Source organism: Hypanus sabinus, chromosome 6 (assembly GCF_030144855.1).
Source record: "Hypanus sabinus isolate sHypSab1 chromosome 6, sHypSab1.hap1, whole genome shotgun sequence".
NCBI classification, from domain to species: domain Eukaryota; kingdom Metazoa; phylum Chordata; class Chondrichthyes; order Myliobatiformes; family Dasyatidae; genus Hypanus; species Hypanus sabinus.
Window position 1 is genome coordinate 17,701,665 of NC_082711.1, and position 117,383 is coordinate 17,819,047.

Consider the following 117,383-nt stretch of genomic DNA (forward strand, 5'->3'; position numbering starts at 1 on the left):
AGAAAGCAGCACTCACCACTAAGGACAGTCACTATCCCTCTTCTCGTTACTACCAATGAGGCAGAAGATCCATGCTTAATGATACAGGAACAGTTTCTTCCCCTTCATTATTATTTTCTGTTGTTACTTTGTGCTGTATGATCTTGTGCGTCATCCAAAAGGGGTGGTGGGGTCTTGGCTTAAACCTCATCCGTAAGAAATTGCCCCTCTTATTTACTTTGTCATGTTGCTCAATCTGTACATTGGTTGTACTCTTAACGTCTGAGGCTAGATTTGAACTCACAACCCAGATTGGTAAGTAGGTTGGAGAACTACCCTTCGAGCCTTGTACCACAGGCAACCATTGTAATCCCTTTACGTTGATACAGCACTGTAGTGGATGATCAGCTCTTGATGGAACTATGAACCAGGACAGGAGTTTGTTTTAATGTCTCTCATGAGCAAAAGAACAGAATACTTTATCTTGAGGGGGCAACAAAGCAAAGTCAAATTCAGGTTTATTGTCACGTGCATGTGGGCACAGGTGCAGTGGAAATCTTGCTTGCAGCAGCATCAGAGGCATATGTGATGTGAAGGGACTCAGGATAGGACAGATGGTAAAAATGTAAAGATAGTGTGCAGACAGACTGTCAGGAAGGGCAGACAGGTGATGGGACTTAGTGGCCGCCAACAGGCTGAGTATCAAAACGTTTGGCTGCAGAATCAGAAAGGATAGCAAATACAGTGCTCAAGGCGTTGTACCTAAATGCGCGTAGTATAGGAAATAAAGTGGATGATCCTGTTGCACTATTGCAGATTGCCAGGTATGATGTTGTGGCCATCACTGATTCATGGCTGAAGAATGGTTGCAGTTGGGAGCTGAATGTCCAAGGTTACACATTATATTGGAGGAAAAGGAAGGTAGGCAGAGGGGTTGGTGTGGCTCTACTGGTAAAGAATGGCATCAAATCAGTAGAAAGATGTGACATAGGTTTGGAAGATGTTGAATCCTTGTGGGTTGAATTAAGAAACTGCAAGGGTTGATGGCAGTTATATATAGGCCTCTCAGCAGTGGCTGGGAGGTGGACTACAGATTCCAACAGGTAATAGAAAAGGCGAGTCAAAAGGGCAATGTTATGGTAGTCACGAGAGATTTCAACATGCAGGTCGATTGAGAAAATCAGGCTGGTAGTGGATCTCAAGAGAGAGTTTTTTGAATGCCTAAGAGATGGCCTTTCAGAGCAGTTTGTTGTTGAGCCGATGAGGGGATCAGCTCTACTGGATTGGGTGTTATGTAATGAACTGGAGTGATTAGGGAGCTTAAGATAAAAGAACCCTGAGGAACCAGTGATCACAATATGATTGAGTTCAACTTGAAATTTGATAGGAAGAAAATAAAGTCTGATGTAGCAATATTTCAGTGGAGAAAGGGACATTACAGTGGTATGAGAGAGGAATTGGCCAAGTAAGATGGAAGGAGCTGCTGGCAGGGAAGTCAGCAGAGCAGCAATGGCATGCACACTGGGAAAAATGAGGAAAGATCAGGGTATATGTATTCCAAAAATGAAAAAAAAACTCAAATGGTAAAATAATACAACTGTGGCTGACAAGGGAAGTCAAAGTTATTGTAAAAGCAAAAGAGAGGGCATACAACGAAGCAAGAATTAGTGGGAAGATAGAGTATTGGGAAGTTTTAAAAAACCAACCGAGACCAACTAAAAGAATCATTAGAAGGGAAAAGATGCAATATGAAACCATGCTAGCAAATAATATCAAATTGGATAGTAAAAGTTTTTTCAAGTATGTTAAAATAAAAGAGAAATGGGAGTGGACATAGGACAGCTAGAAAATGAGGCAGGAGAAATAATAATGGGGAACAAAAGATGACTGATGAACTAAATGAGTATTTTGCATCAGTCTTCACTGTGGAAGACACTAGCAGTATTCCTGATGTATGTGAAAGAAGTTGGTGCAGTTACTATTACAAGAGAGAGGGTGCTCAAAAAGCTGAAAAAACTAAACGTGCATAAGTCACCTTACCAGATGAACTGCACCCTAGGGTTCTGAAAGAGGTAGAGTTAGAGATTGTGGAGGCATTAGAAATGATCTTTCAAAAATCATTGGACTCTGGGATGGTGCCAGAGAACTGGAAAATTGCAAGTGTCACTCCACTCTTTAAGAAAGGAGGAAGGCAGCAGAAAGGAAATTATAGACCAGTTAGCCTGACCTCAGTGGATGGGAAGATGTTAGAGGCAGTTGTTAAGGATGAGGTGATAAGAGTATTTGTTGACATAGGACAAGATAGTACAAAATCAGCATGGTTTCCTTCAGGGAAAATCCTGCCTGACAAACCTGTTGAAATTCTTCGAGGAGATTACAAGTAGGATAGATACAGTGGATGTTATATACTTGGACTTTAAGAAGGCCTTTGATGAGGTGCCACACGAGACTGCTTATCCAGTTAACAGCCCGTGGTATTACAGGAAAGTTACTGACATGGTTAGAGCACTGGCTGATTGGTAGGATGCAGCAAGTGGGAATAAAAGGATCCTTTTCTGGTTGGCTGCCAGAGACAAGTGGTGTTCCATAGGGGTCATTGTTGGGACCACTTCTTTTTATGCTGTATATAAATGAATTAGATGATCGAATAGATGGCTTTGTTGCCAAGTTTGCAGATGATACAAAGATTGGTGGAGGGGCAGGTAGTGTTGAGGAAACAGGTAGGATGCAGAAGGACAATGGGCAAGAAAGTGGCAAATGAAATATAATGTTGGAAAATGCATGATCATGCACTTTGGTAGTAGAAATAAATTTGTGGACTATTTTCTAACTGGGGAGAAAATCCAAAAATCTGACATGCAAAAGGAATTGGGAGTCCATGTACACCCTAAAGCTTAACTTGCAGGTTGAGTTAGTGGTAAGGAAGGCAAATACCATGTTAGCATTCATTTCAAGAGGGCTAGAATACAAGAGCAAGGATGTGATGCTGAGGCTTTATAAGGCACTGGTGAGGCCTCACCTTGAGTATTGTGAACAGTTTTGGGCCCCTCATCTTAGAAAAGCTGTGCTGGCATTGAAGAGGGTCCAGAGGAGGTTCACAAGGATGATTCCAGAAATGAAAGGGTTATCATACAAGGAACGTTTGATGGCTCTAGGTCTGTACTCGCTGGAATTCAGAAGGATGGGGTGGGGTGGGGGGGGGGGTTTCTCATTGAAATCTTTCGAATGTTGAAAGGCCTAGATGGAGTATATGTGGAGAGGATGTATCCCATGGTGGGAAAGTCAAGGACAAGAAGGCACAGCTTCAGGATAGAGGAGCACCCTTTCAAAACAGATGTGGAGAAATTTCTTTAGCCAGAGGGTGGTGAATTTGTGGAATTTGTTGCCACATGGAGGCCAGGTTGCTGGTATATTTAAGGCAGGGATTGATAGGTTCTTGATTGGACATGGCATCTAAAGGTTACGGGGAGGTCAGTAACTGGGGTTGAGGAGGAGGGAAAATAAGGATCAGCCATGATTGAATAGTGGAGCAGACTCGATGGGCCGGATGGCCTAATCCTACGCCTATGTATTATGGTCTTAAACTGTGGCCAAGAAAGTCACCAGCACCTCGGGAGCAGAGGCTAACAAAATTCAGTATGTCCGCTTTGATCCTTACCAATCTTTATTATTGCATCATTAAAAGCATCTTATCCAGATGAGTCAGAGCTTGGTAAGGCAACTGCTCTTAACAGAATTGCAGTTGTGGACATAACTCAGTCCATCACAGAATCCAGCTACCTCTCCAAGGACTCTGTCTGCATTCCGTGATGTCTTTGTGAGAGGCAGCCATCAAAATCAAAAATGCATTCCATTCCCCCCCACCACACCCCAACATCCTCTCTTCCCTTCCTATAAGACAGAAGATATAAAAGCCTGAATGTGCCTACACCAGACTCAGGGAGAATTTCTATCCTGCTGTGTGTTGAGCCCACCTCTTGTACATTACAAACTCTTGATGTATTCCCAAGATGAGATGATGAGTTACTGGAGACATCTGGAGATCCACCATCAGTAGTAGGCAAAGAATACAGTGAGTATGAGCTCTTGAAACTGGAAAACACAACCTTCATCCCATTGGGTTGGTAGTGTACCCAAGTGGAATATGAGTGATTGTTCTTCTAATGCGTGTTGTCTACTTCATCGTGGCCTTGTGCCTTAATTGTCACTGCACTTGTAACACTGTATTGTGCATTCTGTTATTGTTTATCCCCAGTATTACCTCAAAGTACTTATGCCCTGAAGTGATCTGCATGGAGTGCATGCAAAACCAAGCTTCTCATGATACCTCAGTAAAATTTCAAATCTTTCCCCTGTCATGGGAGTTTCTGGACTCAGCCAGTTTTGATTCATTTTCCCTGGGGGGAAAAGATCATATGTATTCATCCTATCTCTGTCCCTTGTGATCCTATACACCACTTTGTGGTTGAGCAAGGGAAACAACAAAACAGAACGACTAAGAGGCCGTAGTCATCTGCTGAAGGAATGTCAGTAAGATGAGCCGTTCCCATGAATTTCAAACTCAAAAATTCAAATGTCAAACCGCAGAAAACAAAGGGCACCATAACAGCTCAGTAAGGGCAAAAATTTTTCTCCTCAGCTTATTCCACGTTTTGAGTAATTCATCCAGCACAGACCACAGTAGACAACACTAGGATATTAGAAAGACATTGCAACACTGCTATTCACAATCCTTTTCAAGTGCCCATAAGGAGCTGGTAGGTTGTCATCTTGAATTGTTGCAGTTCATTTGATTCTCGATTCACTTTAGAGGTTCAAATGGAGAATTTCTGGACTCAGCCAGTGATGATGAAGGAATGACTATGTATTCCCAAGATGGGATGATGAGTTACTGGAGACATCTGGAGATCCACCATCAGGAGTGGGCAAAGAATGCAGTGAGTATGTGATGAGGATGTTAGGAGAATTCAGGGTGACTTGGATAGGCTGGGTGAGTGGGCAGATACTTGGCAGATGGCATTTAATGTGAATAATGTTATCCACTTTGGGAGTAAGAACAGGAAGGCAGATTATTATCTGAACAGTGTAGAGTTGGGTAAGGGAGAAATACAAAGAGATCTCGGAGTCCTTGTAATCAGTCACTGAAGGTGAATGAGCAAGTGCAGCAGGCAGTGAAGAAGGCTTATGGAATGTTGGCCTTTATTACAAAGGGAATTGAGTACAAGAGCAAGGAAATCCTCTTGCATTTGTACAGAGCCCTGGTGAGACCACACCTGGAGTATTGTGTACAGTTTTGGTCTCCAGGGTTAAGGAAGGACATCCTGGCTGTAGAGGAAGTGCAGCATAGATTCACGAGGTTAATTCCTGGGATGTCCGGACTGTCTTACGCAGAGAGATTAGAGAGACTGGGCTTGTACACGCTGGAGTTAAGGAGATTGAGAGGGGATCTGATTGCAACATATAAGATTATTAAGGGATTGGACAAGATAGAGGCAGGAAATATGTTCCAGATGCTGGGAGAGTCCAGTACCAGAGGGCATGGTTTGAGAATAAGGGGTAGGTCATTTAGGACAGGGTTAAGGAAAAACTTCTTCTCCCAGAGAGTGGTGGGGGTGTGGAATGCACTGCCTCGGAAGGCAGTGGAGGCCAATTATCTGGATGCTTTCAAGAAAGAGCTAGATAGGTATCTTATGGATAGGGGAATCAAGGGATATGGAGACAAGGCAGGAACCAGGTATTGATAGTAATTGATCAGCCATGATCTCAAAATGGCGGTGCAGGCTCGAGGGGCCGAATGGTCTACTTCTGCACCTATTGTCTATTGAAACTGGAAAACTCAACCTTCATCCCATTGGGTTGGTGGTGTACCCGTGGAATATGTGATTGTTCTCCTAATGTGTGTTTAGCCTCGCTGTGTCAATGGAGAAGGCCAAGGACAGATCAGTGGGAGAGTTGGAAGGGGACATGAAATGACATCCAACCAGAAGCTCAAGATGGCCGTTGCAGACAGACCGCAGGTGCTGTTCAAAATGGTCATCCAGAACACTCTTTTCCATATCCACTCCTCCATCAATTCTATCTGCCCATTATCCCTCCTTATCTGGTCCCAGATCTTCCAGCCTTAACTCCCACCTCCTGCCTGGCTTCATCTGGCATCATACCTCAACTGGTTTCACCTATCACCTACCAGCTATTTTCATCCCACCCTCTCACCTCATTACATTGGCTTTCTCAATACTGATGCAGGGTTATCCTTTTGCCTCTAATGTCGTGCAGGAATCTGTTTACTGCTCCAAACTACAACATCTCCAGTGCTACATCCGCAGATTCATCCACTGTTTTAACACTTTTTGATGACTGATAATCAGAAGGCTGGCTTGAAACTCCTTTCAGAATGTTACATAACAATACTACAAGCTTTTTTTGAAAAGGTTGTAAATGCGTACATGTAACCAGTCACTGGCTGTAAAAATATAATTCAAATAATTAAGTAAAATACTTACCTATGGATGCATTTGAAGAAAAAGTTTTAACACCATCTTTCTCTGTACATAACCAAATTAACGCAGAATTGGACATAAGCTAGAGCTTCCTGGTACAAACCAGATACAATACTACACACATTATACTACAAACAACATATTTAGCACCATTTGGCAAGCCCTAAAATATATATACAGTGCCTATAAAAAGCATTCACCCCTCCTCCCGGAAGTTTTCATGTTTTACAACATTGAATCACAGTGGATTTAATTTGGGGTTTTTTTTTGCACTGATCAACAGAAAAAGACTTCCTTGTATCAATGAAAACAGAGCCCTACATAGTGATCTAAACTAATTACAAATATAGAATGAAAAATAATTGATTGTTTAAGTATTCACCCCCTTTAATATGACACAACAAATCATCACTGGTGCAGCCAAGTAGTCTTGTAAGTCACGTAATTAGTTAAATGGAGATCTGTATTTGGAGACCTATGTGCAGTAAAGGTGTTTCAATTGATTGTAGTAAAAATACACCCTGTATCTGGAAGGTCCAACTGCTGATGAGTCGGTATCCTGGCAAAAACTACACCATGAAGACACAGCAACTCCACGAAAAAGTTATTGAATAGCACAAGTCCAGGAGATGGATACAAGAAAATTTCCAAGTCACTGAATATCCCTTGTAGAACAGTTGTCAATCATCAAGGAAAAAAAAAACATCAAGAAAAGGAAGGAGTATGACACAGCTGTAAATCTGCCTCGAGCAGGTCGCCCTCAAAAACTGAGTGACCGAGCATGAAGGGGACTAGTGAGGAGGGCCACCAAGAAACCTATGACAACTCCAGAGGAGTTACAAGCTTCAGACAGAGATGGGAGAGACTGCACATACAACTGTTGCCCAGGTGCTTCACCAGTCGCAGCTTTATGGGAGAGTGGCAAAGGTAAAGCCACTGTTGAAAAAACTCTTGAAATCTCAGCTAGAGTTGCCAGAAGGCATGTAGGAGACTCTGAAGTCAGCTGGAAGGTTCTATGGTCTGATGAAACCAAAATTGAGCTTTTTGGCTATCAGACTAAACGCTATGTTTGGTGTAAGCCAAACACCGCACATCATCAAAAACACACCATCCCTACCGTGAAGCACAGTGATGGCTGGCTGCATCATGCTGTGGGGATGCTTCACTGCAGCAGGCTCTGGAAGGCTTGTGAAGGTAGAGGGTAAAGTGAATGCAGGGAAATCTTAATGCAGTCTGTAAGAGAACTTTGACTTGAGAGAAGATGTGTTTTCTGGCAAGAGGAATGATCTCAAGCATAAAGCCAAAGCTTATACAGGAATGGCTTAAAAACAACAAAGTTAATGTCCTGGAGTGGCCAAGTCAGAGTCCAGACCCCAATCCAATTGAGAATTTGTGGCTGGACTTGAAAAGGGCTGTTCAGCTGATCCCTATGCAAACTGCTAAGGGTTCGAGCAGTTTTGTAAAGAAGAATGGGGGGAAATTGCAATGTCCAAATGTGCAAAGCTAATAATGACCTATCCACACAGGCTCAAGGCTGTAATTGCCGCCAAGGTGCATCTACTATATACTGACTTGAAGAAGTTGAGTAATTATACAATAAATTATTTTATGTTTAATAATTGTTATAAATTTAGACCAATTTGTAGAAATTTGTTTTCATTTTGACCCAGAAGAGTCTTTTTCCATTGATCGGTGTCAAAAAACTCTCTGTAGGATTGCAACCTTGAAGTGGTCGGGGGGCTTGCGTGTTTCATTGACCCTGAGAGCTATGCTGGTGGGAGATTCGTCTCCTGGTAGGGTCACCCAGCTGGACAGGTCGAAGAGTAGAGGCCAGACTAAGAGTGATCCACTGGTCCACCAGGTTGGGGGTTGGGCACAGGGCTAACAACCCAGCCCCGGAAAAAGACTTTTGTTACGGAAACAGCAACAAAAGGAACCAAAACTACTCGGTGTGATGGGCTTGCAGAGTCATCGGTAGATACTTGTATGAATGACAGTGGTGAGAGCTGAAAGGAAGTCACTGACAGGAAGACGGAAGTTCTGAACGCCAAATGCAGGACCAAGATAGGATTTTAGAATATGCAAACAATGTATGACACAGGAAAACTTGCAGAGTCTACATCAGAGATGAGACGTTACAACCTACATATCCTTGGAATAAGTGAAAGTAGATGGACAGGATCAGGGAGAATCAAGACCAGTACTGAGGGACAGTGCTGTACTCAGGAAGGGTCAATAACCAACACTGTGATGGAGTAGCCATCATCCTAAAGAAGGGAGCAGAGAGGAGTTTAATAGAGTGGAAACCTGTCCATAGAAGAATCATCAAGATTAGAATGAAGATCTAGATATTAGATAATGTGAAATTAACAAGATGTAGGTTGGGGCATTGCAGTGTACAGAGTGGCAGAGACAGCTCTAAATCAACTTCGTGGACTTCGAGAAAGCCTTAGATAGCATCAACAGAAACAGCCTTTGGCATATATTGTGCATGTATGGGATCCCACAACAGATAGTTCTTCTCATTAAGAGTTTTTATGCCAATTTTAAATGTAGAGTTGAAAACGGTGATTACAGCTTTGAAGTGAAGACGAATGAGACGAGGATGTGTGCTGTTGGCACTCTTTAATGTTGCCATTGATTGGGTGATGCAACACAACTGAAGATCAGACAAGAGGCATACAATGGACCCTCTTCTCAGCATTGGAAGAGCTCAACTTTGCTGATGACCTGGTTCTGGTCTCCCACACTCACCAGCACATACAAGAAAAAACATCGTGCCTCTGTGATTTTGCTCAGCAGATTGGCCTAAAGAGTAGAAAACGGTGATGACTTTGAACATCTCAAACTCCTCAACAATCCTTTATTATTATTATTAATATCAATATGATAAGATTAATACATAGTGGGATTACACTGAACATGAAAGGATACACAAGCAATAGTTACAATATAGTTAAATCTTCCCAAATCATGAATGATACAAATATCATATAAACAGAACAAAACTAGATATATCATATTAAAAAGAGAAAAAGAAAAAAAATTAACCCTAAGAAAAACTAATCTAACAACCTAACACTAATAAAGAAAAAAAAGGAGAAAAAATAATTAAATATTTGGCTGTTTATAGTATCTATTAAAAAAAGTACAAAATCATCGGTGTTGCCAACTCGTATCCTCTCAACATATGTATAATCAAAACCGAAAAAAACGAATAGGATTGGAACAGGGTCAAATTACATCATATGAAAATATTGAATAAATGGTCTCCATGTCTTTTCAAAATTAATAGAAGGGTCAAATACAAGACTTCTAATTTTCTCCAAATTAATACAGTTTAAAGTTGTGCACAGCGCTCATATGTCCAAGGATAAATTGGCTCGTTTTTATTCCCATATAAATCCTATATGTGACAGATATCATTCTGAGATAGCGTCTTTAACTCATATGTTTTGGTCACGTCCACTTTTGAAAAAATATTGGAAAGACATTTTCGATATTATTTCCACGGTATTGAACATTGATTTACAACCTCATCCCATTACTACAATTTTTGGTTTACCATTTATTTTCTTCTGCTTGTCGAATGATTGCATTTCTTACATTAATGGCTAGAAGATCTATTTTGTTGAATTGGAAAGAAATTAATCCCCCTGCCGTATTTCATTGGCTTACTCCTTAACAATCTGAGTAAATGGAGAAGACCATTCTATGACAGAGGAGTTCACCTACCTGGACAGCACTGTTGACACGACAGAGGGGCAGGCAACGATATCAGGAACTGTCTAAGCAAGGCCAGAAATGCCTTCAGAATGCTCAGCAACATATCGAGGTCCCAACAGTAGAACATCAAGACCAAGCTAAAAATGTATCAGAGCTGTGTTCTTTCTACCCTCCTCTATGGATCAGAATGCTGGAGAATGACAGGAAGCAATCTCACTAAGTTGTCAGTCTTCCACACAAAGAACCTGAGAAGAATCTTAAGAATATTCTGACCAAACATCATCTCAAATGATGAACTACTTGCTCAATGCTATCAAGAGAGCATTGAAACCATCCCCATGAGAGGGCAATGGAGCTGATGAAGGATATGCTTAGGAGGGAACCTGATAACATCACACATACAGCCCTCCATTGGACACCAGAGGGAAAGAGGAAGACCCAAGAGTACCTGGCGTCAAACTGTAGAGGGAGAGCTGAAGACCCTGAACTACACCTGGGGTACCATTTAGAAGCTAGCCCAGAACAAACAGGAGTGGAGGACCTTCGTCACAGTCCTACATGCCAGTAGGCATAAAGTAAGTGTCAAAAAAGCCGAATTAAATCTATTGTGAAACAATGTTATAAAACAATGAAACATGAAAACTTCCTGGGGGGGGGGGGGTGGTGAATACTTGTTATAGGCATTGTATGTTTGTTTTGAGAAATATGGAACTCGCTGCTGGGGATGTAGTGGATTCAAATATAATTACTACACTCGAGGTATTTAGATGACAGATATGGGATCAATATGGGTGTACAAAATGATTCAGCCCAGATGTTTTGGGCCAAAGGGTCTGTTTCTGTGCGGTATGACATAAAATGCCATTGTTTCAGTCCGGAGCTCTACTCGAGACTTTGACTTGTCTTATCCACCCTTGGCTGCTTGGGTTTTGCTTGGTTCTTTCAGTTCCAGCTCCTGCTTTTTCTGCTGGTACAGATCCACCAGGTACTTGTCTGGCTCGATCCCACTTTCCCGGAGTTCACCCATGACTGTCTCCAATCTGTGCAAAGTCCGGGCATTTCTAGCTTTTCGTGCAGCAATGTACAGAGTGAACTCCCTGGCATCGAGCAGCTGGCAAGTGTCTGCTTCACAGAGGTCACAGCACTGGCTGATCTTGTCCAGGACTGGGAAAAACGTGAGCCCGGCCATCTTCTCCAGCGTCTGCAGATTCACTTGGTACTCAGCCAACTGATGCTCAAAGCCGATTGGTTCATTAGGTACGACAAAGGCTCCCAGTGACAATGGTGGAGATGATGCATTGTCCTTTTGTGCGAGGATGACTTTGTACAGGTGTGTTGGTACAGCAACCTCATTTGACCCTATTACCTGAATTGAGAAAGAGAGAGGGGCAATGATAAGACCAAGCAAGCAACCAAAATGAGACATCGCACATACTCAAGCAGAGACTGAGATTTTCAGACACTAAGCAGATTGTGACCCCAATCAGCCGCAGATAGTTTAGGCCTGCAAACAGACAGCAAATTCTGAATTTAATTTGTAAACAAATTGGAGCAGCTGGTTGGACTTCTAATTGTCAGTTAGCTAAAGAAATTCGGCATGGCCCCATTGACCCTTACTACTCTTTAATCGATGCACTATAGAAAGCATTCTGTCTAAATGCATAACTGCTTTTTGCAAATGACCACGAAAAACTGCAGTGTTGTGGAAGCGTCTCAGGAACCAGCCTCCCTTCTATGGACTCCGTCTACACTTCTCACTACCTCAGTAAAGCACCATCATAATCAAAGATGCCACCCACCCCAGACATTTTCTCTTCTCCCTCTCCCATCAGGTAAAAGATGCAACAGACTGAAAGCAAAAGGCTTCAGGACAACTTCTATCCCACTGTTTATCAGACTCTTGAATGGACCTCTTGTAAGATAAGATGGACGCTTGGCCTCACTATCTACCTCATTATGATCCTGCACTTTTTCAGTGCCTTAGATGCCTGTTCTGCATTGTTATTTTACCTTATTCTAGCTTAATGCAGTATGTAATGATTTGATCTGCAAGCTCTTCACTTTATTGTAGTACATGTGACAGTAATAAACCAATACCAATTACAACAGTCCAGGCTGCAATTGAGGCAAGAGTATACAAGAGAGAGTTAATTATTTCCTTCTCATCTGCTGGGTAAATTTCAATGCTTTTTGCTGAGGATTTATATTTTATTTTGCACCATTGTTTATCCTGTATTGCTGAAGGTTGGCCACACTTTGGAATGAAAAGGCCACTTTGGAAATAACAAGCTTCACTCTGTGCCTTGTGCTTGAATCTTTCGTTTGAGTCTTTAAATTTAGCTTGATACCAGTGGTTTGCTTGTGATGGAAATAAAATCAAATATTTTCCCTATCTCTATATAAACACCCAATGTTAGGTCTCTATATAACACAACTAAAGTATATAAATCTGTAATATTTTTAACAAAATACTTCCTTTAATCACAAAGATCTGTTGCTTCTGGTTCACTTACTCCTGCCTTTACATCCTTCACACCGAAGATTTATTATCAAAGTATGTATACAGTATTCAACCCTGAGATTTCTCTTCCCACAGACAGCCACAAAACAAAAAAAAACATGGAATCCATTCAAAGAAAAACATAAAAACCCCAACATGCAAAAAAAGCAAAAACACAAAATATAAAACATCAAACCACAAAGTAATTGAAACTGCCCATGAATGTTCAGTTTCTAGCTCCCTAAACCAACAGGGTTTGCTAGTATCAGGTATTGCAACTGGAGGTAACTAACTCCTTCATTCTGACTATATCAGACAGTCACCCATCTATGAGTTTACTTGGTTTTTCACTTTCCATTAGCATAGCTGGCCTTACAGACAGACCTCACAGCCCTCCCCTAATCAATAACTCTAGCCACATTATCACTTTATGTGTACCTAATAAAGCACCATTGAGTGTATATGCCTTTTGTTCTACCTACCTGTACCCCACTTCCTCTGCTACTGTGTACTAACTAGTTTGCTTTAGTCCTTGTTCTGACAAAGGTTTAAACTTTAATCGCTTCTCTTTCTACCCTTAGAATGTTTCTGGCACTTTTGCTTTTAATAAGGATTAACCGGTTGGTGTATTTTCCAAACCACATGTGGTATTATTAATTAAATATAAATGCTGCACGGTTAAAATGTACGTATAGCAGCTTGCACGTTGCTTTACAGCACCAGCTTTCACCAACTGCGATTCAATTCCTGCCACTATCAGTAAGGAGTTTGTACATTCTCTCCGTGACCGCATGGGTTTCCTCCCATATTCCAAGGATAGTTCAGTTAGTAAGGATTGGTGGGTTCATCTAAGTCACAATAATATACAAACACAACTTGCCTAAACTAATAACACACAAACAATTGATCTACTAGTTATTACTGAGTATACTATTTAAACAAGCTAGGTTTAAAGGATGTGAACCTCTGGGGTAATGCCTTCTACAAAAGCTATTTGGAGTCAGGTGTTCCAGTCAATGAGGTGAGATTGGAGGTGTGGGTTGTAGAGGTGCCCTGCCCTTTAAAAAAGATACACAAAGTTACATTACTGACAGAACCTGCACTTCTTAAGGAAGACCACTTTATGTGCACCAAGTCTCGATCAAAACTTTCAGAGGACTTAGAAGAAGAATTGTTGAGATGCATGAAGCTGGGAAAGGCTACAAAAGCATTTCTAAAGACCTAAGTGTTCACCAGTCCACAGTAAGAGAAAATGTCTACAAATGGAGGCAATCCAGTACTGTTGCTTCTCTCCCCAGGAGTCAGTATCCTGCAAAGATCACACCACAAGCACAATGTGCAATGCTGAAGGAGGTGAAAAAGAACCCAAGGATAACAGCAAAAGACCTGCAGAAATCTCTGGAACTTGCTAAAGTCTCTGTTCATGTGTCCAGTATAAGAAAAGCTGAACAAGAATGGTGTTCATGGAAGGACACCACAGAGGAAACCACTGCTCTACAAAACAACATTACTGTATGTCTCAAGTTTCCACCTGAATGTTTCATCATATTCATGTGAGACAAAAGTTGAACTTTTTGGCAGAAATGCACATCGTTATGTTTGGAGGAAAAAGGGCACTGCACACCAACACCAAAACCTCATCCCAACGGTGAAGTGTGGTGGAAGAAGCATCATGGTTTGGAACTGCTTTGCTGCCTCAGGGCCTGGGCAACTTGCAATTGCTGAGGGAGCAATGGATTCAAAATTGTATCAAGACATTTTACAGGAGAATGTCAGGGTAGTTGTCTGTCACCTGAAGCTTAATAGCAGTTGGGTGATGCAACAAGACAATGATCCGAAACACAACAGTAAATCAACAACAGAATGGTTTAAAAAGAAGAAAAAATTGTGTTTTGAAATGGCCAAGTTAGAGTCCATATCTTAGACCAATTGAGATGCTGTGGCATGATCTGAAGAGGGCTGTTCATGCAAGGTATCGTAGAAATATTGATGAACTGAAATAGTTTTGTAAGGAGGAATGGCCTAAAATTCCTCCAAGCTGATGTGCAGGACTGATCAATAGTTATCAGAAATGTTTGGTTGAAGTTATTGCTGTACACAGGGGTCACACCAGTTACTGAAAGCAAATGTTCACATACATTTTCCAACAAATATATTATTGGATCATTTTCTTCAATAAATAAATGAACAAGTATAATGTTTTTGTGTTATTTAATTGGGTTTTTGTTACCTAGATTTAGGACTTGGGTGAAGATCTGATCACATTTTAGGTTATCTTTATGCAGAAATGGAGAAAATTCTAAAGGGTTCACAAACTTTCTAGCACCAATGTAGATAGATAGTTTATTGATCCCAAAGGGAATTACTGTATCTCAGTAGCGTTACAATTGCACAGAGGTACAAATATTAGGAGAAGAAAGAATGAATTAAAAATAAGCTACCTCAGTCTAACAGGAGGGGGTCATCACTTCCCTGCTACAGGTTGACTTATTATAGAGCCTTACAGCCGAGAGTAAGAATGACCTCATATAGTGCTCTTTGGAGCGAATGATGTATTTCACTGTATGCTTTAATGTACACGTGATTAATAAAGCTAATCTTTAATTATCATTGAACAAATACATTCTACATGGTTAAAGTGTATTGCCAAAACATAGCTTTAATATAGGCCTATGGATATTGCTTTTTTTTTATTGATTACAATAAAAATGATAAAAACAATAAAAAGGTGTGGGTGTATTGACTATTTCCTGCCATCCTGACAGCATTACAGCCTGATCAATGCACAGGATTGCAAGAGGCTGCAGAGAAATAAACTGAGCCAGCTCCATCACAGTGCCTGAAGAAGGAAGCATCCATCATCAACTATGATCTACAGAAAGTAATCAAGGTGGCGAAAGGACAATACAGGGACAAGATCCAGACACAACTCTCCACCAACAACACATACAGCTTATGGCAAGATCTGCACACCATCGCAGACTTCAAAGCTAAGCACAGTGGTGCTGCTAACAATGCTCCCAGATGAGCTAAATCTTTTTTACATTCTGTCCGATATCACCAACACTGAGCCCCCAAGGACAGCCGCTGAAGTGACCTGAGGCTGAAGTACGCAGCTGTTCCCAGCAAGTAGACAGTCGCAAGGCTGTGGGACCAGACGGCATCCCAGAGCGGATACTCAGGATGTACGCACAACTGTCAGGTGTGCTTACAGTCATTTTTAATTTCTCCCTCTCCCAGTGTAAGTACCCTCCTGCTTCAAAACATCCACCCTTGTTCCTGTGCCTAAAAAGACCAAGGCAACATGTCTGAATGACTGGCATCCAGTCACATTCACCTCAATAATAAGCAGATGTTTTGAGAGGCTGGTCAAGAACTACATCTGCAGCCTGCTACCACCCACACTGGACCCCCTACAATTCACCTACCAACACAACCTATCGACAGATGATGTAATAGCCACAGCTCTACACACTGTCCTTACACACCTGGAGAAGAGGGATGCTTATGTGAGAATGCTGTTTAGTATTCAATACCATAATTCCCTCCAGGCTCGACAAGAAACTCAGAGACCTTGGTCTTCACCCTGCTTTGTGCAGCTGGATCCTGTACTTCCTGTCAGATCGCCAACAGGTGGTAAGAGTGGGCTCCCTCACCTCTGACCCTCAACACAGGAGCCCCTCAGGGCTATGTACTAAGCCCCTCCTTTACTCTCTGTATACCCATCACCGAGGAGCTCACATGGTCTGTACATACTGGCTGTGTGGTGAAAAAGGCACAATAGTGCCTCTTTCACCTCAGACGGCTGAAGAAGTTTGGCATGAGTCCCCAGATCCTAAGGACTTTTTACAAGGGCACAATTGAGAGCATCCTGACTGTTTGCATCACTGCCTGGTGTAGGAACTGTACTTCCCTCAATCACAGGACTCTGCAGAGAGTGGTGTGGTCAGCCCAGTGCATCTGTAGAAGTGAACTTCCCATTATTTAGGGCATTTTCAGAGATAGGTGCGTAAAGAGGGTCCAAAAGATCACTGGGGATCCAAATCACCCCAACCACAAAATGTTCCATCTGCGACCATCTGGGAAATGGTATCACAGCATTAAAGTCAAGACCAACAGGCTCTGGACAGCATCTTCCACCAGGCCATCAGACTGATTAATTCACGCTGAGACAACTGTATTTCTATGCTATATTGACTTTCCTGTTGTACATACTATTACAAATTACTATAAATTGCATATTTAGACAGAGATGTAACATAAGGATTATTACTCCTCGTGAAAGATGTAAGAAATAAAGTCAATTCAATATTTAGTTCAATCCATTTGGGACATGCTCTCTTCTCATTACCGCCATTGAGAAGTAAGTACAGTAGCCTGAAGACCCACACTCACTGATTCAGGAACAGCTTTTCCTGTCCCTCGCCATCAGATTTTTTTAACAGTCCATGAACACTATCTTGCTATTCCTTTCTCCCCCTACATTATTTTTTGGTTTTGTAATTTATAGCAATTTTGTCTTTGCACTGTACTGCTACTGCAAAACAACAAATTACATATGATCTACTGTAGTCAGAGATAATAAATTTGATTCTGGTTGCTAGGTTAAGGTACAGGGCTGCAGCTGCCACTCCAAGATGATGCATGCACCCTGCATGATTTTTACCTCACTCACACATTAAACATTCATTCTCGGCAGACACTCCATTACAGTAAACATTAGAATCACCTGGGCAACAGTTTGATAACCCTATCAGAGTTATTCCCTTTGTATGATAGGCCACTTCCTGCTTTCTCTGAAATTTGAAACTATGTTTTCCTTCCATTAATAATGCCACCTCCGGAGCATTTCACAGTAAATTTATCATCAAAGTACATATGTGTCATTACTTTCTTCATTTTCGTGCAGAAAATCACAGTAAACTCTACAGCTCATGTTCTCAGTCTTATTATTTATTTATTATTATTATTGTTAATCGTTCTTTTTGTGTTTGCCCAGTTTGCCTTCTTTTGCAGTCAGTCTTTATGTATAGTTTTCATTAAATGAATCTCAGGGCAGTATATAGTAACATATGTACATTTACTTTAAACTAGAATCAGTGAAAAGCTACACACAAAGAGAGAGCATTACCTAGAAGCATTGGAAAAATTACCATTTCAGATTTCCAGCATCTATGGAGTTTTTTTTCTAGTTTTGAAATCTGTGTAACTTTTGTTTCATGAAGAGATTGGGGTCCTGTCCCAGTGTTACAGTCCTTAAAACACTACACTATAATCTGTCCTTTTTTTTAAAAAAAACTTACTCTGCAGAAACTTTCTATTTTAATATTAAGTGGACCAGTTACAAAAATCTCACTGCTTTCTGATGCCGCTACACTTGAAATCTGAGTTGATCTGAATGACAGCTAAATAGCATTTGATAATTGGATCACTTGTCCTGTGGTGAGGGGTGGCCAAGGCTGGTAATATCATCTTTACATCAGTCTAAAAGGCATTTCAATGTTGTATGGTCACAGGAGATGGCGACAGGTGGCCTCCAAAAGAGTTGTCCTCTGCTGGTGCAGAAACCAACTGCAACATCAATCATTATCAAGCTGTCAGAGCTGACACAATCTTCCTTCAACACCGTGGACTCAATACGTGGCTCTTTTCAAAACACAGACAGCACAGTACAGGAGGGAAGGATACAGTTACAGTGCTGGGATCTCATATGTAAAACTCTGATGCAACCAGCTTGTCTTGATGAGACGAAAGGATTCACACAACACAGCATCACTATGGGTTACTGTCCACTACTGCTGCAGCCCATTTACCACCCGATTTACAAATTTGCTCTCCAATCCACGTTGACAAATATATTACTGTGTGAAAATCTAAGGCACCCTAGCTTAAGGACACTGCCTAAGACTTTTGCACAATAATTTATATATATAGTAATTTGTAATTTTTTAATGTATTGCATTGCACTGTACTGCCACAGAATAACAAATTTCATGACATATGCCAGTGATATTAAACCTAATTCTGTTTGTACTAGCTCAATGTATCTATGTAATACACACAAATGGTGAGAGGGACTCAGCAGGTCAGGCAGCATCTATGGAAATGAATAAACATTCAACGTTTGAACCGAGACCCTTCTTCAGGACTTCAACGTACCTGTGCACTGAAATAATCTATATGGACACACGCAAAGTTTTTCCATGGTACCTCAGTACATGTTACAATAATAAATCAATTCTAGTTATTAAATGAATTCCAAGAAGTAGTAGATGTCAGACTGAATGGGTTAGAACCACTAGAAAGACTAGGCACAGTGGATGCCATTTCTCTTAATTAAAGACTGCGGGGTCAGATGGAGATCTTCAAGATTTCGGAAATTATTCATACAGCCAGTGTTTCTATCTGGGAGGGCACCAGGTCGTAAATATAAAATAGCCACCAACATAAATGTAAGGAATTGGAAAGCTCCTTTACCCAGGGTGGAGTTACAGGATGGATCTCACCAATGCAAAAATTTGAGAACATCAGCAGCATTAGAGAGAAGGTTACTGGGGTTGTGGGGAGTGAGGGTTGTGGAGAGGCCTAGAACACAACAGTAGCATAGATGAAAGAGTCTTTCTGCTCTGGAAATGCTAAGGCTTTATAATTCATTGGTCAGACCACATTTAGAGCATTGTGAACAGTTTTGCACCCCATATCTAAGAAAGAATGTACAGGTAGTGGAGAGGGTCCAGTGGGGGTTTATGAGAAGGATCCTGGGAATTAAAGGGTTAATATTCTGAGCAGCATTTGATGGATCTGGAGCTGTACTCGCTAGTGTTTAGAAGAATGAGGGAGGATATAATTGAAATGTATCGAATACTGAAAGGCCTACAGAGAGGATGAGGAGAGGATACTTACAAAAATGGGGAAGCCTAGGATCAGAGGACACAGCCTTAGAATAGAAGGGTGTCCACCAAGAACAGATATGAGAAATAACTTCTTTAGCCAGAGAATGGTGTAACTGTTGAATTCTTTGCCATGGCTGTGGAGGCTAAGTGATCGGGTATATTTAAAGCGAAGATTGACAGATTCTTGATTAGTAAAGGCGTCAAAGGTTACAGGGAGAAGTTAGGAGGATGGGGTTGAGAGAGATAACAAATGAGCCATGATCAAATGGCGAAGCAGACTGCACAGACAGCATCTAAGGTCAGGATCGAACCAGTGTCCCCAGAGCTGCCCTAGTTTTTTGTTAGCTATAAATTGTGTTGGGGAACACTGAAGTCTGAACAACACCACAGAAATACATATAATATAGCCCACGCTAACGTCTCAGGAACTGCTCTTTGCTCTTCTGCAGTAATGGCAGCGAATTACTGCACACATTAAACAGTGGAAATAGAATTTCCCTTTTCCAAAGTTGGAATGGGGGTCCACCAGGAATGTGCTGATAGACGCAGGGGATTCCCCCCATATAGAAAACTTGAAAGTCATTCATAAAACAGATGAAACTGGCAATCAAGTAGCCAGACATGCAAATACCATTCACCTTCACAAGTATAGCAACAGAGCAAGTGTGCTTCAGTCGTGATTTGTGTGCAATACATTTAAGTACTATTTTAGAGCTTGCAAGCTATTTTGAAATGAACATTTGTTGCTGCGAAACATTCAAACCATGTTGAAAAAAATAGTTTAAAACAAATCCAGCATCTGACAAGAGGAGCAATTAAAGCTACAAAACATAGGGCAAAACAACACAAATCTTTTAACACACGAACTTCTGCATATCCTGGAAATCCAGAGCAACGTGCACAAAATGTTGGAGGAATTAAGCAGGTCAGGCAGAATCCACGTAAATGAACGAACAGTCAACATTTTGGGCTGAGACCCTTCCTCAAAACTGGAAAAGAAGGGAGAAGGTGCCAGAATAAAAGCTGGAGGAAGGGACAAGGGATAGCTAGAAGGTGACAGGTGAAGCCAGGTGGGTGGGAAAGATGAAGGAATCTGACAAGAGAGGGAAAGTAGACCTTTTAAGACACTTCACAGCAGAATGTGACTTTGACACACTGGGCTGGATTGCGCTCGATCTGAAAGACTTCCTCACTCTCTCAAGATGGCCCCACAGCCAAATGAACCCTTTGCTTCCATCTGACACCTAACCACCTCCAGGGTTTGGTTCTATTGCTGCCTAGTGGCTGGGAGGATAACAAGACCTCTGGATGAACAGTGAAAAAGGAACTGCAAATGTTGGAAATCTGAAATAAAAATACAAACTGCAAAAGAAATGAAAGGGCTAACTCTTGAGATGTATTTGATGGCTTTGGGCTTGTATTTGCTGGAATTTAGAAATGTGGTGGGGGGGGTGGAGAATCTCATTGAAATCTATAGATAAAGTGACTGTGCAGAGGATGTTTACTATAGTAGGAGAGTCTAGAACAGGGGTCCCCAACCTTTTAATATTTACAATATTCTTGCGGACTGGGGGGAGGAGGGGTTGTTCAAGTAGGGTTGCCAACTTTATCACTCCCAAATAAGGGACAAAAGTAGCAGTCAAATACGGGACACTTGTGTTTACCCCGAGAAAGACTACTATGAAACCTTGCGCAGGCACCTGTGTGCACATGCGTGACATGTGCATACACGACGTGCACATGCGTGTACGTGCCGATTTTTTCTCTACAAATCAGCTTTGCCTTAATCTTCCTGATTCTATTAAGTGAAACTACACTGTACATACATTATTTCTACTTTATATAGGCTGTGCATTTATGATATAATTCCTGCTTTTACTATATGTTCGTGTTATTTTAGGTTTTATGTATGATTTGGTAGGTTATTTCAAGTTCAACAATGCGTGACAGGGAATGAGGAAAGGTGCAGCTGACTCATATCACCAAATCATATCGTTCCCTTGCGGCCCAGTAGTTGGGGACCACTGGTCTAGGACCAGGGGGCACAACCTCAGAATAGAAGGACATCCCTTTAGAAAAGAGATGAGGAGGAAGTTCTTTAGCCAGAGGGTGGTGAATCTGTGGAATTCATAACCACAGATGGCTGTAGAGGCTAAGTCATTGGGTATGTGTAAAGTGGCAGCTGGTAGGTTCTTCATTAGAAAGGATATCAAAGGTTACAAGGCAGGAGAATGCAGTTGAGAGAGAAGATAAATCAGCCATGATCAAATAGTGGAGCACACTTGATAGGCCAAATAGCTAATTCTGCTCCTAAGTCTTATGGTCTAACCTCAACCAATTAGACAGCAGTTAACCAACTGGTATGTTCTCTCCAACCTTCTCGTCGTTCCACTTCTGGTGAATAGTTGCAGAATCAGTCGTACACCATAGATAAAGCCATTTGTTCCCACTTGCCCATACCAAACAAATTGTCTAACTAGCCAGTTGAGATTTGTAACTCAAAGTATTCATTGTTTCTCTTTCCACCGACGCTGCCTGACCCACCAGGTATTTCCTGCATTTTCTCTTTTTACTCTGGATGTCACCATGTCCCTGATGATACTCTGATTACTTGTGCCCTCAAAGGCCTGTCACACTATTTTTAAATGTCTCTGTTAATCAGAGGCATTTAAAATTTAGTAATTTCAAAAGAGATTTTAAAATAATTCAACTATTTAAAAACAATAATGAATAAGATGTGTTTTCAATGACAGGCAAGTGATTCTCCAGTACTATTCACAATATAACTCCAAAATCCATATATCCAAAGGAGCAAAACAAGGAGCATCTTAAGATAATGGTGGAAGCTTAAACCACACCTGCAGTAGATAGAGGAGCAGAAATAGCTATTCAACCAATCAAGTCTGCTCTGCCATTTCATCGTGGTGTGGCGACCCACTTCCCAGTGCACTCGAACCGGCTCACAAATCGGCGCGCGCCAGCATTGAGGCCAGTCCCAAAAAGGGTGCCAAGTCTGCTTCACCAGCAAGGGGAAAAGCCCGCGTGTGGGTCGGGACTGTGAATACTTGCCCCCTACAGCATTCCCGCCCAGGGAGGGCGGGATCAGGAAGGCTTTAAAATTGAGACCGCGAAGTTCGAATAAATCTCTTTTGCAACTGCAGCTCATCGACTACGTGTCATTATTTCAGCGCTGTGTGTAGCACACCGCTACAGTGGCTGATTTATTATCCCTCTTAATCCCATTTCTCTGACTTCTCCATGTAATCTTCGATAACCTGACTAATCAAGGAATGGTAATAGATAATAAATTTAGCTGGAAACCACATATAAATTATGTGAAAGCAAAAATGTCAAAATCTATTGCGATACTGTACAAAGCGCAAATCAGGAATCTTTGTATACATTATACTGTTCACTTATAGTCCCATACATGACTTACTGTGTAGGGTTACAGGGAAATACATACAAAACAAATACAAACTCTATTTTTCTACTCCAAAAGAAAGCCATACGAACTGTAAATAAGACAAGTTATTATGAGCTAACCAATCCACTATTTATTCAACTAAACACTTTAAAATTCAGATATTTTGTGTATTTTAAAATAATACAAATTATGTATAAAGTAAAAAATGGACAGTTACCACAAAGTATCCAAAGACTGTTTAAAATGAGAGAAAATCAACATGATTTGAGAGGAACATGTATATTTCAAAAACCAAGGATAAGAACAAATGTAGTATTTCAGTCAGAGGGGTGAATCTATGGAACAGTTGTAGTGAGAATTTAAAAACATGCACCACACTTAAGTTTAAAGAGTTATTTAAAAATCATTTAGGAAGTTAGCAGGAGATGCTCATGGAGTGAGCACTGTTACAGCTTCGCTCCATAACCTTTACTTTTTTTAACCTATGATCACCCTTATTTAACTTATTTTTACCTATACCAAAAGATTCTTGTTACTTTTTTGGACTTATCTTTAAGAGTTTATTGTGAATTTTTGAAGAAAGAAATACAGAAATGGCTCTTAGATCTAAAGGGCGAGAACACGGGAAGGATCCTAACGGTAACGGGAAGAGGAAGATGACTGATCCTAAGGGCACTGAATTGACTTATGAATTGTTATTGGAGGTTTTAAATCAAAAATTTGAAGAACAACGACAAATTTTTAAACAAGATATAAAGGCTTTTCAAGATTATATGGATAAGACGGACTCAGTAGTTAACCAGCAGCAAGTTCTAATCGCAACTCTGCAAGAAGACGCTCGGAAGCGAGATTTGATAATTGAAAAATTGGAGCAGAACTTACTTTCAACAATTAAACAGGTGGAAACACTTAAAGCCAAGTGTGTCGACTTTGAGAATCGGTCCAGAAGACAGAACCTATGCATACTTGGTCTCCTGGAAGGTATTGAACAAGGGGACCCCTCAAAGTACATTGCTCAACTTTTAAAGGATGCGTTTCCTTCTGTATTCCCAGACAATCCTCCATTACTCGATCGCGCTCACAGAATTATGCGTCAATCACCAAGTGCTTCAGCTAAACCACCGGTTGTAATTGTCCGATTTCACTAGGTACATGTTAAAGAGCAACTTATTCATGTGGCTCGGCGTGCAGGGATGGTCAAATTTCAAGGTCACAATTTTTGTTTAGTAGAAGACTTCAGTCCAGAAGTAATGAAGGCAAGGCTTCTTTTTAAACCTCTGATGTCTGAATGTTATGAGAAAAATTTAAAACCTGTGCTCTTACACCCAGTGAAGTTCAGAATATCGCCTCCGAATGCACCAAGGCGAGTTTTCCTTTCTACATCTGAAGCGAGAAGCTTTCTGGATGAGAACTTCCCTACTGCTATGGACTCTCATTCCAAATAAATGAGTGATTTTGATCGTGCAAGATGGTTTTCATTTCCAAAACCAGATTTTGTTTCTGGCTATTGGTGTAGGTTTACTCTATATTTTATACTCTAGTAAAGTTTTTTTTTTCTTGACATGCTAATCTTTTTATTTTACTTACTTCAACCACTGTACTTTATCTTTGGTTATTATTATTAATCCTTCGAAGGTGAATTTTCTTTTACTAAGATGGCGGTTTCTTCTCTAAAATTTTTTTGGCTTTTTTTTTGATTTTGCCATTATATTTTCTCTCATCTTCTTCCTATAATGCATCACTAATCACAGTTTAAATTTTTTTTTAGTTTGTTTGGGTTTTAACCCGATTTATAAGCTACTAGTGATTATACTCTTTTTGTTTTTTTTACTACCAATTATATTAAGTGGTTTGGTTTTAGTATAGTGATTATTATTTCTTTAGAGTTTGGGTGGATCTTTTTTTTATCCTTTATATACGGAGTTGTCTTCTGCTGATGTGGGGGTAGGTTTAGTTTCATCTTTTCTTTTTCCCAGCCTATCCCTTGCTGGGGTGGTCTTGTTTCTTCCCCTTGGGTGGGGGGTGGGAGGTCTTTTTCTATTTCTTATGTTTCTTTTATCAGTTTTTTTTAGTTTTTCCATTTGGGCTGATTTTAAACTACAAAAATGTCCGCGATGTCATCATTTCCGGGTCCTCTCCTTATTTTTGTTCCTCTTCCGGGTGCATGAGTTTATAAGTTGGTTAACCCTTTACATACCAAAGGGTTGATTTCAGAAATATGGCTCAGACCATTAATTTTGTCTCTTGGAATACTAATGGCTTAAACTATCCGATTAAACGGAAAAAGATTTTCAAAGTATTCCAAAGACTTAATGCTCATATTATTTTTGCACAAGAAACTCATGTGAGGAAAGAGGACAATTATCGCTTTTTTAGGTTTCGGAGGGGTCAACAGTATCATGCAACTTTGAATGCCAAAGTAAAGGGAGTTTCAATTTTTATTGACTCCTCTATTGCATTTGTCCAACATGATATCTTTTCGGATCCGAATGGGAGATTTTTGTTAATTACTGGCTTACTTTTTAACAAAAAGGTTGCTATGGTTAATGTTTATGCTCCAAATGTGGATTGTCCTGATTTTTTAAAGTCCTTATTTACTTCTCTACCTAATCTAAATGAATATGTTAATAACGGGTGGTGACGGGTTGTTTAAATCCTTTGATGGACAAATCTATATCTACTTAGACTTTACCTAATAAGTCGGCCACTTGTATTAACTCTTTTTTGATTGATAATGGAATTTTTGATATTTGGAGATTTCGGCATTCTAAGGACAAAGAGTTTTCATTTTTTTCACGTTTATCATTCCTACTCGAGAATTGATTATTTTTTTATTGACTCTTGTTTTATTCTATCCATAATTGGTTGTAATTATGATATTATAGCCATCTCTGACCATGCTCCATTAAAGCTTTCTATTAAATTTACAGATACAGCTTCTAATGCTAGACAATGGCAATTTGATTCTACCTTACTGCAAGATCCGGATTTTATTAAACTTATGAAGGAACAGATCGATTTCTTCTTTTCAACTAACTCCACGGATGATATTTCTTGCAGAACACTTTGGGACACTGTTAAAGCATATATATGTGGACAGATTATCTCCTACTCTGTTGGTCTGAGAAAACGCATCAAGAAGGAAACTCTTTTGTTGGTTGATAAAATTTAAGAGATTGACAAGAAATACTCGATTACTCCTAGTAAGGAGCTTTACAAACAAAGGGTTGAACTTCAAATGGAACATAGTTTATTACTTGCATCTTCGATTGAAAATCAATTAATGAAAACCAGATCTGATTTTTATATACATAGTGATAAATCGGGTAAACTGTTAGCTAGTCAATTGAAGAATGCTTTGGTTAAATGTCAAATTACTAAGATCCGTCAGCAGAATGGGGATTTGACAGTTAACCATGATGAGATAAACAAATCATTTCAAGATTTTTATCCCTCCCTGTATCATTCCGAATTCTCTCACGATCGTAATACCATGTGTGATTTTCTTGGGAAATTGAATTTTCCAAAATTATCATCAGATGATCTTTCAATATTAGATACTCCTATTACGGATGCAGAAATTAAAGGGGTTATTTCCTCTATGAATTCTGGGAAAGCACCAGGTCCAGATGGGTACACAGTAGAATTTTTTAAATGTTTTTCCGCTACTCTTTCTCCTTGGTTATGCAGGGTTTTTGAAGAAGCAATTAGATTGGGCAATTTGCCACAATCTTTTTATCGAGCTTCCATTTCTTTACTATTGAAGAAAGATAAAGACCCTACTGACTGTGCATCCTAAAGACCAATATCTTTATTGAATATAGATTCCAAGATCTTTTCCAAGTTACTGGCATCCAGGCTGGAGAAGGTATTACCCCAAATTATTTCGGAAGATCAAACCGGTTTTATTAAAAATAGCTATTTTTTCAATGTTAGATTATTGAATATTGTTTATACTCCTTCACATAGTATTTCAGAATGTGTCATTTCATTAGATGCGGAGAAAGCATTTGATAAGAGTTGAATGGCCATACTTATATAATGTGCTTGAGAAGTTTAATTTTAGTTCGACATTCATTTCCTGGATTAAACTGATATATCATACTCCAGTAGCCTCGGTGCTTACTAACAATCAAAGAGCTCCCTTTTTCCCGTTTATTTTGGGGTACTAGACAAGGTTGTCCTCTTAGTCCATTATTATTTGATATTGCTTTAGAACCCTTGGCAATTGCTATCAGAGAATCACAGAACATTTTTGGCATTAATCGTGGGACAGATATACATAAGTTATCATTATGTGCAGATGATTTATTATTATTTATTTCTGATCCTGAGAAATCTATTCCTGCAGTTTTATCATTGTTGGCTCAATTTAGTGATTTTTCCGGGTACAAATTAATCTTAATAAGAGTGAATTGTTTCCTTTAAATAGACAGGTTCCAATTTATGGAAATTTACCTTTTAAATTAGTTAATGACTTATTTATTTAGGGATTAAAATCACAAAAAACTATAAAGACTTATTTAAGGTTAATTTTTAACCCTTAATCGATCAGATTAAATGTTTGTTTACTAAGTGGTCAACACTATCTTTATCTCTGATAGGTCGGATTAATGCTATTAAGATGGTTATTTTACCCAAGTTTTTATTTATAGTTCAAGCTGTACCTATTTTTATTCTGAAATCTTTCTTTGCTAATGTTGATTCAAAAATTTCCTCATATATATGGCAGAATAAAAATCCTAGGTTAGGTAAAATTTATTTACAAAAGGCAAGGAAGGAAGGTGGATGGGCATTGCCTAATTTTAGATTTTATTATTGGGCAGTTAATATCCGATATTTGATATGTTGGTTAAAGGATTGGGATATATCTTTTAACCCTCATTGGGTGAACCTGGAAATTAAATCTGTACAAGGATTTGCACTGGGTTCTATTTTAGGGACTTCTCTTCCCTTTTCTCTCTCTAAATTGCTGAAACGAATTGATAACCCGATAGTTAAACATACTTTACGTATATGGTTTCAATTTCGGAAATTTTTTGGGTTGACTCAGTTTGTTGTAAATATTCCTATTGTATCCAATTGCTTTTTTTTATCCTTCTATTATAGACCAAGCTTATTCAGCTTGGAAGACTAAAGGATTACTACGATTTTCCAATTTATTTTTGGATAATTGTTTTATGTCTTTTGAGCAATTATCTAATAAATATAATTTGCCTAGATTTCATTTTTTGAGATATTTACAGATTAGGAATTTCTTAAATACTGTACTTCCTACTTTTCCAAATTTTGTGTCTTCAGGTATTTTGGAGAATTTGTTTGAACTAAATCCTTTTCAGAAAAGGCTGATATCAAAACTTTACAATATAATTATGAAGATACATTCAGAGCCCTTTTATAAGACTAAAAATGATTGGGAAAGAGAACTTAACCTTACTATCCCTATTGAGAATTGGGATAAAATTCTTCAATTAGTTAATACATCATCTATATGTGCTAAACATTCATTAATACAGTTTAAAGTTGTGCACAGGGCTCATATGTCCAAGGATAAATTGGCTCATTTTTATTCCTATATAAATCCTATTTGTGACAGATGTCATTCTGAGATAGCGTCTTTAACTCATATGTTCTGGTCGTGTCCGCTTTTGAAAAAATATTGGAAAGATATTTTTGATATTATCTCTGCGGTATTGAACTTTGATTTACAACCACATCCTAGTACTGCAATTTTTGGTTTACCAATAATGGACTCACTCCATTTGTCCTCTTCCGCTTGTCGAATGATTGCATTTCTTACATTAATGGCTAGAAGATCTATTTTGTTGGAAAGAAATTAATCCTCCTACCGTATTTCATTGGTTTTCTCAAACTATGTTATGTCTAAATTTAGAAAAAATTAGAAGTGTTCTATTTGATACTTCTATTAAATTTGAAAAGATATGGAGACCATTTATTCAATATTTTCATATGATGTAATATGACCCTGTTCCAAGCCTATTTGTTTTTCCAGATTCGATTTTATATATGTTGAGAGGATCAGAATTGATGACACTGATGATTCTGTATTTTTGTGAGATATTATAAACAGTCCTTTTTTTCATTTTTTCTTTTTCTCTTTTTTTGTTTTTTTCTTTATTAGTTATTAGATTATTAGATTAGTTTTCTCTTGCATATTTTTTTCTTTTTCCTTTTTCTGTTTTTTTTAATATATACTATGATATATCTAGGTTTGCCTTGTTTATTTGTATATTGTATCATTCATGATTTGGGAATACTCATTTATACTGTAATCATTGCTTATGTATTCTTTCATGTTTAGTCAAAATGTGTATGTTTGTAATCCCATTATCTTTGTATTAATTTTATTTTGTTGATATTAATAACAATAAAGATTGAGAAAAAAAATAATAATTTAATGAACAAATATAAAATACATCATTTTAAATGTATGGGAGTAATGTAAATAAATGATACTTGGAATTGGACTGTGTTAAAAGATTATGAAATTTTTTGTTTTGATGTGATGATTGACGCCAAGTATGTTTTTGTATAAGTAAGAGGGTAGGCATAATAAGCTGTAGCTTCAGCCTACACCCTTTCGTTCTGTTTTAAAGATTTTTATTATTTAATTTGTCTTATGAAATCATCATTGAAAATGATGCTTTTCGTTATGTTTGTATTGACCGAAATAAAATAAAATTCATTCATAAGAGGAAAGGTCAATTGATGGTCAATTAGATTCATATAGGTTGGCAAAACATTGTGGGCCAAAATGACTGCATTGTGCTGTACTTTTATGTGTTAACAACAATAATTTAGCTCTACTGTTCTATGAAATGCATCGATAGCAAATGAGGTAAACGTGAAGTGGCTAAACTCTTCTCCAAAGCAGTACTCCCTGTAAATAGAGCTGGGTCTTCTGAGAAAAAATATGTCTCCTCCAAACATAAATATCACACCCTGTAAACTCTTAGTCTGAGATTCATTGTCTGAGATGGCACAAAGTCATCTGATCAGTGTAGCCACTGGGTTCTAACAAGAGTGGCTACAGGTGTTAGATCTACAAGAATAAAGGGTGATCTTACTGAAATGCAAGAAATGGGGCACAACAGAGCAGATGTTGAGATGCTTCCACTAATGAATGAAGGGACACAATTGCATAAACCATGGTCATTAGTGTAACGGTAAGATTCGGGTTCAATTCCCACTACTGCCTGTAGTGAGTTTGTATATCCTCCCTGTGGGTGTAAGGGGGTTTCTTCTTTTGCGGGGGTTTTCTTTGTGTATTGGAGTTTCTTCTTTACGTTACTGCGTATGTAAATCAAAATGGCTTCTCTGTTTTGTTAAAAGTAGGAATGCTTCTTTGTTATAAGTGCTTTCTCTGCAGCTTGTTTGGGTTAAAATTAATGATATCTTGAATTGCATTCGTTTGTGAACCAATTGGGATTAATGTTATTCTTTCTCTTCTGAGTCTGTAAGTTATTGTTGGTGGGGAATTGGGCAGTTGGCGCAAGGGGGTGAAAGAGAGAGGACGTGATGCTGTAAACTGGGCGACGGAACGGACCCCGAGCAGGGGTCCAAGGTCAGGAGGTTCGGCAAGGAGAGGAGACGAAGACAGATCACTGCGGGTGGTCCTGAGCTACGAGTCGAGGAGGTCTGAGGGGATCGAATGGTGGCCAGAAGACTTCATTAATTGAGCTCCAACGGTTGTGCATGAAGTGGTTTGGACTTTGATAAATGACGCCTTTTCTTTATTTTCTTTTTTATTTATTTATTTTTTTATTTTCTTTTCCTTCATATACACTATCATTATTAATCACTTAGTTCTAGTAATATCTATTAAGTGTAATCATTTAATCGCACATGGTGTACTGTCTGTTAACTGGCAGGGTTGGGGACATCACACAGCATCCACACAAGCTGATTACCCAGTTTGGCGGGACTGAAGGGTGCTCCCCCTAGATGGAAGCGAGCTGAGTGAGCCTGAGGCTTTCCAGGGGGCTACATGGGTTACTCCGGGTGCTCCAGTTTTCTCCCAAGTTAGTAAATTAAGTTAGTTAGTACAAGCTAGTAAATTAATTGGTCATGTGGATTTGATCGGACTTGTTGGATATTCTGTTTGGTAGCCTCCAGCCTGATTGCATGATCATCGATTCCTCAAACTTCCGATATTGCCCCCCAACCCCCTCTCCTTCTCCATTTCCCTCTCTCACCTTATCTCCTTGCCTGTCCATCGCCTCCCTCTGGTACTCCTTCCCCATTTTTTCTTCCATGGTCTTCTCTTTCACCAATCAACTTCCTAGCTCTTTACTTTATCCCCCCCCCCCCTAAGTTTCACCTATCATCTGGTGGAGTTCCTCTCTCCCCTCCTCCCAATCTTTAAATCTAGTCCTCAGATTTTTTTTTCCTCCAGTCCTGCCGGCCCGAAATGTCAACTCTACTCTTTTTCATAGATGCTGCCTGGCCTATTGGAGTTCCTCCAGCATTTTGGGTGTGTTGCTTGGACCAGAAGGGCCTGTTACTGTGCCGTATCTCGAAAAACAAAACTGAGGCACAAAGGGACATCTCACATGGGGTGGAGAGTCTCTAAAACTCTGCATCCTGGAGAGTTTGGCAACCTAGATAATTGGTGATATTTAAAGTATACACAGTTTTGAAAGATCAAGGATTGAGAGTCATGGGAAATTAAGAGAAAAGATAGGCTCTGGTTACACTGAATGGTGGGACAGGTTTGAGAGGCCGATGGGCCTACACCTGTTCTTTTTTACATTCAATCACAGGTCAGTCTGGTAGATACACACGGCTGGATTACAGGGTGAAAACACAATTGATGCTAACACGAGGAAATCTGCAGATGCCGGAAATTCAAGCCACACACACAAAATGCTGGTGGAACACAGCAGGCCAGGCAGCATCTATAGGAAGAAGCACTGTCGATGTTTCGGGCCGAGACCCTACATCAGGACTAACTGAAAGAAAAGATAGTAAGAGATTTCAAAGTCTTTTGGAAGAGGACAGCGAGGCTTGAGAGGAAGTGCGGTGGCGGCCATTTTCAAATTGTCCAATTGCTTCTCAGATCGGAGTTCTGAGAGACGGGACTGCGCAGGCGTGTGAAGGAGGCCCGGGAAGGAGGGAAGATATATAAAGAACGCCGCCTTAAGAAGCGGGCAGCTTCGTTTGCGGGCAGCGGAGTGAGCCGGGCGCAGAGTGTAGGGCTTGGGCTCAGAGGGCTTAGGCGGAAGAGGGCACGGTAGGCTTATCTTTTAGTTCTTGTATTTTCAGTTATTTGGGAGGTATCAGTGTGAGGGCAGCTTGTTGTTCTCGGTGTCGGATGTGGGAGATCCTGGAGTCTCCGAGCCTCCCGGACATCCACATCTGTGCCAGGTGCGCCGAACTGCAGCTCCTGAGGGACCGAGTTAGGGAACTGGAGCTGCAGCTCGATGACCTTCGCCTGGTCAGGGAGAGTGAGGAGGTGATAGAGAGGAGTTACAGGCAGGTGGTCACTCCGGGACCACGGGAGGCAGATAGGTGGGTTACAGTCAGGAAGGGGAAGAGGCAGGTACTAGAGAGTACCCCAGTGGCTGTACCCCTTGACAATAAGTACTCATGTTTGAGTACTGTTGGGGGGGACAGCCTACCTGGTGGGAGTGACAGTGGCCGAGCCTCCGGCACAGAGGACGGCCCTGTAGCTCAGAAGGGTAGGGTTAGAAGAAAGAGGTCCATAGTAATAGGGGACTCAATAGTCAGGGGCTCAGACAGGCGTTTCTGTGGAGGTGACCGGGAGTCCCGGATGGTAATTTGCCTCCCTGGTGCCAGGGTTCGGGACGTTTCTGATCGCGTCCAAGATATCCTGAAGTGGGAGGGTGAAGAGCCAGAGGTCGTGGTACATGTAGGTACCAATGACATAGGAAGAAAAGGGGAAGAGGTCCTGAAACGAGAGTATAGGGAGTTAGGAAGGCAGTTAAGAAGAAGGACCGCAAAGGTAGTAATCTCGGGATTACTGCCTGTGCCACGCGACAGTGAGAGTAGGAATAGAATTAGGTGGAGGATGAATGCGTGGCTGTGGGATTGGAGCAGGGGGCAGGGATTCAAGTTTCTGGATCATTGGGACCTCTTCTGGGGCAGGAGTGACCTGTTCAAGAAGGACGGGTTACACTTGAATCGTGGGGGGACCAATATCCTAGCGGGGAGGTTTGCTAGGGCTACAGGGCGGACTTTAAACTAGTAAGATGGGGGGGCGGGAGACTATGGGAGAGGAGGTTAGTTCACCAGTGGAGCAAGTAAATAGACAGTGTGTGAGGGAGGAAAGGCAGGTGATGGAGAAGGGATGCGCTCAGCCTGAAGATGTAGGGGAGAAGAAAGAAAAGGATAATAAATTTGAAAGCATTGTTAGGGATGGAAAGAGAGGAGGAGATGGAGAGTATCTTAAATGTATCTATTTTAATGCTAGGAGCATTGTAAGAAAGGTGGATGAGCTTAAAGTGTGGATTGATACCTGGAATTATGATGTTGTAGCTATTAGTGAAACATGGTTGCAGGAAGGGTGTGATTGGCAACTAAATATTCCTGGATTTAGTTGCTTCAGGTGTGATAGAGTAGGAGGGGCCAGAGGAGGAGGTGTTGCATTGCTTGTCCGAGAAAATCTTATGGCGGTGCTTTGGAAGGATAGATTAGAGAGCTCCTCTAGGGAGGCCATTTGGGTGGAATTGAAGAATGGGAAAGGTGCAGTAACACTGATAGGAGTGTATTATAGGCCACCTAATGGGGCGCGTGAGTTGGAAGAGCAAATGTGTAAGGAGATAGCAGATATTTGTAGTAAACACAAGGTGGTGATTGTGGGAGATTTTAATTTTCCACACGTAGACTGGGAAGCTCATTCTGTAGAAGGGCTGGATGGTTTAGAGTTTGTGAAATGTGTGCAGGATAGTTTTTTGCAACAATACATAGAAGTACCGCCTAGAGATGGGGCACTCCTGTTAGGGAATGCGATAGGTCAGCTGACAGATGTATGTGTTGGGGAGCACTTCGGGTCCAGTGATCACAATAGCATTAGCTTCAATATAATTATGGAGAAGGACAGGACTGGACCTAGAGTTGAGATTTTTGATTGGAGAAAGGCTAACTTTGAGGGGATGCGAAGGGATTTAGAGAGAGTGGATTGGGTCAAGTTGTTTTATGGGAAGGATGTAATAGAGAAATGGAGGTCATTTAAGGGTGAAATTATGAGGGTACAGAATCTTTATGTTCCTGTTAGGGTGAAAGGAAAGGTTAAAGGTTTGAGAGCACCACGGTTTTCAAGGGATATTAGAAATTTGGTTCAGAAAAAGAGGGATGTCTACAATAGATATAGGCAGCATGGAGTAAAGGAATTGCTCGAGGAATATAAAGAATGTAAAAGGAATCTTAAGAAAGAGATTAGAAAAGCTAAAAGAAGATACGAGGTTGGTTTGGCAAATAAGGTGAAAGTAAATCCGAAAGGTTTCTACAGTTATATTAAAAGCAAGAGGATAGTGAGGGATAAAATTGGCCCCTTAGAGAATCAGAGTGGTCAGCTATGTGTGGAACCGAAGGAGATGGGAGAGATTTTGAATGATTTCTTCTCTTCGGTATTCACTAAGGAGAAGGATATTGAATTGTCTAAGGTGTGGGAAACAAGTAAGGAAGTTATGACAATTAAAGAGGTGGAGGTACTGGCGCTTTTAAGAAATTTAAAAGTGGATAAATCTCCGGGTCCTGACAGGATATTCCCCAGGACTTTGAGGGAAGTTTGTGTAGAAATAGCAGGAGCTCTGACGGAGATCTTTAATATGTCATTAGAAACGGGGATTGTGCCGGAGGATTGGCGTATTGCTCATGTGGTTCCATTGTTTAAAAAGGGTTCTAGAAGGAAGCCTAGCAATTATAGACCTGCCAGTTTGACATCAGTGGTGGGTAAATTAATGGAAAGTATTCTTAGAGATAGTATTTATAATTATCTGGATAGACGGGATCTGATTAGAAGTAGCCAGCATGGATTTGTGCGTGGAAGGTCATGTTTGACAAACCTTATTGAATTTTTTGAAGTTACGAGGAATGTTGACGAGGGTAAGGCAGTGGATGTAGTCTATATGGACTTCAGCAAAGCCTTTGACAAAGTTCCACATGGAAGGTTAGTTAAGAAGGTTCAGTCGTTAGGTATTAATGCTGGAGTAATAAAATGGATTCAACAGTGGCTAGATGGGAGATGCCAGAGAGCAGTGGTGGATAATTGTTTATCGGGATGGAGGCCGGTGACTAGCGGGGTGCCTCAGGGATCTGTTTTGGGCCCAATGTTGTTTGTAATATACATAAATGATCTGGATGTTGGGGTGGTAAATTGGATTAGTAAGTATGCCGATGATACTAAGGTAGGAGGTGTTGTGGATAATGAGGTGGATTTTCAAAGCTTGCAGGGAGATTTATGCCGGTTAGAAGAATGGGCTGAACGTTGGCAGATGGAGTTTAATGCTGAGAAGTGTGAGGTTCTACATTTTGGCAGGAATAATCCAAATAGAACATACAGAGTAAATGGTAGGGCATTGAGGAATGCAGAGGAACAGAGAGATCTAGGAATAACTGTGCATAGTTCCCTGAAAGTGGAGTCTCATGTAGATAGGGTGGTGAAGAGGGCTTTTGGAACGCTGGCCTTTATAAATCAAAGCATTGAGTACAGAAGTTGGGATGTAATGCTAAAGTTGTACAAGGCATTGATAAGGCCAAACTTGGAATATTGTGTGCAGTTCTGGTCACCGAATTATAGGAAAGATATCAATAAATTAGAGAGAGTGCAGAGACGATTTACTAGGATGTTACCTGGGTTTCAGCAATTAAGTTACAGAGAAAGGTTGAACAAGTTAGGTCTCTATTCATTGGAGCGTAGAAGGTTGAGGGGGGATTTGATCGAGGTATTTAAAATTTTGAGAGGGATAGATACAGTTGACGTGAACAGGCTGTTTCCATTGAGAGTAGGGGAGATTCAAACTAGAGGACATGATTTGAGAGTTAGGGGGCAGAAGTTTAAGGGAAACACGAGGGGGTATTTCTTTACTCAGAGAGTGATGGCTGTGTGGAATGAGCTTCCTGTAGAAGTAGTAGAGGCCAGTTCAGTTGTGTCATTTAAGGTAAAATTGGATAGGTATATGGACAGGAAAGGAGTGGAGGGTTATGGGCTGAGTGCGGGTAGGTGGGACTAGGTGAGATTAAGGGTTCGGCACGGACTAGGAGGGCCAAGATGGCCTGTTTCCGTGCTGTGATTGTTATATGGTTATATGGTTATAGTGGGGGGAGAGGTAAATCTGAAATGATAGGAGAAGACAGGAGGGGGTGGGGTGAAGTTAAAAGCTGGAAAGGTGTTTGGCAAAAGGGATACAGAGCTGGAGAAGGGGAAGGATCAGGGGACGGGAGGCTTAGGCGGACAGAGCGCACCTACCACCCCACCAGCCTCTGGGTCCAACATATAATTCTCCGTAACTTCCGCCAACTCCAACAGGATCCCACTACTAAGCACATCTTTTCCTCCCCCCACTTCTGCTTTCTGCAGGGTTCGCTCCCTAAGTGACTCCCTTGTCCATTTGTCACCCCCATCCCTTCCCACCGATCTTCCTCCTGGCACTTATCCTTGTAAGCGGAATAAGTGCTACACCTACCCTTACACTTCCTCCCTCACCACCATTCAGGGCCCCAGACAGTCCTTCCAGGTGAGGCGACAGTTCACCTGTGAGTCGGCTGGTGTGATATATTGCATCCGGTGTGGCCTTTTATATATTGCTGAGACCCAACGCAGACTGGGAGACTGTTTCGCTGAACACCTGTGCTCTGTCCGCCAGAGAAAGCAGGATCTCCCAGTGGCCGCACATTTTAATTCCACGTCCCATTCCCATTCTGATATGTATATCCATGGCTATCCTCAACTGTCAAGATGAATCCACACTCAGGTTGGAGGAACAACACCTTATATTCCGTCTGGGTAGCCTCCAACCTGATGGCATGAACATTGATTTCTCTGACTGCCGTTAATGCCCCTCCTCCCCTTCTTACCCCATCCCTGATTTATTTATTTTTCTCCCCTTCTTTTGTTGCTCTCTGCCCATCACTCTTTGCCTGTTCTCCATCTCCCTCTGTTGCATCCCCTCCCCCTTTCTTTCTCTCTAGGCCTCCCGTCTGATGATCCTTTCCCTTCTCCAGCTCTGTATCACTTTTGCCAATCACCTTTCCAGCTCTTAGCTTCACCCCACCCCCACCTATCTTCTCCTATCATTTCAGATCCGCCCCCCATTTCAATTCCCTTACTATCTTTTCTTTCAGTTAGTCCTGACGAAGGGTCTCAGCCTGAAACGTCGACAGTGCTTCTTCCTATAGATGCTGCCTGGCCTGCTGCGTTCCACCAGCATTTTGTGTGTTTACACAATTGGTGCTATTGTTCCTCAGTACAAGGGGAGAGGCTTGCAATGGATCCCTGTCACTTAAGATGGAAGGTGCTGAGTAAATTTACAGCATCGGGCTCAGCTGTGATGTTTAAATAGCCTTGGGTATTAACAGTGGGGGAGTGGAAATCAGGGGAGGAGGTGTATTTTTTTATTTGAAGGTGGTCCCCTTGGTACATTTGCGGCTCTTGCACTGACTTGATTGCGAGTCAAGAACAAAATGCAGTCCAATTTATATTCACGACAGAGAAAAATTAAGATTTCATTTTGCTGGCTGCTGCCAATTATTCTGTTTGATCCTTTAAACAGTAAAACCATAAGAGATAGAAGTAGATTTAAGCCATTCAGCCCACTGAGTCTCCTCCGCCATTTCATCATGGCCATTCTATTTTATCTCTCAACCACATTCTCCTGCCTTCTCCCCATAACCTTTCATGCCCTGACTAATCAAGAACCTATCAACCTCTGCCTTAAATACACCTCATGACTTGACCACCACACCATCCTCTGGATAAAGAAATTCCTCCTCATCTGCCTTCTAAATGGAGATCCCTCTATTCTGAGGTTCTGCCCTCTGGACCTAGACTAGCCTACTAAAGGAAGCATCCTCTCCATATCCACTCTATCTAGGCCTTTCAATATTTGATAGTTTTCAGTGAAATCCACCCTCTTTCTTCTAAATTCCAGTAAGTATAGGCCCAGAGCCAAACTCTCCCCATACAATAACCCTTTCAATCCTGGAATCATTCACATCAACCTCCTCTGAACCCTCTCCAATGCCAACACACCCTTTCTTAGATAAGGATCACAAAACTACTCACAACACTCCAAATGAGGCCTCACCAATCTTAGCATTACATCCTTGGTTTTAAATTCTAGTCCTCTTGAAATGAATGCTAACATTGTAGTGGTGCGCTACACGCAGCGCTGAACTAACGACACGGAGTCGGTAAACTGCAGTTAAAGAAGATTTTATTCGAACTTCGCGGCTTTGCTTTAAAGCATCCCTGATCCTGCCCTCCCTGGGTGCGTATGCTGTAGGAGGCACATATTCACAGTCCCGTACGAGCTTTTTTCTTTGTTAGTGAAGCAGACCTGGTGCCCTTTTGGGACTGGCCTTTATGCCGGCGCGCTGGCTATTTGTGTGCTGGTTCGAGTGCACTAGGAAGTGGGTCGCCACATAAGCCCCCCCCCAGAACTGGCGATACACCCCCAATGTCCACAGTCTGGGCCAGACCCTGTTTGGGAGGTCGGCCCCTGCGCCACAGTGCCGGGAACTCGACCGGTTGCGCCACGTCCACATGGGCCGGTTTGAGGCAGTCCACCATGAAAACCTCCTCTCTCCCCCCAACGTCCAGCACGAACGTGGACCCGTTGTTCCTGAGCACCGAAAACGGCCCCTCGTAGGGCTGTTGCAGCGGCGGCTGATGCCCGCCCCTTCGTACAAACACAAACTTACAGTTCTGCAGGTCTTTGGGTACACAGGTCGGGTTCTGCCCGTGCTGCGAAGTGGGTATGGGGGCCAGGTTGCCGAGCCTCTCGCGTAGTCTGCTCAGGACTGCTGTGGGTTCTTCGTCGTGCCCCCTTGGGACTGGTATGAACTCCCCGGGAACGACCAGGGGTGCGCCGTACACCAACTCGGCCGACGAGGTGTGCAGATCGTCTTTGGGCGCCGTGCAGATGCCGAGTAGGACCCAGGGAAGCTCGTCCACCCAGCTGGCTCCTCGCAGGCGGGCCATGAGAGCCGACTTTAGGTGACGGTGGAAACGCTCCACCAGGCCGTTCAACTGTGGGTGGTAGGCAGTTGTGTGGTGCAGCTGTGTCCCCAAAAGGCTGGCCATAGCTGACCACAGGCTGAAGGTGAACTGGGCGCCTCTGTCGGAGGTAATGAGGGCCAGTACACCAAAGCGGGACACCCAGGTGGTGATCAGTGCCCGGGCGCAAGATTCAGAGGTGGTGTCGGTGAGCGGGATCGCCTCTGGCCATCTGGTAAACCGGTCCACAATAGTGAGGAGGTGCCGCGCTCCATGCGACACTGGCAGGGGGCCCACGATATCCACATGAATGTGGTCGAAACGCCGGTGGGTGGGGTGGAACTGCTGCAGCAGGGCTTTGGTGTGCCGCTGCACCTTGGCTGTCTGGCAGTGCATGCACGTTTTGGCTCAGTCACTGACCTGCTTGCGGAGACCGTGCCAAACGAACCTGCTGGAGACCATCCGGACGGTTGTCCTGATGGAGGGGTGTGCTAAGTTATGAATGGAGTCGAAAACACGGCGCCGCCAGTTTGCCGGGACAACAGGATGGGGTTGGCCGGTGGTGACGTCACAGAGTAGGGTCCTCTCACCTGGGCCTACGGGGTCCTGGACTGCGGTTCTGTAACTAGGGATCTCCTCGTCTGCCTGCTGCGCCTCTGCCAGTGTCTCAAAGTCTACCCCTTGGGAAAGGGCATGAATGTTAGGGCGAGAGAGCACGTCTGCCACGACATTGTCCTTACCCGAGACGTGCCGGACATCCGTCGTGTATTCAGAGATGCAGGACAGATGGTGCTGCTGGCCGGACGACCAGGGGTCGGACACCTTTGTGAACGTAAAGGTAAGCGGCTTGTGGTCCGTGAACGCGGTGAAGGGCCTACCTTCCAAGAAGTACCTGAAATGCCGGATTGCCAGGTATAGCACCAACAGTTCCCGGTCGAAAGCACTGTATTTGAGCTCGGGCGGTCACAGGTGTTTGCTGAAAAACGTCAGGGGTTGCCAGCGACCCGCGATGAGTTGCTCCAGTACCCCACCGACTGCCGTGTTAGATCCGTCCACTGTGAGGGTGGTAGGGACGTCCATTCTGGGGTGTACTAGCATCTCGGCGTTTGCCAAGGCTTCTTTCATTTTAATGAAAGTGGCGACGGACTCCTCGTCCCAGGTAATGTCCTTGCCCGCACCCGACATCAGGGCGAAGGGGGGCGCATGATTCGGGCAGCTGAAGGGAGGAAGCAGTGGTAGAAATTTACCATACCCACGAATTCCTGAAGGCCTTTGATTGTGGTGGGTCGGGGAAAATGGCGGACTGCGTCTACCTTAGCGGGCAGAGGGGTTGCCCCGTCTTTTGTAATCCTGTGGCCCAGGAAGTTGATGGTGTCGAGCCCGAACTGGCATTTGGCCGGGTTGATTGTTAGACTGTATTCACTCAGTCGGACGTAGAGTTGACGGAGGTGGGACAGATGCTCCTGACTGCTGCTGCTTGCTATGAGGATGTTGTCCAAATAGATGAAAGTGAAATCCAGGTCGCATCCCACCGCGTCAATTAACCGCTGGAACGTCTGTGCGGCATTCTTCAGGCCGAACGGCATGTGGAGGAACTCGAAAAGGCCGAACAGGGTGATGAGTGCCATTTTGGGGATGTCGTCCAGATGCATCGGGATTTGATGGTATCCCCGGACAAGGTCTACCTGGGAGAAGATCCATGCGCCGTGCAGGTTTGCTGCAAAATCCTGAATGTGCGGCACAGGGTAGCGGTCCAGTGTTGTAGCTTCGTTCAGCCTGCGGTAGTTGCCGCATAGTCTCCAGCCCCCTGTTGCTTTGGGCACCATGTGCAGGGGGGAGGCCCATGGGCTGTCCGACCTCTGTATGATCCCCAATTCCTCCATCCTCTTGAACTCCTCCTTCGCCAGTCGGAGCTTGTCCAGGGGAAGCCTTCGAGCATGGGCATGGAGGGGTGGTCCCTGGGTCGGGATGTGGTGCTGTACGCCGTGTCGGGGCACGGCTGCCATGAACTGTGAACTGCCAGAACCGATGGGAAATCCGCCAGGACCCTGGTGAAGTTGTTGTCGGACAGTGTGATGGAGTCGAGGTGAGGGGCTGGCAACTGGGCTGCACCCAGGGAGAACGTCTGTAAGGTCTCGGCGTGGACCAGTCTCTTCCTGGGCAGGTTGACCAGTAGGCTGAGAGCCCGCAAAAAACCCACACCCAGAAGCGGTTGGGCTACGGCGGCCAGTGTGAAGTCCCACGTGAACTGGCTGGAGCCGAACTGTAGCTGCACCATACGGGTGCCATAGGTCCTTACTGTGCTGCCGTTCACGGCCCTCGGGGGTGGGACCCGGTGCCCTGTTGCGGGTGTCGTAACTCGTCGGAGGTAAGACGCTGATCTCGGCACTGGCGTCGACCAAAAAAACGGCGTCCTGACCCCTTGTCCCACACATACAGGAGGCTATCCCGATGGCCGGCCGCTGCAGCCATTAGTGGCGGCTGGCCCTGGCGTTTCCCGGGAACTTGCAAGGCGGGCTACAGTGGCGGGCATCTGCACCCCACCACTGGTGGTAGAAGCACTATTGGGCTCCCCACCCCTGCCTCTGGGGTTAGCGGGCTCTGTGGCCGAAGCCGGGTCTGGTTTGCTGCTGGGAGTGTGGCCTGCTGATCTGTGCGATGGACACCCCACTCACCTTTTTGGCTTTCCACAGCAAGTCCGCCCAAGCTGCCACCTTCCGGGAGTCACTGAAATCCGCATCGGACAGCAGCAGGCGTATGTCCTCAGGCATCTGCTCCAGGAATGCCTGCACAAACATGAGGGAGGGCTTGTGTCCTCCGGCCAGAGACAACATCTCATTCATTAAAGCCGATGGAGGTCTGTCCCCCAAACCATCCAGGTGCAGTAAATGGGCAGCCCGCTCGCACCGTGAGAGTCTGAAAGTCCTTATGAGCAGGGCTTTGAATTCCCTGTATTTGCCGTCCACTGGGGGAGACTGTACGAACTCCTCAACCTGGGCCGCTGTGTCCTGGTCGAGGGAGCTCACCACGTAGCAGTAAAGTGTGTCCTCTGAGGTTATCTGCCGAACGTGGAATTGGGCTTCTGCTTGCTGGAACCACAGGTGAGGTCGCAGCATCCAGAAGCTTGGCAGTTACAACGAAACTACATGAACAGATGCGGCGTCGTTCATCTCCGGTCCAAAAATCGTTTGGACCCTCAGGGTCACCGATTGTAGCGGTGTGCTACATGCAGCGCTGAAATAACAACACGGAGTCGGTAAAACTGCAGTTAAAGAAGATTTTATTCGAACTTCGCGGCTTCGCTTTAAAGCCTCCCTGATCTCACCCTCCCCGGGTGCGGATGCTGTAGGAGGCACATATTCACAGTCCCACACGAGCTTTTCCCTTTGTTAGTGAAGCAGACCTGGTGCCCTTTTGGGACTGGCCTTTATGCCAGCGCGCTGGCTATTTGTGAGCCGGTTCGAGTGTGCTAGGAAGTGGGTCGCCACAACATTGTATTTGCCTTCCTCACCACAGACTCAACCTACAAGCTGCACGAGGACTCCCAAGTCCCTTAGAACCTTGAATTTCTTTTTGAATTTTCTGTCCATTTCGAAAGTAGTCTACAGTTCTGTTCCTTCTACCAAAGTGCATGGCCATACACGTCCCAAAACTGTATTCCATCTGCCACTTACGTAACCATGTAACAACTATAGCACAGAAACAGGCCATCTCGGCCCTTCTAGTCCATGCTGAATGCTTACTCTCACCTAATCCCACTATCCCGCACTTCTTTACCCATTTTCTTATCGCTTGGAAATTTGGCCACAAAGCCATCAATTCTGTCATCCAAATAAATGACATACAACATAAAAAGCACTCCCAACACCAACCATGCGGTACACCACTAATCACCGGCAGCCAACCATAAAAGGCTCCCTTTATTCCCACTCTTTGCCTTCTGCCTATCAGTCAATCTTCTATCCATGCTATGATCTTTCCTGTAGTACCAAGGGCTCTGATGTGGTTAAGCAGCTTCATCTACAGCACTTTGACAAAGGTTTTCTGAAAATCCAAGTACAGAACATCCACCGATTCTCCTTTGGCTATCCCGCTTGTTATTTCCTCAAAGAATTCCAACAGATTTTTGTCAGGCAAGAATTTCCCTTGAGGAAACCATGCTAAGTATGGCCTATTTTATCTATCACGTGTATCCAAGTACCCTGAGACCTCATCCCTAAAAATCGACTCCAACATCTTCTCAAACACTGAGGTCAGACTAAGTGGTTTATAATTTCCTTTGAAGTGGAGTGACATTTGCAATTTTCCAGTCCTCTGGAACCATGCCAGAATCTAATGATTCTTGAACGATCATTACTAATGCTGCCTCAATCCCTTCCACTACTTCTTTCAGAACTGAAGTGTAGTCCATCTGGTCCAGGTGACTTATCTACTTTCAGTTTCCAACCGCCTTCTCCCTAGTAATAGCAATTGCACTTATTTTTGACCAGTGACATGCTTGAACTGTCAGTATACTGCTAGTATCTTTCACAGGAAAGACGGATCCAAAATACTTACTTAGTTCATCATTTTCTTGTCCTCTATTACTACCTTTCCAGCAGTCCAATACCCTACTTTCTCTTCTCTTTACACAAACAGGAGAAAATCTGTAGATGCTGAAAATCCAAGGAACACACACAAAATGCCGGAAAAACTCAGCAGACCAGGCAGCAACTACAGAAAAAAGTACAGTTGACATTTCGGGCCAAGACCCTTCAGCAGGAGTCCTTGTGTGGTTGCTTCTCCTCTCTTTTACTCTTTAGATATTTGAAAAAAAACTTTTGGTATGCTCATTGATATTATTGGCTATCGATATTAGTAACAATTATTATGATCCCTTTTACAATTGTAACATTAGGAAGCGACTGCCTGGGATCATCACATCAACATTGATGAATATGTGGGATTGGTGATATTCATTGAGGACGTTACTGTGATGCAGCACTACACTGCCAGGGCAAACTAGAAACCATAGCTGGCTGCAGAGGTTCATGCACTGCTTGGGGATCAGGACACTGCCTTCAGATCGGGCGACACAGGACAATTCTAAGGTCAGCAGGCGGTGCCATTGGGAAGGCAAAGTGTAAGTATATGCAGAAAATCCGCAGACACCTTTGTGACACCAGGGACACATGTCAAATGTGGCAGGGTCTACAAACCACAAGCGATTAAAGTCCACCCTGCATGTCAATGACAGCGATGCTTCCCTTCCTGATAGGTTGAAAGCTTTCTATGCACAATTTGACTAACTGAATGATGTGACATTGAGGAAAGTACCCTCATTCCTAAGGAACAGGCTTCCTGTATCGCTGCAGCCAAGGTGAAGAGCACGCTAGCCAGGGTAAACTCAAGCAAAGCATACCTGGTCAAGTGCTGAGGGACTGTGCAGCCCAGCTAACAGAAGTCTTAAACATCTTTAATATCTCTCTAAAAGAGTCCTCTGTCCCTGCAGGCTTCAAGGCAGCCACCATTATTGAGCAACGGTAACTGGCCTAAATGATTACAGCCCAGTGGCATTGACTTCAACAATTATAAAGTGCTTTGAGCCTATAGCTCAAACTGGTCAACTGATGATGCCAACAGCCTCGGTACAACACTCAAGAAAAAGATGCCTCATACGCCAGGAAGCTGTTCATCGACTTCAGCTCAGCATTTAACACGATCATCCCTCAGATGCTCATACATTAACACCTTTGGTACATATTGGTACCAATGACATAAGCAGGAAAAGCAAGGAGGTCCTGAAAAGTGACTTTAGAGAGCGAGGTAGAAAGCTGAGAAGCAGGATCTCCTGGGTAGTAATTTTTGGATTGCTGTCTGTGCCACATGTCAGTGAGAGTAGAAACAGGAAGATATGACAGATAAATGTGTGGCTGAGAAGCTGGTGCAGGGAGCAGGGCAGATTCTTGGGATCTCTTCTGGGGAGGTATGACGTGTTCAGAAGTGACAGGTTGCACCTGAACCTCAAGGGGACCAATATTCTCGCAGGCAGGTTTTTAGAGCTGTTGGGGAGGGTTTAAACTAATTTGGTAGTGGGGTGGGAGCTGGATAGGACTCAGGATAGGACTGATGGTAATAAAGTAAAGATAGCATGCAGTCAGACTGTCAGGAAAGGCAGGCAGGTAGGTGATGGAAACCAGTAACAGCCAACAGGGTGCGTATCAGTATATTAGGGATACAAAATCAAAAAGGGTAGCAAATACATTACTCAAGGTGTTGTATCTCAGTGCTTGAGTATAAAAAATAAGGAGGTTGATCTTGTTGCACTATTACAGATTGCCAGGTATGATATGGTGGACATCACTGAATTGTGGCTGAAGGATGGTGGTAGTTGGGAGCTGAAGGTTACACACTGTATCAGAGAGATAGGAAGGTAGGCAGAGGGGTTGGTGTGGCTCTGCTGGTAAAGAATGGCATCAAATCAGTAGAAAGATGTGACACAGGTTCAGAAGATGTTGAATCCTTGTGGGTTGAGTTAAGAAACTGCAAGGGTAAAGGGACCCTGATGGCAGTTATATACAGGCCTCCCAACAGTGGCTGGGATTTGGACCACGGACTATAACAGGAAATAGCAAGGGTGAGTCAAAAGGGCAATGTTGTGATAGTCATGGGAGATTTCAACATGCAGGTCGATTGAGAAAATCAAGTTCGTAATGGATCTCAAGAGAGTGAGTTTGCTGAATGTCTAAGAGATGGCTTTTTAAGAGCAGTTTGTCATCGTGCCTACTAAGGGATCAGCTATACTGGATTGGGTGTTATGTAATGAACTGAAGGCGATTAGGGAGCTTAAGGTAAAAGAACCCTGAGGAACCAGTGATCACAATATGATTCAGATCAACTTGAAATTTGATAGGAAGAAAGTAAAGTCTGATGTAGCAGTATTTCAGTGGAGTAAGGGACATTACAGTGGTATGAGAGAGGAGTTGGCCAAGTAAGATGGAAGGAACTGCTGGCAGGGAAGTCAGCAGAGCAGCAATGGCATGCGTTTCTGGGAAAAATAAGGAAGGTGCAGGACGTGTGTATTCTAAAAATTAATAAATACTCAAGTGGAAAAATAGTACAACCCTGGCTGACAAGGGAAGTCAAAGCTAATGTAAAAACAAAAGAGAGGGCATACAACAAAGCAAAAATTAGTGGGAAGATAGAGGATTGGGAAGTTTTTAAAAACATACAGAGTAACTAAAAGAATTACTAGAAGGGAAAAGATGAAATATTAAAGCAAACTTGCAAATAATATCAAAGTGGACAGTAAAAGCTTTTTCAAGTATATAAAAAATAAAAGAGAGATGAGAGTGGATATAGGACCGCTAGAAAATAAGGCAGGAGAAATAATAATGAGGGACAAGGAGATGGCAGATGAACTCAATGAGAATTTTGCATCAGTCTTCACTGTGAAAGACATTAGCAGTATGCCAGTTGTTGTAGTGTGTGAAGGAAGAGAAACGGGTGCAGTTACTATTACAGGGGAGAAGGTGCTCATAAGCTGAAAGACCTAAAAGTACTTAATTCACCCGGACCAGATGAATTGCATCCTAGAGTTCTGAAAGAGGCAGTGTTAAGGAGATTGTGGCAGCATTAGAAATGATCTTTCAAAAATCACTGGACTCTGGCATGGTGCCAGAGGACTGGAAATTTGCAAATGTCACTCCACTCCTTAAAGAAGGAGGAAGGCAGCAGAAAGGAAATTATAGACCAGTTAGCCTGACTTCAGTGGTTAGGAAGATGTTAAGAGTCAATTGTTAAGGCCAAGGTGACAGAGGACAATTTGGACAAAGTCAGCATGGTTTCCTTAAGGGAAAGTCCTAATTCTTTGAGGAGATTACAAGTAGGATAGATAAAGGAGATGCAGTGGATGTTGTATATTTGGACTTTCAGAAGGCCTTTGACAAGGTGCCACACGTGAGGCTGCTTACCAAGTTAAGAGCCCGTGGTATTACAGGAAAGTTACTAACACAGTTAGAGCATTGGCTGATTGGTAGAACGCAGCAAGTGGGAATAAAAGGATCCTTGTCTGGTTGGCTGCCAGCAACTAGTGGTGTTCCGCAAGGGTCAGTGTTGTGACCACTTCCTTTTATGCAGTATATCAATGATTTAGATAATGAAATAGATGGTTTTGTTGCCAAGTTTGCAGATGATCAAGATTGTTGGAGGGGCAGGTAGTGTTGAGGAAACAGGTAGGATGCAGAAGGAGTTAAACAGATTAGGAGAATGGGCAGGGAAGTGGCAAATGAAATATAACGTTGGAAAATGCATGGTCATGCACTTGGGTAGTAGAAATAAATGTGCGGACTATTTTCTAAACGGGGAGAAAATCCAAGAATCTGGAGTTGCAAAGGCACTTGGGAGTCCTTGTATGGAACACCCTGGAGGTTAACTTGCAGGTTGAGTCGGTGGTGAGGAAGGCAAATGCAATGTTAGCATTCATTTCAAGAGGTCTAGAATACAAGAGCAGGGATGAGATGCTGAAATTTTATTAGGCACTGGTGAGGCCTCACCATAAGTATTGTGAACAGTTTTGGGCCCCTCATCTTAGAAGAAATGTGCTGGCATTGGAAAGGAAGTTCAGAAGGATGATTCCAGGAATGAAAGGGTTATGATACGAGGAACGTCTGATGGCTCTGGGTCTGTACTCGATGGAATTCAGAAGGATGAGAGGGATAGGGATCTCATTGTAACTTTCTGAATGTTGAAAGGACCAGACAGAGTAGATGTGGAAAGGATGCTTCCCATGGTGGGAGAGCCTAGAACAAGAGGGCACAGCCTCAGGATAGAGGGGCATCCATTCAAAACAGAGATGCGGAGAAGTTTCTTTAGACAGAGGGTGGTGAATTTGTGGAATTTTTTTGCCATGTGCAGCTATGGAGGTCAGGTCGTTGGGTGTATTTAAGGCAGAGATCGATAGGAGTTTAATTGGGCATGGCATCCAAGGTTATGAGGAGAAGGCTGGGAAATGGGGTTGAGGAGGAGAAAAGAAGTATAGATACACAGGCCCTTCAGCCCACAAAGTTGTGCTGAATACGTCCCTACCTTAAGAATTACTAGGCTTACCCATAGCCCTCTATTTTTCTAAGCTCCATGTACAGTACCTATCCAAAAGTCTCTTAAAAGACCCTATCGTATCCGCCTCCACCACCATTGCCGGCAGCCCATTCCACACCCTTACCACTCTCTGAGTAAAAAACTTACCCCTGACATCTCCTCTGTACCTACTCCCAAGCACCTTAAACCTGTGTCCTCTTGTGGCAACCATTTCACCCCTGGGAAAAAGCTTCTGACTAACCACACTATCAATGCCTCTCATCATCTTATACACCTCTATCAGTTCACTTTTCATCCTCTGTCGCTCCAAGGAGAAAAGGCTGAGTTCACTCAACCTACTTTCATAAGGCATGCTCACCAATCCAGGCGATATCCTTGTAAATCTCCTCTGCACCCTTTCTATGCTTCCACATCCTTCCTGTAGTGAGGTGACCAGAACTGAGCACGGTACTCCAAGTGGGGTCTGACCAGGGTCCAATACAGCTGCAACATTACCTCTCGGCTTCTAAATTCAATTCTACAATTGATGAAGGCCAATATACCATATGCCTTCTTAACCACTGAGTCAACCTGCACAGCTGCTTTGAGCGTCCTATGGACTCGGACCCCAAGATCCCTCTGATTCTCCACACTGCCAAGAGTCTTACCATTAATACTACATTCTGCCATCACATTTGACCTATCAAAATGAACCACTTCACATTTATCTGGGTTGAACTCCATCTGTCACTTCTCAGCCCAGTTTTGCATCCTATCAATGTCCCGCTGTAGTCTGACAGCCCTCCACACTATCCACACCACCTCCAACCTTCGTGTCATCAGCAAACTTACTAAACCATCCCTCCACTTCCTCATCCAGGTCATTTATAAAAATCACGAAGAGTAAGGGTCCCAGAACAGATCCCTGAGGCACACCACTGATGACCGACCTCCATGCAGAATATGACCCATCTACAACCACTCTTTGCCTCTATAGTAATTGGGGAAAGTAAAAAATAAATATCAAAATTATTTTGAACTCCATGGAGTATGTGGGGATCCTCTGATATCCAGGCAATCTTTCTCTTCTTTCTTTTTTTTTAGATAAGGTTTAAGGGGAGGGGGAAGGGTTAGTATTATCTTTCTTACTTTTTTACTATTACATTTATTCTTTGTAATTTCTAAAATTTAATAAATAAATAAATAGATAGATAGATAGATAGATAGATAGATAGATAGATAGATAGATAGGAAAAAAAAACACTCTTTGCCTTCTGTGTGCAAGCCAGTTCTGGATCCATAAAGCAATGTCCCCTTGGATCCCATGCCTCCTTACTCTCTCAATAAACCTTGCATGGGGTACCTTATCAAATGCCTTGCTGAAATTCATATACATCAATTGCTCTTTCTTCATCAATGTTTAGTCACATGCTCAAAAAATTAAATCAGGCTCGTAAGGCACGACCTGCCCTTGACAAAACCATGCCAACTATTTCTAATCATATTATACCTCTCCAAATGTTCATAAATCCTGCCTCTCAGGATCTTCTCCATCAACTTACTAACCACGGAGGTAATACTCACTGGTCTGTAATTTCCTGGGCTATCTCTACTCCCTTTCTTGAATAAAGGAACAACGTCCACAACCCTCCAAACCTCTGGAACCTCTCCCGTCCCCATTGATGATGCAAAGATCATTACCAGAGGCTCAGCAATCTCATCCTCCCTCGCCTCCCACAGTAGCCTGGGGTACATCTCATCCGGACCCGGCGACTTATCCAACTTGAATAAGCCATGGTTGAATGGCAGAGCAGACTCACTGGGCCAAATAGCCTACTGCAGTTCCTAAACACCCCTCTCACTAACTGAATCTTGGATTTCTTAATGGAAAGACCCAAGTCAGTCTGAGTTGGCAGCAACACCTCAAGTTCCATTACACTGAGCACTGATGCCCTTCAGGGTTGTGCACTTAGTCCACTGTTCACGCTGCTGACTCACAACTGTATTGCCAATTTCAGCTCAAACCACATCATCAAGTTCATTAATGGTACCACAGTGGTTGGCCTCATCAGCAACATTAATGCGTCAGCATACACCGAGGAGGTAGAGAGGTTTGTCAAATGTTGTGAGACAACAACCTGAGTCTCAAAGTGGACAAGACAAAAAAGATGATTGTGGACTTCAGGAAGGCACAGGTCGCCCACTCTTCATTAAACATTAAAGGCTATGCCATGGAGAGAGTGAAGAGCACAAAGTTCCTTGAGTGTGCATATAGCAGATGATCCTCATAGTCAAGAAGGTGCAGCAGAGTCTACACTTTAGAGGAGATTGAGGCATGCAAGGTTCCCTGCCCTCATTCTGACAGCTTTCTACAGGAACACTGTCGAGAGAATCTGTCTGGCTGCATCACTGAGGTACAGAAGCTGCAAGATCCTACAGCAAAGATGTATACAATGTCAGCAAGACCAAGGAGTGGATTATAGACTGCAGGTGAAGGAAACCTAAGGTCCATCAGCCAGTCCTTATTGGAGAATCAGAGGTGGAAAGAGTTTGCTATTTTAAATCCCTAGGTGTTTTTTTTTCCTCAGAGAATCTATCATGGGCCCAGCACATAAATGCAATTACAAAGAAAGCACAGCAGCACCTCTACTTCATTATGAGTTTGCAGAGATTTGGCGTGACATCTAAAACTTTGACAAACTTCTGTAGATGTGTAGTGGAGAGTACACTGACTGTCTGCATCACAGCCTGGTACAGAAACACCAAGGCTCTTGAACGGAAAATCCTTCAAAAAGTCATGGATAAAGCCTAGTCCATCATGGGTAAAGCCCTCCCACCATAGAGCACATTTACATGAAACGCTGTCACAGGAAAACAGCACCATCATCAGGGACCCCACTACCCAGGACATGCTCTTCTCAGAAAGAAGGTACAAGAGCCTCAGGACTCACACCACCAAGTTCAGGAACAGTTATTACTCCTCAACCATCAGGCTCTTGAACCAAAGAGGGTAACATCACTCAACTTCACTTGCTCCATAGTAGAAATGTTCCTACAACCAATGGGCTCACTTTCAAGGACTCTTTGTTTCATGTTCTGGATATTTATTGCTTATTTATTTACTATTATTGTTTCCTCTCGTACTTGCACAATTTGTTGTCTTCAACTCTGCAGTCTAGTTGAATGCCCTAGTTAGGCACCCTAGGTTGATTCTGTTATAGTTATTATTCTACTGATTTGTTGAGTATGCCCACAAGAAAATGAATCTCAAGGTTATGTATATGGCAACAAAGATGTACTTTGATGATAAAATTTACTTTGAATTGTGAACATGGTCAAGAGATTCAGTTGTTATTCAGATCAAGCATCAGAATGGGGAAGAAATGTAATCTAAGTGACTTAGACCTTGAAATAATAGCTCAATGGGTTAGAGCATCTCAGAAACTGCTGATCTCCTGGGATTTTCATGCACAATGGTCTCTAGAGTTTACAGAGAATGGTGTGGAAAACAAAAATAAAATCCAGTGAGTGGCAGTTCTGTGGGTGAAATCACACTGTTAATGAGAGAATTCAGAGGAGAATGGCCAGACTGGTTCATGCTAACAGGAAGGTGACAGTAACTCAAATACACGTTACATCAGCGGTGGGCAGAAGAACATTTCTGAATGCACAATACATTGAATTGTGAACTGGATGGGGTACAGCAGCAGGAGACTGCACCAGGTTCCACTCCTAATAAAGTGGCCACTGATTGTGTAACACTGTCCCTTCACCGTCACTGGGCCAAAGTCAAGGGTGGCACAGTAGCATAGTGGTTAACACAACACTTTACATTACAGGTGATGCAGGCTCATTTCCCTGTGCTGCCTGCAAATCATTAGTGTGTTCTTCCCTTGACCATGTGGGTTTCCTCCAGGTATTCTCGCTTCCTGCCACAGTCCATAGACTTAACCAGCTGTTAGATTAAATGGTCATTGTAAATTGTCCCACGATTAGGCTACGATTAAATCGGATGATTGCTGGGCAACGTGGCAGGAAGGGCCTATTCTGTGCTGTATCTCAATAAACAGAAATCCTGGAGCCCTGTCCCTTACCCACCGGGCCACGAGGAAATGATATGATTTGGTGGTATGAAACGATACGAGTCAGCTGCTGACTGGTCCGTGGCCCGGTGGTTGGGGGACCACTGCCTTACAGCACTATGGATATACCCACACCTTAAAGACTGTAATTAAGAAGACAGCCCACCACCACCACTACCTTCTCAAGGGCATCTATGGACAGCTCATCTAAACCCGGCCTCCAAATCTTAAATAGAATATTTTTTTAAAATTTGTGTATATTCTGCAGTTGCTGCTGTGGAATTTGAATAGTTTTTTTAGGAATAGTCAGCATGGCTCTATGAGGTTCATAAGCCTGAGTGATTTTTGCGATTAAGTGACAAAACAAATTGATGAAGATAGAGCAGCAGATGTGGTATTGTTTTTACGCAAGGTGTTTGACAAGGTTCCCCATGGAAGGCTCATCCTGAAATCCATGCGACATGGGATCTATGGAAACTTGGCAGAGTGAATTCAAAATTGGCTAGCTGGTAACTAGCGGTGTTCCAAAGGGATCTGTTCTGGGACACCTGCTTATTGTGATTTTTATAAATGACTTGGATAAGGAAACGGAAGAGTGGGTTAGTAAGTTTGCAGATGACACAAAATTTGATCGTGTTGTGGACAGTGTAGGAGGTTGTCATAGGTTACATAGGGGCATAGTCAGGATGCAGAGCTGAGCTGAGAAGTGACAGACAGTTTAATCTGAAGAAGTGTGAAGTGACACACTTCAGAAGGTCAAACTTGAAGGCACAGTACAAGGTTAAGGATAGGATTCTTAGCAATGCAGAGGAACAGAGGGATTTTGTGATCCACGATCATAGATCCCTCAAAATTGATATGGTGATTAAGAAGGCATATGTGTGATGCCCTTCATTAGTTAAGGAATTGAGTTTAAGAGCTGTGACGTAATGTTGCAGATCTATAAGACTCTGGTTAGATCACACTTGAAATCTGGCCATCTCCTTATGGGAAGGATTTGGAAGCATTAGAGCGCGGAGAGGAGATTTACCAGCACATAGCCTGGATTAGAGAACATGTCTTAGCAAGCAAGGGCTATTCTCTTTAGAGCAAAGAAGGATGAGAGTCGATTTGATCGAGGTATACAGTGGCATGCAAAAGTTTGGGCACCCCTGGTCAAAATTTCTGTTACTGTGAATAGTTAAGTGAGTAAAAGATGACCTGATTTCCAAAAGGCATAAAGTTAAAGATGACACATTTCTTTAATAACACCCCTTTTGGCAAGTATCACAGCTTGTAAACACTTTAGCCAGTTAAGAGCCTTCCAATTCTTGTTTGGGGCATTTTCGCTCATTCTTCCTTGCAAAAGACTTCTAGTTCTGTGATTCTTGGGCTGTCTTGCATACACTGCTCTTTTGAGGTCTATCCACAGATTTTAGATGATGTTTAGGGGTCTGTGAGGGCCATGGCAAAACCTTCAGCTTACACCTCTTGAGGTAGTCCACTGTGGATTTTGAGGTGTGTTTAGGATCATTATCCTGTTGTAGAAGCCATCCTCTTTTCACCTTCAGCTTTTTTACAGACGGTGTGATGTTTGCTTCCAGAATTTGCTGGTATTTAATTGAATTCATTCTTCCCTCTACCGGTGAAATGTTCCCTGTGCAACACAAGCCTAAAGCATGATCAATCCACCCCTGTACTTATCAGTTGGAGAGGTGTTCCTTACATGAAATTCTACATCCTTTTTTCTCAAAACATACCTTTGCTCATTGCGGCCAAAAAGTTCTATTTTAACTTCATCAGTCCACATAATTAGTTTCTAAAATGTATCAGGCTTGTTTAGATGTTCCTTTGCAAACTTCTGACGCTGAATTTTGTGGTGAGGATGCAGGAAAGATTTTCTTCTGATGACCCTTCCATGAAGGTCATACTTGTGCAGGTGTCACTGCACACTAGAACAGTGCACCACCACTCCACGGTCTGCTAAATCTTCCTGAACGTCTTTTGCAGTGAAACAGGGGTTTTGATTTGCCTTTCTAGCAATCCTACATGCAGTTCTCTGGGAAAGTTTTCTTGTTCTTCCAGACCTCAACTTGACCTCCACCTTTCCTGTTAACTGCCATTTCTTAATTACACTATGAACTGAGGAAATGGCTACCTGAAAACGCTTTCCTATCTTCTTATAGCCTTCTCAGCTTTGTGGGCATCATTTATTTTAACTTTCAGAGTGCTAGGCAACTGTTTAGAGGAGTCCAACACTGCTGATGGTTAGGACAAAGTTTGAGGAGTCAGGGTATTTATAAAGCTTTGAAATTTGCATCACCTGGCCTTTCCTAACAATGACTGGGAACAAGCCATAGCCCTAACAAGCTAATTAAAGTCTGAGACCTTGGAAAAAGTCATCTGAGAGCTCAAATCTCTTGAAGTGCCCAAAGTTTTGCATGGTGCTCCTTTCCTTTTTTTCATTCTAAAATTGTACAAAACAAATACACTAATCTTGCTTAAAATGTTTAATCTTTGAAAAGGATGTTTCATCTGTAATTCTATAACTTTTGGAGATCAGTTCATCTTCTACTCACTTAACTATTCACAGTAACAGAAATTTTGACCGGGGTCCCCAAACTTCTGCATGCCACTGTATAAAATTATAAGAGGTACAGATAGAGGGGACAGTCAGTGTCTTTTTACCCCAAAGTGCCAATGGCTAATACAGTCAGCCCTCCGTACCCGTGGGTTCCATATCAGCGGATTCAACCAACTGCAGCTTGAAAATATTCGGAAAAAAAATATTCCAGAAAGTTCCAAAAAGCAAAACTTGAATTAGCCGTATGCCGAGCACTACACTAAATCCACACAAATGAAGTGATGCGCAGACATACCCTGCTGTAGCTTTTTGCCATTCCACAGATTCTCAGTCTCTCTCCAGCACTCGTTGTTTGAGCATTGTTTGCCTTGTATCTTGTTTGTTCGTTACTTGAGTTGTGAGCGAGAGGAAGGAGTTTAATGCTAGTAAGGGATGGCTGGCGAGCTATGTAAAGCGCTACAGCCTCAAGAACTTAAAGATTACAGGAGAATCAGCATGAGCAGCATCAGCGTTCCCAGAAAAGCTATGATGGTTGCAACTGTACTGAACATGTACAGACTTCTTTTTCTTGTCATTCCCTAAACAATACAGTTTAACAACTACTAACATAGCATTTACATTGTATTAGGTATTATAAGTAATCTAGAGATGATTTAAAGTATACTGGAGGATGTGCGTAGGTTATATGCAAATACAACGCCATTTTATATAAGGGATTTGAGTATCCGTGGGGGGTTCTGGAACCAATCCCCCACGGATACCGAGGGACAACTGTATCAATAACCATGCTATTAAAGCTGAGTGGAAGAAAATATATGGGTGATTTTTTTATTTACTTTTTTTTTATACAGAGGTGGTAAGTATTTGGAATGCGACACTTAAGAGGCCAGTAGATAGGTACGTGGATGAAAAAAATTGGAGGGCTATGTGGGAGGGAAGGCTTAGATTGTTCTTGGAGTAGGTTAACAGGTCAGCACAATATTGCAGGCCAAATGGACCCATGAACCCACCCAACATTATTCTTCCCTCTAAGCTGTACGGGTGCAGAGCCACGCAGTTAACTGAAATGTTCCCGTACACGTTACCTTTGTTGATGTGCAGCAGGAATTTTCTTTTATAGCGTTAATATAATTCTGAAATCTATGTTAACATAATTGTGAAATACCTTATAATTAATGTTAATGAATATAATCCATAAATTTTATAAATAATGAACACACTACAACCTTTACATTGAAACATTTTAGAACTTCTCTGTATTTATATTGTCAGTGCTTCAAGTTATAATATTACGAATTGTAACAGTAAAAACAGAATGGAAGTCGGTAGCTCATTGTTAATAAATTGTGGCCTATATCTTTCAATTGCATACAAAATTAATCCGGACAGTGCTTATAAACAATATATAGTGTTTGCAGTGTTTATAGATTTGTGATAAAGACAAATGAGAAAAACTTTACGAAACATGAAAGATTCTTTGTTGTACTGTATTTCATTATACCCTTCAATTAATAAATAAAATCAAAAGAAAGTAATATTTAAATTTTCATAGCATGCATGTTACAAAATATAATGTGCCACGCAGATTTCAGGCCGTGTAAAAATTTCCTGCCCAGAGCACAGCTGTAAAAAAAGAGAAAACATTGTCCATCACCAACCCAGACATCTGGGTACAAATGCGGAACCTAACCAGAACCAAGTGTGAGACAAACAAGAAGCATTGGTTGAAAAGGAAAATCATAAATAATTAAGTTAAGATAGAATACAAAATAATGCAGTGATGGATCCTGTGGTCAGAAGTGACTTGGGCTTTAAAATAATCGTTTTAGGCTCTGATGAATGTGCACTTATGTTCAATGATTGGAAAGTGGCCAATAATGTAGTCATCTGTGAGGAAAAACTAGCGAATATGGATAATTCCAGGCCAATTAGCTTAACATGTGCAGAGGGGAAAATTATTCATCAGTTAATTGAAAGTGAAATGAGCAAGTGCCTGACAAAAGAACAGGTGCAGAAAATCTCAAAAAGGATCATCTTGCTTGAGAAGCAGTGTAGACCGTAACAAGACAAATAAAAAGCAAAGAATAAATAATTTGTTGAAACAATCTGACATAACTATCTGGCTAGGGCTAAATAGGTGGGTGGCCTGGCATCACATCTCGTTGAGCTGGAGGGGCCTGTTCTGCATTAATTTCGAAATAAATAAATAAATCTGGAAGAGGTTTTAATGTATTTTAGTTCAATATCTCTGACAATATCAGGCTGCTTTCATTCTCTTTATGGCTTCAATAGTGCTTCTAAACCCTACCCTAAATTGAATTACTGCTCAAGGCTCTGGTCTCTAATGATACACATTTCACTTTTCCTAAGACTATTTATCTCTCAGAAGGGGTGACTTCTCTGTTTTCTGAGTGGTAGTGAGGAAAATATTCACAAAGCTGTTATACAGAGATTCTCTTGACTCATCTCACCTGATAGGTAACGGTTTTCTTTCCATCAGCTCCTGTTGTTGGTAGAGTCAGAGGGCCTGAAATGACCCAAATGTTTTTGTACCGCTGGGTCAGCTCTCGGCAGTATATCTCCAACCTGCCAAGAACAATGGCATTACCTTGCATTAATTAACAGCTTCACTGGTTTTCTTTACTAAGCCATTGCTGGCCATGCCATTGGCTGGCTAGGTTCTCAGCTCTAACTACTGTGACTTGTCAAAGTCCACAAGCCGCTCTGCCTCCTTTTTGTATGAAAACTCATCATTGCTGCTGATGAGACCATCCACTGTTGTATCATTTGCAAACTTAATGATGTGGCTTAGAGCTGAATATATCAGTAGAGCCATGCGTCAGCCGTGGACTGAGGATGCAGCTCAGAACAGCGCCGCTGTTCAGCGTGAAGGAGCTAGACATGTTGCCTCCAAAATGGACGTCTGAGATCTCTCTGTCGAGAAGTCTGAGGTCCAGTTACAGAGACCCAATCAAGACAGCTTATGCATGAGCTTGAAAGTGAAAGTTCAAAGTACTCAACATACCATGCAAGGTCATTTATTCATCATTTCTCAAAATACCCAGGCTGTAGGATCAGAGCTGAGGGAGCACCCATGCTTAACAAATAGCTAACCAAAATATCCATGTGTCCAGTCTATACTGGATAACCAAACTTGTAGCATGCGGAATTCATGCAAATGGTGATTTATTATCAGTCACCAGATGTAACTAAGCACTAACAGTTTATTGATATTGCTTCCACACGTATTAAGGATTCAGATTTATTTATCACATGTACCTTGAAACATACAGTCAAGTGCATCATCTGTGTTAACAACCAACACACTCAAGGATGCGCTGGGACAGCCCACAAGTGTCACCACACTTTCTAGCTCTAACACAGAATGGCCACAATGTTCAGCAGAACAACACAAGCCCCTTCCCCTTCCCATAGTGTGGTGAGAGGCCTCTAACCCCAGAATAGGCATTATGTTATATAAATGCAAATTGTCCTACTTCTGCAGATGGTTTTTTCTCTTTTTCCGATGTTCTCATATTTCCATTAGTCTTCAATGGAATAATTTCACAGCGGCAAGCAGGCAACTCAGCTAAGTGCCCATCCTACATGTGAGACCCAATCTTCAGAATCAGAATTACTCTCACTGATGTACATCATGAAATTTGTTGCTTTGTAGCAGCAATACAGTACAAGACAAAAATTACTACGATACAATACAAAATAAATAGTGCAATTCAATATTCCTGCACTTGACTTTGCTAAATAATGAGTGCTTAAGGAGAGATTAGCTTTATTTGCTATACACAAAAACAATCAAATGCGTCACTTTGCATCAACGACCAACGCATTCCAAGGGTCACGCTGGGGCAGCCTGCAGTGTCACCATACTCCAGCAGCAAAGTAGCATGCCCACAATTCACTAACCCTAACCGTAGAAGTCCACACAGTCAGACAGAACATACGATCTCCTTACAGACAGCAGCAGAAACTGAACCTTGATCCGTGCTGGCTGGCACTGTAAAGCGATTGTGCTGAACGCTAAGCTACTGTGTTACAATAGTAGCAAGACGTGAATGCTGAAAATATGAAATGCTGTAAATGCTCCAGCTCACATAGCAACAATGCAAGGGGTAAATTGAACTACCCAGATCCCACTGAAAAATGGTGGCAGTGTACTACCTATTTAATTGGAGGCGTGTCATGTTTAAACCCCTCCTAGCTGCACTGGGCCATCACACCCTCCTGCCTTACCCCTCCCTCATCTCTTTGGCACTCTCAATCCCGATGAAGGGGCTTGGCCTGAAATAAAAACTATCCCTATGCTTCCACGTATACAGCCGAGTTTCCATAGCATCATGCTTTTGGCTCCAGGCCCCAGCACCTGCAGTCTCTCGTGGCTCAGGCCCAGAACTTCCACACCTGCCCTATCAAACCCATCAGTTTACTGAATAGCAGGGTTCCTCAGATGCAGTGCTTTCTAAAGCAGAGTTGCGAGAGGCCTGCACACAGGATACACATGTAACCCCCTGGGTCACCTCAGGCTCGCTCAACTCGTTCTCGTCCGGGGGAGCAGCCTTCGGCCCCGCCAAACTGGGTAATCAGCTGGTGTGGATGCTGTGTGATGTCCCCGCCTCGCCCAAAAACAGACAGTACACCATATGCGATTAAATGAGTACAATTTATAAAGGTTACTATAACTAAGTGATTAATAATGATACAGTATATATGAAGAAAAAAAATAAAGAAAAGGCGCCAAACTTATCAAAGTCCAAACCACTTCGTGCACAACCGTTGGAGCTCAATTACTGAAGTCTTCTGGCCACCATTCCATCCCCTCCGAACTCCTCGACTCGCAGCTCAGGACCCTCCGAGTGGTCAACCAAGCACATCTCGCTTCATCCCCCCTCCTCGGAGTACCTCCTGGCCTCGGACCCCCGCTTGGGGTCTGTTCCTCACCCAGCTTACAGCATTGCATCCTCTCTCTCAACCCCCTCGTGCCGATCTGCCCAAAAGCCCGTCAACAAAAGCTTACAGACTCAGAAGAAAGAACATTAATCCCCATTTGGTTTACAAAGGAATACCATTCTCGTTATCAGTAAATTTTAACCCAAACAAGCTTCCAGCACTCCCTCGCAACAAAGAAGCATTCCTGCTAGTTAACAAAAGAAGCCCTTTTGATTACATACACAGTAACAAAGAAAAAAGAAGAAACCCCCTTTACACACAAATGCTGGAAATCTTGAGCGATGCTCACAAAATGCTGGAGGAACTCAGCAGGTCAGGTAGTGTCTATAGAGGTAAATAAACGATCCATAACACATAAAAGCATAATTAAACCAGGCAGCCCACTGAGTTTGCTCTTATCATGGCAGATTTATGATTCCTCTCAACCTCATACTCTTGCCTTCTCCCTAAAACCTATGATGCACTGACCAATCAAGACCCTATCAATCCTCACTTTAAATATACACAATGGCTTGGCCTCCACAGCCATTTGTGTCAATGAATTCCACAGATTCACCACCCTCTGGCTGAAGAAATTCCTCAACTCTGTTCTAGACGGACATCCTTGAAATCTGAAGCTGGTCCTGGACTGCCCAATTACAGGAAACATCCTCTCTACATATTTGACAGGTTTCAATGACATTTCTCTCCCCACCCCCCAATTCTTCTAAACCCCAATGTGTACAGTCCCAGAGCCATCAAACACCTTTCCATTTATTGGATTATATGGGTGCTTCTGCTTGCTGTAAATCCCCAGCACTGAGACTGAGGAATTGCTTTTACTGTCTTGCATCAGGTCATTTCCCAATGACACATCAGTGTTGTAGCACAGGAAGCCACTTGAGAATATGCAAGTTCCACAGAGTAATCAGCTGAGAATGGGGTCACCGAAGCTGTGACACAGCAGCTCTAATCACTGCACCACCCACAGATCTACACTCAGTAGCCACTTTATTAGGTACGCTTGCTCATTAATGCATATATCTAAATAGCCAATTATCTGGCAGAACCTCAATGCATAAAAACATTCAGACATGTTCAAGAGGTTCAGACCAAACACCATAATAGGAAAGAAATGTGATCTAAGTGACATTGATCATAAAATGATAGGTGGTGCCAGATGGGGTGGTTTGAGTATCTCAGAAACTGCTGATCTCCTCAGATTCACAAATTCCGTTTCTTACGAAGAAGATTGCTGAGCAAGCATTATTTTTATGATTGGTATTAACTTACAATCATAGGCCGTTAATATCGCCGGGCCATTAATAATTAAAATAATAGATCTATCTAAAATGATCTCGCGGGCCGGATATAATTGTACGCCGGGCCGGATATGGCCCGCGGGCCTTGAGTTTGACACCTATGGTTTACAGAGAATAGTGCAAAAACCATTAAAATATACAGTGAGTGGCAATTTTGTGGGCAAAAACGCCTTGCTAATGAGAGAAGTCATTGGAGAATGGCCAGGCTAGTTCAAGCTGACAGGAAAGTGACAGTAACTCAAATAATGACACGTTACAACAGCTATGTGCAGAAGAGCATCTCTGAATACATAACACATTGAACCATGGAGTGGATGGGCTACAGCAGCAGAATACCATACCAGGTTCCTCTCCTGTACCTAATAAAGTGCTTTTACAAGGGCTAATAAAGACAGAATGGAGATGGTTGTCTTTCTATCATGTGCTTCAAATCAAATTAAAATTAACCCATGCAAAAAATGATATAAAAACCCTCGCTATATATGGGTACTCAAGATGTTTGTACAATACAGTATTTGTGGAAGAATCTAAAATTGTGAATAAGCATTCATTCATTCTGGTTATAGGGATTGCAAGCTACTAATTAACATTTTAGTTATTAATTACTAATTAGCCTACCAAGAGTGGTAGTGGGATTGCTGATGGATACACTAGGGACATGTAAAAACTCTTAGATAGGCATATGGATGACAGAAAAATGGAGGGCTATGTAGGAGGGAAGGGGTAGATCGATCAAGGAATAGATTAAAAATAGGTTAGAGGGTTGGAATAGGTTAAAACTGGTTGCATCAGTGTCTGGTATGAAGGGGCCACTGCATAGGATAGGAAATAACTGCAGAGGGTTTCAAACTCAGCCATCTCCATCATGAGCACTGGCCTCCCCAATATCAAGGACATCTTCAAAAGGTGATGTCTCAAAAAAGCAGCATTCATCAATAAGGACCCTCAGCACCCAGGATATCCCCTCTTCTGCCATCGAGGAGATGGTACAGAAGCCTGAAGACACACACTCAGCATTCTAGGAGCAGTTTCTTTCTCTCCACCATCAGATTGAATCCATGTTGACCACCTCAATCTCTCTTTTGCTTTTTGCATGACTTCTCCTTGCTAACAGTGAGGTGATTCGGGAGCCCAAAGACACACACTCAATGTTTTAGGAATGGCACCTACCCCTCCACCATCAGATTTCTGAATGGACAGTGAACCCTACCCACTGTTTTTGCTCACTTTTTGCACTATTTATTTAATATATTTCTTATTGTAATTTATACAGTGGCATGCAAAAGTTTGGGCACCCCGGTCAAAATTTCTGTTACTGTGAGTAGAAGATGAGCTTATCTCCAAAAGTCATATAGTTAAAGATAAAACATTCTTTTCTACATTTTAAGCAAGATTAGTGTATTATTTTTGTTTTGTACAATTTTAGAGTGGGAAAAAAAGGAAAGGAGCACCATGCAAAAGTTTGGGCACCCCAAGAGATTTAAGCTCTTAGATAACTTTTATCAACGTCTCAGACATTAATTAGCTTGTTAGGGCTATGGCTTGTTCACAGTCATCGTTAGGAAAGGCCAGGTGATGCAAATTTCAAAACTTTATAAATACTCTGACTCCTCAAACCTTGTCCCAACAATCAACAGCCATGGGCTCCTCTAAGCAGCTGCCTAGCACTCTGAAAATTAAAATAAATGATGCCCACAGAGCAGGAGAAGGCTATAAGAAGACAGAAAAGCGTTTTCAGGTAACCATTTCCTTAGTTCGTAATGTAATTAAGAAATGGCCGTTATCAGGAATGGTGGAGGTCAAGTTGAGGTCTGGAAGAACACAAAAACTTTCCAAGAGAATTGCTTGTAGGATTGCTAGAAAGGCAAATCAAAACCCCCGTTTGACTGCAAAAGACATTCAAGAAGATTTAGCAGACCCTGGAATGGTAGTGCACTGTTCTACTGTGCAGCGACACCTGCACAAATATGACCTTCATGGAAAACTCATCAGAAGAAAACCTTTCCTGCATCCTCACCACAAAATTCAGCGTCAGAAGTTTGCAAAGGAACATCTAAACAAGCCTGATGCATTTTGGAAGCAAGTCATGTGGACTGATGAAGTTAAAATAGAACTTTTTGGCCGCAATGAGCAAAGGTATGTTTGGAGAAAAAAGGGTGCAGAATTTCATGGAAGGAACACCTCTAAAACTGTTAAGCACGGGGGTGGATTGATCATGCTTTGGGCTTGTGCTGCAGCCAGTGGCACGGGGAACATTTCACTGGTAGAGGAAAGAATGAATTCAATTAAATACCAGTAAATTCTGGAAGCAAACATCACACCGTCTGTAAAAAAAAGCTGAAGATGAAAAGAGGATGCCTTCTACAACAGGATAATGATCCTAAGCACACCTCAACATCCACAATGGACTACCTCAAGAAACGCAAGCTGAAGGTTTTGCCATGGCCCTCATAGGCCCTAAACAGCATCGAAAATCTGTGGATAGACCTCAAAAGAGCAGTGCATGCAAGACGGCCCAAGAATCTCACATAACTAGAAGCCTTTTGCAAGGAAGAATGGGTGAAAATCCCCCAAACAAGAATTGAAAGACTCTTAGCTGGCTACAGAAAGTGTTGAGAAGCTGTGATACTTGCCAAAGGGGGTGTTACTAAGTACTGACCATGCAGGGTGCCCAAACTTTTGCTTCGGGCCCTTTTCCTTTTTTGTTATTTTGAAACTGTAAAAGTTGGAAATAAAAAAGTAATATTGCTTAAAATATTAAAGAAATGTGTCATCTTTAACTTTATGCCTTTTGGAAATCAGGTCATCTTTTACTCACTTAGCTATTCATAGTAACAGAAATTTTGACCGGGGTGCCCAAACTTTTGCATGCATTTTATTATTTTAAAATATTTTTAAATATTTATTTTTTTAATTAACCTGCTGCTGAGAAAACAAATTTCACAACATGTCAGTAATATTAAAACTGATTCTGATAAGATTGGCACAACACTGAGCACCAACTAGCCTATACTGAGCTGTATTGTTCTATGATACTGTTAAAAAAAGGAATGAATGGGTTCTCTTTAGTTATAAGAGTATAATTTTAAAAAACAAATCTAGACATGATCTTGGGATTTTCCAAGCCAATGTGATCCATGATTCGGTGCCATCACAGCCCAATCTTATTTTTCCTGTCCTGATAACAAAAAATGGCCCCATTCCTTCATTTATAGTGTGATGTGCTAATTAGTAGCTTGCAGTCCCTATAACCAGTAAGATTGAATGAACTCAGTTATACTTGTGTTAACTAACCACTGCCCCTGTAAAAGTTAGGACAACGCACCTGACTCAAGCTGAGATAGTTTCATTTCTTATTAACGGTTCTCTTGGCTTCCATGAAAGTGTGACAGCCTTGGGGTGTCAGCATCAGACTTGCCCGAGATGCCCTGTCCAGTCAAAAGGGCTGCTGACAGTTAAGGCCCAGGCCAAATAGGGCTACAGTGCTGAAAAGCAGGTCCCCATCAGTCAGGCTGCAACTGTTATGAGTTCACACATATGAAAAATACAGAATGAAGGATGATGTCTTTCAGGTTACATTTAATAGTCATCTCCTTGCAATGACTTTTCCTGAATCAGAAAGACACCCTCTGTCGTTGTAGTAATCTGATTTGTCATCCTTATAGGATACTTCAGAAGATTCCTGGCACATCCTCCACCTTTCAGATGTGAGAGACGAGGCAGTGTCTGAGGACTGAGGGTACCAGTGGAGGGACGCTATTTCAGCTGGATCTCCATGACCAGTGGTATTCCTGGGGCCTCTGTTGTTTGTGATTTATACACTCAGTGGCCACCTTATTAGGTACACCAGCTCATTAATGCAAACATCTATCAGCCAATCATGTGGCAGCATCTCAATGCATGAAAGCATTTGGTTCGGTTCAACTGGATTATGTGACTGTGGTAGTCCAGAGAAAGTTCAGCATGTTTTGCTGAGTTGTAATCGATATAAAATTGAAAGAAGAATATTGTTCAAGAGGCTTTCTAACTTAAATGTATTTTGTTTTTCTATTAAATATTTGTTTGGCCACCAAGAGAACCACCATCTGATTGACAAGTTTATTATTCTGTTTCTACGTGCGACCAGTTTATATTTGAGAATTTGAGTTTCTTGAAATTTTGTAATTAATTGTACATCCTGCAGAGGGCAGTAATGTGCCTAGATGCGTCTAAACTGCCGGAAGTAGAAGAAGAGGAAGAGGAAGAGGAGGAGGAGGAGGTTCGGTTGCTGTTCAGACCAAACATCAGAATGAGGAAGAAATGTGATCTAAGTGACTTTGACTGTAGAATGATAGTTGGTGCCAGACGGGGTGGTTTGAGTATATCTGAAACTACTGATCTCCTGGGATTTTCACAACACTCTCTAGAATTTATAGAGAATGGGCGGTAAGCAAAAAATATCCATGTGTGTTGTCTTTATGGCAGTTATTTAGTTTATAATATTTTCGCTTAGTAATTCATTTGTTAGTATTTTCTAGTTAGAATTAGAATTGTTTAAAGTATATTCGTTGCCTGTAAAATATATCGGCATGCGATGACGTCACATCCGGTTTCGCCGCGTCTTGTGGGAAAATACCGGTTTGGGATCAACACAAGGGCGGGGGCTCGCATGAGGCAGACCCGCGCAAGAAGTTGTTTGTAAGCATTAGAAATCACAGTGAGAGCAATGCTGTAAGTTAATAGATAATCGATATGTTGAATTAAAATGTTAACGCCGATCCTGTTAAAAGTAACGACGGTCGATAATGTTTATGTTTTCATTAGTTAAAGAGTTGCGGATAGTTTGCATTGAAGTGTATTTATAGCAGTCAATGGCGTAGGTAAATTCTACTGTATGCTGCACTTTAATGTAATGTAGTTATAGTTTACTTTTACAGGTATTTACAATGTAAATGTGATATCAAGAAGGGAACAAATACTGTATCAATCTTTATCAACAGTTTTCACCATACGTTAATGTGAAGAGTGAACAGTAAATGGTTAATTTTACTGCGACCTTGTTCTCATTGACTACGGTTTATCTCGGCGTTTAATTCGGCGTTTCCATTACACCCGAGCGAGAACGCTACACCATGAGCAGCAGTTCTGTGGGCAAAAACATCCTGATAATGAAACAGGAGCAGTAGACTACAGTGGATCCCATTCCTTTACCTAATTAAGTGGCCACTGTTTTAATAACTTGGATGAAAATATAGATGTGTGTGTTAGCATGTCAGTAAGAATGTTTGCAGTGGAATTGTGAAGAGTTGAGAGGGTTGTCGCAGGATACAGTAAAATACTAAAATACAGAATATGGGCAGAGAAATGATAAGATGAAATTACACCGAGCAAGTGAGAAGGGCAAGGGGAGAAGTCTACAATTAATGGCAGCAGCCTAAAAGGGCAGGGGTTCCCTTACTTTTTAAACCATGGACCAATACCATTAAGCAAGAGTTCCATGGACCCCAGGTTGAGACCCCTGGTATAGAGTGATCTTAGGGTCCAAGTCCACAGCTCCCCAAAAGCAGCTACGTAGGTACATAGGGTAGTAAAGAATGCCTGCTTTCATTGGTCAGGGCTTTGAATACAAGAGTAAGGAAGACACGTTGCACTGAGCTAAAATTCTGGTTAGATCACAGTTGGGAGTATTGTGTGAAATTCTGGTCACCCCATTACAGGAAGGACTTTAGAAAGGGTGCAGAGGATAATTATCAGGATGCTGCCTCGATTAGAGAGTATGAGCTATAAGGAGAGGTTGGGCAAACTTGGGTTACTTCCTCTGGAGCAGCAAAAGCCAAAGGGAGACCTGATGGCAGTATATACAACTATAGAGACATACTTAGGGTAGACAAAATTTCTCTCCTTGGGGGAAATGTCACATGTTCCTGAGGATTTGCATTTAATGTGAGAGGATGAACACTTAAATGAGATGTGCTGGGAATAGTCTGCATGGATTTGTGCGTGGAAGGTCATGTTTGACAAATCCTATTGAATTTTTTGAAGAGGTTACAGGAAAGTTGACGAGGGTAAAGCAGTGGATGTTAAGGCATATGGACTTCAGTAAGGCCTTTGACAAGGTTCCACATGGAAGGTTAGTTAGGAAGGTTCAATCATTAGGTATTAATATTGAAGTAGTAAAATGGATTCAACAGTGGCTAGATGGGAGATGCCAGAGAGTAGTGGTGGATAACCGTTTGTCAGGTTGGAGGCCGGTGACTAGTGGTGTGCCTCAGGGATCTGTATTGGATCCAATGTTGTTTGTCATATACATTAATGATATGGATGATGAGGTGGTAAATTGGATTAGTAAGTATGCAGATGGTAGGTGCCTACTAAGGTAGGTGGCGTTGTGGATAATGAAGTAGGTTTTCAAAGCTTGCAGAGAGATTTAGGCCAGTTAGAAGAGTGGGCTGAACGACGGCAGATGGAGTTTAATGCTGATAAGTGTGAGGTGCTACATTTTGGTAGGAATAATCCAAATAGGACATACATCGTAAATGGTAGGGCACTGAAGAATGCAGTAGAACAGAGTGATCTAGGAATAATGGTGCATAGTTCCCTGAAGGTGGAATCTCATGTGGATAGGGTGGTGAAGAAAGCTTTTGGTATGTAATGTTAAAATTGTACAAGGCATGGGTAAGGCCGAATTTGAAGTATTGTGTACAGTTCTGGTCACCAAATTATAGGAAAGATGTCAACAAAATAAGAGAGTACAGAGAAGATTTACTAGAATGTTACCTGGGTTTCAGCACCTAAGTTACAAGGAAAGGTTGAACAAGTTAGATCTTTATTCTTTGGAGCGTAGAAGGTTGAGGGGGGACTTGATAGAGGTATTTAAAATAATGAGGGGGATAGATTGAGTTGACGTGGATAGGCTTTTTCCATTGAGAGAAGGGGAGATTCAAACAAGAGGACATGATTTGAGAGTTAGGGGGCAAAAGTTTAAGGGTAACACGAGGGGGAATTCCTTTACTCAGAGAGTGGTAGCTGTGTGGAATGAGCTTCCAGTTGAAGTGGTAGAGGCAGGTTCGGTATTGCCACTTAAAGTAAAAATGGACAGGAAAGGAATGAAGAGTTATGGGCCGAGTGCGGGCCAGTGGGACTAGGTGAGTGTAAGCATCGGCATGGACTAGAAGGGCCGAGATGGAGGGTTTCCGTGCTGTAATTGTTATATGGTTCTATCAATTTGGAAACATCATCATTCCTTCAAATCATGGAACTCTCTACCTGATAGCACTGTGGCAGTACCTTCGCCAGAAAAAACTGCAACGGTTCGAGACAGAGGTTCACCACCAGCTTCTCAAAGGCAGTTCGGGATATCCAATAAATGCTTTCGCGGTGATGTACATATCACACAAAAAAAACCATGTCACTCTCATACTCAACATCAGCTTCCCAAAACAAACACTTCTTCTGAGTTCTGTTATGACAAGACAAAAAGATTGAAGGAGTTGGGATATTATGTTGAAGTTGTATAAGACATTGTTGAGGCATAATTTGGAGTATTATGTGCAGTTCTGGTCACCTACCTCCAGGAAAGGTATCAATAAGATTGAAAGAGAAAATTTACAAGGATGTTACTGGGACTTAAGGACCCAAGTTACAAGGGAAGTTTCAATAGGTTAGATCTTTATTCTCTGAAGCGCAAAGGAATGAGAGGAGACTTGATACGCATATACAAAATCTTGAGAAATATAGATAGGATAAAAGCAGGCTTTTTCCTCTGAGGTTGGGTGTGAGTATAACTAGAACTCACAGAAGCATGAAAGGTAAAAGTGTTAAGGGGAACCTGAGAAGGAATTTATCCACTCAGTAGGTGGTACAAATGTGGAACAAGCTGCTAGTGGAAATGATGGCTATGGATTCGATTGCAACATTTAGAAGTTTTGATAATGACATGAATGGGTAGGATATGGAGAGCTATAGTCCAGGTACATGTCAATGGGACTAGGCAGAACAACAGTTTGTCATGGATTAAATGGACTAAGGGGTCTATTTCTGAATTGTAGTCTCTATAACTCTATGATGTTACCAAATCCTCCTTTAAGTGGAATACCCTGATTAACTTGTGGGAGATCCTGGCATACGATCAGTCAGTATGGAGAAACATATTTAGGGTGGCACTGAGGAAGCTGGATATTATTGTGAGAAGGAAGTCCAGCACTAACAGAAGAGATTCTCCTCCTTTCTAATTATTCACCCCTCTTCCCAGATTATCAAGCAACTCCTGTCACACTTGCTGTAGAGGCACCAACATTGCATTACTGCAGAACTGGAGAGGAAGCAAGTGACCCCCAAACCAGGGGTCTACCTAAGTGCAGGGTTCTCAATTATTAACTATAATGTTAACTGTTAACTGCGTATATAAAATGGCTTCTCTGTAGCGTTATAATGAAATGGCTTCTTTATATGTAACTGATGAGGTAATGCTGTTTAGTTGAAATGTTTGGGTTATAATTATCGATAATGGAGGAACTAACCAATGGAAGCTATGTTATTCTATCTGTACATGTGGGAACCTGGAGTCAGTGCGTGGGGCTTTTCGGGTGGAGAACTGAAGAGGACAGACGTGCTGGACGCGCTCTGGTCGACCACCGAGGTTGGTCCCAGGCGGTAGGTCGAGGAGGTCAGAGAAGATCGAATGGCAGACAGAAGGCTTCGTTAATTGAGCTCCAACGGTTGTGCACAAACTGATTGAACTCTGGTAAGTTTTGGCACCCTTTTCTTTCTTTTTATATTGTATCACTATTAATTACCTAGTTCCAGTAAGACTTACAAAGTGTAGTCTGTAAAACGTACATTTTGTGCCGTCTGATATTGTACGTGCGAGTTTGTACCAGTGTGCATTACACAGCATCTATGCAAACGGGAGACACGGTTTGGCAGGTGGATGCATTTTCCCCTAGACAAATACAAGCCAATAGCCCTAAGCATTACTTAAGAAAATAATGGACACATGATTGAAGTATAAATTTAGGAAATTTTGATGCTCACCGGTTCCAGAAGCCAGCATTGTTTTCATAATTTTGAGGTACAATGTTGGATAGATAGAAGGTGTCTGCCATAGCTTTCTGCAAATGAGAACAAAACACACCACAGATTCAGTTAACATAATTAATCTTTGTTTAAAGGACAAACTCTTTATACAAGGGCTAATCAAAATGACAAAGCAATGATAATGAAAGGCTACCACTGTACATTCTTTCTAAAGTGCACATGCTGAACTTTAACCATTGTTTGCAAATTAAATGTTGATATATTTTAAATCAGCAAGTACTGATTGTATAGAAACATAGAACACCTACAGCACAATACAGGCCCTTCGGCCCACAAAGTTGTGCTGAACATGTTCCTACCTCAGAAATTACTAGGGTTTCCCATAGCCCTCTATTTTTGAAGCTCTACACACCTATCCAAAAGTCTCTTAAAAGACCCTATCATATCCGCCTTCACCACCATCACCGGCAGCCCATTCCACACACTCACCACTCTGTGAGTAAAAAACTTACCTCTGACATCTCCTCTGTACCTACTCCCCAGCACCTTAAACCTGTGCCCTCTTGTGACAACCATTTCTGCCCTAGGAAAAAGCCTCTGACTATCCACACGGTCAATGCCTCTCATCATCTTATACAGCTCTATCAGGTCACCTCTCATCCTCCGTCGCTCCAAGGAGAAAAGACCGAGTTCACTCAACCTATTCTCATAAGGCATGCTCCCCAATCCAAGCAACGTCCTTGTAAATCTCCTCTGCACCATTTCTATGGCTTCCTCATCTTTCCTGTAGTGAGGCGACCAGAACTGAGCACGATACACCAAGTGGGGTCTGACCAGGGCTGTATATAGCTGCAATACTACCTCTCGGCTCCTAAATTCAATTCCACGATTAATGAAGGCCAATACACCGTATGCCTTAACTAGAGTCAACCTGCACAGCTGCTTTGAGCGTCCTATGGACTCAGACCCCAAGATCCTTTTGATCCTTCACACTACCAAGAGTCTTACCATTAATACTATTCTCTGCCATCATATTTGACCTACCAAAATCAAACACTTCGCACTTATCTGGATTGAACTCCATCTGCCACTTTTCAGCCCAGTTTTGCATCCTATCGATGTCCTGCTGCAACCTCTGACATCCCTCCACACTATCCACAACACCCCCAAACTGTTTCATCAGCAAACTTACTAACCCATCTGTCCACTTCCTCATCCATGTCATTTATAAAAATCACGAAGAGTAAGGGTCCCAGAACAGATCCCTTAGGAACACCACTGGTCACCGACCTCCAAGTAGAATATGACCCGTCTACAACCACTCTGCCTTCTGTGGGCAAGCCAGTTCTGGATCCATAAAGCAATGTCCCCTTGGATCCCATGCCTCCTTACTTTCTCAATAAGCCTTGCATGGGGTACCTATCAAATGCCTTGCTGAAATCCATATACACTACGTCTACTGCTCTTCCTCCATCAATTTGTTTGGTCATATCCTCAAAAAATTAAATCAGGCTTGTAAGGCATGACCTGCCCTTGGCAAAGCCAAGCTGACTATTCCTAATCATATTATACCTCTCCAAATGTTCATAGGAACCACTGAAGTAAGACTCACTGGTCTATAATTTTCTGGGCTATCTCTACTCCCTTTCTTGAATAAAGGAACAACATCCGCAACTCTCCAATCCTCCTGAACCTCTCCTGTCTCCATTGATGATTGGAAGATCATCACCAGAGGCTCGGCAATCTCCTCCTACAACTCCCACAGTAGCCTGGGGAACATCTTTTGTCAACTTATCCAACTTGATGCTTTCCAAAAGCTCCAGCACATCCTCTTTCTCAATATCTACATGCTCAAACTTTTCAGTCTGCTGCAAGGCATCACCAAGATCCTTTTCCATAGTGAATACTGAAGAAAAAACATTCATTAAGTACCTCTGCTATTTCCTCCGGTTCCATAGACACTTTCCTACTGGCACACTTGATTGGTCCTATTCTCTCACGTCTTATCCTCTTGCTCTTCACATATTTGTCGAACGCCTTGGGGTTTTCCTTAATCCTGCCTGCCAAGGCCTTCTCATGGCCCCTTCTGGCTCTCCTAATTTCCTTTTTAAGCTCCTTCCTGTTAGCCTTATAATCTTCTAGATCTCTAACATTACCTAGCTCTCTGAACATTTTGTAAGATTTTCTTTTTTTAATGACTTGATTTATTACAGCCTTTGAACACCACAGTTCCTGTACCCTACCGTAACTTCCCTGTCTCATTGGAACATACCTATTCAGAACTCCACACAAATATCCCCTGAACATTTGTCACATTTCTTCCATACTTTTCCCTGAGAACATCTGTTCCCAATTTAAACTTCCAATTTCCTGCCTGATAGCCTTATAATTCCCCTTAATCCAATTAAACACTTTTCTAACTTGACTGTTCCTATCTCTCTCCAATGCTATTGTAAAGGAGATAGAATTATGATCACTGTCTCCAAAACGCTCTCCCACTGAGAGATCTGACACCTGACCAGGTTCATTTCCCAACACCAAATCAAGTACAGCCTCTCCTCTTGTAGGCTTATCTACATATTGTGTCAAGAAACCTTCCTGAACACACCTAACAAACTCCACCCCATCTAAACCCCTTGCTCTAGGGAGATGCCAATCGATATTTGGGAAATTAAAATCTCCCAACACGACAACTCTGTTATTATTACACCTTTCCACGATCCGTTTCCCTATCTGCTCCTCGATATCCCTGTTACTATTGGGTGGCCTATAAAAAACACGGTAAAGTTATTGACCCCTTCCTGTTCCTAACCTCCACCCACAGAGACTCCGTAGACAATCCCTCCATGATGTCCACCTTTTCTGCAGCCATGGCACTATCTCTGATCAACAGAGCCACACCCCCACCTCTTTTGCCTCCCTCCTGAAACATCTAAAACCCAGCACTTGAAGTAACCAATCCTGTCCCTGAACCATCCAAGTCTCTGTAATGGCCACCACATCATAGCTCCAAGTACTGATCCACACTCTAAGTTCATCCGCTTTGTTCACAATACTCCTCGCATTAAAATAGACGCATCTCAAACCATCAGTCTGAGTGCATCCCTTCTCTATCACCTGCCTCTCCTCCCTTTCGCACTGTCTACGAGCTTTCTCTATTTGTGAGCCAACCGCCTCTTTCCTCTGTCACTTCAGTTCGGTTCCCACCCCCCAGCAATTCTAGTTTAAACTCTCCTCAGTAGCCTTAGCAAACCTCCCCACCAGGATATTGGTCCCTCTGGGATTCAAGTGCAACCCGTCCTTTTCATACAGGTCACACCTGCCCCAAAAGAGGTCCCAATGATCCAGAAACCTGAATCCCTGTCCCCTGCTCCAATCCCTCAGCCATGCATTTATCATCCAACTCATTCTATTCCTATACTCACTGTCATGTGACACAGGCAGTAATCCCGAGATTACTAACTTTGCAGTCCTGCTTCTCAACTTCCTTCCCAACTCCCTGCACTCTGTTTTCAGGACCTCTTCCCTTTTCCTACCTATGTCATTGGTACCAATATGTACCACGAGCTCTGGCTATTCTCCCTCCCACTACAGAATATCTTGGACACGATCCAAAACATCTCGGACCCTGGCACCTGGGAGCCAAACTACCATCCGAGTTTCTTTCCTGCATCCACAGAATCGCCTGTCTGACCCCTTAACCATAGAGTCCCCTATCACTACTGCCTTCCTCTTCCTTTCCCTACTCTTCTGAGCCACAGGGCCAGACTCTGTGCCAGAGGCACAGCCACTGTTGCTTCCCCCAGGCAGGCTGTCTCCCCCCAGCAGTACTCAAACTTATTGTCAAGGGGTACACCCACAGGGATACTCTCTAGTACCTGACTCTTGCCCTTCTTTCTCCTGTTATCCACTTGTCTGTCTCCCGTGGCCCCGGTGTGATCACCTGCCTGTAACTCCTCTCTATCACCTCCTCGCTCTCCCTGACCAGGCGAAGGTCATTGCGCTGCATCTCCAGGTCCCTAACTCAGTCCCTCAGGAGCTGCAGCTCGATACACCTGGTGCAGATATGGCCATCCAGGAGGCTGGGAGACTCCAGGACCTCCCACATCTGACACCGAGCACAGAAAAACAGCCTCCAGGGGGTCAGCAGGAGATGCTCATGGAGTGAGTACTGTTTTAGATTTGCTCCATAACCTTTACTTTTTTTAACCTTTGATCACCCTTACTCAACTTATTTTTACCTACACCAAAAGGTTCTTGCTATTTTTTTGTACTTATCGTTAAGAGTTTATTGTGAATTTTTGAAGATATGTACTCAGAAATGGCTCTTAGATCTAAAGGACGAGAACCTGGGCGGAACCCGAACGGTAATGGAAAGAAGCAAGCTCATCCGCAACGCACTGAATTAACATGAATTGTTTTTGGAGGTTTTGAATAAAAAATTTGATGAACAACAACAAATTTTTAAACAAGATATAAAGGCTTTTCAAGATTATATGGGTAAGACGGATTCAGTAATTAACCAGCAGCAAGTTCTTATCGCATCCCTGCAAGAAGATGCTCGGAAACGAGATTTGATAATTGAAAAATTGCAACAGGATTTATTTTCGACCACTAAACTGGTGGAAACACTTAAAGCCAAGAATGTCGATTTTGAGAATTGATCCAGAAGACAGAACCTACGTATACTTGGTCTCCCGGATGGCATAGAACAAGGCGACCCTTCGAAATATTTTGCTCAACTTATAAAGAATGCGTTCCCGTCTGTATTTCCAGATAGCCCCCCATTACTTGATCGCGCTCATAGAATTATGCGTTGATCACCGAGTGCTTCAGCTAAACCCTCGGTTGTAATTGTCCAGTTTCATTACGTACATGATAAAGAGCAACTTATTCGTGTGGCTCGGCGGGTAGGAATGGTTAAATTTCAGGATCACAATTTCTGCTTAGTAGAAGATTTTAGTCCTGAAGTAATGAAGGCAAGGCTTCTTTTTAAACCTCTGATGTCTGAATGTTATGAGAAAAATCTAAAACCTGGGCTCTTATACCCTGCGAAGCTTAGAATCTCGCCGCCAAATGCTCCACGCTGGCTTTTCCTTTCTACATCTGAAGCGAGAAGTTTTCTGATTGAGAACTTCTCTACTGCTACAGTCTCTCATTCCTAATAAATGAGGGATTTTGATCGTGTAAGATGGTTTTTGATTCCTCAAACCAGATTTTGTTTCTGGCTATTGGTGTAGGTTTACTCTATACTTTATATTCAAGTTAAAGTGTTCTTTCATCATATTAATCGGTTTGTTTTATATACTTTAACCATTATACTATATTGCTGACTATTATTTTTGTTCCTTCGAAGGTGTATTTTTAACCCTTCGAAGGTGATTTTTTTTTACTAAGGTGGTGGTTTTTTGGAAAAATATTTTTTGCTTTTTTTTAAGATGGCAATTTTTTTTTCTCTCATCTTCTTCCTACAATGCATCGCTTATCACAGTTTAAATATTTTTTTTGTTTGTTTGGGTTATAACCCGATTTATAAGTTTTTAGTGATTATATTCTTTTTGTTTTTTTTACAACTAAGTATATTAAGAAGTTTGGTTTTAGTATAGTGATCATAATTTTTAAAGTTTGGGTGGATTTTTTTTACATATATCCTTTATATACGGAGTGGTCTTCCGCTGATATGGGGGTAGAATTAGTTTATTTTTTTGCTTTTCCCAGCCTATTTTTGGCTGTTTTTTTTTCTCTTTCTTGAGTGGGTGGGGGGGGGGGGTGGTCTTTTTTCTAACTCTATATTTCCTTTATCAGTTTGTTTTAGTTTTTTCATTTGGGCTGTTTTTGAACTACAAATATGTCTACGATGTCGTCACTTCCGGGTCCACTCTTTATTTTTGTTCCTTTTCCGGGTGCATGAGTTTATAATTTAGTTAACCCTTTTTATACATAGGGTTGATTTTAGAAATATGGCTCAGATCATTAATTTTGTGTCTTGGAATACTAATGGTTTAAACCATCCGATTAAATGAAAGAAGATTTTCAAAGTATTCCAAAGACTTAATGCTCATATCATTTTTGTACAAGAAACTCATGTGAGGAAGGAGGATAATTATCGCTTTTTTAGGTTTTGGCGGGGTCAACAGTATCATTCGAATTCGAATGCCAAAGTAAAGGGAGTTTCAATTTTTACTGACTCCTCTATTGCATTTATCCAACATGATATATTTTCGGATCCAAATGGTAGATTTTTGTTAATTACAGGCTTACTTTGTAATAAAAAAGTTGCTATGGTTAATGTTTATGCTCCAAATGTGGATTGTCCTGATTTTTTTAAGTCCTTATTTACGTCTTTACCTAATCTAAATGAATATAAGTTGATAATGGGTGGTGATTTTAATTGTTGTTTAAATCCTTTGATGGACAAATCTATATCTACTCAGACTTTACCCAATAAGTTGGCCACTTGTATCAACTCTTTCATGACTGATAATGGAGTTTTTGATATTTGGAGATTTCGGCATCCTAAGGATAAGGAGTTTTCTTTTTTCTCACATGTTTATCATTCTTATTCGAGAATTTATTATTTTTTATTGACTCTTGTTTGATTCCTTCGGTAAATGGTTGTGATTATGATATTATAGCTATTTCTGACCATGCTCCATTAAAACTTTCTATTAAATTTATGGATACAGTTCCTAATGCTAGACAATGGTGATTTGACTCTACCTTACTGCAAGATCCAGACTTTATTAAATTTATGAATGAACAGATCAACTTCTTCTTCTCAACCAACTCCACGGAAGATATTTCTTCCGGAACACTTTGCAACACTTTTAAAGCATATATACATGGACAGATTATCTCTTATTCTGTTGGTCTGAGAAAACGCATAAAGAAGGAAGCTCTTTTATTGGTTGATAAAATTAAAGAGATTGACAAGAAATATTCGATTACTCCTAGTCAGGAGCTTTACAAACAAAGGGTTGAACTACAAACAGAACATAGTTTATTACTTACATCTTCGATTGAAAATCAATTGATGAAGTCCAGATCTGATTTTTATATACATAGTGATAAATCGGGTAAACTGCTAGCTAGTCAATTGAAGAATGCTTTGGTTAAACGTCAAATTACTAAGATCCGTCAGCAAAATGGAGATTTGACAGTTGACCATGATGAGATAAATAAATCATTTCAGGATTTTTATACTTCCCTACATCATTCTGAATTTCCTCAGGATTGTGGTACCATGTGTGATTTTCTTGGGAAATTGAATTTCCCAAAATTATCACCAGATGATCTTTCAATATTGGAAACTCCTATGACTGATGCAGAAATCAAAGGGGTCATTTCCTCCATGAATTGAGGGAAAGCACCTGGTCTGGATGGGTATACAGCAGAATTTTTAAAATGTTTTTCCGCTACTCTTTCACCTTGGGTATATAAGGTTTTTGAAGAAGCAATTAGATTGGGCAATTTGCCACAATCTTTTTATAGAGCTTCCATCTCTTTAATATTGAAGAAAGATAAAGACCCTACTGATTGCGCATTCTATAGACCAATATTCTTATTGAATGTAGATTCCAAGATTTTTTCCAAGTTACTTGCATCCAGGTTGGAGAAGGTATTACCCCAAATTATCTCGGAAGATCAAACCGGTTTTATTAAAAATCGTTATTCTTTTTTTAATGTTAGGAGGTTATTGAATATTGTGTATACTCCTTCACATAATATTTCAGAATGTGTTATTTCATTAGATGCGGAGAAAGCATTTGACAGAGTTGAATGGCCATACTTATTTAATGTGTTGGCGAAATTTAATTTTAGTCCGACATTTATTTCCTGGATTAAACTGATTTATCATACTCCAGTAGCCTCGGTGTTTACTAATAATCAAAGATCTTTTTTTCGTCTATTTCGGGGCACTAGACAAGGCTGTCCTCTTAGCCCACTATTATTTGATATTGCTTTAGAACCCTTGGCAATTGCTATCAGAAAATCACAGGATATTCTTGGTATTAATCGTGGGACAGATACTCATAAGTTATCTTTGTATGCAGATGATTTATTATTATTTATTTCTAATCCTGAGAAATATATTCCAGTAGTTTTATCATTGTTGGCTCAATTTAGTGATTTTTCTGGGTATAAATTAAATCTTAATAAGAGTGAATTGTTTCCTTTAAATAGACAGGTCCCAATTTATGGAAACTTACCTTTTAAATTAGTTAATGACTCTTTTATTTACTTAGGGATTAAAATCACAAAAAAAACCATTAAGACTTATTTAAGGTTAATTTTGTACCCTTAATTGATCAGATTAAATGCTTGTTTACTAAGTGGTCACTATTATCTTTATCTCTGATAGGTAGGATTAATGCTATTAAGATGGTTATTTTACCTAAGTTTTTATATATTTTTCAAGCGGTACCAATTTTTATTCCGAAATCTTTTTTAACTAATGCTGATTCAAAAATTTCCTCATATATATATATGGCAGAATAAAAATCCCAGGTTAGGTAAAATATACTTACAGAAGGCAAAGAAGGAAGGTGGGTTAGCATTGCCTAATTTTAGATTTTATTATTGGGCAGTTAATATTAGATGTTTGATATGTTGGTTGAAAGATTGGGATGGATCTTCTAGCCCTCATTGGGTGAGCCTGGAAATCAAATCGGTACCAGGTTTTGCACTGGGTTTTACTTTGGGGACTTCTCTCCCTTTTGCTCTTTCTAAATTGCCGAAACGAATTGACAACCCAATAGTTAAACATACTTTACGTATATGGTTTCAATTTCGGAAATTTTTTGGGTTGACTCAGTTTGTTTTAAATATTCCTATTGTATCCAATTGTTTTTTCCACCCTTCAATTATAGACCAAGCTTATTCGGCTTGGAAGACTAAGGGATTACTACGATTTTCTGATTTATTTTTGGACAATTGTTTTATGTCTTTTGAGCAATTATCTAATAAATATAATTTGCCTAGATTTCATTTTTATAGATATTTACAGATTAGGAATTTTTTAAATACTGTACTTACTTTTCCAAATTTTGTGTCTTCAGGTATTTTGGAGAGTTTGTTTGAATTAAACCCATTTCAAAAAGGGCTTATATCAAAACTTTATAATATAATTATGAAGATACGTTCAGAGCCCCTTTATAAGACAAAAAATGATTGGGAAAGAGAGCTTAACCTTATTATTCCTATTGAGAATTGGGATAGAATTCTTCAATTAGTTAATAAATCATCTATATGTGCCAAACATTCATTAATACAGTTTAAGGTCGTACATAGGGCCCATATGTCCAAGGATAAATTGGCTCATTTTTATTCCTACATAAATCCTATTTGTGATAGATGTCAATCCGAAATAGTGTCTTTAACTCATATGTTCTGGTCTTGTCCACTTTTGAAAAAATATTGGAAAGATATTTTTGATATTATCTCTGCGGTATTGAACATTGATTTACAACCCCATCCTATTACCGCAATATTTGGTTTACCAATGATGGACTCACTTCATTTATCTTCTTCCGCCTGTCGAATGATTGCGTTTCTTACACTAATGGCTAGAAGACCTATTTTGTTGAATTGGAAGGAAATTAATCCTCCTACTGTATTTCACTGGTTTTCTCAAACTATGTTATGTTTAAATTTAGAAAAAATTAGAAGTGGTGTATTTGATACTTCTATTAAATTTGAAAAGATATGGAGACCATTTATTCAATATTTTCATATGATGTAATATGACCCTGTTCCAAGCCTATTTGATTTTCCAGTTTTGATTTTATATATGTTGAGAGGATTGTTGACGACACTGATGATTTTGTATTTTTGTGAGATATTATAGACAGCCTTTTTTTTCTTTTTCCAGATTTTCTTTTTCTCTTTTTCCTTGTTTTTTTTTCCTTATTAGTTATTAGATTAGTTTTTTTGCATAATTTTTTTTCTTTTTCTTTTTTCTGTTTTTTTTATTATATACTATGATATACCTAGATTTGCCTTGTTTATTTATATATTGTATCGTTCATGATTTGGGAATACTCATTTATACTGTAATCATTGCTTATGTATTCTTTCATGTGCAGTTGAAATGTGTATGTTAGCAATCCCATTATCTTTGTATTAATTGTATTTTGTTGATATTAATAACAATAATAAAAAGATTGAAAAAGAAAGAAAGATAAACAGCCTCACACACATACTTCTTTTCTGCAATTAACACAGGTAAACATACCTCGCCTCATTACCCCCTAAGCCCGTTGAGCCAAAGCCCTATCACTCTGCTGCCCACTGGATATGGCTGTCCTTTTTCAAAACTTTTCCAGCTCTACTTGTCAATCATAATCTCTAATTGCCAAGGGAAGGCTCAAGATTTGGGAATTTATTCCCAATGAGGGAATGAGGAGAGATTTGATACAGGTACTCAAAATGATGTGGGGATTAGATAGGGTAAATGCAAGTAGGCTTTTTTTCCCCTCAGTTAAGGCTAGATGTCATATGTTAAGGGTAAAAGGTGAAATATTTAAGAGGAAGCGAGGGGGAACTTCACTCAGATGGTGTGAGTGTGAATCCAGCTGGCGATGGAAATTGTAAGTGCGGGTTGAACTGGACCATTTGAGGGAAGTTTGGAGAGGTGTATGGATGAGAGGAGTATGAAGGGCACTGGTCTGGGTGTGGGTCTATGGGACTGACTAGAATAACAGTTCTTATGAACCAGATGGGCCGAAGGGCCAGTTTCTGTTCTGTACTGGTCTGTGACTCTTAAGATTTTTAAAAGTCATCTTTCAACACCATGCTTGCTGTAAAGAATGTCTCCCCAACATCAGGCTGTTTCAGTATAAATCTGTACCTTATTCTACGTATTCTACGTATTCTACGTCTTTTTCAGGAGCGCTGTACTTGCAGAGTCATTAACATTGTCAATGATCCTTCACAACCACCCAACAATCTCTTTGACCCCCCCCCCCAAATATATTAATTTATGCATTGTGTGTGTGAGTTATGAATATGTACTGTGTTCTGCACTTTGGTTCAGAGGAATGTTGTTCCATTTGGCAGTATAAATGTGCATAGTTGAAAGATAATAAACTTGAACTTTTTCAGAACCCCATAGACTTGTCCCACTACTTTAGGTGATCCACACTCCAAGGTCTCTCTCTCTGTTCACTGCTCAATATTCGCCAACGTAATGTATGTTGCCTTGCCTTGCTGCGTCATCCCAAAAGGATCACCTGCTTTCTAGTTACCTGTCATTTTATCCTGCTACCTACCTCAAACATTCTGCAGGATTTGGTGGAAAGGCAGGTAGCAGGGAGTCCACAGAAGAACTTGGACAGATTCGGAGAATGGGCAAAGAAGTGGCAGATGGAATACAGTGTTGGGAAGTGTATGATCATGCACTTTGGGAGAAAGAATAATGGCATAGACTACCTTTTCAATGGGGAGCAAATTCAGAAATCAGAGGTGCAAAGGGACTTTGGAGTCTAGTGCAGGATTCACTAAAGGTTGACTTGCAGATTGAGTTGGTAGTAAGGATGGCAAATGTAATGTTAGCATTCATTTTGAGAGGACTAGAATATAAAAGCAACAATACAATGCTGTGACTTTATAAGGAGTCTCACAGACCATATTTGGAGAACTGTGAGCAGTTTTGGCCCCATATCTAAGGAGGAATCTAAGGGTATGCGATATGATTCCAGGAATAAAAGGGTTAACATATGAGGAGTGTTTGATAGCTCTGGGCTTTTTCTCACTTGAGTTTAGAAGAATGAGGGAGTTCTCACTGAAACCAAATTAATTTTAAAGGACCTGGATAAAATTGAAATGGAGAGCATGTTTTTAATAGTAGGAGAGTCCAGGTCCAAAGCGCACAGCCTCAGAATAGTAGAGTTTCCCTTTAGAATAGAGGTGAGGAGGAATCTCTTTAGTCAGAGTGTGGTGAATATGTGGAATTCATTACCAAAGATGGCTGTGGAGGCCAAATCATTGGTTATATTTAAAGCAGAGGTCAATATGTTATTTATTAGTAAGGACATTAAAGATTACGGGAGGAAAGCCGGAGAATAGAAGGTTGAAGAGGGAAAATAAATCAGCCATGATTGATGGGCTGAATGCCTATTTGTTTTTTTTGGGTCTTTATTCAAGGGTTTGGGAGACCAAAAAAAGCAAACCGGGGGCAGAGGTTTAGGGTTAAGGGGGAAAGGTTTAAAGGGGCCTGGGGGCAACTTCTTCATACAGAGAGTGGTGAGCATATGGGATGAGCTGCCAGAGTAAGCAGTTGAGCAGATAAAATAGCACCATTTAACAAGCACTTCAATAGGTACTTGGAAGAGAGCAGGTGGAGGGAGATGGACAGAAAGGAAATTAGTCAGCATGGACTCATTGAGTTGAAGGGCTTGTATCATGCTGTATGACTATATGAGGAATTACCCTGAAACACAGAGAACCAAAACAGCAATATTAAACCCATGCGCACATGTCCTATCTCTCAAAGTACCCGGTTTCAATGAGACACACTTTAGAGGTGGAAGGGTAGCATCACCTGTGCTTAACTGTACAACACTGCCATCTTCTGGCTATCAAGTGGACCAACATCTCACAATCTCAGTCCATGATAAATTAACAGAAAAGTGTAGAAGTACCTGGCATAAACAAATTATACCTCAAAGCACATTATAGTCAATTAATAATTTTTTTTCCAAAGTAGTCCTTCAAAAAAATATAACAAGTGCAAATTTTAACACCAGTGCTGACTGAATTATTTTTAAGTCAATGGGGCAGGTAAATACTGACAACTAGAAAGATAACATTTTAAACTTGCGGTTGAGCCAAGTGGAATTGCGAGTTGTGAGGAGGCAGCAAAGAGGCTTCAGACATTCAGACAATTTGAGTGAGTGAGCAGCAAATACACAACTGGATGGTCCCCAGCCCAGCTGCAAAAGGAGGAGGGTTGGGCTTGGGTCTAGCAACCCATCCCATTAAAAACACAGAGCTACAGAAATGCCAACAGAAGCTCCAAAGAGCTCATCACTGGGAGAGGAAGGATCTTTGAAGATGGGCTACACTGAGGTCAACTAGAAAGACGGGCTCAGGATAGAGGACAGTGATGAACTGCTGTCGGCAACCTATGTCGCAGTAGGGGTGATGGGCTTGTAGGGTGGGGGGGAGCAGATACAGTACAATGGGAATAAATGATAACTTTTTGGTAGGAGAGACAGAAAGGCAGAAAATGACGTACAAAGTGATCAGCTTGGCATCTGATGAAATTTGTACACAAATGTATAAAATTATGATAAATGTAGATAAGGTGCACGGCAAGTCTTTTCCCCAGGGTAAAGGAGTCTAAAACTAAAGGGTGAGAGGGGAAAGGTTTAAAGGGTCCCAAAGGGAAACTTGTTCAAAGGGATGGCAGATATATGGAATGAATTATCACAGGAAGCTGTAGAGGCAGGTACAATCAAAATATTTAAAAGACATTTAGATAGATAAGGCTTTGAGGGATAAGATTCATAGGCAAAGACTAGCTCAGACTGCCATCTTGGTTCACATGGATGATTTAAGTCAGAAGTCAAAGTAAAGTTTATACGTTACCCTATACTACCTTAAGATTCCTGGTTCAGGCACAAGAACCCCCAAGTCCCTTTGCACTTCTGATTTCTGGATTTTCTCCCCATTTAGAAAATAGTCTATGCCTTTATTCCTTCTACCAAAGTATATGACCATACACTTCCTTACACTGTATTCCATCTGACTCTTCTTTGCTCATTTTCCCAACCTGCCCAAGATTCCATACTTCCACAACACTGCCTGCTCCTCCACTTATCTTCATATTGCCTGAAAACTTGGCCACAAAGCCATTAATTCTGCTGTCCAGATCACTTAACATATAACATGAAAAGTAGCAGGCCCAACACAGTCCCTATGGAACACCACTAGTCACCAGCAGCCAACCAGGACCCTCCCCCCTCTTTAATGTCATTTACTATCTACCTTATCTGTGCCTCTCATAACTTTAAACATTTTTGTAAGGTTGCCCCTCATTCTCCTACATTTCAAAGTGATTATCTTGACCTTATTTCTGAAACTGATGGTGTGGAACCTAAAGCTTTTGCAGTACAAGTTTCCGTGCAGTACAAGTCAGATGTAAATGACTGGGCCCTAGTTTTTTCAAACTGCATCCTTTTGTGTTAGTGAAGGTGCCTCAACAGCTACCCTGTCAGGCCTCCTTTGGGTAAGGTTACTCCTTTATTCTTCTAAACTTCAGGGAAGACACATGCAAGTGCACACACACATAAAACAGTATGCAGATTGATCTATACCAGTGAGTACTTGTTGTCTCCTGCTGGAACCATGTGTCCTCGGCTCCAGCCACTGTTGATGTAGTCCTCATTGGTGGCGCTGAAACAGGGTGGCACAGCAAGGTCTGGTTTAAACTTGCAGTGTTTCCGATCAGCTGTTCCTGTTCAAAACCACAGTGCAATGTAAATATATTTCCATGGTAAATTCTGGTCTTTTAGCTTATTCAGGTTAACGACTCCATCTGTTACTAGAAAGGAAATTAAACCTTAAGACCATTCAGTTGTTGAACAATCATTCGGTTTCTCCTCTCCATAGAAGCTGCCTGACCTGCTGAGTTCCTCCAGCATAGTGTGTGTGTTACACTGGACTTCCAGCAACTGCAGAATCTTTTGTGCTTACAGTTGCTGAACATGCTACTTATCTTAATGCTGGAATCCTACAAAAAGAAAGTGGAGGATCCTTGATGACCACACACACACAGAATCTGGGTAATTTAAAAATGTTTCTTCTCTCTCTCTTTTTTTACACAAGTGGTTGGAATGAGAAGATGGAGAATACAGATTCAACAGCAACCTTTCAAAAAGAATAGCCTAAGTATTCAAAGAAGAAAATTCCTCCCAGAAATGAGCAGAGGACTGATTGGACTGCTCTGTTAAAGAGTCAGCATATACTGTGGACTCAATGGGCAAAAGAGTCACAGGAGGGGTTCTGTAGTTTATGGACATTCCAGCAAGTGTTAATCTAGAGCCTTTCTCGGGACACCTGTAGTGAGGAGTTCCCATAGGTCCTCTGCCTCTCCTCTTTTAACTATTTGCAAACTTGATCAGATCCCTTGGGATTTTGTCCTAACCTTGGGACAAGTCAAATCAGGTTAGGACTTTGACAGTGAATGGTAGAGCCCTGGGGCATACTTAGAACAGAGGGGCATGGGGGTACAAGTAGATTGTTCCTTTGCAGTGACAATCACAGGTAGACAAGGTGGTGAAGAAGACATTTGCCTACTGGCCTTCATCAGTCAGGGCACTGAGCATAGGAGCTGGGAAGTTATGTTATATTCACCGCTCATACCCACCAATTGAGAGCAAGTTAATCCATGAACGAGTAGTCTTTGGGGTACTGCAAGTCTATGTCTTATTGATGCTTTGCTGCGCGCTTGAGTGCTCCGTGGGAGGAGCTGATGCTTTTTTGTTGGTGGGGGAGGACCGGTCGTCGCTTTGCCGCTGCTTATACATAGGAGGGGGAAAACGGGGGGGGGGGACTTTGGGGTTCTAACATTTAACTGTCATTCGTTCTTTGGAGCACCTCTCTGTTTTTGTGGATGTTTGCGAAGAAAAAGTAGTTCAGGATGTATATTGTATACATTTCTCTGACATTAAACGTACCTATTGAATGCTTCTGTCTTTTATAGTTCATTGAGGTCAATCTACACACCCACTCCTTTAAACCTGTAACACCCATAAGGATGGATCATAGCGATTGGTGAGAAATCATCATGGGGCAGGGCAAGGGTCAGCTCAATGCTAGATCCTTGAAGGGCTCAGTTTCACTTAACCAGTTTAATGTACCTTGCACCTTTTCTTTCGAGATGTGCTCGAGAACCCATCTGGGTGTCCTCTTGGCCTGATCATACGAGGAGATGTGATTGGTGAAATAACGGACGTCTGAACCAAGCAGAGGCAGGCCAAACTTTTCCAGCAGGTTGTCCTCCAAGTGCTCTACAGAGAAAGAATCAAAGTCAAGGTCCCGTGGAAACCACAGAGCCATTGGAAAACTTACTTGCAGCAACAGCAAACACAACATTATATAAAAATCATTCACAAGAAAAAATAAACATAAATTATGCATAATATTTACAAGAAAGGCCAAAATTAGAACAAAAATAATTCATTTTAATGCAAAGTAATCTAAGTGTTGTTATAGACATCGTGAATAAGTCTGTGCCAGTTGGTTTACAAACTAACTGGTTGAGATGAAGTTACTGTTCTTGAACCTGGTACTGTGGGACTTCAGACTGCTGTACCTTCTTCCTGATGGTAGCTGAGAGAAGATGGCATTGCCTGGATCGCAGTACTTCTGAGCATTAGCAGAGGAACTGGGACAATGACAATTTTCAAACAATGGGCCAGCTAGAGCCAGAGACTAGTTCGAGCACAAGCTCTGCTGATTAGACACCAAAAATCAGGTCCACCAATCGCACATCATCATCAGATGCAGCACCTGTTCTAACAAGCAATGAGACTGCAGACACTGAAATCAAAGTTCAAAGTAAATTTATTGGCAAAGTACGTATAAGTCATATACTACCCTGAGATTCATTTTCTTGAGAGCATGCACAGTAAATACCAAGTACAATGAAAATCTACAAAGATAAACAACCAATGTACAAAAGATGACAAATTGACCATATTCAAAAAGAAAAACATCTCATAAAAATAATAAATAATAAAAAATATTGAGACCATGAGTTATAGTGTCCTTGAAAGTGAGTCCATAGGTTGTGGAATCAATTCTGCATTGTGATGTTATCCACGCTGGCTCAGGCACCTGATAGTTGAAGAGTATTTACTGTTCCTGAACCTGGTAGTGTGGGACTTGAGGCTCCTACAGAGGTGCTAGAAAGTTTGTGAACCCTGTAGAATTTTCTCAATTTCTACATAGACATGACCTAAAATATGATCAGATCTTCACACATCCTAAAACTAGATAAAGAGAACCCAATAAATAACACAAAAACATTATACTTGTTCATTTATTTATTGAGAAAAATTATCCAATATTACATATATTTGTTGAAACAAGTACATGAACCTCTGGGGTAATGCCTTCTTCAAAAGCTATTTGGAGTGAGGTATTCCAATCAATGGGTTGAGATTGGAGGTGTGGGTTGTAGAGCTGCCCTGCCATATAAAAAAGGCACACAAACTCAGGTTACTGACAAAGCTTCCTCTTCTCAATAAAGATCTCTTTATGTGCACCATGCCTCGATCAAAACTTTGAGGATCTTAGAAGAACTGTAGAGGTGCAAGAAGCTGGAAAAGGCTACAAATGCATTTCTAAAGACCTGAACGTTCATCAGTCGTTCAGAAGTCTCACAACCTGGGGGAAGAAGCTATTCCCCAGCCTATGAATCTATAAATCCTTGTTCTTATACTGACAGTAGGAAGTCAGAGAAATTATGGGACGGATAGGAGGGGTCCTTGACAATGTTGAGGGTAGTGCTTCTGGTATGTGTCCTGGATGGGGAATGGGGGGGGTGGTTTAAGGTCTTACGGTCAAAGGCCTTGCCATTTCCATACAAGATAAAGCTGGTCAGGACACTCTTGATGGTGCTCCGGTAGAATGTGGTTAGAATGGGGTCGAGTAGCCTTGCTCGCCTCAAATCTCCTCAGAAAGTGGAGATGCTGCTGTGCCTCCTTGACAAATGAGGTACTGACATACCAGGTGAGATCATCCATGACATGCAGTCCAAAAAACTTGGTGCTCCTCACTCTTTCCATGGAAGCATTATTGTGCAGTAGTGAGTTGTCAGCCTGCCCCTTCCTTAAGTTCATAATCATCCCTTCAGTCTTGTCCACATTGAAACTCAAGTTGTTGAGTTCACAAGACTTTCAGAAGATGCTCTATCTCCCCTGTATGACAAATCATCATTGTTGCTGATGCAGCCAACCACTATTATGTTATCAACAAACTTAATGATGTGATTAGAGCTGAATCTAGTTGTGTGTTAGCACTGTGAACAGCAGTGGGCTGAGCATGTAGCCCTGGGGAGTGAGTAATGGTAATGGAGCTAGCGATCTGAGGTCTGTCCCTCAAGAAGTCCAAGATCCTGTTACAGAGGAAAGCGTTGAGACCCAACAAGGACAATTTACCACCAGCATCTAGGAAATGATTGTACTGAAAGCCGAACTAAAGTCGATGAGCAGCATTCTAAGGGCTAGAGTTCAGAAACAAAAATGGAACCCTGAAGGTAATCCCTGGATTAATGCCTGAGTGCAAAGTGGCATTGAATAGCTTTGGGATTGATTGCCTTGGGACAACTGGGTTTCCATCAGATGGAAACAGACACCAGTATGTTCCACTGGGACAAGCTTCACTTGCATAGGGCTGAGACCAATATCCTCAGCCATCAATTGTCCAGTGCTGTAGATAGTGCTTTAAACTAAGTAGTGGGTCATGGATTCTGATGAGGACAATTTGGGAAGCTGAAGATAAAAAGGACGAAAGCAAAGACTCTGTCGGGAAGCATCAGTAAATATAACTTAATACAACTTCCAATTAGTTAGATCAGCAGAGAAATGGTAAAAATTGAAGGCTGTATCTATCTGTATCCATGTAACATTTGCAAATGAGGTGAATTAATGTCAAAAGGAGAAATAACTGGGTAAAATCTAATAACCACTGCAGATCCAAAACTTGGAGTTAAATGGTCTTGATTACTTTTAGAAGAAAATGCCAAAGTAGAAAACAAATTAGCCCCAGGACATGGCACACATTATTCTTACTTGTGACCACCTATGTTCCACAGGGATCTTTTATTTGTCATCACCAAAACATTGACGATTAAGCAAGTTTGCAGGTGCTGTAGAAACTGAAGAATGTTGTCAAGGACAGAGATCAGTCACAGATATAGCTGGAGAAATGGCAGATGGAGTTTAATTTAGAAAATGTAGGGTGTTGCACCTTGAGAAGTCAAACACAAGGCAAAATATAAACTGCCATGGCCTGGAGAATGTGGATGGGAGAGGGTTGCATTAATGTATGGTTCCTATGTCTGAGGTCAAATCCTACCACAACTTTCACCATTTTCACCAGCACCCCTCCCATTATCAACATAAAACAGTAAGACTAGGAGCAGAATTAGGCCATTTGGCCCATTCAGTCTGCTCCACCATTCCATCATGGTTTATTTATTATCCTTCTGAACCCCATTCCCCTGCCTTCGCTCCCACAACCTTTCACGCCCTTTCTAATCAAGAACCTATTGCTTTAAGTATAACCAGATTTGAATTCTACAGCTGTCGTGGCATTGAATTCCAAGATTCACCACCATCTGGCTAAAGAAATTTCTCACGCGGAAGTTGCAGTATGCAAGGGCTTAACGTAATATCCTGGCAAGGACAGACTACAGATAGTGTGCAGACAGTCCAGGCAAGAAAGGTCTTTGAAAAGTATAACTTTCCTTTGCACAGCAAAGGGACTGGAGATAAGATAAGCAATCCAGAGCACACACAACTGAAGGACAATTGCTTTACTAACTCCCAACATGTTACTGGTTATTAACTTGTAGTTTCTATTGACTTTTAATGCCTGTATTGTGAATGGCAACTGATCTTGCAAATAAGGAATTCAAACTTATGTAATTTATCAAATGGTCTATATCTGTAACTGATAAGCCAATTTTGTATGAAAATAGCATTTTTCTGTCCAAGGTGACAGGGACCATGCTTGTACACAAGTAAAATAAAGTGTGATTGAGTCCTAAGAGTGTGTATGTTCTGGATCCAGTTATTTTACTTTAATTAATGGTGACAACTCATCACCGTGCTAAAGGGATATCCCTCTATACTGAGACTGTGCCCTCTAGTCAAAGACTCCCCCATTATATGGAACATCCTCTCCACACCCACTCCATCAAAAGACCATAGGATATAGGAGCAGGATAGGCCATTTGGCCCATCAAGTTTACTCCATCATTTCATCAAGGCTGATCCATTACTCTCGATCCTCAATCTCCTGCCTTCTTCCTATAAATCATCATGCCCTGACTAAACTTCAGGAGAGAAAGATGAGCATGTGCTCAGAGACAGACAAGGGGCTATGATTGACTATATTTCTCACTGATTAAAGCATCAAGGAAGAGTGAAACATCAAGGCAAATGAAGGGAGAAAGCAGTTCTTGGAGGGCTGCTGGTTCCAGGCACAGGGGTTGATATATTTCTTTCAACTGCTTGTGTGATTTTCTGTATTCTATGGCTGTCTGGAGAGGATAACTTTCAGAGTTGCATTCTGTATACATACTTTGATGGTGAGGTGAACCTTTGAATCAAGAACCTATCAAATTCTGCTTAAATACACCCAGCGACTTGCTCTCCACAGCCGCCTATGGCAACAAATTCCACAGATTTACCACTTCCTGGCTGAATAAATTCCTCATCTCCATTTTCTAAATGGGCATCACTCTAATCTGAGGCCGTGTCCTCTGGCCCTAGACTCCCTTCACCATAGGAAACATCTTCTCTACATACACTCTATCAAAGCCTTTCAATATTCGATGTTTCAGTGAGACTCCCCCCCCACCCCCACCCACAACTCCACATTCTTCTGAATTCCAGTGAGTACCGGCCCAAAGCCATCAGTCGGTCCTCATATGATAATCCTTTCATTCCTAGAATGAACCCTCTCCAAGCCTCAGCACATCCTTTCTTAGACAAGGGGATCCAAACTGCTCACAATACTCCAAGGGAGGCCTTACCAGTACCTCATAAAGCCCCAACATTACAACCTTGCTTTTATATTCTAGTTCTCTCAAAACAAATGCTCACATTGCAGTTGCCTTCCTCACCACAGACTCAACCAGCAAATTAACCTTCAGGGAATCCTGCACAAGGACTCCCAAGTCCCTTTGCATCAGAGATATTTGATTTTTTTCCCATTTAGAAAATAGTCAACTCTTTCATTTCTTTTACCAAAGTACATGACCATACACTTCCTGACACTGTTTTCCGTCTGCCATTTCTTTACCCATTCTCCTAATCCCAAGTCCTTCTCTAGCCTCTCTATTTCCTCAATGCTACCTACCCTCCATCTAACTTTGTATTGTCCAGAAACTTGGTCACAAAGCCATCAATTCCATTATCCAAATCAAGAGGTCCCTGTGCAAGACCACCTGGATGTTCTTCAACACTCTGGGATAATGTTCCATGGACAGATGAGACAAAAGTTGAACTTTCTGGCAGAAATGCACATTGTTGTGTTTGGGTTTTGGAATGGCCGAGTCAAAGACCGGAACTTAATCCTGTAGAAATGTTGTGGAAGGACCTGAAGCAAGCAGTTCATGCAAGGTAGCCCACCAACATCCTAGAGTTGAAGCAGCTTTGTAAAGAGGAATGGCCTAAAATTGCTCCAAGTCGATGTGCAGGACTGATCAAGATACTGGAAGCACTTGCTTTAAGTTACTGCTGTTCAAGGGGGTCACTCCAGTTACTGAAAGCAAAGGTTCACATACTTTTTCCAACAAATATATGTAACATTGGATCATTTTCCTCAATAAATGAACAAGTATGATGCTGTTGTTAATTATTTAACTGGTTACTCTTTATCTAGCTTTAGGAGTTATGTGAAAATCTGATCACATTTTAGGTCATATTTATGCAGAAATAAACAAAATTCTACAGGGTTCACATACTTTCTAGCACCTCTGTAATTGTTCATTCCTCATCTGTTAGGGCATAGTAGTTTAGTGAAAATGGCAACAGGGTAGTGTTTGGTACTGTGTGTAGGATAGGGGAAATCATGGGGTGTAGTCCATCTGGTCCAGGTGACTTACCTACATTCATTACATTTCAATTTCCCAAGCACCTTCTCTTAGTTAAAGCCACCCCATACTCACTTCTGACTGACACTCTTGAATTTCTAGCATACTGACAGTGTCTTCCACAGTGAAGGAAAATGCAAAATACTTAAATTCCTCTATTTCTTTGATTTCCCCTACTATCTCTCCAGCATCAGTTTCCAGAAGCCCAAAATCCACTCTCACCTCTCTTACTCTTCGTAAATCTGTAAAAAAAAATTTTTGTATCCTCTTTATATTATTGATCTTACCTTCATATTTTATCATCAATCTTTATCTACCTCCATCACCTAACATCTGCAACATACCCATCTCCAAGATATCTCCCTTTAGGCCAACGACACATCTCATCCACCATTCATTATGTGAAGTTTGGTGAGGAAACATATCAAATCCTGCCTGAGAGCATATGGATCCACTCCAATTTGCCTAACGTCACAACAGGTCAATATCAGATGCCATTTCATTGACTCTTCACTCAACCCTGAACATCTGGACAGTGAAGATGCATACATCAGGATCATTTACTGCAGCTCTGCATTCAACACTATCATCCCGTCAAAACTAACCATTAGTGGCAAAGTTTACCGATGATATGAGGACAGGTGGAGAGGTAGGTAGTCCTGGGGAAACAATACTTTTGTAGCAGGGTAGACAAATTGAAAGAATAGACAAAAAAGTGCAGATGAAATACAGTGTTGAGAAATGTATGATACAGTAATGCATTTTGGTAAAATGAACAACAGTATAGACTGTTATCTAAATGGGGAGAAGGTTCAAACATCAGAAGTGCAGAGGGACTTGGGAGTCCTCATGCAAGATTCCCAGGTTAAGTCTCTGGTAAAGAAGGCAAATGCAATGTTGGCATTTAATTCAAGGGGAATAGAATATAAAAGCAAGGAAATAATGCTAAGGCTTTATAAGACACCAGTCAGGCTGTACTTGAAGTATTGTCAACAATTTTGGGCCCCACATCTCAGAAAGGATGTGTTGTCACTGGAGAGAGTCCAGAGGAGATTCACAAGGATGATTCCAGGAATGAAGGGGTTAACATTTGAGGTGCATTTAGCAGTTTTGGGCCTGTACTCACTGCAATTTGAAGAATGCAGGGGATCTCATTGAAACCAACCGAATGTTGAACGGACTAGATAGGGTGGATGTGGAGAGGATGTTTCCTATGGTGAGGGTATCCAAAACTAGAGTGTACAGCCTCAAAATTGAGGGGTGACCCTTTAGAACCAAGATAAGGAGGAACTATTTTAGCCAGAGTGTAGTGAATCTGTGGAATGCTCTGCCACAGACTGCAGTGGAGGCCAAATCCGTTTAAGGTGTAAATTGATAGTTTCCCAATCGGTCAGGGCATCAAAGGGTATGGCAAGAAGGCAGGTGTGTGGGGTTGAGTGGAATCTGGGATCAGCCATGATGGGATGGTGGAGCAGACTCGAAGGGCTGAATGGGCCTAATATAATATCCTAAGACCTGGGCAGCAATACCTCCTTGTGCAACTGGATCCTCAATTTCCTTACTTGCAGACCCCAGTCAGTTCAGGTTGGCAACATCTCCTCCACAGTCACCCTCAGCACAGCTGTGCCATGAGGCGCCCCCGCTCTATTTGTTTTATACTTCTGACTGTGAGGCTATGCACAGCTCCAATGCCTCATTTGAGTTTGTTGCTGTCGGCTGAATCAAAGGTGGTGACAAATCAGCGCATAGGAGGGAGACTGAAAATGTGTCTGAGTGGTGCCACATACTCAATGTCAGCAAGACCAAAGGTCTGATTATTGACCTCAGGAGGAAACCCGAGGATTGTGATCCAGTCCTCATCGGTGGATCAGAGCTGGAGGGCAAACAACTTTAAATTTCTCAGTGTTATCACTTCAGAGGTTCTGCCCTGGGTCCAGCATGCAAGTGCAATTACAAATGTTATGATCCCAGCCCCCTCTTTTGTGCGAATCGCAAGAGCACCCGTTGGGGGGGGGGGGGGTCAGTAGACCCAGGAAGTGAGAGAGAGAGAAACGTGAAAAATTGCACATCCCACCAGGGATACAGAATAAGATGCCAGCAACTATTGTCTCATGGAGACCACGTGAAAAGCCCTCGGGCAAGGTGGGCTGGTTGAGAGAGAGATTGCATCATCCCAACCTGATTGACACCTGCGACCCCGTGAGGAAGTATAAAGGAGAGTCTCAGGGGGACAGCCCCTCAGACGCACCCAGAAGACACGAGAGAGTGATCCCGCAGTAGCGGGATGCCATCCTGAAGGAAGCCACGTGTGTTAGATTCCGGGATTGGAATTTGTGGCTGGAATCACAGAAAACCGCTTTTAACTAACATCGGGGAGAGGAAACCAACGCTCCCCCGATTTCACGGAGGATTCATCAAGACTCGTCAAGTTCTTTCTCTTCTCCCCCAATCTCTCTCTCTCAGTCGCCCCACGTGAAACCCAGCAATTTTCAAAGGGCTGAGGCCGGCAGCCTTCTGAGTGACTTTTATATTTCCAACGGACAATCTATTAACCCCTAGACAACAGCAGAGCTCACTTCTAAATGATGATTATTAATATACCCGCGCTTTAGATTGAGTGTTGACAATGTGCACTATCTGACTATATGTATTAACCCTACTTTTGTGTCCCTTTACGAATAAATAGTGACATCAGACTTCAAGGGACCTCTCTATCTTTGCTGGTAAGTTCTCCAGTTACTGGATACGTAACACAAAAAAGATACAGCAGCACATCTCCTTTCTTGTACGTTTGCAAATATTTGGCACATCATCTAAAACTCTGGCGAATTTTCGTAAGTATGTGGTGGAGAGTAAACTAACTGGCTGCATCATGACCTGGTATTGAAGCACCAATGCACCTGAAAGGAAAAACCTACAAAAAGCCGATCCATCGAAGGAAAAGCCTTTGGGGCTATGTGGCAGGAAAACAGCAACCATCATCACGGCCAACGCGGCCATGCCCTCTTCTCACTGATGACATGAGGAAGGAGGTACAGGAGCCTCGGGTCCTGTCAGAAACACACTGAGTCTCAGCAATTTGCAGAACGGTAAACTTTATTTTTCAAGTCTGCAGAGTCGGACCCAACCAGCTCCTGCTAGATTGAGTGCCGAATTACACTTTGCACAGTTTTTTATACCCTACTTGTTTACGACTTTGTGAGTTGCACCCATGTGAGGTGCAGACATTCTTCCTTAATCTCATTACAAAATTACAAATGTGACTACCCTTTGGCCCACTTATCAGCCTCAGCGCATTAACACCGTTATTGTTCAACCGTTAAGCATGTCTTCCCGTTACCCGTATCGCTTCTTTAATCAGAAAGCTATTGTTTCATCCTGATTTTGCAAATTGGTTTATACGTTGCCCTGCAAGTTGCTTTGCACGTTCTTTCTGTGTCAGCACATTCTAAATGGACTCCTTAAGAATCATTTCTCTCAATCCACCCTTTTTCTTTTTAGAATGTGCTATCAGTTGGGCTTTTGCCACGGGTTTACATAGGCTTCTTCCTCTAGCTCTATTTCCCTTTGTAGGAGTACCTGAACAGGATCAGCCGGGGCCCCTGGTTGCATGACTTGTCTTGCCACCCGAGCTACTAGCTCCCGCAAGCAGGGGATCAGACATGGTAGCAGAAGGAGGACCATCAATCCCCCTCCTATAACCCCTAAAGCGGTTCGCCACCAGCCTCCTTTCAACCATCCGTCCAGCCAGTCCCAATACCCCAGCGGCTTCCAGGTCTGTACCGGCACGTGGGCCAGTTTCCTTATTTTATCTGATATTTTTTGAACCACCTTTCCGTTGTCATCTATCTTTAAGCAGCAGTTGGTTAGATTAAACTTTCCACATACTCCTCCTTTTTGTTGTAGTCATAACATTTCTCGTTTACATGCGAGTGTGATACAAAGGACCCTGGAAAAACCGTCATGCCCACCCTTACCGTCGTCCTGCACTTATCACATCCCCCTTCAGCGCTTCTCAACAATAGCAGTATATACATTACAGTCCCAAAGTTCATTCTGTCCGTCTTTTGAGCTTTAGCACCATCGGGTCTTCTCCCTGGACGCAAGTCCATTCTGCACCTTCTTCGGGCTTTACGGGTCCCTTGATTCTCGCGGCGTGGGTCCACCCTTTTTCTTTTGTCCTTACTGCGGCTTCGGTGGTCAGTAGCACCTGGAATGGGCCTTCCCACTGCGGCTGTAACTTCTCTGGCTTCCAAGTCTTAATCAGGACCCAGTCACCGGGCTGAGTTCGGTGGAGTGCGAAGTCCAGAGGTGGGGTTTGTGCGAGTAACCCCTTCCTGCGCAATTCTGCAAAAGAACGAGACAGTGCCTGTAAATAGTCCCTTACAAAGACATCTCCCCCTTGCAGGGAAGGATAGCCCTCCACCTTGTTCCAATATGGAAGGCCAAACAACATTTCATAAGGGGATACTCCTATATCTTTTCGAGGAGCCGTGCGGATTCTTAGTAGGGCCAGGGGTAGACACTTGGTCCAGTGTAGCTTGGTTTCCATCATTAGTTTTGTCAATTGCGTCTTCAAAGTACTGTTCATCCTCTCAACTCTTCCTGAGCTCTGAGGGTGCCAGGGGGTGTGCAGCTTCCACTGGATTCCTAAGGCGTCACAGATTAGCTGGTGTGTTTTTGAGGCAAAGTGTGTTCCCCTATCTGAATCAATAGACCCCATTATTCCATATCTCGGGAATATATTTTCTAATAGGATCCGTGCCACTGTAGGGGCGTCCGCTTTAGTGGTTGGGAATGCTTCCACCCACCGAGTGAAGTGATCCACAATTACTAACAGGTACTTCCATCTCTGAACTTGTGGTAGTTCCGTAAAGTCTATTTGGATCCGATGGAACGGTCGGACGGCTAGTGTTTGTCCCCCCTTATGGGTGGCACGCATCATTTTCTTGTTTACCTTTTGGCAGGTGTAACAGCCCCACACCTCCTGTTGAGCTAGTGTGAATATCCCTTTACAAACATAGTCCCTTAGGATAGTGTCGCACATAGCTTGCACTCCCCAATGGCTTTGTTGTTGTAGTTGTTGCAGTATATGACGAGTTACTTCCTTATTCAGTACTTGCCGTCCGTCGGGGGTCTTCCACTCGCCTTCTGATGTTTGTCGGGCTCCCCTGTTGATTCCCCGTATAAGAACTGTGCCGGGTTACAACTATTGTTCCTTTCAAAGCTTACATCATCCCCGACCATCAGAATGGTTTCATATTTCAGTATGCGAGAGTCCGTCAACCACCGCTGAGCTTTTTGGGCTAAGAGGGTGCTAACGGAGTGCTGGGTATACACCGTCATTCTTCCCCCAAAGGTTAATTTCCGTGCTTCTTCTACTAGTACGGCTGCTGCCGCTACGGCTTGTATGCACGTCGGCCATCCCCGGGATACCGGGTCTAACATTTTTGATAAAAAGGCCACAGGTTGCCGCTTTCCTCCTTTTTCTTGGGTTAGTACTCCTAACGCAGTTCCTTCATTGTTTGTTGCATACAGCTGAAAGGGCTTTTCCAGTGCTGGCAGTGTTAATACCGGGGCCCGAATTAGTTGCCCTTTTATTTTCCTGAACTTCTGTTCTTCTTCTTCGGTCCAGCTGATTATTCCCCGGTCTTCCTTTGCCAATTTGTCGTACATAAACTTCACCAGGGAGGTATAATTCTCTATCCAAATCCAGCAATAGCCCATTAAGCCCAGAAATTGTCTTATTTCCTTCTTTGTCCTGGGAAGCGGTATTTTAGTTATTCCCGCTATTCTTTCTGGGGTTATTTGGCGGTGCCCTTTACTGACTCTGTGTCCGAGATATGTTATTTCCTTCTCGACAAATTGCAGTTTCTTCTTGGACACCCGCAATCCTTTTTCTCCTAGGTAATTCAGGAGTCTTATAGTATCGTCTCGCACTACCTCCTCTGCTGGTCCCGATAGTAGTAGGTCATCGACATACTGTAATAGTTGGTTCTTTTCGGTACAATGGAATCCAGCCAATACTTGCTCCAGTACCTGTTCGAATAGGTTTGGGGACTCCGTGAACCCTTGGGGCAAGACGGTCCACCGGAGTTGCTTCTTCCGCCCAGTGAAGGGATTTTCCCATTCAAATGCGAACATATCTCGGCTACCTTCCTCCAACGGGCAACTCCAAAAGGCATCTTTTAGATCTATCACACTGAACCATTCATGTTCAGGAGGTATTTTGCTCATTAATGTATAGGGGTTAGGCACTACCGGGTATCGTGTTTGGACTACCGCATTTAAGCCTCTCAGATCTTGAACCATTCGATACGTGCCGTCGGGCTTTCGGACCGGTAGGATGGGGGTATTAAAGGGTGACATACATTCTTCCAGGAGTCCATCTGATACTAATGTCTCAATTACAGGTTGTAATCCCCTCCTCCCTTCCATGGCAATGGGATATTGCCGTCTTCTCTCTTCTGCTTGTTTGTCCCACTGTGGGTCGTTTACTGGAAATTTCTGGTCCCCCGGTAACTCATTCGGCTGTTCCCTTCCCCAAATTGATATTGCAGCTTGTCGTATCATTTGCCTCTCTTGTGCAGAAAATAGCGTTCCCATAATCGCATGCATTTCTTCCCAAGTGTAAACATTAGGTCCTAAGAATTGATCCAACTGTTCTGCCAGTCCCATTGGATCTTCTAATAAAGTTTTCATATCTTTCTTAAATCCTCGTACTTCGGTACTTGTCAGAGGGACGTTTACAAATCCTGTTCCTCCCCGTTCTCCTCCCATTGGAACCTCTCGAAGGGGACACAGCTGTACCTCTTCCTTTTTTAATTCGTCTTTCTTTTTCTTATCTGCTCCTGTCACACTCCTTGTTTCGATCCTTGCTTTTGCTTTTTCCCTAACATCCCTCTCTTCCCTCTCCGGGTCTATTTCTTCTGTTTTTTCACTTTCTTCACGTCCTCCCTCTGCTCCCACAAGGGGCGCAGAAGGCTGGACATAGGGAGGGGGTAAATGATCGAGTGGGTCCCACTTCCGCTCCCCTTTAATGCCCAATTTAAAACTCTTTGTTGTTACTCCTGGCCAGGGAGCCCAACAAAAAGCATAAGCAATTTCTTCCGGTTTTACATTTGGTTTTGAATTAACGTAAATGTTTAAGGCTTGTCGTACCCAATCCTCCTCAGACCCAAGCCGCGGCCACCAGACCGCAGGTTTTTCTATCGGCTGTTTCGACCAAATTAAACAGTACTGTATCATTTTTTTTCTTTTGTTTCCCTTTTAGTCTTCCACATCCCCAATTCTCAAACATTCTACCGAGGGGGCTATCAGGAGGAACCCCCGGGTATGGTCCCGGTCTTCTCCGTCTCCTCTTTCTTTTTAGAGCCACCCCCTCCCATCTTATTCCGCTCTTACTTAATCCCGCACCCTCCTACTGCAACAGTAGGCACTTTACCCGGTGCGTCCCAAGGACTTTTATCAGGAGGACCCCCGGGTAGCGATCCCGGTCTTCTCCGTCCTTACTTATTCCCGCACCCTTCTACTATAATAGTAGGCACTTACCCGGTGCGTCCTGGGGACTTCCAGTACCAGGTACTGTCCCCTTCTCCCCGTTTACCGCTCTGCGCTGTCCGGATATCACTCGCTCAAGCCGCGTCGGAGCGACGAGCAAGGAGTCAGGGACCGCCAAACTCGGTGGGGTGCACCGTCTCCGATGTCCTTCCTCGTGTCCACCGCGGCCGGAGTGTGGATCCCGGACGAGCCCCCACGTTGTCAGAAACACACTGAGTCTCAGCAATTTGCAGAACGGTAAACTTTATTTTTCGAGTCTGCAGAGTCGGACCCAACCAGCTCCTGCTAGATTGAGTGCCGAATTACACTTTGCACAGTTTTTTATACCCTACTTGTTTACGACTTTGTGAGATGCACCCATGTGAGGTGCAGACATTCTTCCTTAATCTCATTACAAAATTACAAATGTGACTACCCTTTGGCCCACTTATCAGCCTCAGCGCATTAACACCGTTATTGTTCAACCGTTAAGCATGTCTTCCCGTTACCCGTATCGCTTCTTTAATCAGCAAGCTATTGTTTCATCCTGATTTTGCAAATTGGTTTATACGTTGCCCTGCAAGTTGCTTTGCACGTTCTTTCTGTGTCAGCACATTCTAAATGGACTCCTTAAGAATCATTTCTCTCAGGTCCCAAATCACTATGTTCAGGAACAGTTTAATAACTGATAATTCTGAACCAGAGGAGATACCTTCACACACCCCAGCACTGAAATGTATCCACAACCTCAGGGAGTAACTTCACAGACTCTAGAACTCATGTTCTCACTATCATTTATCTATTATTAATTTGTTTTTCTTTTAGTATTTGCATAATTTGTTGTCTTTTGCACGTTTGTCTTTGTGTACGGTTTCTTTGTACTTACTGTGACTGCAAGAAAATAAATCTCAGGGTTGTATATGTACTTTGATTATAAATTTACTTCGAACAGCGTCACAGCTTCCCTGACACTCCGCTTTGCCTCACCTCCCTCAACCTTCTCTTCGTCGTGCAGCCGCCGGCGGGTCCAGTGCACAACCAGCGCGCAGCCGAAGGAGCCCAGGACCGACCCACACACAAAGCCGGCCCCGAAGAGTCGCCGACGGCCGCCGCTCCAATTCAGAGCTCGCAGCTCCGACCAAAACTCGCCCTTCCGCGCCATTTTAGCCGCCGCTCCCCCGCCCGCTCGGCGGACCTCCAGCCGCCGCTCCCCCGCCCGCTCGGCGGACCTCCAGCCGCCGCTCCCCCTCCCGCTCGGCGGACCTCCAGCCGCCGCTCCCCCTCCCGCTCGGCGGACCTCCAGCCGCCGCTCCCCCTCCCGCTCGGCGGACCAACGGCTCACAGATGGTGGGAATGATCCGGGTAAAAGCAGTGGCCATTCAGCCCGTCGTGTCCGGATCCCCCTTTCGCTGAGATCATAGAAACATGGAAAACCTACAGGCCCTAAGGCACAAAGCTGTGCCGAACATGTACTCACTTTAGAAATTACCTCGGGTTACCCACAAGCCCTCTATTTTTCTAAGCTCCAGACAACAAACAGCATGGTCTACATTGAACTGAACTGAATGTGCCAAACTTATTTGAGAAAGAATATACTGACATTGGAGAGGGTTCAGAGAAGATTCACGAGAATGATTCCAGGAATGATGAGGAACGTTTGGCAGCTCCGGAGTTCAGAAGAATGAAGGGAGATCTCATAGAAACATTACGAATGTTAAAAGGCTTGAAAAGATCAGATATGGCAAAGTTATTTCCCATGGTAGGCGATTCTAGGATAGAGCACGGCTTCAGGATTGAAGGACATCCTTTTAGAACAGAGATGTGGAGAAATTACTTTAGTCAGAGGGTGGTAAATCTGTGGAATTTTTGCCAGGAACCCCTGTGGAGGCCAAGTCATTGGGTGTATTTAAGGCAGAGATAGATAGGTTCTTGATTAGCCAGGGCATCAAAGGGTATGAGGCAAAGGCAGGGGACTGGGGATGACGAAGAATTGAATCAGCCCATGATTGAATGGTGGAGCAGACTCAATGGGCCAAATGGCCTACTTCTGCTCCTATATCTTAAGGTGAGGCGACACTTCACCTGAGAGTCTGTATACTGTGTCTGATGCAGCCTCCTGTATATTGGTGAGACCCGACGTAGATTTGGAGACCGCGTCGCCGAGCACCCACACTCTGTCCACCAGAAAAAGCGGGCTCTCCCAGTGGCCACACATTTTACTTTCCCTTCCCATTCCCATCCTGACATGTCAGTCCATGGCCTCCTCTACTGTCGTGATGAGGCCACACTCAGGTTGGAGGAGCAACACCTTATATTTTGTCTGGATAGCCTCCAACCTGATAACACGGACAGAGATTGCTTGAACTCCCGCAACCCCCCCCCCCACCATTTCCCCCTCTTACCTGCCCTCTGGTGATCCCTCCCCCTTCCGTTTCTTCCATAGTCTTCTCCTATCAGATTCCTCCTTATCTCTTTCATCAATTGACTTCCTAGCTATTTACTTCACCCCTTCCACTGCCCCGCTCTCACCCATCACCTGCCACCTTGTACTTCTTCCTCCCCTCCCCACTTTAATCTGATTTGTCATCTTCCTTTCTGGTCCTGAAGAAGGGTCTTGGCCCGAAACGTTGACTGTTTACTCTTTTCCATAGATGCCGCCCGGTCTGCTGAGTTCCTCCAGCATTTTGTGTGTGTTGCCCTGGATTTCCAGCGTCTGCCGATTTTCTCCTGTTTGTGACACCTCACACTTGTCTGTATTCAATTGCATTTGCCATTTAAGCCCATTTTTCCAACTGGTCCAGATCCTGCTGAAAGCTTCAATAGACTTCCTCACTGTCAACTCTGCTCCCAATCTTAGTGTCATCTGTAAACATATATTTTTATATTTCTTGTCAATTAAATGGTGATTTTTACGTACTACACATTACTGCTGCTGCATAACAGCACAAGTCAGAGATGATAAAGCTGATTCTGATTAGCTGTTCAATTGGTCAAGGCAATGGCAGGTGAAATTTAATCCTGGTAATGCACTGATGCATTTTTTTTTGGGAAGAATCAGATAAAAGGACATATGTACTCCATGAATGAAAGGTTCCTGAAGAGCAGCACCGTAAGACCATTCAACATAGGAGCAGAATTAGGCCATTCAGCCCATCGAGTCTGCTCCACCATTCCATCATGGCTGATCCCGGATCACACCAATCATACACTTGCCTTCTCACCGTAAACTTTGATGCCTTGACCAATCAGGAAACTATCAATTTTTACTTTAAATATACCCATGCTGTCTGTGGCAGAGCATTCCACAGATTCACTACGCTGACTTTAAAAAAAAGACTCCTTATCTGTTCTAAAGTGTCATCCCTCAATCCTGAGACTGTGCCTTCTAGTTCTGTCCTCCCCACATCCACCTTATCTGGTCCTTTCAACATTCAGTAGGTTTCAATGAGGACCCCTCCCCGGCATTACTCGAAATTCCAGTGGAGTACAGGCCCAAAGGTGCCAAATGCTCCTCATAGATTAACCCCTTGATTCTCGGAATTATTCTCATGAGTCTCCTCTGGACTCTCTCCAATGACAACACATCCTTTCTGAGATACAAGGCCCAAAACTGTTGACAATACTTCAAGTGCAGCCTGACTAGTGTTTTATAAAGACTCAGCATTATCTCCTTGTTTTTATATTCTATTCCCCTTGAAATGAATACCAACACTGAATTGGCCTTCTTTACCATGGTACTGAGGAAATAAGGGACCTTAGTGTGCAAGTCCAGAGATTTCTGAGAGTTATGACATAGACAAGTCAAAGTCATACTGTTGCTGGATGTAAGTTACTGCCTTCCATGAAGAGTGTTTTCATCTGTTCTGTAATGGGGTAGCTCCATCACGTTTACTGTATTGTCGTGCAGTTCTACTCACTCCATTATAGGAAGGAAGTAGAGGCTTTGCACCTCCAAGGGGACCACAACCTTGTCATTGGGTTTGGAGGCTATGTTGGCTGGAGTTGGGGTCTTGTGCTTTGGATCTTGGTAGGGTCACCCATGACAAACAGGTCAAAGGGTAGAGGGTAGAAAGAGTAGTCCACTGGTTCTCCAGGTTTGGGGGTTCAGCTCAGGGCCAACAACCCTGATAGGTAAAACAAAATTATTACAGAAACAGCAATAAAGAATCCTTCTACATCCAAGTGCGACAGTATTCCTAAGACCTGCATGACTGACAGTACTGAAAAGCCCAGAGGTAGCTACTGACATGATGGAGGAGGCTGTGAAACCCGCCGGAGACGAAGGAACTTCATTGTTTAGGACACTAGCTGTCCCAAACACCATCAGCGTAATGGTCAGTAAGTCATTGGCTTTGCAATGTGTTGACCTGGATGCTGCCTAGATTTTGGTCAGCATTAGCTACAAGGGCTGGACAGACTTGGATCATTTTCATCAGAGGAGGGGAGATTTGATAAAAAATATATAAACTGACAAGGCACAGATAAATCTTGTTTTCAGGCAAGAAATACTGAATACTGAAGGGCATTGATTTAAGATGAGAGGGGAAAGGGAGAAGTCTGGGCAAGTTTTATTTACTTTAAGCAACATACAAAATGCTGGAGGAGGTCAGGCAGCGTCTATGGAATGAGTAAACAGCTGAAGTTTTGGGCTGAGACTGAGGGGATGGAGGCTGGCTGGAAAGTGATAGGTAAAGCCAGGTGGGTAAGGAAGGTCAAGGGCTGGAGAAGGAATCTGATAGGAGGGGAGAGTGGACAATAGGAGAAAGGGAAGGAGGAGGGGACCCAGGGGGAACTACTAGGCAGGTGGGAAGAAGTGAAAGGTCAGAGTGGGGAATGGGGTGGGGGGGGGGGGGAGAGAGGTGTCAGGGCAGATTTGTTCACCGCAAGGAGAAATCAATATTCATGGCATCAGGTTGGAGGGTACCCAGATGGGAAATAAGGTGTTGCTTCCACCCTCATCTCGGCACGGGAGGCAGCCGTCAACCAACACATCGGAATTTAAATGCTTGGCCACCAGGACATCTTGTTTATGGCAGATGGAGTGGAGGTGCTTGACAAAGTGGTTCCCCAATCAAGGACAGGTCTCACCAATGAAGAGGAGGCTGCACCGGGAGCACTGGACCCAGCAGATTCGTGCTGAAGTGTTGCCTTACCTGAAAGGACTGTTTGGGGGCCCTGAATGGAGTTGAGGAAGGTGGTGTATGGGCAGATGTAGCACTTTGCAGGGTGCTTGCAGGGTTGAGCGCCGGGAGGGGATTAGTGGGGAGGGACGAATGGACAAGGGATTCACGGTGGGAACGATCCCTGCGGAAGGGGGGGGGGGGATGGGGGTTAAGATAGGTTTAGTGGTGGGATCCCTTTGAAGGTGGCAGAAGTGGAGGATGTGGAGACTGATGGGGCAGTAGGCAAGGACAAGAGGAACTCTGTCCTTATTACAGCAGCAGGAAGATGGGGTGAGCGCAGATGTTTGGGAAATTGAGGAGGGAAACCCTGTTCCTTAGAGGAGGGAAACATCTCTGATGTCCTGGAATGGGAAGCTGCAAAGGTGTATAAACTGACAAAAGAGAATATCATTTTTACAGAAATGTCAAGATAACCAGTAGATTTATAAAAGATGCAAGTTGACAGAGAGATCGAGAAAGGGGTGGGAGGTGTCACAGATGGACTGTGAATTTAAGGGCAGTGGAGTTAAAGGCAAAGCTGATAACATTTATTGATTTTGTTTACCAGCAGGTGCCTGGGTGGTGGAGGAAGCAGATATGACCGTGGCATCTACATGTCACGCAAGTTAATATAGGGATATGGATCAGGTGCCAGTGTGGAACCTAGAACAGTACAGCCCTGCCAATGTAGTGCCAACCTTTCAAAACACTGAGATCAATCCAACCCTTCCCTCACAGAGCCCTCTAGTTTTCTTTCATCCATGTGCCCGAGTCTCTGAAATGCCCCTAATGTATCTGCCTCTCCCACCACACCTCCAATCTGTTTAAAAAAAAGACATCCCCCTCCCATCCCTGTACTTTTCCCCGACCATAGTAATAGAGTTATTAGTGCATCACATAACGACATCTAGAGTCACCGATTGGGATCCAATTCCTGCGTTGTCTGCACGTTCTCCCTGTGACCGTGTGGGTTTCCTCCCACATTCCAAAGACACATGGTTAGGGTTAGTGAGCCGTGCATGTGCCACGTTGGCACCAGAGGTGTGGGTGACATTTGCGGGCTGCCCCCAACACAGTGTCCACTGATTTGACACAAATGACAGTTTCACTATACATTTTGACAAACCGGGCACGTGACAAATCGAGCTGATCTTTAAACTGACACGCAAGTTGGGGACAGGCAGGAAAAATTAATCAAAACATAACAGTGACTTGACCAGCTGGTGAAACACCAAATACCGTTGCTTTTCTGTCCATCCACTGCAGTTTTTGGGAGCATGAAATCATTGTGAAATTTCCCATCCCTTCACATTAAAACATCCAACTCACAGGCCTCCGTTGATACCCTTGCCCCCCTTTACCCCCATCCCTATCTATTATTTTAGTCTGATTCTCCTTCTCTCTTTCCCCCCCTCACTATAATCACCCCCAGCCCTACCTTTCTTTCTCTTTTATTTCCCATAATTCTCCACCTTCCCCCTAGCCCATTTCCCTCCAGCCTATCACTTCCCAGCTCTCCCCCCCTTCATCCCTCCCCCCAGTTCTTATCCCCCCTCGACCATCCCATGTTACTTCATTCCTGATGAAGGGTTTCGGCCGAAACAACATCACTACCTCCTCCCATAGATGCTGTCTGGTCTGCTGTTCTGCCAGCATTTTGTGTTTTTATTAAAACACTCCCAGTTGTTTGATGGATGTGTTACGATTAAGTCCCTGTGGAGCGTTTGCTACCTCTGGGCCTGTATTTGGAGTTCAAAAAGGGGAGTGGGGTTGTTTGAGATCTCATTGAAACTTACCAGATACTGGAAGGCTTGGAGAGGATGTTCCTGTTAGGAGAATCTAGGATCAGAGGGCACAGCCTCAGAATAAATGACATCCCTTTAACACTGAGATGAGGAATTTCTTCAGCCAGAGGGTGGTGAACTATTAAAGCAGGCTGTGGAGGTCAAATCATTGGAAGTATTTAAGGCAGAGATTTACAGGTTCTAATTGTACAAGGGGGTTAAGGGTTATGGGGAGAAGGTGGGGAAGGGAAGTTGTAAAGGGAAAAAAGTAACAGCCATGATTGGATAGCAGAGTAGATTCAGTGGGCCAAATGGCCTAATTCTGCTCCTATATCTTCTGGTCTTACCACATGTCCTGGTAGGCTAATGACACGAACAAATAATACACAGAGCACTACAGCACAAAAACAAGCCCTTTGACCAAACTATTGCTTTAGAGACGAGAGGAAGCTGCAGAGGTGGGAGGGTGGGAGGGTGGAGGGGAAGAGGAAGGTTAGCACGACGTTAAGATCATTAGCAATGTCCAGCGAGTGAAGCTTTGCTGCTTAGCGGAAAGGAGAAGCCGTCCTTTTGACCGATCTGCTTGTCCCAACTGTGAGCAAACTGTGCATAACTTCTTCCAGAGAAGGAGAAAAAAATTCTTGATGAAGCACGGAGGTTTATCAATTTTTTTTTATTTTCATATACAAAAAGATAAAGTTGAAATAATCCTTTCTAGTTCCTCCTATTGCAATGGTGCTGTTTCACAGGAGGTGGGGGGGGGGGGGGGGAGAGAAATACTACATTCATACTGGTTTTGTTCTGGCATTTGGGTCCAGAAACTGGGAACAGCAACACCTCAACTTAGCATCTATTCAAACATTTGATACTTATTTCTAAAATTACCACAGTAAAAAGAACAAAGATCACTGCAAATTGTATGAAGTATGTTACAATGATTGTTAAAGTGTTCTGTTCAAGATGTAGTCCTTTCAGAACTGTTAATGCAATGGAGGGAGCATTGTTTTAGGGGTGCATCTTTAAAGAAAAAATTAACATAATATTTATTTTCCAATTCAGAGGGGTTACATCAAAGAGCCTAACTCTCTGTATATGTTTATTAAACAATTTTTAGTATAAGTTCTGTTAAATCAGTAGTACAAGCTAACACGGTCCTACAATTTTCAACTACAATAGTGAATTATATCCTACACATTTACAATTCACATCTGATATAAGGAACAGTACTTAAGTTTGGGCCCAAAGATTAAGAAACCTTCCAAATCTTTTCCAGCATCAATTTTCAAAGCATTGCAATTAATTCCTCCTTTAAACTGGTCAGATTGCATGACTTTTTTTTTATATTTCCTTCATCCTAAGTCATTTTTTAATATACTTAAAAAAATCCAGGTTTACTCTGGCAAATTCATCAACTTACTGATAAATAAATAGAATTACTAAAAACAGATTTAAATATTGTAAATTAAAACAAGTTTAAAATGCAGAAAAGAACAGCTCTCCATGGTGTTAATTCTTTTCCTTGATTACGTTGACAATGGCATTGTGTGGAATCATAGTCAGAAAAGAGTCTCGTGCTTTCCTAGTGTATATGACGAATAAACCCTTCTCGGATTTCCAGGTGGTTACAAGTATCAATTTTAACTGACCTTCTCGATGACAAACTCTGCCATCTTCATCTGTGTTATTCCTGATGAAGCTGGCAGAGTTTGTCATCGAAATGTCGGTTAAAATCGATTCCTGTACCCGGTTGGAAGCCTGAGAAGAGTTTATTCATAATAGTTGGGTTCACCAGCTAAGAGTTAAGTCAGAAATACCAAAGAGATTTCTGTAACAGCAGCTAGAATCTGCTGTACAAGGCATCCCAAGGCCAGTAACCATTATTGGCATCACTGGTGCCCCACTGGACAATTAATGCTATTTTTAAGCAGTGGAGTTTGATACAACACCCCTTCCCAATGCCAACATTGTGTAATCCCAGAAGTATCAGCTTCTCCGGTTTAATTTGACATATACTTTAAATACTGAAAGGCTCTCTAGGTAGTGAGTTAAGAGACAGAGTTCCTGGCAAACAGTGTTTAATTCCTCCTCTCTGCTTTGTTTCGATTATACAGCCAACAATATCCTCTAAACACCTGGTGAAATAAATTACTCAAAGCTGCAGAGACATTTCACATTTTTTGTTTCACTCCTTGAACATTGTTATGAGGGATGTAGCCTAACAATCTCACTCTCAATAAATTTAGTGTCTCTGACTGCACAAGTCGTGTGATGAGGCAGTATTATTTGGTAGGCAAGCCATGTTTAAAACTGAACTACAATGACATATCTTTAGAGCCCTGAGCCCCAAGATCAGCTGTCACCAGGTAACGGTGGGTCACATCCAGAGTCGCAGAGGGCAGAACTAGGGAAAAGAGCTTCGATCTTTACCCAAGGACCTTGGCTCCATTGTAATGGCGTGCAACCCCTCTAGCAAATCTAAAAGTGGCTGGTTGAAAAGACATTCCACTGAATAACACACACACAAAATGCTGGAGGAACTCAGTCAAGGTGAGGGGCCTTGGCCCAAAATGTCGACCATTTGTTCCTTTCCATGGATGCCACCTGGCCGCTGAGCTCCTCCAGTAATTTGTGTGTGTGTGTTACTCTGAATTTCCAGCATCTGCAGAAGCTCTTGTGTTTATCTCACAGAACAGATAAAACATATTATTTATGTTAAGGCTGGACAAGCTAGTTTAATGGCGGGGCAGTCTTAAAGATTTCTACTCTGGGAACCAAATACTTCACCTATCACTACTGAAGCTGAACAGTCTACATTCACTCAGAGCAATCGCTGTGAGTTATTAGAACAAGGAGACAGACAGCGTGGTTAAAACAAAACAGCTGCACTGCCTAAAGAAATAAATAACACTAAATACCTCAGGCAATTCTGCAAGTGAATGAACGGCTTTCAGTGTGGAGTTCCTGAAATACCCGTTTTCTTTGATGAATTTTCTATTACAAATAGTTGAGAGCTCACCAGTCCTGATCCCCACTTAGTTCTACTGATGGGATGGCTTTCAAGTGGGCATTTAAAAAGCATATTGACAGGTTTGGTGACTTGGGGCACAGGTTATATGGAGATACCAGTTACACTGACACAGTCCATTCCAGGGGGAACACAGTCCTTCAGGACAAAGCACGTGTGGGGGTGGAAATTCACTGAGAGCAAAATTCACATCAGTAATAATTTTTAAAATCTGTTTCTCTCCAGGTAAATTGAGGAGTCTGAATGCTCGATCGTGAGTTCCTATTAGAGACCAAGAGGGTGGAGGAAGATTTCTCGAATCGTTGTCCCCCAGCAATTCTCTGCTGTCACAACCCTGCATTTAGCTTTGCCTGAGGGAGATGGGGTGACCTGGAGACCAACTCCCTGTGGCCTTGTTGGCACTCAAGGGCTTGCTACTTCTCTCTCAGCTCTTGCCCTCCACCAGTCTCATCACTCCCAACCCCACCCTGGACCCAAGCATTCACTCACATACTCAGCTGCTGTGCTGTCCCTGCCATTTGCACACTTCTGACACACCTTAAGCAGAATTTTGCCCTTGGCACTGAGCACCCTTCATTGAAGGTAACGATTAAGGCCTATCTGTGGATTGTTATTATGTGGTTTTTACCTGACCCTCTCCAAGGTATTGCCCTTACCCCACCATAGAAACTTCTAATACACAGGGGCTCCAACATCAAAAATAAACTTGTCAGTCCAAAATCACTTTTTAGCAGCTCTGCCTCCAAATTAAATCCTTTTCAACACAATGCCATTTCAAAGCTTCACTTGATGCTGGACCTGTCAGTAAAGATTTTTCAATCCCTGGGAATGTTTTATTTAAAATGCAAGTGATAATCCAGAGAGGTTTGTGTTTTGGTTACATTTGTGATGTCAAGTTCCAGCTGGCAACACTGTTTAGTGAGGTCTGAGGTAAATGGTTCCTTAAAATACCTGGATCACAAAACTGCATCCGGCCTCCAACTGAATGAAGGAAATGGCTGGCCAATGAGCAAAAGAAAAAGACGACGCCAAAAAGGACCGCTGTTTCCTGGTGAAGCCCAACGCAAGCTAAGAGAAGTAGGGCAGCTGCTTGTGACGCGCAAGGAAAAGCAAAGGAGGTATAGGAAAGGCACAATATTGACGATCCTTCACTTTCTGCTGGATCAGTGTTGGCATATGGAGACAGTAAACACGAAGAACCCTCGGGAGGAGTGGTTTCGCTCAAGGCTTGCGTCGGTTCAGATACTTTTGCATAACGTGTAGTTGTGTGGTGAAAAGGCTTTAGAAGGTGTCGACCTGTAAATGTCTGAATGTATTGGTGGAGCAGAGAGAACTAGCCCAGCATGAGCTTCAGATAAAGGCTGTGCTTTCACTTGCCAGATCAGTGGCTTCAGCCTTATCTGTGGACCTGATAACATTTCATGCGAATGAGCCCTTGATGGAGATCAATCGATGTGCACTCGGTGACTGCAAACGATTCACACAAGACAAGCCAGCCTGACAATTGCAAGCACATTATCCGAAAGATTACAACTCAGAGCAGGAATGTCGCTGACTTCCAGCAGTAGGAAAACTACCCGCGGAGACTCTGGATCCAAGAAGCTGAAGGAGTTCAGCTGAGCTGTTGGCCGAGGCTTAGACTGGAAGTAACATACAAAGTTGTTTAAAATGGACAAGAAAATTACAGCTTCTACACCAAATCCCTCTCAGAAGCTCTGTGACAGACGGGGGCCGGAGACATGGAGCTAAGATGTTACACGGCGAAGGTAAGACAGGCGCATGGCTGAACAGACCAGACCATCCAGTATATATTTAATAAAAAGAATCACCCGCATCTTTTAATGTACATTCACTTGCTGCTCATTTGACTGTACACCCTGCACTGGATGAAGTGTACAAGGGCAGAACCCCCAGCATATTCACCTCCCACCGTGCCCACAGCTGGCCTTCACGGCCAACTTTATTACCCTCAGTTTACTGAGAGCGACACCAGCTCCCACACCTGGAGGCCCTGAAGGGAAAGGACACTGGTCTGTCACAGTCTTGCCAAAGGTCTTTCCAGATTGGTACAGCCCAGGACATCCCAGCCCTACCCAATTCCAATGGATTTCCATTCCTCTCATCCACCAACTTGGGAATGCCACACGCGTGGCTTCGCACAACCTGAATCTAGCCAGCACAGTTCATTGTAGGACCAATTAAAGAACGCTCGGGGATGCTAATTGGATCTGCTCGTTATCCGGCTTCTTATACAAATGTTTGGAGACCATGAGCTACAAACAGCTGAACGCGTGCCTTTGCAAGGTCAGCTCTGACAGGGGAACACGTTCCCTCACAGTTGCATATGCTATCCATGTGCACCAGCTCCAGCCTTCAGCCAACCATTTCAAGTCAACTCAATCTTGTTTCAAAGAATTGGCTGCAAAAATGATAAGACGCCCAACTGGGTAGTACTATTTTTTCTGAATACCAGGCATCGGTTCAGCCACGGTTACCTCAGGGGGGTAAGGGAGCCCTTATTGAACCTCGTTTCACGACTGGAGCTCTGGATGCTGTTGCCCTACACTCTCATATCTCGGCCTACTCCTGCCTCAAGTTTCAGCCTCCAAGACAGGAAAACTTCCTCCAAGCGATTTCAATTCCTCACTCAGCTTAGATGGAGCAGGAAGGACTTGGTCAGCTCCCCGGTTTCCCAATTTAGGGAATGCTAGTCCTAGAAATTGTACCTTGCCACCTGCTGCTCTGTCAAGTACTTTTTCAATACAGTGAAGAAATAAGATGGTGAGTATTTACAATACCGTACAACTACTCAGGGAAAGGACAAGAGCGAATGTGATACTTCAGAGATTACCGGACAGATTGGAAACACTGACACCTGTTTCCTGCCCCATTATGGTCCCAGGATACTATTGACAATTGTGGCCAGTTTAAAAACACTGTCAGAGAAAATAATGAATCTTTGAAATGAGCTTGAAAATAGAACCACGACCAACAAATACCAAATTGTTGGTTCAATCTGCTTATAATTGGTAATATATCTGCATAGTTTCGTGCCAAAGTGGATCGATATTTATATCAAGCAGCAGGCTGGAACTCGAACCAAATCACATTCCAAAGTGTGGCACTGGGAAGGAATTGAAGGAAGTGCAGTTTAAATGTTTTTCTTTAAAATACAAACACAGTTACTGTGGCAATCCACAAAGATATGACCGAAGGGCCCTTGGTATTAAGCGTCATTACAACAGAGTGGCTCTGGATATCGAAACAGCTTTATACAGAGGAAAGCACATTGAAGACACAACTCAGCAAAGCTACTGGACAATACACTAGAAGGTGGTTGGATCCTCCCCATAGAGGCCACAGTTTAGTTGAGGTCTGGGTGCAATGGCTTAGTTCTGTCCTCTCCCTTCAAAGGAGGATTGATTTCCTCTTCCACTCCTTTTTGGTCTCCTGGGAATCTGGAATCTGCAGCCCTGCCGACATTCACACCTCTGAGGAGGGATGCCGGAAAAGTCGCCCGATGAAAGAATTCCACGCCAGGCTGTGTGGAAAGGTGATCGTGCAGAGGCTCCACCCAAGAACAAACTCCAATATAACCCAGGGGGTGCCATCAACCCCCAGCCCTTCTGCATAATTCCTTCGTCTCACCCCCCACCCACCCCCCCCCCCCCAACCAAAGTTCTTTACCACCCTTATAAGCCTGGGCTTTGTCTTTCAATTGCCAGAGTGAAGCACTCCCGAGGTCCCATTTCAGAGCAGGGAAATGGAGTGAGGTACAGTTCACCAAAGCATCCCACGTCGGGAGCGTTGCCTCTTCCCTAGATCACCTGACCAACACGGAGATGCACATGATCACAAAAGCCCACACCACCCGCTTAACATCTGGCTGATAAAGACACCAATTAATAGCTTGCTAAGTTTTATATCACCTATTAAATTAGTATCAGCAAAGTAATCTCATTAGCCCCAAAGGAAACAAAACTCATCAGAAAATCCTTTGAAAATTTCCATGGTGAAGAAAGGGAGTCAGAACTAATATTGTGTGATGGTTCTGCCACAACTAACAGATTTTGGTATAACAACATCCATCCTTTGAGATTTTCTTTCCCTCTTGTTTTAGATTGTCCCACGATGTTCACAGAAACAAGTAGAGCCATGCGTTCCTGAGTCCAAGCATAAAATGCTCTTCTCGGTGGTGAAAAGCTCAAATCCCTTCAGGGAACTGTGGCCAGGATCAATTGAAACAAATTAATTAGCTCCAGATTTTTGATCACCATTCATCAGGCATTTGGACAGGAGAGAGAGAGGTCACGTGTGATGGGGGTCATTGGCAAGAGGCTTGTAAATCACCAAGTCAATGCAATCCTTGTCCTCCCCTCTCCTTCAACTCAACAAACCAGATGCAAAGAGGTCTTCTTAAACAGTTTGCCTGCTGGTAAACCAAGTTAGCTTTTGCTTCCTTCTAAACACAAAAAGCTTGTATCAGCGTTGTGTGAACATTTAGCACAAAGAGACCATGTCTGATAAAACTTCATCAACCAACTCTTAATACATAATCACACGTTGAGTCTTCCTGTTAGCTAAAAATATGGCACATGGGGTAGTCTTGCAGGGAATAAGAGAGAGAGAAATTAAAACCTCTAAAAAGACTTTGCAAACTACTGTCTGGAAGACGACATTTGCGTTGCAAAGATTTAGCTGCAAAGAGGGAAGAAATCATGAAGTGTTTTGTGTGTGTCTGAGGGGAGGCGAACTGAAACCTTCACAAGAGCAAAATATTCACAGGAGCGACAGGAGGTGAGGCAAGCAGCAAACAGAATGAGACCAATAATGCCCAGATACTTTATAGGCAAACCTACAGTTATTTACAATGGTAAATGGTAGCACTTCCTAATAATTTGGAACTTATTAAACTCCCTTGTCATAAAAGCCAACTTACATTAAAATAGCTCTACAAAGACAACACAACTAACAAAATATATAATAAAATCATACAGGTAGAAAAAATCTGAGGTATTTCTGGTTTTATTTTGAGGTGGTTTGTGGTCATGAGTTTTGTTTCACGTTAAAACCTCGGAAGCCACATTATGTAGTCGATGTGTGTGTGTGTTTTTTGTCTTCTTGAAACATTGCATGTCGCAAAATAAAAAGAGCAGCACTCGGGACATTCACGGACTTAAAACTGCTTATGGCGTGTAAATATGCGGCCATAAAATATGCACCTCTTTCTTCTTTAAGACAAAATAAACTCGTTTTTTTTCTCCCACACCCACCCTCCCTCCCTCCCCCTCCCATCCTGCGTGCCTGTTGGATAATGACGCGCTCGGAAAAAAAACAAGACCCCCACCCATCCCAAAAAACCCCCTAAAATTGACCGGTTACCTGAGAATTATTTTCGGAGCTACTTACATATACTTGCTTTGTCCAAACGCTGCCAAGCCTGTTCACTCCTCCTTTCGCGACCCCACCCCCTTTCTCCCAAACCCCCTCCCCCCCTCACGCCAACATCCCGGGGGAGTCCCTTCCCACCTCTCCCTCAGTGCGGGGCGAGTGCACATAACAGTGTGTGTTGGGGGGGGGGGGTGGTTGGCGCTCACGTAATAGCGTGCGCATGCACGTTATGGTGGACACCCGTTCTCCCGTTAAAAAGACCGCTTTGAAGCGCTCGCCGTCGAATGTGTGTGTGTGTGAGTGTGTGCGAGTGTGTGTGTGTGTAGATCCCTTGAGGAAGGTAAAATCATGTGTAACAGTCAAAAAAGGTTTCCTCCTATGGGTGCAGCATTTTGTTTTTTTTTTCATTTTCTTCCTGCTTTTGCCGGTGGTACAGGTTTTCGCAAACATTTTTTTAAAAAAAGTCACAAACATGCTGTCGAGAAGACAGAGAAAGCTACAAATGAGCGTGGAGAAAGAAAAATGAACACTCACACGGCTGAAATGGACTCAAGTCTGAGGTACCTGCACCTTGGTAGCGGTAAATTTTTTTTGCTGCATTCACTGGTTGGTATCTGAATGCTTTTGGATCGAGATGCCCGTCGAATACAGTAGAGTCATGTGTGTGTGTGTCTGTGTGTGCTGGTAAATAGCTCCGGATCTGAGCACAGCGACCAGAAGTCAGGTTAAGTTAGCAGCTATGTCGTGTGGGTCCGACTTGGGCGCCGTGGGATCAGATGCTGGACTCTTTGGGGGGCAGGTCCACGTTGGTGAGGGTGGAGACGCGGCTCAGCAGGCCGTCGGAGGTAGTGCCGTTGATTAGCCTGCGCGTCTGCGCGATGCGCTCCACCACGCAGCCAGCCGACAGGCGCGCCTCCGCGTCGTGGTCCCAACACTCCTCGATCGTCTCGCAGAACAGCGCCAGCCCCTGTGGGGAAAGAGAGAAGCAGGCAGCGTTAGTGCAGGACGGCCACTCAGGTGTCAGGAGGTGCTGGGCGCCGGGGGCAAGAGTGGAGGTTGACCGGCGCCCACGGGAAGGGACAGTGAATCATAGAACACTACAGCACGGAATTAGGCCATTTGGCCCTTCTAGTCCATGCAGAACTATTCATCTGTCTTGTGCCATCAACCTGCACCCAGACCATAGACTTCCATTATTGTACTTACCCAAATTTCTTTTAAATGTTGGAATCAAATCCACATCCAGCACTTCCTCTGACAGCTTGTTTCACTCAAACTACCTTATCAGAGAAGAAGTTCCCACTCATGCTCCCATTTCACCTTTCACCCATAACCCATGAACTCCAGTTGTCGTCTCACACAACCTCAGTGGAAGAGATCTGCTTGCACTTACTCTCACGATTTTGTGCACCTCTATCAGATCTCCCCCTCATTGTCCGATGCGCTAAGGGAATGAAGTCCTAACCTTTTCAACCTTTCCCCGTAACCCAGATCCTCAGGACCTGACAACATCATTGTAAATTTTCTCTGTACTCTTTCAACCTTATTCACATCTTTCCTGTAGGTAGGTGACCAAAACTGCACACAATACTCCAAATTAGGCCTCACCAATGCCTTAGACAACGTCAACATAGCATCCCGTCTCCTGTACTCAATACTTTGATTTATGAAAGCCAATGTGCCAAAGGTGGAGTCAGGAGAACCAGCGGATGAGGGCATTCAATGTGGGGGGGGGGGGGGGGGAGAGAGGGAGGAAGGTGTCTTTCATAAAATTCTATTACATCTATTTCTTCCTGTAAATGCCTGCAAGAAAACGAATCTCAAAGTAGAACATGTCGGTTAATAATAAATTTACTTTGAACTTTGTGTCTAATCCTATCTTGATCTGTAACCCCGCAAGCTTACTCAGACACAGACAGACACCCCTGTGTGTGGGGAAGACCTGCCCCCACCACCCTTTCATGCAGACTGTACTCACACGATGAAGACGGCCGTATATCCAATGTGAAAAGGACAAATCACGCAAATAGTTTTTAAAAAAGTCAGTAAAAACACATGGACCATGAACTGCAGAACCCCCGAAAGCGAGCCCACCCAGCGCTATGGCGAGTGAAGCTCGATGGCAGCAGAGAAATGACTGCTCCTGAACCGGGCGGCATGGCACTCCAGATGCAGCAAGGTGGTGGGTATCCGAATATGCGGCCAAGGCGTGTGGAAGCTGATATCACACAAGTGTTTAAGAGGCTTTCACGTGGGCAGGTGACTATGCTGTTAAACATGGCGCTGACATACAACAGTGACGTTTTGCAGGCGGCCCACAAGACTACCAGATCCTCCTCTTCTGAACTGTGACCGCTGCAGTCCGCAGCCTGTAGCTCCCCTTTAATGGATGTGCTTTTGAACCAACTAAGCGGACCAGTGCTTTTGCCATTTCCGGGGGGATT

The 117,383-nt window shown here is 42.6% G+C and overlaps 2 protein-coding genes across 3 annotated transcripts in view; both read right to left on the bottom strand.

The window, feature by feature from the left end:
• Positions 1–3,837: 3,837 nt before the first annotated feature.
• LOC132395007 (nuclease EXOG, mitochondrial-like) lies at positions 3,838–110,066 on the bottom strand. The gene is made up of 7 exons (XM_059971339.1): positions 110,038–110,066; positions 100,565–100,986; positions 86,070–86,219; positions 84,525–84,664; positions 70,204–70,280; positions 57,397–57,511; positions 3,838–11,571 (listed from the first exon to the last, which is right to left on the bottom strand). Exons 1-7 carry the CDS (start codon positions 110,064–110,066, stop codon positions 11,110–11,112), a joined length of 1,395 nt encoding a protein of 464 aa, XP_059827322.1. The 3' UTR covers positions 3,838–11,109.
• A 5,044-nt stretch (positions 110,067–115,110) lies between these two features.
• Positions 115,111–117,383, bottom strand: part of LOC132395339 (activin receptor type-2B-like) — a 145,481-nt gene continuing 143,208 nt past the window's right edge. For both annotated transcript variants that reach the window (XM_059971795.1, XM_059971793.1), the window contains exon 11: positions 115,111–115,906. In XM_059971795.1, the coding sequence (XP_059827778.1) occupies positions 115,712–115,906 (195 nt within the window). In that variant the 3' untranslated portion in view covers positions 115,111–115,711. The remainder of the gene's footprint in view (positions 115,907–117,383) is intronic.

Coding starts and splice junctions, on each gene's coding strand:
- LOC132395007 (XM_059971339.1), bottom strand. CDS start 110,066: ATGGCAGGGACAGCACAGCAGCTGAGTAT. Junction 86,220..100,564: donor CGAAGAGAAGGTTGAGGGAG/GTGAGGCAAAGC, acceptor CTTTCTCTGTAG/AGCACTTGGAGGACAACCTG. Junction 11,572..57,396: donor AGAAAACCGTTACCTATCAG/GTGAGATGAGTC, acceptor TTCTCAATTCAG/GTAATAGGGTCAAATGAGGT.